Source organism: Leucoraja erinacea, chromosome 28 (assembly GCF_028641065.1).
Source record: "Leucoraja erinacea ecotype New England chromosome 28, Leri_hhj_1, whole genome shotgun sequence".
Classification (NCBI taxonomy): domain Eukaryota; kingdom Metazoa; phylum Chordata; class Chondrichthyes; order Rajiformes; family Rajidae; genus Leucoraja; species Leucoraja erinaceus.
In genome coordinates, this window is record NC_073404.1 from 25693166 (window position 1) to 25837344 (window position 144179).

At 45.9% G+C, this 144179-nt stretch overlaps 1 protein-coding gene, 1 long non-coding RNA gene and 1 pseudogene across 4 annotated transcripts; 1 reads left to right on the forward strand and 2 right to left on the reverse strand.

Annotated features, from left to right (window-relative positions):
• Positions 1-1655: 1655 nt before the first annotated feature.
• LOC129710806 (argininosuccinate lyase-like) lies at positions 1656-29822 on the reverse strand. 3 transcript variants are annotated; one of them, XM_055658057.1, is made up of 17 exons: positions 29731-29822; positions 29320-29406; positions 26398-26592; positions 24812-24895; positions 23339-23395; positions 20471-20568; positions 18221-18298; positions 15844-15921; positions 15268-15320; positions 14343-14405; positions 13584-13698; positions 10816-10900; positions 9315-9374; positions 6187-6270; positions 4331-4411; positions 2396-2502; positions 1656-2052 (listed from the first exon to the last, which is right to left on the reverse strand). In XM_055658057.1, the coding sequence occupies exons 1-17, from the start codon at positions 29791-29793 to the stop codon at positions 1905-1907; spliced, it is 1536 nt and encodes a 511-aa protein (XP_055514032.1). In that variant the 5' UTR covers positions 29794-29822; the 3' UTR covers positions 1656-1904. The 3 variants fall into 3 exon arrangements, with proteins under 3 accessions (XP_055514032.1, XP_055514033.1, XP_055514034.1); XM_055658058.1 differs by lacking the exon at positions 29731-29822 and adding an exon at positions 29508-29567; XM_055658059.1 differs by lacking the exon at positions 29731-29822 and adding an exon at positions 29508-29558 and having other exon boundaries at positions 29320-29409.
• Positions 29823-35600: 5778 nt separating this feature from the next.
• Positions 35601-60153, reverse strand: LOC129710809 (argininosuccinate lyase-like; annotated as a pseudogene).
• Positions 60154-69694: 9541 nt separating this feature from the next.
• Positions 69695-77174, forward strand: LOC129710810 (uncharacterized). The gene is made up of 2 exons (XR_008725734.1): positions 69695-71892; positions 76940-77174. It is a non-coding gene; the product is annotated as an uncharacterized LOC129710810 (long non-coding RNA).
• The last annotated feature ends 67005 nt before the right edge of the window (positions 77175-144179 follow it).

Genomic DNA, 144179 nt, shown 5'->3' on the forward strand with positions numbered 1-144179 from the left:
ACACGTGGGACAATTTACAATTATACCAAGCAAATTAACCTTACAAACCTGTATGTGGTAGGAAACCCGAGCTCCCAGGAGCAAACCCACGCAGGCCACGGGGTGAGGGTACAAACTCAATACAGACAGCACCCGTAGTCAGGATCGAACCAGAGTCTCTCGCGCTGTAAGGCAGCAACTCTACCGTTACACTACCATGCCGCCAAAGACCAAAGATAAATGGTTAGACATAGTACAGGAAATATTTGTGATGGAGAAAATGACAAATGCTCTAAGAGTGAAGGAAGGCGAGTTTAACAGAAAATGGGAAAAATGGATTAGGTGTAGAAATAAAGACATCAGCACTGTATCATTTTATTGACAATAATGTGAGTTATTGGAAAATGTTTGCCGAACACGTTGAACATTTTCGGCGACTATGATGCCTGTATGGTCGTGAGTAGTCGCCCAAAGAATCGTACCTTTTTCTGGTCGCCGCTGGATTTTCAACATGTTGAACATTTTCAGCAAACCTGCTGTGACTGACGGGTGCCGGCAAGTTGCCCGAAAAATATAATCGCTGCAGGAAGGTTCCACTGCTCTGCATTTACACGTTTACACATTCCGCATTCGTTTTCTACCATTTTAGCCGAGGATCGGTCTTCCTTCAGCACAGCCAGGACAGAATGCTCAGCATGGCAACAGAGGTAAAACTTCAAAAATAGGGGAAACACTGTTCAAGAGTCAAATCTAGAATGTTTAATTGTCAAAGGTACTGAAACATAATAATTACATTCTTACCTGCAGCAGCACAACAGGCTTGTAAACGCTGTACTCACTCCACTCAAGTAAACAGATAGATTCCTGGACCCCAAGGCTACAGCTGTGTGGGGAGTGTTGCCCAAATGACAGTGCTCACGAATTTTAAACTTGTCTGCATCTTCTTGCTTTTAATCTACTACCCCTTGGCAGTGTGATAATCACTCTTTTCGACAGGAGAGAAGTTTTGAGCAATGGGCCAGAGCAATTCAACAGGACAAGCAACATCTCTGGAGGCCATGGGCATCTATGGTTGGCACAGTCCAAGGAAGGGTCTCAACCTGAAACAGCATCTGTCCGTGTCCTTCAAAGATGCTGCCTGACCCACTGAGTTCCTCCAGGGATTTGTGTTTTTCCCGGGTGTTAGAGAGGGACTACGTGTTGTCCACGGGCGCCCTGCGGGATTTACGGGACGCGTGGTTGTTTGGATCTATCCTTGACAAGGAGTACAAGATAGTTGCATGATAGTTTATCATTTGTCGTGTTTTATAGTGGTGGGTTCTGTTTTGTTTTTTACCGTACAGGAGCTCCCTGATTTACGATGCTTCGACTTGCGATATCACGATGGGCAAACGCTCGGCCACAGCAGCGAGCCGCACGTCACTCCCGGTCACGATGTATTAAATGCGTTTTCGACTCGCGATATTTTCGGTCTACAATGGGTTTATTGGAACGTAAACCCCATCGCAGGTCGAGGAGCGGCTGTACATATTATTTCAATATTTGAATAAATATTGTTTTAATTTAAAAAAAAAAAGAAGAAGAAAAAAAAAGAATGTGTGTTCCTCATGACCCAGTTTGAGATTTCTTTCCCCATCCTTGAACTAAAATTGGACATCAAAAGACTCAACCCAACGTTTATTTCATCAAGATTTATTTCAGGTAAGCATTATCGACCAGTTGTGACTCTCACCTGGATACAGTTCAGTAAGTCGGCAACAACAAAGTGCCTGGGCTCGTTAAACGGGCTCATTAAAAACCCGTTGATATTTCGCAGAACAATACCCTTTCCCATTAGTAGCCATTAGTTCCCAAATCCACCAATCAACAACAGTGGTGCACACCCAAGGGTAAATGTTCAAAGACTCTGTAAGAGGGCCAAGGTCTTAACTGCTCTGCCTCCCGTTCAGCCAGGCTCTCAGTTGCTTGATCTGGGACATCACGCTGCAGCGAGCGGTGCCTCCGGCTGCCGTGTACTGCTCCACGCTGTTGGTGTAGTTCCACACCTTTGCTACGTCGCTCTCAAACAGTGGGCTATCGGCGAAGAGAAAACATTTCATTTGACTCAACGGACATTTCATTCCACCTCAGCCCGGGATAACCACACAGCCACCAGCCCACCCACTAACTCTGCACGTGCTTCGCTTTCCAATAGACAATAGGTGCAGGAGTAGGCCATTCGGCCCTTCATGCTGAACCTCTGCTCCTTTACCGCAGCGGGACAGGCAGCGTCTCTGGAGAGAAGGAGCGGGTGACTCCTGACCCGCTGGGTTACTCCAGCATTTTGCGTCTATCTTTGGTGCAGACCAACATCTGCGGTTCCTTCCTACGCATCCTGCATCAAGGGCAGGGAGCACAACAGATCTGCAACACGTACCTAATAGTTTTCATTTCATCCAGGGAGAGTTGACTGACTTCAACACCCTTGGACTCTGCCAAATGAACCGCTCTCCCTGAAGCACCGTGGGCTTCTCGAAATGGCATCTACAGTGAGAGAATCTGGTTTAGAATTCAGGTAGAATCACAAACTATAACATACAAGGCACAATTTAGTCTATATAATCATGAAACAGTCATAGAGTGATACAGTGTGGAAACAGGCCTCTCGGCCCAACCTGCCCACACCGCCCAACATGTCCCAGCTACACTGGTCCCACATGCCTGCGCTCGGTCCATAATCCTCCAAACCTGTCCTATCCATGTACCCGTCTAACTGTTTCTTAAACGTCGGGATAATCCCAGCCTCAACTACCTCCTCTGGCAGCTTGTTCCATACACCCACCACCCTTTGTGTGAAAAAGTTACCCCCTCAGATTCCTATTAAATCTTTTCCCCTTCACCTTGAACCCGTGTCCTCTGGTCCTCGATTCCCCTTCTTGTGGCAAGAGACTCTGTGCATCTACCCGATCTATCATGATTTTGTGACTAAATTTCCCTGCAGTAATCACAAATACGATTGCAGAGTTTTAACCAAATTCAGCAGCAGTGTTTAGAGGGTGCTTTGCAAACTGGTACACTTCAGATCAAGCAACCGAAATGAAAATTGCTAATACCACCGATAGATGGTGGGGAAAGGGTTATAATGGTACAAAAACTAGGAAGATTACAGTTCAGTCAGATGGATCTTTCATCCTTTATCGCTGCTTAAAACATAATGGGCTGTAACAATAACTGGTCTGCATCTATACTCCAAAGGATTATTTTGTATAAAGGAAGATTATTGCTGTTATCATTGTTGAAGAATCACACTGGGGAATTGAGGCATTTCAGAAAAGCAGACCTTCTCTCCGCTCATGCCTGTTACCATCAACAGTTGGGGCTTAGCAAGTCGAGAGAGGAGAGAACTCGGTTGGCCACAGGGAAAAATAAAAGTGCTGCCTGTATGGCGTTTGCACGTTCTCCCTGTGACCGCGTGGGTTTCCTCCCACGCTCCAAAGACCTGCAGGTTTGAGGGTTAATTGGCCTCTGTAAATTTGTCCCCCGTGTATACGATGCGAAACTGGGACGACATAGTGCTCGGGTGATTGTTGGTTGGTTGGTTGGCTTGGCCAAAGGGACTGTTTTCCCCGCTGTATCTCTCAACTAAACACTAAACTTAGGCTTAGGGAAGTGTTTGTGTTACCAGAGCTTCTCTCAATGCCACCATGTGAGGCCTAGATTCCAATGAAGTGGCTGACCTGAAATGGGTTTAGTCTCATGATACATTTCTAAAAATGGTGCCATCCAATATTATATATCCCACAAGTTTTATCATGCCATCCATATGAAAAGGAAAAAAAATCCACAATTTTCTCCACCCCTCCCCCACCTAGTCGTCATACTAGTTTCACAGCCATCCTGTTGAGTTTCACTGTCGGCATGACTCATTATCACCTAGCCCTCAGCCAACAATGGACCATTGTGGGCTCCACCTTTCCTTGATCTGAAATAATAGTAACTGAGCATTGCAAATAGAGTTGGATCTGCCCTTCTAACCAACGATGCGTTTGTGAAAGATAGTTCCTCGCACGTGTCTCAGGGAGGTCTCTAGTTTTTATTGTCACATGCGCAAAGTGCAAATGTACAGTGAAATTATTCTCTTACAAACAGTCCAGTAGACAATTGCCACACACCCAAGTGTATCCCTGATTAGCAAATTGTACAGAAATAGTCTACTGACCCCGCATGCAAGATGCACCATGTTTTGCTGCCATATTAAAAGTCCAGTCCATGCTCGAGTTGTTATGAGCCTGTTCCAGGCACCTGCTGGGATCTGCCAGCCACCCATTTCTTTGATTAGTGCACAGATTTTTGCAATGGCACAAACACTCACCTTCTTTCGAACCAAGTAGTAGGCTAGGTCTGTAGCCAGCATATCCGGGCTCAGAGCATTCTTCATGGCTTTTTCATTGACCTTCAGAGAAGAAAAACATCACATGTAGGTAAACTAACAGACTCTCTTTAAAAGGGGGACAAATGCTTAGACAAGAACTGATTCCCAAAAAGTTGATCTGCAAGTCGAATTGGTAGCAAAGAAAGCAAACTCAATGCTAGCATTTATTTCAAGAGGGCATGCATACAAAAACAGGGATGGAATGCTGAGGCTCTACAAGGCGCTGGTCAGGCCGCATTTGGAATATTGTGAGCAATTTTGGGCACCATGTCTGAGGAAGGATGTGCTGGCTCTGGAGAGGGTCCACAGGAGGTTTACACAAACGATCCCATGAATGAGTAGGTTAGCCTACGATGAGCGTTTGTCGGCACTGGGCCTCTGCTCGCTGGAGTTTAAAAGAATGAGGGGGGGGACCTCATTGAAACATACAGAACAGTGAAAGGCTTGGATAGTGGATGTGGAGAGGATGCTTCCACTCGTGGGAGAGTCTAGGACTAGAGGTCATAGCCTCAGAGTTAAAGGAATTCTTTGCTACAGAAGGCTGTGGAGGCCGTCAGTGGATATTTTTAAGGGAGAGATAGATAGATTATTGTTTAGTACAGGTGATAGAGGTTATGAAAAGAAGGCAGGAACGTGAGGCTTGGGGGGGGAAGAGATAGATCAGCCACGATTGAATGGCGAAGTAGACTTGATGGGCTGAATGGCCTAATTCTACTCCAATCACATGACCTTATTTCTGGGTGGAACGGTGGTGCAGTGGTAGAGTGACTGTCTTACAACGCCAGAGATCAGAGTTCGATCCTGACTACAGGTACTCTCTGTACGGAGTTTGTAATTTCTCCCTGTGACTGTGTGGGCTTTCTCCAGGTCCTCTAGTTTCCTCCCACACTGCAAAGGATAATTGACTTCTGTAAATCACCCCTAGTGTGTGAGGTGTGACACTTGGATAAACTGGGGCTGTTTCCACGCTGCATCTCAAACCTAAATTTGTTAACATTGATGAGAGTGATGAAAATTAATACATTTTGATAAGTTAAATGAGGCCAGGATATACACAGTGAACAATAGGCCATTGGGATTTTTATTGAATGGTAAGGCTTTAGAGTGTAAGCACATAGTTTATGAAAAAAAGCCCAACCAAAATTCCCTCCCCTCACCTAGTCGTCGTGCCAATTTCACGGTCATCCCGTTGAGTTTCTCTGCCTGTGCAACTCATTATCACCTAGCCCACTGCCAACAATGGACCATTGTGGGCTCTACCTGTCCTTGATTATTGCTGCTTTTTTGCATATCTTTCATTCATTTGTTCTCCATCTCTCCATATCACCGTCATTTCCCTTTCGCGTGACTCTCAGTCTGAAGAAGGGTCACGACCCGAAATGTCACCTATTCCTTTTTTCCCCCCAGAGATGCTGCCTGACCCGCTGAGTAACTCCTGCTTTTTGTTGTCTCTCTTCCATCCAAATTAACTCTTGGGTCTGTTTGCTTTACTCCGGGTCAAAGTCTTGAGTGTTCTTCCTGATCGCATCTGTGGCCTTTTGTGGTCAACTACATTCCTTCCTCCAGCGTCACAATTTGCAACTCTTCATTCCTTGTGTCTCACGCCTTCTTATCTTTTCATCTCTAGTCTTTGCCCAACTATCTGCCTATCATATAACCCTCCTCACCTATGTCCACCTGCCAGGCATTGTCCTGCCCTCATCTCTCATCCAGCTTTCTTTCTCCTCCCCCCCACCCACAATCAGTCTAAAGTTAATCAAAAATGTATTCTGATGATTGGAGACACAAACTATTACCTGTAGTGTGGAGATGACACCCATTGCTACTTGCAGTATCGCAGTGACGGTGTCGATGCTTTCAAACATTCCCTCCTTATCTTCCTGAATAAATGAAATAGATTTTAATTAAAGTGCCAGAAAACAACATATTCTTTGGTCTTTCCTTCAATTTCTCCCTTCCGTACATCCTATCCAGTTCCCATCCCCAACAGGTCGTTTTTTGTTGTTGCAGATGCATAGAAAAATGCTTTCGATGCCACAGAAGGCTGTGGAGCCCAAGTCAATTGATAATTTTAAGGCACCGACCGATAGATAGATGTATGATTTGTATGGAGTCAGGGGTCGCGGGGAGAAGGCAGCAGGATGGGGTTGAGAGAGAAAGATAGATCAGCCGTGATTGAATGTCGGAGTAGACTTGATAGGCCAGATGACTCGATTTTACTCTTCACAAATGAAAAACATTTTGGGGGGGGGGGGGGCAAGAAATTGGGATAGGTTTTGCAGTTGCAACGACAGATGAAGTGGGCTGAATGGCCTGTCTCTCTGTGATCGCACTGGCTACTCTACTCTCCCCTTCACACAATGAACCCGTGAACTGTGGAGAACGCAATCAACTCTGATTCTCCCCTGGGCTATGCGAAGGAAATCTCCATAACCCCCACCCTCGGGACTTTGGTCATGCTAATCTATCTGGTGTTCTGGAGGATTGGATGTTTCACTTATTAATGCCCAAATGCAGTTTCATTTAGTCATAGAGCCCAGCTGCATCTTCAGCCCAACTTGTCCATCACAACCAATTTAGTTCCATTTGCCTGTGCTTGGCCAATATCACTCCAAACCTTTCCCATCCATGCACCTGTCCAAGTGCAGCTTGTTCCATGTATGTGCCACCCTCCATGTAAATTGCTGGACCGAAAGACCCTTTAAAATCTTTCCCCTCTCACGTTAAACCCATAACTCCTAATTTTAGACTCCCATATCCCGAGTTCCTTATCTATGCCCATCATGATTTTCTATACCTCCATAGGACCACCCTGCAGCCCGCTATGCTCCAGCAAAAGATACAGTCGAACCAGCCTCTCCTTACAACTCCATCATAGTAACATCCTTGTAAATCTTTCTTTTTGCACCCTTTGCAGTTTAATGACAAACCTCCTACAGTAGGGTGGGCAGAACTGTACGCAGTGCTCCAAATGTTACTTACCATTGTCTTGTATAACGGCAGGTACTCGGGAAACGTGGTAAACTCGGGAAGACTCGTGAAGATTTTTCAACATGTTGGGAAAAGGCCACGAGAGCCCCGAGTACCTACGAGCGGCCATTACCGTAAATCTCCGAGTTCGAATCAGGGCAAACTCGGGAGAACTCTTTGAATGAACTCGTACAGTGGGACAGGGCTTTTAGGTGGATGCAAAAATCAACACAGAATGATAATCCTTTTCCATTCCAAAAATATTAAGAGCAATTTCAGCTCCGCTAGCAATGAGATTAGTTATCGCCATATACATCAGCAATCAATGTCAACGCACCTTGAGTAGTAAGAATTTGGTTTACATTGGCTTAGTCCCACATAGCTAAAGATCACTAAACTGGGTTGAACGCAAAGACTATTGGCCACTTGCTATGAGCGTGGGCTTGCGTTAATTATTAACGTCACCTTCAAGGGGAAATGCAAAACGGTGCAACCAAAGAAAAGATTGTTATGAATTCATGTTTGTTCTCTGGCAAGATCAGATTTCATTTCTCAGGGATGGGAGAGGCCATCTTCTTGCACGAACCACTCAACATTTTTTTAAACACAACTTGGCAAAGCTTCATTGTAGAGCAACTGAGAATCAGCTACTGATGTGATATTGGAATTACATATAGATCCTCCCCAGAACGGGTGGCACGGTGCCATAGTGGTAGAGCAGCACCAGAGACCCGGGTTCAATCCCGACTACGGGTGCTGTCTGTACGGAGTTTGTACGTTCTCCCCTTGATCTGCGTGGGTTTTTTTCCGTGATCTTCAGTTATCTCCCACACTGCAAAGACGTACAGGCATGTAGGTAAATTGGCTTGGTAAATGTAAAAATTGTCCCTGGTGTGTGCAGGATAGTATTAATATGTGGGGATCGCTAGTCGGCACAGACCCTGTGAGCCGAAGGGCCTGTTTCTGCGCTGTATTTCTAACTAACCTAAATTAAAAGGACAATTTTCCTTCCATCAAAAGAAAACCCATGATTTAATGAGCAAAGCACTAAGTATTTAGCTGCCTGTCCCAAAATCACTAGCATTGAAAGTCAAGGTTAAGATTCCCTTGCATTTTATACAGAGGGGTGTAATGCTGAGGCTCTACAAGGTGCTGGGCAGGCCATATTTGGAGTAGTGTGAGCAATTTTGGGCACAATGTCTGAGGAAGGATGTGTTGGCTCTGGAGAGGGTCCGGAGGAGGTTTACAAGAATGATCCCAGCAATGAGTGGGTTAACATATGATGAGTGTTTGTCGGCACTGGGCCTGTACTCGCTGGAGTTTAGAAGGATGAGAGGGCATCTCATTGAAACTTATCGAATAGTGAAAGGCCTGGGTATAGTGGATGTGGAGAGGATGTTTCCACTAGTGGACTAGAGGTCAAAGTCTCAGAATTAATGGATGTTCCTTTAGGAACGAGATGAGAAATGTCAGAGGGTGGTGAATCTGTGGAATTCATTGCCACAGAAGGCTGTAGAGGCCAAGTCAATGGATATTTTTAAGGTAGAGATAGATGGATTATTGATTAGTACGGGTGTCATTGGTTATGGGGAGAAGGCAGGAGAATTGGGTTAGGAGGGAGAGATAAATCAGACATGATTGAATGGTGGAGTAGACTAGATGGGCCGAATAGACTAATTCTGCTCCTATTACTTATGACCTTATGAGGACCCAATCGAATTAAACTCCATCACCTGCTTCTTCAAAGACCCCAACCCTACCCCAAAGCCCTCATTGACCAAACACACCCCTCTACTGGGCCCAGATCCCAAACCACCAAATTCTCAAACCCCTTTCCAGTTTTAAGGGAAGCTAAAAAATATATATTTGGGGAAAGAAAACAAAAGACATGAATTTCCAAAATGTTACTGTTGAAGAATAATGAGACACGCATCCTGAAATAGGCATGGTCTACCTGCAGATCCTTGTTGTACGTGCTAGGCAATCCTTTCAAAGTCATTAGAAATCCCGAGCACTGTAAAAAGGAAGAAGTAGAATTTGTTAATGAAAGACATATTAAGAATGGGTGTCTGAGGTTATCAGGGGAGAAGGCACGAAAATGGTGTTGGGGGGGCAGAGAGATAGATCAGCCAAGATTGAATGGTGGAGTAGACTTGATGGGCCAAATGGCCTTATTCTGCTCCCATCACTTATGATCTTAAGAAGCAGCTTCTACAATAGCAGATATCTCTTGGAACTTTATTACGCAGGAACACGAAGAAAGGGAAGAGTAGTCTATTCTGCCACTTCCACTTACTCTGCCATTTCAATGACCATGGTTGAACACTCACCTCAATGTCACGGTCTTCAGCCTTCAATACCATCCACACGTCCAAGGAAGAAACATAGAAACATAGAAATTAGGTGCAGGAGTAGGCCATTCGGCCCTTCGAGCCTGCACCACCATTCAATATGATCATGGCTGATCATCCAACTCAGTATCCCGTACCTGCCTTCTCTCCATACCCCCTGATCCCCTTAGCCACAAGGGCCACATCTAACTCCCTCTTAAATATAGCCAATGAACTGGCCTCAACTACCCTCTGTGGCAGAGAGTTCCAGAGATTCACCACTGTCTGGAGTTCCAGAGATTCACCACTGGTGTCTGGAGGCCCTGCTGCAGCCTGGGACTTGCCAGGATTGGACACCACTCATAGGACCAACAGCACGGGCTGGGCTTTGAAAATGACATCAAAACCTGGCGCCTCTTGCATGCGGGCTCAGTAGAATATTTCTGTACACTTTGCTAATCGGGAATGTGTCATTGAGTGATACTGTGTAGAAACAGACCATTCGGCCTAACTTGCCCACATGTCCCATCTACACAAGCCCCACCTGTCCGCGTTTGGCCCACATCCCTCCAAACCTGACCTATCCGCCATGTACCTGTCTTAACTGTTTCTTAAATGTTGGGATAGGCCCAGCCTCAACTACCTCCTCTGGCAGCTCGTTCCATACACCCAGCACCCTTTGTGAGAAAAACATTACCCCTCGGACTCATATTAAATCATTTCTCCTTCACCTTAAACCTATGTCCTCTGGTCCTCGATTCACCTATTCTGGGAAAGAGATCTCTGGAGAACAGGGATAGGTGACATTTCAGGGTGAGCCTCACAGCACGAAACATCACCTATACATGTTCTCCATGAAATGTTGCCTGATCTGCTGAGTCACTCCCAGCATTTTGTGTTGTTTTGTGAGGCCAAACGCACTGAGTCATGAATATTCTGCACTTTCAGTGTGAGCAAAATCATGAAATCTTGCATACTCCTGGCTAAGTTTCAATTTCTTGGCAATACTTCAGATTCTTTACTTTTTTTGTCTTTCAGTACGGGTGTGTGGCCCAGTTATAGAATGAGAGGACATTTATGACACCGGCCGGTTTCTTAAATTACAGCGTAACACAATATCCTTACCCTCCCAAACACACGTCCAGCCTTGCTTCGAATCAGTTCCAAACTGTCAGGGTTCTTCTTCTGAGGCATCAGGCTGCTCCCTGTGCTGGAAGAACAAGGAAATGCACGACACCATCAAGCACCCACGCGGCTGGGGTTCCCTTCCCCCACCGTGTCAGTTGAACCGCTCCCACCTCCAACACACACACACCGAGATACACAAAACCTGCATTTGGTCTTGATCCCAGCAATGAGTGGGTTAACATATGATGAGCGCTTGTCGGCACTGGGCCTGTACTCGCTGGAGTTTAGAAGAATGAGGGGGGGTGGGGGGGGGGGACCTCATTGAAACGTATGGAATAGTAAAAGGCTTGGATAGAGTGGATGTGGAGAGGATGGGCGAGTCTAGGTCTAGAGGTCACCACTTCAGAATTAAAGGGCGTTCTTTTAGGAAGGAGATGAGGAGAAATTTCTTTAGCCAGAGGGTGGTGAATCTGTGGAATTCTTTGACACAGAAGGCGGTGGAGGCCAAGACAGTGGATATATTTAAGGCAGAGATAGATAGATTTGTGATTAGTACGGGTGTCAGAGGTTATGGGGAAAAGGCAGGAGAATGGGGTTCGGAGGGAGAGATAGATCAGCCATGATTGAATGGCGGAGTGGACTTGATGGGCCAAATGACCTAATTCTACTCCTACCACTTATGACCTTATCCGTTTGGCCCATATCCCTCTAAACCTGTCTCATAGCTACTTATAACGGAAACAAGGGATATGGGGAAAAAGCAGGAATGGGGAATTGATTTTGGATGATCAGCCATGATCATATGGAATGGCGGTGCTGGCTCCAAGGGCTGGATGGCCTACTCAAGCACTATGTTTCTAAAGGTTGCGATAGTTCCTGCCTCAACTACCTCCTCCGGCAGCTCGTTCCACACACCCAACAGCCTGTGTGTATAAATGTCACCCCTCAGAGTCCAATATAATCTCATGCGCACATCTCAAGTTCAAGTTCAAGTGAGTTTATTGTCATGTGTCCCTGTATAGGACAATGAAATTCTTGCTTTGCTTAAGCACACAGGAAATAGTAGGCATTTACTACAAAACAGATAAATGTGTCCATATACCATGATATAAATATATACACACATGAATAAATAAACTGGTAAAGTGCAAATAACAGAAAGTAGTTATTAATAATCAGAGTTTTGTCCGAGCCAGGTTTAATAGCCTGATGGCTGTGGGGAAGTAGCTATTCCTGAACCTGGTTGTTGCAGTCTTCAGGCTCCTGTAACTTCTACCTGAAGGTAGCAGGGAGATGAGTGTGTGGCCAGGATGGAGTGGGTCTTTGATGATACTGCCAGCCTTTTTGAGGCAGCGGAACTGCTGCCTCAACTGCTGAACGCGGGCCAGAATCAGCTGTAGGTTCCCGCTGGAGATATTAATATGCCAAGGTCACTGTAATCCAAAGCAACTCCATGGCGTGATAGTTTTGGGTGACACAGCCTGCCAACATACAATTCCTTACACTGCGAGACACTCGGCTGAAAGCATCTGTTTCAGTAAGCTCCACGCTCAATGTTTGTTATTGGAACGGGCTTAGTGACGGGTTGAAAATTTGTAACTCTCTGTTGAGTTTCAAAAAAGCCTTAAAATGTAAAATAATTAATTAAGGATTATAATTTAGAGTACATTTTATTTTTTCTCTCTCCTCTGTAATGCTGATATCCTGGGTTATCTATGGATTGTATAGGCTAGGGAAATATAAGCTTTGTGGCTTCAGCCTATTCCTTTGTCGGTCATTGATTATGTGAACATTGTGTGAAATGGATACAACGTTGGTTCATATTCACACAGATTGTAAAGTTTTGTACTTTTTAATGTATGACCGAAATAAACTATTTATTCAATCATTCATTCATTCAATCATTCATTCATTCAATCATTCATTCATTCATTCAATCATACATTCATTCATTCATTCATCCATGCATTCATTCATTCACCCATTCATTCATTCTCATTCATTCATTTATTCAGCATGAGAGGAGGGATATAGGTGACGCTCAAATACAAATGACAATCTGAAATCTGTTCCCTCGGTGATCCTGTGACTAACTCAACAATAGACACAAAAAGCTGGAGTAACTCAGCGGGACAGGCAGCATCACTGGTGATGTTTCGGGTCAAGACCCTTCTTCAGACCGAGTTACTCCAGCTTTTTGGGTCTGTCTCCAGTTTAAACCAGCATCTGCAGTTCCTTCCTACACAATAACTCGGCAACATTGTACCCACCTCCAACAAGCATCCCACTGATGAACGCAAGATAATAGTAGAGAAAGGCCACTCGGCCCCTCAAACCTGACCTATAATTTAATATGATTGTGGCTGATCTATGGCTGGCCACAACTCTTCTTCTCCGACTAGTTTCACTGTCCCCCTGATTAAATTTTACTGAGTGTACCTCTCGTTGTCATCATCCCCTCAGCCAACAATGATCCAGTCGACATTTTCCGTGATCTACGTCCCCTTTGATCTCTCGTTTTCACACCTTAGTCATCCATGTCTCTAGGTCTCCCTCTCCCCAACTCTCAGTCAGAAGGGTCTCAACCCGATATGTCACCCATCCCTTTTCTCCAGAGACGCTGCCTGTCCCGCTGAGTTACTCCAGCATTTTGTGTCTATCTTCGGTGTAAACCTGCATCTGTAGTCCCTTCCTACACAATATATTGAGTGTGTTGGTACCAGATTATAAGGAACAAATGAGTAAATCGCTGATTATAGAATTACCTGTAGGCATCAGACAGCGTTACAAATCCAAACTCCTTGGTGCAGTAAATTATTAGATCCTCGGAGATCTTACTCAGATGAATCAGGCACAGGGAACACCAGAACAGGATCTCAGCTTTAATAAACAAGAGATATGTGTTACAAACATAAACTAGTGTGATGGTCCTTCATGCAATTAGAGATCCTGCTGGATATTTATCATTGAAGTTTAGTTGTAAAGTCTTTAGTTTGGAGATACAGCGTGGAAATAGGCCCTTCGGCCACGAGTCCGCACCGACCAGCAATCCCCGCACACCAGTGGCCTAGCGTGGGGGGGGGGCCAGTGGGGGCGGTTGCCCCGGGCGCTCAAAACCCACCCTACGCCACTGCCGCACACGAACACTGTCCTACACACACTGGTGACAATTTACAATTGTTACCAAAGCCAAATTAACCTGCAAACCTGCACGTCTTTGGAGTGCGGGAGGAAACCGGAGCACCTGGAGAAATCCCACGCAGGTCACGGGGAGAACGTACAAACTCCGTACAGACAGCACCCGTAGACTGGATTGAACCCGGGTCTCTGGCGCTGTGAGGCAGCAGCTCGACCGCTACTCCAACCACGCCGCCCCCCTTTATTTATTAATTACGCTCTTTATTTAAGAGGAAACGTAAAAATGTCGTGATTGGATCAAGAGAGGCAGAGCAAGTGACAGCGAGAGTGAGAGGGACAGCGAGCCAGAGATCAAGCACACGAGAGCCCACAGAAGATGTACTTGCCGACAAAGTCGCGCCCACTGGTTGCATCCATGCTGTTCAAACTAATGGCATCAAACTGCAGTTCTGAAAGTCAAACAAAAGTAGTTCCAACTGTCAGCAGAAGACAACTTCATACCCAATACATTAAAAATAACGTCTCCCTTTTAAGAATGTACAAAACTACACAGAAGTGATGTGAAAGATTTATTCTGGAGTAAATATATCCGACCAAGTTGCTTTCAAAAATGAATCTGTAAGATTTCTTCCAATTCATGGTTAGAGATTTTTCATTGTTTTCCAGTTTAGTGTCACTGCTCAACTCAAAACTAATATTTAGGCCACAATTTAAGAATGCCAACAACATCAAATGGTGCAACAAAAAAAAGACACAAAAATAAATTAACTAACCCAATGAATCTGCCATTAGTGCAGTCACTTCTCTGTGGATTGTCACCTTGTCATGGTGGAGAAGCTTTTGTGGACCTGAGATCCTGAGAGAGATGCCGTCTGGAGCTGTGCTCCTGGTAGGGCCACCCATGGAGGTAAGGTCGAGGGGGAGGTCTCTGACAAAGAGCAATCCAACCAAGACCTCAACGGTGGAACAGGCGGAGGAGGACGATGGCTGACCTTAGTGGAGCGTCACAGCGGCTGGGAAGGCGGATGAAGGCTGCAGCAGAAAAGGGTCTTGGGCTCCATGCCACTGGATCCTGACCCAGATCTGTCAAGGACCGTGGGGTGGCTGTCTGTGCACCAGTCTCCCCACGTTAAACAGGCGTCCTCCAACCTTGGAGACACCCATGGGGGGGGGGGGGGGGGGGGGGGGGGGGGGGGGGGGGGGGGGGGGGGGGGGGGGGGGGGGGGGGGGGGGGGGGGGGGGGCAGGGCTAAGAATATGCAGTTATAATCATAAAGCTTTTAGTATTTTTTAAACAATTTTAAAGCGTTACCTTTGCGAAGAAATTCCCTATCGATTTGAAAAGGGTTTCCAGCTATGGCTCCGCTAGGAAATTAAAAGAGTGATCCGCATTAATCAATTGTGCACTGCTCTCAATTGATCCAATAAAGTAATTGATGTGCAAATATATATATCCCAAGCTGAACAACCACTTCATCATTGAAAATAGTGTACAAGATGGCGCCCAACCCATGCGACTATTTGCTTGCGGCTTAGTGGAGCACGTGGCTATTTGCATGCTAGCCACAGAAGCAGATTTACAACCACATATTACAATCACTCCACAATCTTGAATCTCTACCCCTGCAGCAACATTTCTTTCTTTAATTATGATATTCCCTTCTCATATATCCGTACACTGCAAGTGGCTCGATAGTAATCGGGTGTTGTCTTTCCGCTGGCTGGTTAGCGCGCAGCAAAAGCCGTCCACTGTACCTCAGTACACGTGACAATAAACTAAACCGAACCAAAATGAGAAATTGGTGAATTAGCCCACTATTAGTGAATCACGATCATTTTTTTAAATTACTCTAAAGGATCACTGGAGATCAGAGAGTGGATACAGCACCTTCCCAAAGGCAGCACGTTGGTTCTTCTCCTGATTTCATCCAGTCTCTCAGCATCACGTGACAGGGCAACAGCGTGGCTACAAAACAGAGGACACGCGTGTTCAATAAAGAAAACGCAGCAGCAGAATAAACGCGAGGTTTGTCATCAATGCCACAGCTCAGTCACGGTCATTTGAATCGTTTGAGTTTTAGTGCAATGGGCAATATTTTGGCATTCAATTAACATTGCGGCGACATGGTGGCGCAGCGGTAGAGTTGCCGCCTTACAGTGCTTGCAGGGGCCAGAGACACGGGTTCGATCCCGACTAAGGACGCTGTCTGTACGGAGTTTGCTCGTTCTCCCCGTGACCGCGTGGGTTTTCTCCGAGATCTTCGGTTTCCTCCCACACTCCAAAGACGTACAGGTTTGTAGGTTAATTGGCTTGGTGTAAGTGTAAATTGTTCCATGTGTGTGTGTGTGTGTGTGTGTGTGTGTGTGTGTGTGTGTGTGTGTGGGTGTGTAAGTGTGTGTGTGTGTGTGTGTGTGTGGGATAATGTAAATGTGCGGGGATCGCTGGTTGGCGCGGACTCGGTGGCCAATGGGCCCATTTCCGCGCTGTATCTCTAAACGAAACCAAACAAGCTTGATTCAAATATCTTTCACATCTTCAGAATATCGCATTGTGTTTTCCAGCCAATGCATTTAATTCTGATCACTGCTACTCTGCATCGGCCCAGTAACAGGTGATGGTCTCTTTCAATCCATTTATAGTGGGGCTGCTACAGAAACCAGCAACTGGAAGAATTTTCATCGATTTAATGAACCATTCGCTCTATTTCTCCCTCGTTCCCTCCCTCCCCCGACTACCCACTGCGCCCAACCCCCCACACAGATCATGGGGAGAACATACAAACTCAGTACAGCCAGCACCTGTTTCCGCGCTGTATCTCTAAACTAAATTAAAACTTAAATCTTTCCCTTTCTCAAAATATTCCAGTTCAAAATAAAAAAAATCATCCACCTGTTCTCTCTCCACAAATGTTGCCTGACTTACTAAAAACTACACGTTGTAGGAGTAAGTCGGCAACCTTGCATAATTTGAAGCTAATTTTATTGAGGCGCAAGAACAGCTGCAAACAGTTGGCCAGGCCACATCGAGAATCACAACGTCTTCAATTGTATTTTTTATGGTGAGAAATTGAATCTGACCAGAACGTAATTGGATGGGAAAGAGAGGCCCATAAAAGGCCAGAACAAAGTTTACGTCATTGTGTGAAATATTCGAAGCTCTTCATTTAGACATTTTCATATTTAGCAATTCAGAATAGATTTTCAGAGTCAAATTTTCCTTTCAGCTTGTCTGTATTTTGTATCGTCCAATCTTTCACTTTAGCACTGAAAATAGCATTTCCTTCCAGAAAATAAGTTTTCAAATTGGAAATAAAACTGGCTTTCACTATCATGAAATATCATTTTCTTTTGGCATAGAGAATTGCAAAACATATTTATGTAGTGCTCTTTCTTAACATAGTAATACATCCCAATGTGCTTTGTAGAAACATCAAATGGAAAACATATTTCAAGAAACGTGATAAGGAAGGTCAAAATAGGAGAGTCTTAAATAAAATCAGTAGTTTTAAGAAAATTGCATAGTGACATATAGTCACATAGTGGGAACTTAGTTTTGGTTGAGTTTTTAAGTTTAGAGATACAGCGCGGAAACAGGACATCAGCCCACTGAGTCCGGGCTGACCAGTGATCCCAGCTTGTTAATGTTCTCTGGTTTGTTTTATGTAGGGAGTGGTGGAGGGGGTCGGGGGAAACTTTTTCCAATCTCTTACCTTGCCGGATATACGATTGTTTTCCAGATCGTATCTCCGGTGGCTCTTGCTCGAGACTGACTTTGAGCCCCACCGCGGAGCCGTGGACTTACCATCGGAGCCTGCGATCACTGCTGGGATCGACGCTTGCGGATTTCAACATCGAGGAGCTCGATAGAGACTGACGCTCCAAGCCGCGTTCGGCCCCGACCCGGGGTTAACCCCCCCCCCCCCCCGATACGGGAGCTTGATCGCCCCGACGTAGAGGGTTCGACCGACGACTGCGGGAGCCAAGATCCTCCCGTCAACGGAAGATTCGAGTGCCCCGACCATGGGAGAACAAAGGAGGGAAGGAGATTGAATTTATTTTGCCTTCCATCACAGTGAGGAATGTGGAGGAGTCACTGTGGTGGATGTTAAAAATGTATTTGTGCAAATCCCACACCCAACGAACTGTGGTTAAATATATTTACTTTTATCCCTGCAAGTAAATATACTGCATGGACCTGATAACAGTTGGAGACCGCGAGACCTCCATTTTGCAGATGGTTCACACTAATGAAAAATAAGCATCACCTCAGCATCCAGTGGCTCCATCGAATTGGCTGGGCCCTCTGCAGGTGAGTGTAACCAGGGAAAAGGATGTCAATCTCCCTGAAAAACAAGGGGCACGCGGTTATTACCATGGAAGAGAAGGTATTCCAACAAGGTTGGACAAGATCTCCAGGCCTTTGTTCCACAGCAGAGCAGGCAGCGACCAGGACATCTCTACATGTCAGGTACTGAGGACCTGCACCCAGCACTGACCTGTCGGCCTTTGCCAGCTTTCACAAACATTCACAACCATTGAAATAGATTTCAATGATTTGCTTTTCTTATAAATTACCACATTTAATTAATTTAATATAGACAAAAACTAAATCTTTAACTGCAGACAGAAGTTCAGTTTAGTTTACTGTCACGTGTACCGAGGTACAGTGAAAAGCTTTTTGTTGCGTGCTAACCAGTCAGCGAAAAGACAATATACGATTACAGTTAAGCCATTTACAGTGTATGATAAGGGGGATAACGTTTAGTGCAAAGTAAAGCCAGTAAGGTCCGATTAAAGATATTCCGAGGGTCACCAATGAGGTTGGTAGTAGTCCAGGACTGCTCTCTAGTTGTGGTAGGGTGATTCAGTTGCCTGATAAAGTGCTGGAATAACTCAGCGGATCAGCGGGCAGCATCTCTGGAGAACGTGGATAGGCGACGTTTTGGGTCAGTCTGACGTCCGGTGCCGACCTGTACACATGCAAGGCATTTGACAAGATTCCGCATGGTAGGCTGCTCTGGAAAGCTGGATCACGTGGGATCCAGGGAGAGCTAGCAGAATGGATGGAAAATTGGCTTCACAGAAGGAGGAAAATTGTTGATCGTATTGGAGGCCTGTGACTAGTGGTGTGTCTCAAGGGTTCGGTGCTGGACCCATTGCTGTTTGACATCCATAACAATTATTTGAAAGAAACATAGAAAATAGGTGCAGGAGTAGGCCATTCGGCCCTTCATGCCAGCACCACCATTCATTATGATCAAGGCTGATCATCCAAAATCAGTACCCCATTCCTGCTTTTTTCCCCCATATCCCTTGATTCCTTTAGCCCGAAGAGCTACATCTAACTCTCTCTTGATGAGAATGTACACGGCATGATTAGTAAGTTTGCAGATGACACTAAAGTGGGTGATATTGTTGATAGCGAAGATGGTTGTCAAAAATTGCAGCAGGATCTTGATCAGTTGGGCCGGGGGCTGAGGAATGGTTGATGGAATTTAATACAGAGAAATGTGAAGTGTTGCCTTTTGGGACGTCTAACCAGGGCAGGACCTTCACAGTGAATGGCAGGGCTCCAGGGAGTGTTGTAGAGCAGAGGGATCTAGGAATGCAGGTACACAATTCCTTGAAAGTGGCATCACAGGTGGATCGGGTGGTTAAGAAGACTTTTGGCACATTGACCTCGATCAGTCATTAGTATAGAAGTTGGGAGGTCATGTTACAGTGGTACAGGATATTGAGAAGGCCACATTTGGAGTATTATGTTCAGTTTTGATCACCCTGATATTGGAAAGATGTTGTTAAGCTGGAATGGGTGCAGAGAAGGTTAATGAGGATGATGCCAGCAGTTGAGGGCCTGAGCTATAGCGAGAGGTTTAGCAGGCTCGGACCTTATTCCTTGGAGCACAGAAGGATGAGGGGTGATCTCATAGAGATGTATAAGATCTGGGGAGGATTAGATAGGGTAAATGCACAGAGGCTTTTATCCAGAACAGGGGAATTCAAGAACCAGAGGACGTAGGTTCAAGGTGAGGGGAGAAAGATTTAAGACCCAATTCACGACCCTTTTTACTCGTGGACATTTTTCATCATGTTGAAAAAACTCCCCGACCTACTTGATGCCACGAGTACCTACGACTAGCATCACGACCTACCTACGACCTCGAGACAACCATGCTGTGAGTACGAGTCAAGGGCAAACTCGGCAGAGGTCGTGAATTAGGTCGTGAAAGTGGGGACAGGCCCTTTAATAGGAATATGACGGGCAGCTTTTTATTTTTACACAAAGAGCGATCGATACATGGAACGGGCTGCCAGAGGAGGTAGTTGAGGCAGGAACTATCACAACATTTAAGAAACTTTGGAGGGGTACATGGATAGGAGAGGTTTGCAGGAAAACGCAAGCAGATGGGATTAGTGTAGATGGGGCAAGTTGGTCAGTGTGGGCAAGTTGGGTCAAAGGACCCATGTAGGACTCCATGAGTCTAGTGAATAAAAAATGTAGGACAAATACTTACACAGCAGCCCTCTCCACCATTGTTTTAATCAACCGGTTCATGTGCCCCGACAGAACAGAAATCTCGTCTCGTAGCCATATTCTCATGTCAGTCGCCACCTACAAAATGGTTCATCACAGATAGTTATGTACAGTTCAGGATTAGGTTTATTATTGTCACATGTACTAAGTTACAGTGAAACGCCTTGTTTTGCACGCTGTCCAAAGCAAATCAGATAATACCACAAAAAATACATTCAATCCAAACTCAAGTACAATAGGTAAAGCGAAGGGAAAGATACAGAGTGCTGAATAGTTCTTAGCAATAGACAACAGACTATAGGTGCACGAGTGGGCCATTTGGCCCTTCAGCACCGCCATTCACTGTGATCATCCACAATCAGTACCCCGTTCCTGCCTTCCCCCCATGTCCCTTGACCCCGCTATCTTTAAGTGCTCTATCTAGCTCCATCATTAAAGCATCCAGAGAATTAGCCCCCACTGCTTTCTGATGCAGAGAATTCCACAGCTTCATAACTCTCTGGGTGAAAATGTTTTTCCTCATCTCTGTTCACAAATGGCCTCCCTCTTATTCTTAAACTGTGGCCCCTGGTTCTGGACTCTCCCAACATCGGGAACATGCAACGCATCAGTTTCAGAGGCAAAGTCCAATGTCCGCAATGAGATAGGAGCTTAATTAGGCCTTTTGGCCCTTCAAGTCTACTCCGCCATTCAATCATGCCTGATCTATCTCTCCCTCCAAACCCCATTCTCCTGCCTTCTCCCCATACCCTCTGATATCCATTCTAATCAAGAGTGTATCTATCTCTGCCATAAAATATCCATTGACTTGGCCTCCACAGCCTTCTGTGGCAAAGAATTCCTCAGGTTCACCACCCCCTGATTAAAGATAGGGGGGAAATTAGGTAGATAGGGGGGGAAGGGGGAAATTGGGACTGTACCCTAGTTTATCGCAGGGCCATTCAGAAGCTTGATAACAAAGTGGAAGAAGCTGTTCTTGAATCTGTTGCCGTGTGTTTTCAAGCTTCTGTATTTTCTGAACGATGGGAGTTGGGAGAAGAAGGAATGACCAGGGTGGGATTGTTAGCTTTCTCGAGGTATCGAAGTGCAGTTGGGGTCAATGGTGGGGAGTCTGGTCTGTGTGATGGACTGGGTTACACTGGGATTATTTTCAGAAAAATTACATGTGGTCATAGAGTGATACAGTGTGGAAACAGGGCCCTTCGACCCAACTTGCCCACACCGCCCAACATGTCCCAGCTAGACTAGTCCCACTTGCCTGCGCTTGATCCATATCCCTCCAAACCCGTCCTATCCATGTAATTGTCTAACTGTTTCTTAAACGTTGGGATAGTCCCAGCCTCAACTACCTCCTCCGGCAGCTTGTTCCATACACCCACCACCCTTTGTGTGAAATTGAATAAGTAAGGAGAAACCGTATTCACTACTAGGTTCTGTAGGGTATAAAAGTATCAGAAATGCACCAAAAGTTTAAGACTTCTGTACTGTCCGCTCAGTTCGCCTAGAACCACCTGATCTCCCGGTTGCTAAACACTTGAACTCCCCCTTCCATTCCCACACCGACCTTTCTGTCCTGGGCCTCCTCCACTGTCAGAGTGAGGCCCAGCGCAAATAAGAGGAACATAGAAATTAGGTGCAGGAGTAGGCCATTCGGCCCTTCGAGCCTGCACCGCCATTATATTCTGCTTCAGGGCCTTCTCTCCTTGATCCCCTTAGCCACAAGGGCCACATCTAACTCCCTCTTAAATATAGCCAATGAACTGGCCTCAACTACCCTCTGTGGCAGAGAGTTCCAGAGATTCACCACTCTCTGCGTGAAAAAAGTTCTCTCATCTCGGTTTTAAAGGATTTCCCCTTTATCCTTAAGCTTGCTTCAACAGCACCTCATATTTCGCTGGGCTTCTTACCCCCCCCCGTATTAACAATGACTTCCTAACTTCGTAACCCCCTCCCGTCCCCCCCCCCCCCCCCCCCCCGTCCCTCCCCCGTCCTGGTTCTCCGACTAGTTTGACCTTTGCCCCTGATTAAATTTTACTTTGTAGGCCTCGTTGTCACCTTCCCGTGGCTAACAATGACCTAGTCTACATTTTCCATGCACTTTGTCCCTTTTGATCTCTCGTTTTCACACCTTACCCTTCCATATCTCTCGTTTCCCTCTCCCCTGACTCTCAGTCTGAGGAAGGGTCTCGACCCGAAGCGTCACCCATTCCTTCTATCCAACGATGCTGCCTGCCCCGCTGAGTTACTCCAGCATTTTGTGTCTGACTTCTGATATATTGTCGTACCAGATGCTGGCATTAATTAAGAGTTAGTATCTTTATGTAAAAAAAAAAAAAATGGTTTTGGCAGCTCTACCTCTGTTTGTTACCCAAGGAAGCAACCTCACCAAAGACATTACCGGTGGTAGGGCTGAAGATGTCCTGGTTGGGTTGCTCCTGGGCCTGGCCAAGCTGGCGATCCACGAGTCAAGGCTCCAGGCTGCCTTGCCTCTTTTCCGGGGATACGTCATGCCCGGGTGGGGTTAGAAAGGGAATACGCCCTGTCCACGGGTACCCTGGGGGAGTTCCGGGACCGCTGGGCTCCGCAGGGTGTTGAATGTATCCTTAATAAGTTATTGTATCATTGTTGTACAGTAGTGTATTATGGATATATGTTTGTATTGTCTTGTGGTGGTGGGTTCTGGCTTGTTTTATTGTAGCCCAAATATAATTTTTAAATAATTGAATAAATTTTTTGATTAAAAAAAAAAAAAACTACCGGTGGATCAAATATCAAAGATAACCGGCAAAAATATAATCGCCCTGTGTGCTAGAAATTAGATTGAGTGGGACACAAGGATTTTACTTGCCTGATCATTTCTGCTGCGACCAGTATGTAGTTTTCCCGCAGTTTCTCCAATCAGTTCCTGAAATTAAAAAACTCATATTGCAAAAACATCTTTAATAGAAAAACCTCAGTAAATTACCATTTCTGTTGACTTAATAGTTAGATAATGTCTTTCATAGTTTGATAATGGATAGAGATCAGGTTATATACGGGTCGCTAACTATATTGCCACTCAGATACCACTGGTAGTAAAAAATAAATTCAAGCACACACTGATAAAAAGTATGATTATGTGATTACATTTCTAGCAAAGGTTTTGTCGAAAATCATTAAAGCTAAGTAAATGGCGTCAGATTCTCAAACATCATATTAATAATCATTCCGATAATTTCCATAACAAAATTAGAAATTAACCTTGCCTTAAATCATACACCTCACTTAGTTCTTTAGATATGTTAGCAGTACAGTTTCATTTATAAAGTATTCTCCAAGTTTGCGGATGATACAGAGCTGGGAGGCAGTGTGAGCTGCGAGGAGGATGCTATGAGGCTGCAGGGCGACCTGGATAGGTTAGATAAGTGACGGTCTTGGCATCATGTACGGCACGGACATTACGGGCTGAAGGGCCTGTTCATGTGCTGTTTAGTGTTCCATCTTTTCTCTTCTACGCTAACAACCAAAGGCTACTTTTCGAAAGAATTAATGATTGTTTTACTTGGTAACAGATTTGTTGATCTTTGGGGCAGCTCCTATCAGAATCAGCAGCTTGTTCGCGATACTGAAATGCTGACTATTTCACTTGCCCATACATTTTCCTGTGCAAATGCAAGCTTTGAAAAACAAATAACTTTAGAAAAAAATAACAGCCACTGGCAAAATGATTTCAGATACCAGTGAGACCAGATTACCCAGTTTATAAATTTTAAGCACGTTTCCAAACCTATATACTATATTATTATTATTATAAGACTATAATATTATTGCACTATATTTGTTATTTACTGAACTTTCAATTTTTCTCTCCCCCCGTTATGTCCTAAGTTTACATATTCTGTTGTGCTGCAGCAAGTAAGAATTTCATTGTCCCATCCAGGACATGACAATAAAACACTCTTGACGATAGTCCTGTGAATTTCTATTCATTGCAATTTTGATCTCCAAGCTTTGATAGATTTTCTCCCCCTGGGGTAGAAATGTCCAACACTAGCAGGCAGAGCTGCACAAAGAGAGGGAGAAGGTTTAGTGGAGAGATGTTGAGCAAGCTTTTTGTTTTAGACAGAGAGTGGTGGGGTTATAGAACGCATTGCCATGGGTGGTGGCGAAGGCAGGTACAATAGTGGCATTCAAGAGGCGTTTGGATAGGCACGTGGAAGTGCAAGAAATAGAGGGATTAGAATGACGTACAAACGGGTGAGATTGGTTTAACATGGCATCATGTTCGGCATGAAGGACCCGTCCCTGTGCTGTGCTGTTCTCCGTTCTGTGGTCATCTTACCTTCAGTCTCCGTTCATGAGATGTGTGAATGTCCTCGTCTCCGTCTTTGATCAGGAAAGTCCCTTTACTCCATTCTTCATGAATCTTAAAACAGTTTGAAATCAAAATCATCTTGCACTGAATTTCGCAACTTATGAAGTGTCATTTATACAAAAAAATATTCCCACTTGCACAGGTGGGAGATGTTGCTTTAGAGTAAGGTAGGTCAGGAATTTTTTTAAGAAAACCAAATACTGAACTTCTACTTCTGTAGCATCCAGGTTAAACAGATTCAGGCACAAAGGTCATAAGTGATAGGAGCAGAATTAGGCCATTCAGCCCATTAAGTCTACTCTGCCATTCAATCATGGCTGATCTATCTCTCCCTCTTAACCCCATTCTCCTGCCTTCTCCCCATAACCCTCTGACAATAACGAGGGTTTCTACCTGCAATCTCCCGAATACAGGATTTTGCTTCCTATTGAAATAAATGGGACCAACAAAACCTTACATTACTGAAAGAAAGAAAGCACAAATTCCACCTGAACTTCAGGATAAAATTGTTCTTTACAAGACACAACGAGCTGGTGTAACTCAGCGGATCAGGCAGGATGAATGGAGAAGATAGACAATATTTCTTCAAACTAATTGTAGTGGGGGGGGGGGGAGGAGATGTGGCAGTGGTGGGGCCAGGACAACGTACGGCAAAGGTTGGGTGGATATAGGTAAGGGAGGTCAGATTGGCAGGTGGTTGGATAAAGATCGGAGATAAAATGGCAAGAGGCTGGAAGATAAGGAAAGGTAAGACGTGAAATGTGAAGCCAGAGGAGAGGTGGGTTTGTGGGAGAAATAGGTGCACATCCTGGTGGAGCACAAGAAAAAAGATGATTAGAGTGGGGGAGTAGGGGTTTTGGGTAGTCTATCCATGTTCTCCACAGATACTGCCTGACCTGCTAAGTTACTCCAGCATTTGGTGTCTTTACAGTGGCTACATTTTAATACCATCACGTGTAGAAAGGAACTGCAGATGCCGGTTTACACCGAAGATAACCACAAACTGCCGGAGCAACTCAGCGGGACAGGCAGCATCTCTAGAGAGAAGGAATGGGTGATGTTTCAGGTCGAGACCCTTCTTCTGACTGAGAGTCGGAAGAGAGGGAGACAGAGATATGGAAGGGCAAGACGTGAAAGCGAGAGGTCAAAGGGGACAAAGTTCAATGAAAATGTAGAAAAGATCATTGTTAGCGGAGGGGAAGATGACATACCATCATTATGCCTTTAATTACACAACAGTCCAAATACAGCTGAAGTAAGCAATGTTTAGTCTGAGGGTAATTTATCTGTGGAACTCATTGCCACAGAGGGCTGTGGAGGCCCAGTCAGTGGACATTTTTAAGACAGAGGTAGACAAATTCTTGATTAGAACAGGTGTCAAGGGCTAAGGGGAGAAGGCAGGAAAATGGGATTAGGAGGCAGTGATCAGCCATGATTGAATGGCGGGGTAGCCCTGATGGGCCGAATGGCCTAATTCTACTCCTACAAACGTGCAATTGTAAACATCTTTACATTGATGGTCAATCCTGTTCATTGCAAAGTTTTTTCATTACCTTGTCCATTCCATTTAGAATTTGATCCATTTCTGACTTTGTTAGCAGCCCGGCCTTCTCCAAAGCTTTGGCATAAGCCTTGCTTCCTTGTATATCTGCAGCCCACATCCGTTGATCATACGAAATGGAAGCGTTGAACTTCTCCATTATGGGATCAATGGCTCCAACAAATCTTCCTCCCCATAGTTTATCACCCTGGAGATACAAAATCATTGGCACCTATTGCATGTTTGACTTGCAAAACATATAACATTTCCATGTGCAACTTATTACTTAATCGGTTCATGTAATTTACACAGTTTTGGTGGAAGCCACAATGCAAGTCAGTTAAGGCAACATATAGTGCATTAAACCTGGACACAAAAAGCTGGAGTAACTCATCGGGACAGGCAGCATCTCTGGAGAGACGGGATCAGTGACGTTTCGGGTCAAGACCCTTCTTGAGACTGCGAGTCAGGGGATAGGGAAATTAGAGATATGGACGGGCAAGGTGTGAAAATGGATAGATCAAAGCAGATGCTGTTCAATGAAACGTAGAATGGTTCATTGTTGGCCGAGGGGAAGTTTACAACGAGGTACACAAACAATAAAATTAATCAGGGGGACAGTGAAACTGGTCGGAGAACTAGGGTGGGGGAGGGACGGAGAGGGGGAAAGCAAGGGTTACTTGAAGTTAGAGAAGTCAATGTTCGTACTGCTGGGGTGTAAGCTGCCCAAGCAAAATATGGGGTGCTGCTCCTTCAATTTGCATTTGGCCTCACTCTGACAATGGAGGAGGCCCAGGACAGAAAGGTCAGTGTGGAAGTGAGGGTTTAAAGTGTTGAGCAACCGGGACACCAGGTAGTCCCGGACGGACTGAGCGAAGGTGTTCAGCGAAACGATCGGCGAGACTGCGCTTGGTCTCACCGATATACAGGAGTCCACACATGGAACAGAGGATAGATGAGGTTGGAGGAGGTGCAAGTGAACCTCTGCCTCACCTGAGAAGACTGTCGGGGTCCTCGGACGGGGTGGAGGGAGCAGGAAAAATTAAATTCCAACACTACTTTAAAAGATATCACTACACTTTCATATTAAAGTAATATTTTCCTTAATATGACTAAATGCCATTAAAGTGACATTTTCTTATGACTTGAAACCACCATTATTTTATGTTACAACATATTACAAGGAAGCTATAGAAGCACAAACAATTACAATGTTCAAAAGACAGATTCATACAGATACATGAATAGGAAAGGTTGAGGAATATGGGCTAGAACGCAGTCATAAGATCATAAGTGATAGCAGTAGAATTAGGCCATTCGGCCCATCAAGTCCACTCCGCCATTCAATCATGCCTGATCTATCTCTCCCTCCTAACCCCATTCTCCTGCCTTCTCCCCATAACCTCTGACACCCGTACTAATCAAGAATCTATCTATCTCTGCCTTAAGTATATCCACTGACTTTGCCTCCACAGCCTTCTCTGGCAAAGAATTCCACAGATTCACCACCCCTCGACTAAAGAAATTCCTCCTCATCTCCTTCCTAAAAGAACATCCTTAAATTCCTAAACTCTCCCACTAGTGGAAACAACCTCTCCATATTCACTCTGTCCATGCATTTCACTATTCTGTACGTTTCATTGAGGTCCCCCCTCATTCTTCTAAACTCCATCTAGTACAGGCCCAGTGCTATCAAACGCTCATCATATGTTAACCTACTTATCCCTGGGTCATTCATGTAGTCAGATGGGACTAGCTTGGTCAACATGGCCCAGTTGGATTGAAGGGCCTGTTTCCATGCTGTATGACTAGATTAATTCAAAAATAATTTGTTAGCTTTCGGGCACTTTGGAATGAACCATTTAATGAAAATGACATGAATCCGTCTTTTACAGAGACCGACCGCACCCTGGTCACACCCTCTCCTTCAGGCAGGAGATGCAGAAGTTTGAAAACGCACACCTCCAGTTTCAGGTGGAGTTTCTTCCCAGCTGTTATCAGGCAACTGAACCATTCTCTCACCAACAAGAGTGGACCTAACCACCCATCTACCTCATTGGAGACCTTTGAACTAACTTGAATCGGACTTTATTTTGCACTAAACGTTATACTTCATATCCTGCATCTGCACACTGTGGACAGCCTGATTGCAACAAAAAAAAAAGCTTTTCACTGTACCTCGGTACACCCGACCATAATAGCCTTGGTAACTCAAATTTCACTGTACTTTAATTGGTACACGTGACAATTAAATTGAATCTTGAATTGTGAAGTTTGTTAAAAAATAACATGCATTGCAACATATTGGAATACCCCGTTGCTCAATGCCATTACCGATGAACGATGGCTTAATGAAACAGTCACATCCTCGAACGCGGACGATATAGAACGAAAATGAATTATGCGTCCACTTTATATTTGTTTTACCCCAGGTCAAAAAGCAAAGAGCGTGGAGTGATTCTGGACAGTTGCTGAAGGTGAAACCTGTCATGGTCCCGGCAGGCGGTGGAGTTCTGGCATTAGCAGATGGTGCAAACATTCAGGGAAAAGGGAAATAGATGTCGAGTTAAAAAAAATACAGAATTGAAACCAGGCAATAGCATTTTCACTTGTGAAATACGGGCTTTCAACCAGTTTCAAAGCACATTGGTTCAGTTCTGAAGGTAATGTATCGTCCCCACCTGCTATAGACCAGAAGGTGATGTGTGTTCTGCCTTCCACCATTCATAGTCCCACCTGTGAAAGGCGAGAGCTTTCCGAGTGTCTGGGCAGATCTCAACAGGCGATGAGATAGGAAACACACACAAAGCAAGCAACGAGGGAGGGGGAGAAGTGGAATCACACGAGGAGGGAGTGTCTTTGCTCCACCTGTCCGGAATAAAAACTAAAACTGTGGCCCTTCTTAACATTGGAAAGTTTAGCGAAACTTTTTTACCTCGGGGTTGGCCATTTCCAGCGCTGAACTTCCAAGGTCTCTACAGATGTGGAAAGAAATCTCTCGGTGGGTGAAGGAATCCGCGACCTGCTTGAGGGACAAACAAGTGTGTCAGTACAACACACACACACACGAATGCGAGAAGGTTGTCGGCTGTGTTTAACACACAGAGCCAGCGCCAGGTCTACCTGCTGCTCCCGATCACTGCCCCAACTCGATCTATTTCAGTCTAGAAACGCCCAGTGGCAGGAACCGGAAAAAAATGACCATCAGCCGAGATTGCTGGGATTTGTAGTCCAACAATTCAATTGCTGATTTCAAAACCACAGTAATCTGGAATGTTTTTTTACTCCGACGACGCGAGTCCCTTTGCAAACCGGCTGGACCTGTTCTTTTGGACCCTGTACTTACTTGATGCTCCTCGCTGGCAGCAATAAAGAGGGCTGCAGGCAAGACTGGGCTAACAGTGTACATATGCAGGTACACAAAAATGCTGGAGAAACTCAGCGGGTGCAGCAGCATCTATGGAGCGAAGGAAATAGGTAACGTTTCGGGCCGAAACCCTTCCTCAGACTATTTCCTTCGCTCCATAGATGCTGCTGCACCCGCTGAGTTTCTCCAGCATTTTTGTGTACCTTCGATTTTCCAGCATCTGCAGTTCCTTCTTGAACACAGTGTACGTACACCCGCACATCAGGTGGGAATATGCAGCAGCACTGCCACAAACACACTTCTTCTGAGTTTTACTGGAGGCTCAAGGAACTGCAGATGCTTGGGAATGTAGAGACAAAGAACTGCAGATTGTGGTTTGTAAAAATATAGACTCAAAGTGTTGAAGTAACGCACAACATGTCAGTCGGCATACCTGAAGAACATTTATAGGATATGGATATTTTATGGACTTTATGGATAGGACAGGTTTGGAGGTAAAAGAATATGTGTAATGTAATTTATTATGTAAAAGAATATGTGTGTTATGATTGGACAGGTTTGGTTGTTTTGTTGGATTTGCACAAAAGTCCGCGAGGCCACTTTCATTTCACTGGACATCTCATGTAGATGTGACAAATAAACTTGATGACTTTATGGGCCCAGTGTGGGCTAATGTAGCTGGGATATGTTGGCAGTGTGGGCAAGGGCCTGAAGGGCCTATTTCCACGCTGTGTCACTATGTATGGCTCTATGACTGCAAGGAATTGCAGAGAATTGTGGACGTAGCCCAGAGCATCGTGCAAACCAACCTCCCTTCCATTGACTGCATCTATTTAAAAAAATTTCAAATTAGACTTTATTCAGGTAATAAATATATCCAATACATGAACCGTGCAAAAAATTCATCCGACATTTTCGGAGGCGATACAAATTATTCAATACGGTTTGGTGGTCGCAAGAACGACAACTAAGATTCGTAACTTATTTTATTCTCAAAATAGCTTCTTAGCTCACAGGCTCTTACAGCACGCTGGCCACAACGGTGGTCAGCACTCAACTGCTGCGCGAAAGCGAAAGCGCGCAAAAACTAACAGTCCCTCCCGAGTCACGTGACCGCGGCTTCCGAACGCTGGGTTCGATACCTGCGTGCGCCAGCAGGCACCGCTACGACAGTCTACATACATTGCTCAAATTGCACAAATTTGTCCCCCACCCTTGGCACTCATGTGGCCTACTGGCATGGGATCCCTTCCCTTATTTTGAGGGGCGTCTCTCCATCACACCGTCCATGTCCAGCAGTGGGAGAACCCCAGACCGTGGTCCTCCCCCACCGAGCCTTGGCGTTGGCTGCACCGAGCTTCAGTGCGTCCCTCAGCACGTACTCCTGCAGTCTGCAGCGGGCCAGTCGGCAACATTCCCTGACGGACATCTCGCCCTTGCTAGCCAAAGGCTACCAGCATAATCAAGGATCAGTCTCACCCCGGTCATTCCCTCTACTCCACTCTCCCTTTAGGCAAGAGGTACAGAAATCTAAAAACACATCCCTCCAGATTCAGGGACAATTTCTTCCCAGCTCTTATCAGGCAACTGAACCGTCCTCTCACCAGCTAGAGGGTGGCTCAGACCTCCCATCTACTTCATTGGCGCATGGAAGTGCAGGGAATAGAGGGATGTAGATGTTGGCATAATGTTTATCACAAACATTGTGGGCCGAAAAGCCCCTTTCTGAGATCTACTGTTCGAAAGTAGACTCAAAATCCTGGAGTAACTCAGCGGGACAGGCAGCATCTCTGGAGAGAAGCTGGATCTCTGCCTGTCCAGCTGAGTTACTTCAGCATTTTGTACCTACACACTATATTGTTCGATATTCTTTTTTCTATTCTAGGCCAGAAGAATTTTTCATTGAGTCACAACAGTTGGCAGATAAAACTTTCAACGGGAGCCTGATTAATCTAATTAATTTAATTGATCAGGGACAAACTCTGATAGAGTCTTACAGTGCGGAAACAGGCCCTTCGACCCAACTTGTTCACATCAGCCAACATGTCCCAGCTACACTAGTCCCGACTGCTTGTATTTGGTCCATACCGCTCCAAATCTGTCCTATCTATGTACCTGTCTAACTGTTTCTAAAATGTTGCGATAGTTCCAGCCTCAACTACATCCTCTGCCAGCTCGTTCCATACACCCACCACCCTTTGTGAGAAAAAGTTACATAGAAACATAGAAACATAGAAATTAGGTGCAGGAGTAGAGGCCATTCGGCCCTTCGAGCCTGCACCGCCATTCAATATGATCATGGCTGATCATCCAACTCAGTATCCCGTACCTGCCTTCTCTCCATACCCCCTGATCCCCTTAGCCACAAGGGCCACATCTAACCCCTCTTAAATATAGCCAATGAACTGGCCTCAACTACCCTCTGTGGCAGAGAGTTCCAGAGATTCACCACTCTCTGTGTGAAAAAAGTTCTTCTCATCTCGGTTTTAAAGGATTTCCCCTTAATCCTTAAGCTGTGACCCCTTGTCCTGGACTTCCCTAACATCGGGAGCAATCTTCCTGCATCTACCCCTCAGATTGCTATTACACCTTTTCCCCGTTACTTTAAACCTATGTCCTCTGGTCCTCTATTGACCTACTCAGGGCAAGAGACCCGATCCATTCCTCTCATGATCTGCAACATCACCCCTCATCCTCCTGCGCTCCAAGGAATTGTGTCCCAGCCTACTCAACTTCTCCCTATAGATCAGACCCTCGAGTCCTGGCAACATCCTCGTAAATTTTCTCCGCACCCTTTCCGGCTCGACGACATCTTTCGTGTAACATGGTGCTCATAACTGTACGCAATACTCTAAATGCAGCCGCACCAACATCATGTATAACTGCAACTGGGAGAGAGGATGGAGAAGTGACAGATTGTGGCGCCATCTGGTGGTTGAGTCACTTATAGATCGAACCCTCGTCAGTAGAGCTGGGACGGTCGCGTGACTGAGTTTGGGGGTGAAGAACGTCAACGGGTGTGTCGTACAGCAACAGCAGGGACTTTGCTTGAGCTGTCACTGATCGCCTACTCCTCCACCCATTGTCTATTGTCAGTTAACGCGCATGTGTTTAGAAGCTGTATTTGCTAATGAAGATCATTTTACTCACAACGAGTGGATTACTACAAGATGGAATATAGTGTAGCAAAGTGTGGAGTCATGCATTTTACTAGTGGGAACAAAGACATAGATTATTTTCTAAATGGACATCGGAGGTGGAAAGTGACTTGGGAGTGTTGGTGCAGGATTCCCAAAAAGTTAACCTGCAAGTTGAATAAGTAGTAAAGAAAGCGAAAACGATGCTAGAATTTATTTCGAGGAGGCTTGTATACAAAAACAGGGATGTAATGCTAAGGTGCTACAAGGCGCTGTTCAGGCCTCATTTGGAATATTTAAAGCAATTTTGAGCACCATATCTGAGGAAGGATGTGCTGGCTCTGGAGAGGGTCCAGAGGAGGTTTACATGAATGATCCCAGGAATGAGTGGGTTAACATATGATGAGCGGTTGACGGCACTGGGCCTGTACTCGCTGGAGTTTAGAAGAATGAGGGGGGACCTCATAGAAAATTTCAGAATAGTGAAAGGCCTGGATAGAATGGATACAGAGAGGATGTTTCCACTAGTGGGAGAGTCAATGACTTTACGAAGGAGATGAGGAAGAATTTCTTTAGTCAGAGGGTGGTGAATCTGTGGAATTCTATGCCACAGAAGGCTGTAGAGGCAAAGTCAGTGGATATATTAAAGGCAGAATTCTAATTCTTGACTAGTACGGGTGTCAGAGGTTATGGGGAGAAGGCAGGAGAACGGGGTTAGGGGGGAGAGATAGATCAGCCACGATTGAATGGCGAAGTAGACCTGATGGGCCAAATGGCCTAATTCTACTCCTATCACTTACGATCTTATGAACTGCAACTGGTTCTGAAAATTCAAGCGAGATTGAAAGAGATGTTGGCACCTTAGTCATAATATTGGGGAAAGGCTGCAGAATCATTCAAGCTAGGCATAGAAAGTTGTCAGCGTCAGGAACGTGAACTATGTGGCCTGCCCAACAGAGCCAACACATGTAATTGTGGCCTCAATGCTGGGGAAGTGGGCCTGGGTGAGGACCTAGACATTGGTTCATTGGTTCATTCACAAAAAAAGTAGCAGGAAATAAGTCTAGTATCCTATTTCCTCAAATATTATGGATTAACCCAGTATCATTAAACGCAGCATGGTGGGGCAGCAGTAGAATTGCTGCCTTACAGCGCCAGGGACCCGAGTCCGATCCTGTCTGTGTTTGAGTGTTGGGTGTTCTCCGAGATCTCCCACACTCCAACGATATACAGGTTTGTAGGTTAATTGGCTTGATATAATTGCAAATTGTCCCTAGTGTATGTAGGTTAGATAGTGTTAGTGTACAGGGATCGTTGGTCAGTGCAGACTCAGTGGGCTGAATGACCTGTTTCCATGCTGTATCTCTAATCTAAACTAAAACTAAAAAGTAACACTTATTGCTCAGCCAGGACAGAATGCTCAGTTGAAGTTGGATGGCAACAGAGGTAAGTCTGTTCAAGTGTCAAGTCAACAGTGTTTCATTGTCATATGAACCGAAAAAGAACAATTCAATTCTTAAGGGCCTGTCCCACTTGGAGATTTTTTTCGGCAACTGCCGGCATCATATCAGCGTCGCCAAGAGATTTTGAACATTTCAAATTCCAGCGGCGACAAAAGAAAATGTTACGACACGTGGAAAAACACTGCACGTCATACGTCGTCATGCCGCGTCACCGCCACATCACGGCGCGTCACGCTGCATCGTGCCGCAAAGTTTTCGGTGACCTGATACATCAGTCAATTATGCCGACAGTTGCCGAAAAAATTGCCAAGTGGGACAGGCCCTTTACTTGCAGCAGCACAACAGGTTTGTAGACACGGTGGTCAATAGGCAAGTGCTTTCTGAAAATCCGGCACCCAAGTAAACAGATAGATTCCTGGAACCGGCAACGACTGTGTGGGACAGAGTGGGACAAATGAAAGTGCTCAGGAATGTTCAACTTGTCTGCATCCTTCCAAAGCTACTGCCTTGCCTGTGTGGTGATCACTCTTCAACAACAGCCAATGTGTCAGAAGGTTTGAGCAATGGACCAGAATGCATCTATCTCAGTCTGAACACAAAGGCCGGCACGGTGGTGCAGCGGTGGAGCTACCACTGCCTTACAGCGCCAGAGACGCCGGTTCGATCCTGCCTACGGGTCTGTAGGGGTTTGTACGTTCATCCCGTGACATGCGTGGGTTTTCTCCGAGATCTTCGGTTTCCTCCCACACTCCAAAGACGTACAGGTTTGAAGGTTAATTGGCTTGATATAAATGTAAAATAGTCCCTAATGCATGTCGGGTAGTGTTAATGTGCGGGGATCGCTGGTCGGTGCGGACTCGGTGGGCGCTGATGTATCTCCAAACCAAACAAAATAAAATAAAATAACTCATCGGGTCAGGCAGCAGCTTTGGTGGGCATGGACAGGTGATGTTTCCGGTCGGGACTGTCCAAACCACAAGTGCCAATTCCTCCAGAGTCTGAAGAAGGGTTTCGGCCCGAAACGTTGCCTATCTCCTTCGCTCCATAGATGCTGCTGCACCCGCTGAGTTTCTCCAGCTTTTTTGTGTAACCTTCGATTCTCCAGCATCTGCAGTTCCCTCTTAAACATGATGCTCAACCTGTTGAGTTGCTCCAGCACTTTGTGTTCTCTGCAAGATTCCAACATCTACAGATCCTTACGTCCCAGTTTGCGATTTCTGACCCTTGAAGGGATTAAATTAAAATTGGACATCCAAAGACTCAATCCAACATGTACTCCATTTATTTATTGTTAAGGTTCATTTCAGGTAAGCGTTACACCTGGATACAGTTCAGTGGGTCAGTCTTTCAAAGCAGCAATCAATTCCAATGTAAATATTTGTTCAAGCATAATTACCATGTAAATTATCATTGCTTAACACAGTCACAGATTTCAAGGCTCATTAAAAACTCATGAATATTTAGCAGATCAATACTATTTCCCAAATGGTAACACAATTCAATGATCAACTACACAGTTGTGTACACCTACGGGTAAATCACATGGATGTCCAAAGAATTTGTTAATAGTGTTGAAGGTGGGATGCATCACAGGTTGGACAGCTTGGTGATTGGGAACAGCTCCAAGGCTGCATGAAATCGCAGCGAATTGTAGACGCAGCCCAGACCATCACACAAACCACTCTCCCTTCCATTGACTCCATTTATACCTCACGCTGCCTCGGCAAGGACAGCAGCATAATCGCATGCTGGCCACTCCCTCTTCTCCCCTCTCCCCTCGGGCAAGAGGCATAGAATTGTGAAAACGCACAGCTCCAGATTCAGGGGCAGTTTCATCCCAGCTGTTATCAGGCAACAGAATCACCCTACCACAACTGGAGAGCAGTCTTGATCTGGTATATACCTCATTGGTGACCCTTGGGCTATAGTTGATCGGACTTTGCTGGCATTTCCTTGCACTAAACATTATTCCCTGATCATGTATCTGTACACTGTAAATGGCTCGATTATAATCATGTATTGCCTTTCCCCTGTTTTTAAGAGGGAACACCCCCTACCCCACCCCCGATCAGTCTGAAGAAGGGTTTCGGCCCGAAACGTTGCCTATTTCCTTCGCTCCATAGATGCTGCTGCACCCGCTGAGTTTCTCCAGCTTTTCTGTGTAACCTTGCCTTTCCCCTGATTGGTTAGCATGCAACAAAAGCTTTTGACTGTACCTCGGTACACGTGACAATAAACTAAACTGACACTGAACTGAAGAGGGTGAAGGTCTCAAGTGCTCTGTCTTCCATTCAGCCAGGCTCTCAGTTGCTCGATCTGGGACATCACGCTGCAGCGAGCGGTGCCTCCGGCCGCCGTGTACTGCTCCACGCTGTTGGTGTAGTTCCATACCTTTGCTACGTCGCTCTCAAACAGCGGGCTTTTGGCGAAGAGAGAAAAAATTAACTCGACTCAATTTTCGTTTAAATCCCAGAAGCTTCATTGCAGAAGTGACTGTTTACCTGCAAAATACAAGCACTTGCACACAAAGACTTTATACTTGCCCATTGTATATAAATAACCAATGGCATTCAGGGACAGTTTCTTCCCAGCTGTTATCTGGCAACTGAATCATCCTACCACAACCAGAGAGCTGCGCTGAACTACCATCTATTTCTTTGTTGACCCTCTGATCTTTCTTAATCAGACTTTGCTGGCTTTTCCTTGCACTAAACGATATATATTCCCTTGTACTGTTCTGTAAATGTACTGTAATACACTGTACACGGCATGGCTCGATTGTAATCATGTATTGTCTTTCTGCTGACTGGATAGCACGCAACAAAAGCTTTCCACTGAACCTTGGTACAAGTGACAATAAACTATACTGACCATTCTTTTAAACTAACTCCTCAGTACATTCCCCCCCCCCGTGATTTTAAATTAAAAGCTACGCCTGGCATGGCCATAAGCTAAAATTATTCAAACCATATTAAAAACCGCTTCATGGGTACAACTGTTTTTTTTGTTTCATTTTAAGCTGAATATCAGCCATGACTGCACTTGTCATTTGCAGCCTTGAGATCCATAATTCTCACGATCTGTCCCCAGTAATCTACCCATGAGCAGGTTTCCCAGGGTTACGTCCGTGCCTGTGTGGTGTTAGAGAGGGACTCCGTGCTGTCCACGGTCACCCTGGGGGATTTCCGGGACTGCTGGTCACCGTGGGGGGTTGAATGTATCATTGACAAGGATTGTAACATCGTTGTATAGTCGTTTATTTAGTATATTTGTTTGTCTTGTTTTATGGTGGTGGGTTCGGTTTTGTTTTATTGTATTGCAAATATCATTTTTAATAATTTAATACATTTTTTGATATATTCCCCAACATCGGGAACAATCTTCCTGCATCTAGCCTGTCCGACCCCTTAAGAATTTTGTAAGTTTCTATAAGATCCCCGTTCAATCTTCTAAATTCTAGCATGTACAAGCCGAGACTATCCAGTCTTTCTTCATATTAAAGTCCTGACATCCCTGGAATCAGTCTGGTGAACCTTCTCGGCACTCCCTCTATGGCAATAATGTCCTTCCTCAGATTTGGAGACCAAAACTGTACGCAATACTCCAGGTGTGGTCTCACCAAGACCCTGTACAACTGCAGTAGAACCTCCCTGCTCTTATACTCAAATCCTTTTGCTATGAACGCTAACATACCATTTGCTTTCTTCACTGCCTGCTGCACACTTTCAATGACTGGTGTACCATGACAACTAGGTCTCGTTGCATCTCTCCTTTTCCTAATCGGCCCATCAAGTGTACTCCACCATTCAATCATGGCTGATCTATCTCTCCCTCCTAACCCCATTCTCCTGCCTTCTCCCCAAAACCTCTGACACCCATACTGACCAAGAATATATCCATCTCTGTCTTAAATATATCCACTATAAGATCGTAAGTGATAGGAGCAGAATTAGGCCATTCGGCCCACAATGCCCAGAGAGCTGGCCGTTCTCCATGGTACCATTGGATAAAGATCGCCACAGGAGAATGGGGTTGAGAGGTCAAAATAGATCAGCCGCGATAGAATGGCGGAGTAGACTCCATGGTCTAATTCAGCTCCTCCTGTGACTTATGGACCCATCAGTCCAGTCCACCATGACAGCAATGCATTTATACTTCTTTTCAGTTTAAAATAGTTTTCTTCTCTTAGTGAAAGGGGGAGCGAGGTCCAATACAAGTTCTCCATCCCAATAAATAATTTACAGATTTTAACCTAGTCTGTTGAAACGTAACTAGCACAACCCAAGAATTGTTGATGGACGTTGACCAATGCCGTGGTGGCCGGCACTCATTGCCCCCTTTGGTGGTGTTGAAAGCTGAAGGATTTGGTACTTTGCCGCAAGGAGATAAAAAAAATAAGAACGAGAGCGAAAATAATCACTTTGACCTCCTGAGAAGCTACACGGTGCCCCACAATCCGCTGGACACAAGGAACTGCAGATGCTGGTCACAAAAAAAAGACACAAACTGCTGGAGTAGCTCAACAATTCAGGCAGCATCTCTGGAGAACATGGATAGGTGACGTTTCGGGTCGAGACCCTTCTTCCGACTTCAGATACTTATGAGATGCATTCCTCCGACAGCCCACTCTTCAAATAACTTCTAGATCTCAAGCACCCGTCCCAAACCCTTCCCATCCTATCCTAACTCCAAACCTGGACAAAGTTCACTATCTCCGCCCAATTGGAGACTATTATCGTACTGCAGGATGTTTAACTTTATGCAGAAGGTATTCACAAGAGGGGCGGCACGGTGGCGCAGCAGTAGAGTTGCTGCCTTCCAGCGCCAGAGATCCAGGTTCGATCCTAACTACGGGTGCTGTCTGTACGGAGTTTGTATATGTTTTCCCTGTGACCGCGTTCTGTTTTCTCCGGGAGCTCCGGTTTCCTCCCACACTCCAAAGGCATGCAGGTTTGTAGGTTAATTGACTTCAGTGCAAATTGTAAATTGTCCCTAGTGTGTGTAGGATAGGGTTAGCGTGCGGGGACTCGGTGGGCCGAAGGGCCTGTTTCTGCGCTGTATCTCTAAATTAAACTAAATTTAAATTAGAAAGGCTAAATACCTAACTCTCAGGCCACCTTCCTCCGACCATCCTGCATCAAGAGCGGGGAGCACAACAGATCTGCAACACGTACCTAATAGTTTTCAATTCATCCAGGGAGAGTTGACTGACTTCAACCCCCTTGGACTCTGCCAAATGAACCGCTCTTCCTGAAGCACCGTGGGCTTCTCTAAATGGCATCTACAGTGAGAGAATCTGGTTTAGAATTCAGATAGAATCACAAACTATAACAGAACTAAAACATACAAGGCACTATGAATTCATAAAGTGATAGGAGCAGAATTAGGCCAATTGGTCCATCATGTCTACACCGACATACAATCATGGCTGATCTATCTCTCCCTCCTAACCCCATTCTCCTGCCTTCTCTCCATAACCCCTGACACCCGCATTAATCGAGAATCTCTCTATCTCCGCCTTAAAAAGACCCATTGACTTGGTCTCCACAGCCATCTGTGGCGTGCAATTTGTGACCATTCATTTCTATGAGGTAATCACAATATGGTTGTAGACTTTAACCAAATTCAATAAGACAATAGACAAAAGGTGCAGGAGTAGGCCATTCGGCCCTTCGAGCCAGCATCGCCATTCAATGTGATCACGGCTGATCATCCACAATCAGTACCCCGTTCCTGCCTTCTCCCCATATCCCGACTCCGAATTCAGCAGCGGTATTTAGTGGGTACTTTGCAAACTGGTGTACCAGATTAAACAATTGAGTTGGAGAAGCTGAATAGCTAATACCAATGACAGATGGTGGAAAAAGGGGTATAACAACAGGAAGATTACAGTTCAGTCAGATGGACTTTTCATCCTTTATCACTGCTTAAAAGATAATGGGCTACAACAATAACTCATGTACATCCATATTCCCGAGGATTATTTTGTATAAAAGAAGATTATCGTTGTTAGCATTGCTGAAGGATTATGCCGTGGAATTGAAGCATTCGTAAAGGCAGACCTTTTCTTTGCTCATGCCTGTTCCCGTCAAAACAAGATTTTAGATATAAAGTGTGGAATCAGGCCCTTCAACCCACCGAGCCCGTGCCGACCAGCGATCACCCCGTACACCGACACTATCCTGCACACTGGGTACAATTTACAATCTTACCGAAAACAATGCACCTACAAGCCTGTACATCGTTGGAGTGTGGGAGGAAACCGGGGAGCAGCCGGAGAAAACCCACGCGGTCACGGGGAGAACGCACACATTCTGTACAGACAGCGTCCGTAATCAGGATTGAACCCGGGTCTCTGGTGCTGTACCACTGCGCCACTGTGCCCCCTTTAAGAGTTAGGGCTTTAAACCCCCTTTTCACGGGGCGACTTGACGCAAGAGGTAACCAGAGTTTAACATCGTGGGAACCTCGTGCGATAACAGTACGGCATTCGTGGACCACCGTGGCGCTAACGGCAGGTAATCGTGTAACTTGGGTACTCGGGAGAAAATTCAAACATGTTTGAATTTGTCCAAGAGTGACTTGTGCACTTGTGGTTGAACATTGCAACATTTTATGAACGTAGTGGCCAGTGCGATATCCGTAGTAACTCTTGCGGTCACCGTGGGAACTCCTGCGAACGGTGAACCCGGAAATTGGATAGAGTGAATCCAGCCAATTTGCTATTTACATACAAATCTAATAAAACTAGCTAACAAGCATTTCATTAATGTCAGTGTGTCTCTTTTTGTCTGAAAGCAGTTTCTAACTGGAGGAACTCCGCGGGCCAGGCAGCATCTACGGAGGGAAATTGACAGGCGAGCCTTTCCTCAGGCTGCCTTATCTCTCTACCCCCCAACTCCCACCCACACACACAAATGCTGGAGAAACTCAGCGGGTGCAGCAGCATCTATGGAACGAAGGAAATAGGCAACGTTTCGGCCCGAAAAGTTGCTTATTTCTTGTGTATGTGTCGGAAGGAACAGCAGATGCCGGTTTAAAGAGAATGAGTTCGACGGCAGGCAGCATCTTTGGAGAGAAGGAATGGGTGACATTTCGGGTCGAGACCCTTCTGATATGCTGCTTGTCCCGCTGAGCTACATGTTGTGTCTATCTTCGTTTTAATCCAGCATCTGCAGTTCCTTCCTGGCCGAACCCGATTGAAAGATGAGAGGCTGGGCGATAGAAATCATTAATTGAATTAAATAACTAGATACCTGTCTAATCGTATCTACGGGATTGGACAAGCTAGATGGAGGAAGAATGGTCCCGATGTTGGGGGAGTCCAGAACCAGGGTCCCAGTTTTACAGTCTACCGTGGGAACTCTTTAATTACAGCGGGAAACCTTCAGTTTCCCAGGGGGTCGGGACGGGACTGGAGTTGGGAGGGAAAGGTGGGGGAGTCGAGGGAGAGGAGGGGGAGACAGATGGGGGTGTCTTCATTTACTGGCGGTGGGTGTCTGTCACTGAAACAGGCAAGTGAGATTTCGCATTCACCTTGTGTGTGCCTCACTCTCGCTCTCTCTCTCTCTCCCTCCCTCCCTCTGACACAGGCATGAATGGAGGAACTCCGCGGGCCAGGCAGCATTACCAAGTGGAGATGGGAGAGAGCTCAGCTGACCTTGTGGGGTAAAAAAAAAGCCGAGGGACTTGTTGGGCAAGTGTTTGTGTTACCAGAACGTCTCTCAATAGACCGCTCTAGAATCCAATGAAGTAGCTGATCTGAAGTAATAGTAACTGAGCATTGCAAATGGATGGATCTGGCCTTGTAACTAACGGAGTGTTTGTGAAAATAGTTCCTTGCAAACCTACCAGGGAGCTTTACAGTTGCTGTGATATGTCAGGCATAAGCCATTCGGCCCATCGAATCTTCTCCGCCATTCAATCTCGGCTGATCAATTATTACCTGCAACCCCATTCTCCTGCCTTCTCCTCTAAACCTTTGATGCCCTTACTAACCAAGAACAGCCGCTTTAAAAATACACAATGCCTTAGCCTCCACAGCCGTCAGTGGCATTGACTTGCACAGATTCACCACCTAAAGAAATTCCTCCTCATCTCCATTCTAAAGATATGTCCTTTAATTCTGAGGCTGTAGCCTCTCGTTCTAGACTCTCCCATTACTGGAAACATCATCTCCACATCCACTTTATACAGGCCTTTCATTATTCTGTAGGTCTCAATGAGCTCCCCCAGCCATTTCCCCCATTTTCCATCACACCCACCCACTCTTTGATTAGTGCACTGGGTCATTAGATTTTTGCAATGGCACAAACACTCACCTTCTTTCGAACCAAGTAGTAGGCTAGGTCTGTAGCCAGCATATCCGGGCTCAGAGCATTCTTCATGGCTTTTTCATTCACCTTCAGAGAAGAAAAACATCACATGTAGGTAAACTAACAGACTCTCTTTAAAAGGGGGGGGCAAAATGCTTAGACAAGTTTGCTCTTTGTGATTTTGCACCACACTGCTAACATCATCTCCTTCCATTTATAATATTAGCGATACATTTCAAACAGGTAATTAGGAGAAATATCAGCAGAGCACATCAACTTTTGAGTTATAAGGTCATAAGGGATAGGAGTGGTCAGGCCAGTTGGCCCATCAAGTCTACTCCTCCATTAGGGTTAGACTAGGGTTCGATTAGGGTCCATGGCTGATCTATCTCTCCCTCCTAACCCCATTCTCCTGTCTTCTCCCCATAACCCCTGACACCTGTACTAATTGAGAATCTATCTATCTCCGCCTTAAAAATGTCCACTGACTTGGCCTCCACATTCTTCTGTGGCAAAGAATTCCGCAGATTCGCCACCCTCTGACGAAAGACTAAAGTTAGGAGCAAGAGTAGGTCTTCAGTTCTTTACCCATCTCCGCCGTTCCATAGGATTGGGGCTGACCTGATGGGAAAACTCAACTCCACATTCCGATCTGCCCTTGGAAATCTTTCACCCTCTTGCTTATTCACCCGCTCACTGCCAAGTTTAATTTTTCACTAGTGGCCATGACCCGTGTATACACGGGGGTGGCACTGAACGGGTTAAAAATCTATCCATCACTGGTTTAAAACTATTCAAAAGACTCTTGACTTGAGTTCAGTTGTGTTAATCAATAATGCCTGACCTCTTGGCTTTGGTTGGTATCACCTTAGATTTGCTGAGTTGCTTTAGGAAGGATGTTACTCATTGACCCAGTTTCTAGTTGAAATGTTCCCTTTGCACTAACCTTTGGCAATAGATACATGGATAAAGATCGAGTGACTCAACTTCCACAGAATTTAGTTTAGTTTAGTTTAGTTTAGAGATACAGCTCGGAAACAGGCCCTTCGGTCCACCGAGTCCCCACCGACCAGCATTTCCCCGCACGCTAACACTTTCAATGTGTTTAAGAAGGAACTGCAGATGCTGGAAAATTGAAGGTATACAAAAGTGCTGGAGAAACTCAGCGGGTGCAGCAGCATCTATGGAGCGAAGGAAATAGGCAACGTTTCTGCCTGAAACGTTGCCTATTTCCTTCGCTCCATAGATGCTGCTGCACCCGCTGAGTTTCTCCAGCGCTTTTGTCTACCAACACTTTCAATGTCTTCTTTACCATGCCTTTTCGCTGGAAATGATTTTCCAATCCACATTTCATGCACTCTTTTCCACACACAGCACCTATCACTTATGAACTTATGAAGTTATGAAGATTTCTTTCTCCAGAATTTCATTTGAAGACTTAATGGGATGTAACAATTCTCTCCTCTTGTAAACAATCAGATACAATTTATTTATTCATTCATTTCATTCTTTATTTCGAACCGAATAAAAGAATAAAAAGCAAGTGTGAAACAGCGTACAAAAAACAAAACAAGAATATTTATAAAGTGTCATAAACAATATCTATAAATAAATGAAATCGTATGTGTCCGAAAAGGAGAAGAAGCCAAAGCTTATTAATTCCCATCCCTTATGCAACTACTTATAATTATCTTATACAAATTTAGCATCTATATGTACACCATATGTACACCAAATTATTTACATTTATACACTAATCAAATATTTACAAAGCCATACAAAAAAAAGAGAAAAAAAGAAAAAGAAAAGAAAAAACCCTCATATACTATACAGTATCTTAGTCATATATACAACCCATCACCCTAGAATCACCCTTCCTAATACAATCAGTATAACAAATATATCACTCACAATCACAATACATTTCTACTTTTCCCTGCTCTGGTTTAGTTGCCGCAGCAACAAATTACACAGCGTAAACCTGTTCTCCCACTGTCCCTACACCCAATTTCCTGTTCATCTTTTACATAAGAGTAGCTTTACATAAGAGTAGTTTAGCTAAAGAGCAACTTTAACTTAGTAGCTTTTATCTGACAATGGCATCATTATTGTGGTATTTTACTATTTACTATTTTTCTGCTACGATTAAATAGTTCCCCAGGAATACAACTTTTTTTCCCCTCCAATTTTGTCATCAAATGTTGGTATTATGTGTGCCCAGGACACATAGGGGTTATAATTCAAATTAAGATCTGTAGTCTTTTGTGGTCACCTCCATACCTTCCTCCAGCTTCACAATTCACAATTCTTCAATCCTTTTGTCTCACACCTTCTGTCTTTTCATGTCTGGCCTTTGTCCAACCATCAGCCTGACCTATAACCTTCCTTACCTGTGTTGGTCTATTACAGGGGTGGGGAACCTTTTCATGTTGGAAGGCCGCATTAAGTTAGCTGTAATCTAATAAGGCCGCATCCAAGAAACTTCAATTAGATATACTTCAAAATGTACATTATTTTGTTAAAATAGCCCTCATGACTTACTAATGCCTTCTCTTTCAATTGTGGCTGTAAATATAGCCAATGAACTGGCCTCAACTACCCTCTGTGGCAGAGAGTTCCAGAGATTCACCACTCTCTGTGGGAAAAAAGTTCTTTTCATCTCGGTTTTAAAGGATTTCCCCCTTATCCTTTTACTCTGGAATCCTTGGTATTTTGAATCTTCTTTTACTTTGGTATTTTAAATACGTTTATTTTAAGATTAAAATAAAAATAATAAAAGACAAACAAAAACATATTAATAATAATAAAAAGATTTGTTCCACAAAATTTGGATTCATTCAAAAAGGCTGCACTTAATGGCTTAGGCCACATGTGGCCTTAAGGCCGCAGGTTCCCCACCCCTGGTCTATTACCTGCCAGGCGTTGTCCTGCCCCTCCTCTCTTCCAGCTTTCGTTACCCACCCCTCCCCCTCACTACCATCAGCCTGGAGGTAGGTCCCGAACTGAAATGGCACTTATCCCGATTCTCCCAAGATGCGGAAGATAGACACAAAATACTGGAGTAACTCAGCGGGACAGGCAGCGTTTCTGGAGAGAAGGAATGGGTGACGTTTCGGGTCGAGACCCTTCTTCAGACCTGGTCTCGACCCTCGGCACGAAACATCACCCATTCCTGCTCTCCAGAGATGCTGCCTGGCCCGTTGTGTTACTCCAGCATTTTGTGTCTATCAGCACTTCCTTCCTACACGTTCTCCCACGATGCTGCCTGACCCGCTGAGCTACTCCGGCACATTGTGTCTTCTTCTGTCGTCTTCCCACTAATTAAACCCATGCAACCTACTGCCAGAATAGATCTTGCCTGAGTCTGGTGCTGACCTGGCTGGCCGCTGTCCTCACTAGCATCAAGCAAGATGCAACATCCAATTCCTCCACATTGTACCAGATGCCAAACATGCCCGATAATGTTCAGTATTACCTGTAGTGTAGAGATTACGCCCGTTGCCACCGGCAGTACCCCAATGATGGTGTTGATGCTTTCAAACACTGCCTCCTTACCCTCCTGAGTAATGAAACAGATTTTATATTAAAGTGCCAGAAAACAATGTATTCTTCAGTGGAACTGCTGGTGCTGGTTTACATCAAATTCATTCATCATTGTTGAAAACATTAGCGGCGCAGTGGCGCTGGTTTCCGATGGGAACGGTGACGGACGCACCGCACATCTCCGTCCTCCAGTTCCTGCGGACTTCCGCTGCTGGAAGTACAGGATGTTGGTGTGTGTGTGTGCCTTGTCATCATTCATTACAATGCTATGTACGACATTGATCGCAACTTCTACTGAAGTGTGGGTGGCCGTTGGCTCGCTAGAAGCTCAACTGCCCTTTGACAGGGTCTTGTTTTTGGTCCTGCTGGGGGTCCACAGCCCCCTCCTCACCTGGCAAACCAGGTGGGGCAGATGTTTTAATCGCCGACTAGCCGACCATGGAGCAGGTAGCACGGGATTACATGGTGCCCGACCTGACCTGACCTACGGCAAAGATAACTCAGCGAGATTTTTTAGGAAGGAGATGAGGAGGAATTTCTTTAGTCAAAGGGTGGTGAATCTGTGGAATTCTTTGCCACAGGAGGCTGTGGAGGCCAAGTCAGTGGATATTTTTAAGGCAGAGATAGATAGATTCCTGGGGTGGGAGATTGCAACCTTCACGCGGTCCACCCTGTTTCGACAAATGCAATCAACCCGGCGTGCACAATCAAATAAGATCAAATAGAACAAGTTGTCCTACAACTTTAGGCTGTGCACGCCATGCGCAAGCAGTAGATAGATTCTTGATTAGTACGGGTGTCAGAGGTTATGGGGAGAAGGCAGGAGAATGGGGTTAGGATGGAGAGACAGATCAGCCATGATTGAATGGTGGAGTCAGGGGATATGGGGAGAAGGCAGGAACGGGGCACTGATTGGGGATGATCAGCCATGATCGTATTGAATGGCGGTGCTGGCTCTATAGACAAAAACTTTTTTGTCTATAACTTTGGCCCAGTCTGACAGAACCCAGAGAACAGCAACACTGGTTACACACAAAAAAGCTGGAGAAACTCAGCGGGTGCAGCAGCATCTATGGAGCGAAGGAAATAGGCAACGTTTCGGGCCGAAACCCTTCAGGGTTTCGGCCCGAAACGTTGCCTATTTCCTTCGCTCCATAGATGCTGCTGCACCCGCTGAGTTTCTCCAGCTTTTTTGTGTAACCTTCGATTCTCCAGCATCTGCAGTTCCCTCTTAAACAAAGAACAGCAACACTGGTTGGTTTCTTAAATTACAGCGTAACACAATATCCTTACCCTCCCAAACACACGTCCAGCCTTGCTTCAAATCAGTTCCAAACTGTCAGGGTTCTTCTTCTGAGGCATCAGGCTGCTCCCTGTGCTGGAAGAACAAGGAAATGCACGACACCATCAAGCATCCACGCGGCTGGCGTTCCCTTCCCCCACCGTGTCAGTCCAACACACACAGAGATACACAAAACCTGCACAACATACGTACACATGCACACGTACATACCCACTCCACCCCACATGTAGACGGAGCGAATGCACCGATTCTTTCACGCAGAGTAGTGGAATCACAAACCAGACAATATGGGTTTAAGGTGAGATGTGGACGATTTAATGCGAGCATGATAGGCAACATTTTCCACTCAGAGAGTGGTGGATACGTGGAACGAACTGCCAGACCTAGTGTTTGAGAGAGGTACCGTAACAGTACAGATTCTCCTCGACCTGCGATGGGGTTACGTTCCGATAAACCCCTCGTAAACCGAAAATATCGCGTCGAAAACGCGTCGCGATATATTGCGAATACATTATATTGCGATTGCATTTGTATTGCGACCACGTGACGGGAGGTGACGTGCGGCTTGCCGCCGTTGCCAAGCGTTTTCCGATCATAAAGTCGAAATATCGCAAGTCGAAGCCATGTAAATCAGGGAGCACCTGTAGAAAGTTTCATTCATTCATTCATTCATGCATTCATCATTCATTCAATCATGCATTCATTCATTTATTCATGCATTCATTCATTCATGCATTCATTCACATTCATTCATGCATTCAATCAATCATTCATTCATTTATTCATCCATTCATTCATTCTTTCCAGCTCTGATGGATGGACTACTCTGTTGGTGCGCCTGGAATTAGGATCCTGAAACAGGCGTTCCACTCCAAAATCCCGCACGGAATCAGTTGGCCAGGATGACTGGGAAAAATGACGCAAAGATGTGACGCAAAAGTCTTTAAAAACATTGCAACATTATCAGCGACCTGTAAAAATCACTGGCAAGTGACCGATCAAAGAGAAGAAAGGACGTCCGGGATGCCCACTCTTGGGTGATTGATCCAAATAGCTTTGTTCGGTCATTAGTTTAGTTTAGAGATACAGCGCAGAAACAGGCTCTTCGGCCCACCGAGTCCGCACCGACCAGTGATCCCCGCACATTAACACTACCCTACACACACTAGGGAAAATTGACACCTACACCAAGCCAATTGACCTACAAACCCGTACGTCTTTGGAGTGTGGGAGGCAACCGAAGATCTCGGAGAAAACCCACGGGTAGAACGTACAAACTCGGGACAGACAAGCACCCGTGGTCTGGATTGAACCAGGGTCTCTGGCGCTGCAAGCACTGTAAGGCAGAAACTCTGCCACCGTGCCACCCACAAAGTTTACCAGGAGGACTTGTGCTGCTATTTCTGGAGGTATTTCCAGTTGCAACATTCCTTCATCGATTAAACCACACTGCCAGCTGTAACCTCCCTCCAAATTCCCATAATATACACCAATAAGTTAAGATAAAGCAAACCCTTCACCCAAACAAATAATATATTGATTTCTCTAACTTCAAGTAAGCCTTGCATCCCCTCGCTCTCCATCCCTCTCCCACCCTGGCAATTGTACTGGTTGAGGTTCACTGTCTGTATAAGTCGTCATCACTGACCCCACAATGGACCATTGTGGGCTCCGCATTTATTTGATTATCGTTACTTTTTGCATATCTTTCATTCAATCTTTCTATATCTCACTATATCACCTCACACTATATCTCTCGTTTCCCCTTTCCCTGACTTTCAGTCTGAAGAAGGGTCTTGACCCTAAACATCTCCTATTTCTTTTCTCCAGAGACACTGCCTGACGCACCGCATTACTCCAGAATTTTGTGACTATCTCCAGTTTAAACCAGCATCTGTAGTTCCTTCCTACACAATATATTGTGTGTGTGTTGGTACCAGATTATAATGAACGAATGAGTAAATCGCTGATTATGGAATTACCTGTAGGCATCAGACAGCGTTACAAATCCAAACTCCTTGGTGCAGTAAATAATTAGATCCTCGGAGATCTTACTCAGATGAATCAGGCACAGGGAACACCAGAACAGGATCTCAGCTTTAATAAACAAGAGATATGTGTTACAAACACAAACTAGTGTGATGGTCCTTCATGCAATTAGAGATCCTGCTGGATATTTATCACAGAACTGTAGAGATTAAAGAGGAAACATGGACCCAATGAGAGAATGACGCACGCACGAGAGAGAGAGAGAGTGTGTGAGAGAGAGAGAGAGAGAGAGAGAGAGAGAGAGAGAGAGAGAGAGAGAGAGAGAGAGTGAGAGAGAGAGAAAGACAGAGAGAGAGAGGGAGAGAGAGAGAGAGAGTGAGCATGAGAGCGAGGGAGCGAGAGAGGGGGAGCGTGAGAGCGAGGTAGAGGGGGCAGGGGTAGAGAGGGAGAGGGAACACTTTGTGCATGAGAGAGATTGGAAGAGTGAGGGAGAAAGAGAGAACGAGAGGGAGAAAGAGAAAGAGAGAACGAGAGAGTGTGTGAGAGAGGGAGAGAGGGAGTGCGAGCACAGAAGATGTTTGTTCTGAGTAACTGTTCACAGTGACATTGGATCCACTGCGGCTGCCTATTGAAGTCAATTCTGAGCATATTTATGTTAACTATTTAGATTACAAATGAAAATCACTTAAAAAAAAATTGGTGAACAATATCAAACTATGGATGTGTGGGAATTTCTGCCATCCACTGGCACCAACTCTACTCAGGGAACCAGTTCCACTGGAAACCTTTCTCAACAGGAATCATCACACACGTGTGCATTCTCACTGGTGAACCCCGACACCCGTCCACATTTATTTGTGGAATAAATGCCGGAGTTCAGAATGACCGAAATACGGGTTATTTTGTCAGAAGAAATGTACTTGCCAATAAAATCTCGCTCAGTAGTTGCGTCCACACTGTTCAAACTAATGGCATCAAACTGCAGTTCTGAAAGACAAACAAAAGTAGTTCAGCTGTCAGCAGAAGACCATTTTATTCTCCCTACAAGAAGCTTTAAACTACAAGGAAGTTATGCAAACCGGTTTATCCTGAGGTAAATATGTCAGATGAAGTTGCTTTCAGAAAAGATTCAGTAAGATTTCTTTCATTTTCTGGTCAAGTCTTCTGATCCTTATAGACGTGTACAAAATCATGAGAGGAGTAGACATAGAAGGCCTCTTGCCCAGAGTAGGGGAAGTGAGAATCCAAGGATGTAGGTTTAAGGTGTTGGGGGGTGGGGGGGAGGGGGGAGAACTGAACAGGAACCTGAGGGATAACCTTTTCACACAAAGGGTAGTGGGTGTGTGGAATGAGCTGCCGGAGGTGGTCGTTGAGGCAGGTACTATTGTGACAGTTAAGAAACACTTGGACAGGTACACGGATAGGACAGGTATAGAGGGATGTGGGCCAAGTGTAGACAGGTGGGACTAGTGTGGATGGGACATGTTGGTCAGTGTGAGCAGGTTGAGCCGAAGGGCTTGTTTCCACACTGTATGACTAATGACTCGCAAGTCATGGCTAGCAATTTCTAATTCTTCTCCAGCTTGGAATCACTGCTCAAGCTTTACTGCCAATGCACAACTCTTGGCAATATATAGGCCACAATTGAATTGAATTGAATTGAATTTTTTATTTGTCATTCAGACCTTTCGGTCGGAACTAAATTTCGTTGCCTTGCAGTCATACATATAATAAAAATGACAAAAACACACAATCAACACAAATTTAACATCCAGGCTAACAACATCAACTGATGCACCTAAAAGACAAGACAATAGATTTGGTAACTCAATTAATCTGCAATTTATGAAGTCTTAATCATAAAGTTTTCAGCATTTTAAAAAAAATTTTAAAGCCTTACCTTTACGAAGGAATTCTCTGTCGACCTTAAAAGGGTTCCCAGCGATGGCGCCACTAGGATATTAAAAGGTTAATTTGCACGAATCAATTGTACGCCGTTGGATTAAATGGTTTCAGCTTCAGTGATAATATAGATAGGCTTGGATTGTTTTTAGTTTAGTTTAGTTTAGAGTTAAAGAGAACACAGGGAAGATAGTTTTCACTGGAACATTGAAGGCTGAGGGAAGACTTGATAGAAATATATAAAATTACGGGTGGCACAGTGGCGCAGCGGTAGAGTTGTTGCCTTACAGCGAATGCAGCTCCAGAGACCCAGGTTCGATCCCGACTACGGGTGCTGTCTGTATGGAGTTTGGACGTTCTCCCCGTGACCTGTATGGGGTTTTCTCTGAGATCTTCGGTTTCCTCCCCCACTCCAAAGACGTACAAGTATGTAGTTAAATTGGCTTGGTAAATGTAAAAATTGACCCCAGTGGGGATCGCTGGTCGGCGCGGACCCAGAGCCTGAGGGCCTGCTTCCACGCTGTATCTCTAAACTAAACTAATCTCTAAACTAAATGAGAGACATAGATAGAGTGGTGGGAGGAAATGGCCGACACTGGAAGGCACAGCTGTAAGGTGAGAGGGGGAAAGTTTAATGGAGATGTGTGGGGCAAGCAGAGAGTGGATGGGGCCTGGTACGCATTGCCAGGGGTGGTGGTGGAGGCAAATATGATAGTGCCATTGAAGATAGCCGCATTGCAGGAAATAGAAGGATATGCATCAAGTACAGGCAGATCAGATCAATTTAACTAGGCATCGTGTTTGGCCCAAACATTGAGCTCCGCAGGGCCGTTTCCTGTGCTGTACTGTTCCACGGGTCGGAAGGAACTGGAGATGCTGGTTTACACCGAAGATAGACGCAAAATGCTGGCGTAAATCAGCAGGGACAGGCAGCGTCTCTGGAGCGAAGGAGTGGGTGATGTTTCAAGTCAGAGTCTGAAGAGTCTGAGGAAGGGTATCGACCCGAAACGCCACTCATTGCTTCTCTCCAGAGATGCTGCCTGTCCCGCGGAGTTACTCCAGCAGTTTGTGTCTGTTCTGTTCTACGATCTATGTCCATTTCTCATTGATCCAAAAAAGTAATCGAGGCGTAAATTTATTCTGGAGAAATTGGCGAATTGGCCTACTCTCGGTGAATGACGATGGTTTATTCACTCTAAAAGTCACTGGAGATCAGAGAGTGGATACAGCACCTTCCCAAAGGCAGCACGTTGGTTCTTCTCCTGATTTCATCCAGTCTCTCAGCATCACGTGACAGGGCAACAGCGTGGCTACAAAACAGAGGACACGCGTGTTCAATGAACAAAACGCAGCAGCAGAATAAACGTGAGGTTTGTCATCAATGCCACAGCTCAGTCACGGTCATTGGAATCATTTGAGTTTTAGTGCAATGGGCAATATTTCAGGGTTCTATTTACAAGGATTCAAATACTTTTCAGAATATCTTCAGAATATCTCTCACTGCGTTTCCCAGCCAATGCATTTCCTTTTATTTCTGATCTCTTTTATTCTGCGGCGGGCCCAGTAACAGGCGATGGTCTCTTTCAATCTACGTTTAGTAGCGTTGTTACGGAAACTAGCATGCAGTAAGAACTTACATCCAACTAAAGACTCTCTCTCCCTCAACTCCCCCTTTCTTGTGATCTCTTCCTCTTCCTCGCCTCCCCCCTCGTTCCCACCCCGTCCCTCTCCCTCTTCCCCTCCCCCTCCCCACTTCTTATCCCTCCCCCCCTCCCCTTCTTCCCCAACTCTCTCTCTCTTCCTCTCTCCTCTCCCTACTCCTCTCTCTCCCCTCCCTCCTCCTCCCTTCTCTCTATTCCTCTGCCCCCTCCCCCCTCTCTCTCCCCTCTCTCTCTTCCCCCTCTCTTTCTCCTCCCTCCTCTTCTCCCCCCTCCCCCTCTCCCCCTCTCCCCCTCTCCCCCCTCTCTTCTCCTTCTCCCCCCTGCCCCTCTCTTCCTCTCTCCCTCCTCTCACCCCCCTCTCCTCCATCTACCCCCTTTCTCTCCCCCCTCTTCCCCTCCCCCTCTCACCTACATCCCCTTCTTCCCCTCCTCTTTGCCTTCCTCTCTTCCCCTTTGCATAAAAACTGGCTTTCGTTAAAAATTATCATTTCCTTTTGACATAGGGAACACCTCAGTGCAAATGGTATGGTGCGTTTAACATAGCGATATAGCCCAATGTGCTTCACAGAAACATCACCTAAGGGTAAAAACATATTTCGAGAAACGGGATCAGGAAGGTCAAAGCAGGAGTTTCAAAAAGTGTCTTACATAAAGATAGGAAGGTTTAAGAAAATTACACAGTGGCTTAAGGAGCTACTTCCAGAGGTGGATACAACAAGCTGGATGGACTCAGCGGGACAGGCGGCATCTCTGGAGGGAAGGAATGGGTGACGTTTCGGGTCGAGACCCTTCTCCAGAGGTTTCAGCCTGGGTCACTGACGCATCTCAACCTACAGTGGAGTTAGGAAAATGGATTAATGTTCAACAGAATTGGAACTGGTATTGGAAGAGGGCAAATCCAACAGCTTTCCATTAAGGTTCAAGAGAGAAGTGCAAATCCATGGAGGAATTTATAAACAAGGGGTGATAATTTTAAAATCTAAATGATTCGCACATTGTGATTCAAAAATCACTATTATTTGCAGATTAAAATCTTTCGGCACAGGTTTAGCTTATTACTTTGCAAATCTTTTAAGATCAATGCAGGATATCTCGGTTGGCATGTGCACACTATATTTAGCAGTGCAAGTTCCATATCCGAAGAAATGCGGAAAAATATATTTATTTTTATCCTGCAAGTAAATATAACCATGGACCTGATAACAGTTGGAGACCACGAGACCTCCATTTTGCAAGCGGTTCACACTAATGAAAAATAAGGATCACCTCAGCATCCAGTGGCTCCATCGAATTGGCTGGGCCCTCTGCAGGTGAGTGTAACCAGGGAAAAGGATGTCAATCTCCCTGGAGGAGCAAAGGGCACGCGGTTATTAGCACGGAACAGAAAGGTCTTTAACAATGTAGGACAAGAAACCGAATGAGAAACAAAACCGAATACAAAAACAGGGATGTAATTCTGAGGCCATATAACGCACTGGTCAAGAGTCAGGAGTGTTTTATTGCCACGTGCCCCAGATAGAAAAATGAAATTCTTACTTGCAACAGCACAGCAGAATATGTAAACATAGTACACTGTAAACAATATGATCAACGGGAGAGAGAAATAAAGGTTCAGTGTGTGTATATGTACACACATACCACATATATATATGTGTGTGTGTGTGTGTGTGTGTGGGTGTGTGGGTGTGTGGGTGTGTGTGTGTGTGTGTGTGTGTGTGGGATAGTGTTAGTGTGCGGGCATCGCTGGTCGGCACGGACTCGGTGGGCTGAAGGGCCTGTTTCCACACTGTATCTCCAAACTAAATTAAACCATTAAATGATTATCATAGTAGCTTTATTTCATGCTGTTGATAAAACCGTGTGACAAGTTAGACAGGATCTCAGTAAACTTCAATGTGGAAAATGGCAGTGATCCAAGTAAAATCTATTTTCCTGCCAACATATTAATACCTCAATATCCACACATATTAATACCTCAATATGTACACACATACCACATATATATATGTGTGTGTGTGTGTGTGTGTGTGTGTGTACACACACACACACGCACACACACACGCACACACACACGCACACACACACGCACACACACATAACAAACATTTCCCGCATTTCTAGTCTTGTGAACAGCTGTGGGCTCCATATCTGAGGAAAGATATGCTGGCATAGGAGAGGATCCAGAAGAGGTTTACGAGAAGGATCCCAGGAATGATTGGGTTAACATATGATGAGCGTTTGAAGGCCTGTACTTGCTGGTGTTTAGAAGCATGAGGGGAAACCCATTGAAACGTACAGAATAGTGAAAGGCCTGGATAGAGTGGATGGGGAGAGGATGTCTCCACTAGTGGGAGAGTCGAAGACCAGAGGCCTCAGCCTCAGAATTAAATGAGGTACATTTAGAAAGGAAATGAATCTGTGGAATTCATTGCCACTGATGGCTGTGGAGACCAAGTCAATGGACATTTTTAAGGCGGAGATTGACAGATTCTTGATTAGTATGAGAATCAGGGGTGAGGGTTTTCCCAATTACGTCCAGTGACCAAGTAGCCTAGATACCGGTCTACCTCCCGTATAAGCAGAGATAGTGATCATGAAGGAGAAGAATCAGAGGTTTGTCCACATATAAGCAGGCAGATTCCAACAGGTGCACAAGCGAGGGAGGGGAGAGCAGAGTCAAAGATCTGTACATGGGATTGGGAGTCACCTTTTGAATATTGAGGTATTAATATGCTGGCAGGAAAATAGATTTTACTTGGATCACTGCCATTTTCCACGTTGAAGTTTACTGAGATCCTGTCTAACTTGTCACACGGTTTTATCAACAGCATGAAATAAAGCTACTATGATAATCATTTAATGGTTTAATTTAGTTTGGAGATACAGTGTGGAAACAGGCCCTTCAGCCCACCGAGTCCGTGCCGACCAGCGATGTCCGCACACTAACACTATCCTCCACACACACACGGGACAATTTATAATTTTACCGTTGCCAATTAGCCTACAATCCTGTACGTCTTTGGAGTGTGGGAGGAAACCGGAGCTCCCGGAGAGAATCCACGCACGTCGCGGGGAGAACGTACAAAATCAGTAGAGACAAGCAGCCGTTGGCAGGATCGATCCCGGGTCCCTGGCGTTGTGAGGCAGCAACTCTACCGCTGCGCCACCGTGCCGCTCTAAATGGTCTAAAAGCCCTAAACGCACTAAATTGTCTAAAAGTGTAAATGGTCTTTATTAGTGCATAAACACAGTGTAGGATGCAAACTTACGTAGCCGCCCTCTCCACCATTGTCTTAATCAACTGGTTCAGGTGGCCCGACACATCAGAAATGTGATCTCGTTGCCATATTCTCACATCAGTCGGCATCTAGAAAATGGTTCCTTGCATTTAGTTATTTACAGCTTAGGTTTAAGTTTATTATTGTCAGGTGGACCAAAGTACAGTGAAAGGCATTGTTCTGCACGCTGCCCTATACATAAATACAATCAAACCAACCTCAAGTTCAATATGGGGAAAGTGAAGGGAAAGATACAGGGTGCTGAATATAGTTCTCATCTTTGTAGCGCATCATGTGGCCCTTGTGGCTAAAGGGATCAGGGGGTATGGAGAGAAGGCAGGTACGGGATACTGAGTTGGATGATCAGCCATGATCATATCGAATGGCGGTGCAGGCTGGAAGGGCCAAATGGCCTACGCCTGCACCTATTTTCTATGTTTCTATCAGTTTCTGAGGCAAAGTCTAATGTTCGCGATGAGGTAGAGGGGAATTGGGATTGTACTTTAGTTTCTTGAAAGGCCATCCAGAGGCCTGATAACAAAGGGGAATTTCCCTGCAGGTCACAGGGAGAACGTACGTATAATCTTCGTACAAACAGCACCCGTAGTCAGGATCGAACCCGGGTCTCTGGCGCTGCGAGGCATTATGAAGTCCTCGACAGTGAACCCCTTGGGCAATCACTACTAAAGTGTCTGCCCACACAGTCAGTACACCTCTCGTATACTTGCCCTGTAGTAAGTCACGCCAACTGCTATTCTCTGTCGTGGCAGAGAATTCCAGAGATTCACCACTCTCTGTGTGAAAAATGTTTTCCTCATCTCGGTCCTAAAAGATTTCCCCCTAGTCCTTAAACTGTGACCCCTAGTTCTGGACTTCCCCAACATCGGGAACAATCTTCCGGCATCTAGCCTGTCCAACCCCTTAAGAATTTTGTACGTTTCTATAAGATCATCCCCCCTAAATCTTCTAAATTCTAGCGAGTACAAGCCGTGTCTATCCAGTCTTTCTTCATAAGAAAGTCCTGATCAAGGGATATGGGGAGGAGGCAGGCACGGGTTATTGATAGGGGACGATCAGCCATGATCACAGTGAATGGAGGTGCTGGCACGAAGGGCCGAATGGCTTCCTCCTGCACCTATTTTTATGCTTCCATGTTTCTAAAACTACCCTCCACACTAGGGACGATTTACTTTTTTTTAACCAAAGCCAATTGACCTACAAACCTGTACGACCTTGGAGTGTGGGACTAAACCGAAGATCTCGCAGAAAAACCCACGCGATCACGAGGAGAACATACAAACAGCATCCGTGCTCATGATCAAATCTGGGTCTGTGGCGCTCTAGGGCACCAACTCTGCTGTTGCACCACCTTGCATTAAAACATGTTTTTTAGCAGCTCTACCTCTGTTTTTTTGCCTGAGGAAGCAGCCAGACCAAAGAGCCTACCTTAACCTTCGGTGGATCAAATGACACATAATAACAATAGGTGGCACAGATACAATAACCCTGTGTGCTAGAAATGAGATTCAATGGAACATGATTTTACTTGCCTGATCATTTCTGCTGCGACCAGCATGTAATTTCCCCCCAGTTTGTCCAATCAGTTCCTGAAATAAAAAACGCATATTGCAATAACATCTTTCATAGAAAATCCTCAGAAGTAGATAACTATTTCTGCTGACTTTGCAGTTAAATAGTGACTTTTATAGTTTGGTAAGGAACATGGAAGCGCAAGAAATAGAAGAATATGAATCATCTACTGGCAAACGAGATCAGATTAACTTGGCATCATGTTCGGCAAGAACATTCAAGTCAAGTCAAGAGAGAATTTATTGTCATGTGTCCCAGATAGGATAATGAAATTCTTGCTTTGCTTCAGCACAACAGAATATAGTGGGCATGAATACAGAACAGATCAGTGTGTCCATATACCATTATATATCAATATATACACACATCAATAAATAAGCAGATGAAGTGCAATAAACAGATAATGGTCTATTAATGTTCAGAGTTATGTTTCAGTTGAGTTTAATAGCCTGATGGCTGTGGGGGAAGCAGTTATTTCTGAACCTGGACGTTGGGGACAGTGTGTCCCCATCCTACCCCTTCCAAAGTCCACAATCAGTTCCTTGGTTTTGTTGGTGTTGAGGGCCAGGTTATTGTGCTGGCACCATTTGGTCAGTCACTCGATCTCGTCCTCGTCCCCATCAGTGATACGTCCCACAACAGTGGTGTCGTCAGCAAACTTGATGATGGTGTTCGCACTATGACCGGCTACACAGTCATGAGTATAGAGTGAGTATAGAGTGAGTATTTGTGGGCCGAAGGGCCCGTTCCTGTGCTGTTCTATGTTCTGTGGTCATCTTACCTTCAGTCTCCGTTCATGAGATGTGTGAATGTCCTCGTCTCCGTCTTTGATCAGGAAAGTCCCTTTGCTCCATTCTTCATGAATCTTAAAGCAGATTGAAAACAAAAACATCCAGCGCTGAATCTCACAAATTATGAAGAGCAATATATACAAAAATCATTCCCACTTCCCCTCCCGAAAGTAGGAGATGAAGCCTTCAGTAATATTGGTCGGGAGTTTCTTCAAAAGGGTCTCGAAACAAAACGCCACCCAATCCTTCTCTCCAATCCTTGCTGTCTCCTCCCCTTCCTTAACCCTCGAGCTGTCTCCTCCCATCCCCCCACCCTCGGGCTCCTCCTCCTCCCTTTTTCCTGCCTTCTCCCCCCCACCCCCCATCAGTCTGAAGAAGGGTTTCAGCCCGAAACGTCGCCTATTTCCTTCGCTCCATAGATGCTGCTGCACCCGCTGAGTTTCTCCAGCATTTTTGTGTACCTTCGATTTTCCAGCATCTGCAGTTCCTTCTTGAACACCTTCTCTCCAGAGATGCTGCCTGCCCCGCTTAGTTACTCCAGCTTTTTGTGTCTATCTGAACGTCTAATTCTGTGGCAGCCAGGTTTAACTGATTCAGACACATCAGATGAGTTTGTTCTCCTCAGAGCACCGAGAGAGGCTAATTATTTTACTCTTGCAAAGTGGCTTGGTGGGGTGGTTCTGTGATCATGTCACAAAGTGTTGGGGTAACTCATCAGCATCTCAGGAGAAACATGTAGGCAGTGTTTCTTTCAGACTGGTTGCAGTGGGGGGGGGGGGGGGGGGGGGAGGGGGGGGGGAGGAGGGAGTGGAAGAAAGGTGGGGCTGTATAAAGCCTGGTGACTAATGGGTGGCCAGTGATGAAAAGACAAAAGGCTGTGAGATAAGGTGATAAGAGGCATAAGGGGAGTGGGATTGTGGGGAGAAATGAGTAACACACAGGGTGGCACAGCATCAAAAAGAGGGGGGGGGGGGAGGAATGGGGAGTAAGAGTGTTGGTCGCTATATCCCTGTTCTCCAGAGATGCTGAGTTACTCCAGCACTTGCTGTCTTTCTTGGTCAACCAATGTCTGCAGTTCCTTATGTCTACAGTATATTCCATCATTATGCCTTTTATTACACAATTATCCAAACAGCGGTGGTTTATTGGATATAACTGGAGTAAACAATGTAAACATCTTTACTTTGATGGTCAATCCTGTTCATTGCCCCGTTTTTCATTACCTTGTCCATTCCATTTAGGATTTGATCCATTTCCGACTTTGTTAGCAGCCCGGCCTTCTCCAAAGCCTTGGCATAGGCCTTGCTTCCTTGTATATCTGCAGCCCACAGGCGTTGATCGTAAGAAACAGACTCATTAAACTTCTCCATCATTGGATCCATGGCTCCGACAAACCTTCCTCCCCACAGTTTATCACCCTGGAGATACATAGTAATTGGCACTTAGTGCAGGTTTGACTTGCAAAGGTGAGCAACTGCAGCACGGTGACACAGTGGGAGAGTTGCTGCCTCACAGCGCCTGAGACCCGGGTTCGATCCCGACTACTGGTGCTTGTCGGTACGGAGTTTGTACGTTCTCCACGTGACCTGCGTGGGTTTTCTCCGCGATCTTCAGTTTCCTCCCACACCCCAAAGACATACAGGCTTGTGGGTTAGTTGGCTCGGTATAAATGTAAATTGCCCCAAGTGTGTGTGTGTGTGTGTGTGTGTGTGTGTGTGTGTGTGTGTGTGTGTGTGTGTGTGCGTGTGTGTGTGTGTGTGTGTGTGTGTGTGTGTGTGTGTGTGTGTGTGTGTGTGTGTGTGTGTAGGATAGTGTTAATGTGCGGGCATCGCTGGTCGGTGTGGACTCGGTAGGCCGAATGGCCTGTTTCCGCGCTGTACCTCTGAACTAAAACTAAATCTACTAAAACCACCATGTAATTAGCACAGTCCTAGTTGGAAATTTAAATGCAAGTCAGTTTTGGCAACATATGACGCTTTAAATTGAATTTAAAAGATGGAAGCATCTACAGTGTTAATTCAAGCACCATTTTCCTATGACTTGGACTCGACATTTTTTGACGTTATGACAATAATGCAAGGAAGCTATAGAGGCGGGAGCAATTACAATGTTTAAACAACATTCATACAGGTACATGGATAGAAATGGTTGAGGGATATGGGCCAAACGCCGGCAGATGGGACTAGCTTGGATCTGGCTCAACATGGGCAAGGTAGACTGAAGAGCCTGCTTCCATGCTGTATGACTCGATGACTTCAAAAACACTACTAGCTTTCGGCCACTTTGAAATGGTCCAAGATAATGAAAGATGGCAGGGTTAGGTGAATCTGTCTGACAAGGAATCAGACACAGAGCAGAAATTGTGTGATAACAGTCCAACTTATACAACAGGGCAAACACACACAGTAAACAGGGATTAGAATGGTCTAAAACTAGGAGTTCGTTGAAATTACATTGAGTATAAAGCACAGGCAAAGAGACATACTTTCTGCTACTTTCTTGCATAATATTAACTTTTGCATTACTTATTGCATAACCTACATATGAATCAGGCAGGTTAGTGTGGGCAAGTTGGGCCAAAGGGCCTGTATCGCTCTATGACTATCAGAGGGTTTACTGTACAGGTTTTTAGCTCCGTTCTGAAGCTAATAGTAGGAATGTTCGTCCACACTTGCTGTGATTCCCGGGAGTTAACAGTGAGCAGGAAGACAGGACAATACTTCAAGGTGATGTTTGTTCTGCTTGCCACCATTCAGAGTCCCACCTGCGAAAGGCGAGAGCTATCTGAGTGTCTGTACCTTCCTGGGGCAGATCTCAACAGGTGAGGGGATAGTTAGGGAAAAAAAAAACACACACCAAAAAAAGAAAGCAACGAGGGGAACAAAAATCACAAGAGGAGTCGGTCTGAAGAAGGGTCTCGACCCGAAACGTCGCCTATTCCTTCGCTCCATAGATGCTGTCTCACCCGCTGAGTTTCTCCAGCATTTTTGTCTGCGTATGATTTTTCCAGCATCTGCAATTCTTTCGTAAACAAGAGGAGGGAGTGTCTTTACCCCACCTGTCGAAAAACAAAATTGAAGCTTTGGCTCGTAAAATTGGAAAGTTTCGCGAAACATTTTTACCTCGGGGTTGGCCATTTCCAGCGCTGAACTTCCGAGGTCTCTACAGATGTGGAAAGAAATCTCTCGGTGGGTGAAGGAATCCCCGACCTGCTTGAGGGATGAGCAAGTGCCAGTACAAACACCAATGCGAGAAGGTTGTCGGCTGTCTTTGACACACGCCTGCTGCTCCCGATCACTGCCCCAACTCGATCTATTTCAGTCTAGAAACGCCCAGTGCCAGGAACCAGAAAAATGGCCATCAATTCAATTGCTGACTTCAAACTAATCTGGAGATCAAAGATCCTATAGCTCTGCTATAGGATCTTTGCTGGAGACAGGCACAAAAAGCTGGAGTAACTCAGCGGGACAGGCAACATCACTGGAGAGAAGGAATGGGTGACGTTTCGGGTCGAGACCCTTCTTCAGACTGGTTAGGGATTAAGGGAGACGAGTAATAGACGGTGATGTGGAGAGATAAAGAACCTGGTCAAACTTGTCTGGAATGTTTTACTCCAACCATGTGAGTCCCTTCCCCAATCAGCTGGAATTTGCTCTCTCGACCCCTGCAGCTATTGAGCTCTGCATTGGATGTGGCTGGGTGGGAGGTTTCCTCAGGTAGATGACATTGCAGAATTAAGGTTACGGTCACTTCAGCCTTGCTGTAGATAATTGACTGAACAGGCTCAAGGGTTTGTGTCCATCTTTCAAAGAGTCTCTCAAAAGGTCAAAATGTAATGGCAAGGATTAGCAGATGCTGGTTTATAAACTAAAGAAAGAAAGACATAAAACGCTTGAGTAACTCAGCAAGCCAGGCAGCATCTCCGGAGAGAATGGATAGGTGACGTGCCATTCAGGACCCCTCTTTCTTTCTCTCGGATAGACATTTGGAAAGGTGCATGGGTAGGAAAGGTTTAGAGCAGGGGTGGGGAACCTTAGGCCTCAAGGCCCGCATGCGGCCTTCTAGGCCATTAAATGCGGCCATTTGAATGAATCCAAATTTTGTAAAACAAATCCTTTTATTTTTATTAATATGTTTTTTTTCGTCTTTTATTATTTTTAATTTTAATCTTAAAATGAACGCATTTAAAATACCAAAGAGTAAAAGAAGATTCAACAAAATGATCATATATCTAATTGAAGTTTCTTGTATGCGGCCTTATTAGACCACAGCTAACTTAATGCGGCCTTCCAACATGAAAAGGTTCCCCACCCCTGGTTTAGAGGGATAAGGGTCAAAAGTGGGCAGGTGGGATTAGCGTAGATGGGGCATCTTGGGCAAGTTGGCCAAAGGGCCTGTTTCCATGCTGTTTGGACTTTCAGACTCCACCATATGAGGGCAGCATTGTTCTTCTTGTTCTGGGAATGACAACAGCTGATGCTGGAGAGTGACCCGGCATTTCACCGAAGCACATGGAACGGAACGGAATCCTTTATTGTCACATGTGGCAAGGCAGAGTGAAATTCTTTGCTTGCATACTCAATGTGTACAAATAGCAGTCACCTACTTGTGTGCCCAGGAGCGGGAAAGGCTGCAAAAAGTTGTAAACACTGCCCAGTCCATCATCGGCTCTGACCTCTCTACCATCAAGGGGATCTATCGCTGCCTCAAAAAGGCTGGCAACATCATCAAGGACCCACACCATCCTGGCCACACACTGTTTTTAAGAGGGAACTGCAGATGCTGGAGAATCGAAGGTTACACAAAAAAGCTGGAGAAAACTCAGCGGGTGCAGCAGCATCTAGGGAGCGAAGGAAATAGGCAACGTTTCGGGCCGAAACCCTTCTTCAGACTGATCGGGGGCCCCCGATCAGTCTGAAGAAAGGTTTCGGCCCGAAACGTTGCCTATTTCCTTCGCTCCATAGATGCTGCTGCACCCGCTGAGTTTCTCCAGCTTTTTTGTGTAACCTGGCCACACACTCATCTCTCCGCTGCCTTCAGGTAGAAGGTACAGGAGCCTGAAATCTGCAACGTCCAGGTTCAGGAACAGCTACTTCCCCACAGCCATCAGACTATTAAACTCAACTCAAACAAAAATCTGAACTATAACAGCCTATTGCACTTTATCTGTTTATTTATGTATGTATATATATATATATATATATATATATATATATATATATATATATTCTATGGTATATGGACACACTGATCCGTTCTGTATTTATGCCTAAAATATTCTGTTGTGCTGCAGCAAGCAAAAATTTCAATGTCCTATCTGGAACACATGACAATAAACTCTCTTAGAAACTAGAAACATAGAAATTAGGTGCAGGAGTAGGCCATTCGGCCCTTCGAGCCTGCACCGCCATTCAATATGATCATGGCTGATCATCCACTCGGTATCCCGTACCTGCCTTCTCTCCATACCCCCTTCCCCTTAGCCACAAAGGCCACATCTAACTCCCTCTTAAATATAGCCAATGAACTGGCCTCAACTACCTTCTGTGGCCCAGAGATTCACCACTCTCTGTGTGAAAAAAGTTCTTCTCATCTCGGTTTTAAAGGATTTCCCCTTTATCCTTAAGCTGTGACCCCTTGTCCTGGACTTCCCTAACATCGGGAACAATCTTCCTGCATCTAGCCTGTCCAACCCCTTAAGAATTTTGTAAGTTTCTATAAGATCCCCTCTCAATCTTCTAAATTCTAGAGAGTATAAACCAAGTCTATCCAGTCTTTCTTCATAAGACAGTCCTGACATCCCAGGAATCAGTCTGGTGAACCGTCTCTGCACTCCCTCTATGGCAATAATGTCCTTCCTCAGATTTGGAGACCAAAACTGTACGCAATACTCCAGGTGTAGTCTCACCAAGACCCTGTACAACTGCAGTAGAACCTCTCTGCTCCTATACTCAAATCCTTTTGCAATGAAAGCTAACATACCATTCGCTTTCTTTACTGCCTGCTGCACCTGCATGCCTACCTTCAATGACTGGTGTACCATGACACCCAGGTCTCGCTGCATCTCCCCCTTTCCCAATCGGCCACCATTTAGATAATAGTCTGCTTTCCGGTTTTTGCCACCAAAATGGATAACCTCACATTTATCCACATTATACTGCATCTGCCAAACATTTGCCCACTCACCCAGCCTATCCAAGTCACCCTGCAGTCTCCTAGCATCCTCCTCACAGCTAACACTGCCCCCCAGCTTAGTGTCATCCGCAAACTTGGAGATATTACCTTCAATTCCCTCATCCAGATCATTAATATATATTGTAAATAGCTGGGGTCCCAGTACTGAGCCTTGGGGTACCCCACTAGTCATTGCCTGCCATTGTGAAAAGGACCCGTTTACTCCTACTCTTTGCTTCCTGTTTGCCAGCCAGTTCTCTATCCACATCAATACTGAACCCCCAATGCCTTGTGCTTTAAGTTTGTATACTAATCTCTTATGTGGGACCTTGTCGAAAGCCTTCTGGAAGTCCAGATGCACCACATCCACTGGTTCTCCCCTATCCACGCTACTAGTTACATCCTCGAAAAATTCTATAAGATTCGTCAGACATGATTTACCTTTCGTAAATCCATGCTGACTTTGTCCAATGATTTCACCACTTTCAAAATGTGCTGCTATCCCATCTTTAATAACTGACTCTAGCAGTTTCCCCACTACCGATGTTAGACTAACTGGTCTGTAATTCCCCATTTTCTCTCTCCCTCCCTTCTTAAAAAGTGGGGTTACGTTTGCTACCCGCCAATCTTCAGGAACTACTCCAGAATCTAAAGAGTTTTGAAAGATTATTACTAATGCATCCACTATTTCTGGAGCTACTTCCTTAAGTACTCTGGGATGCAGCCTATCTGGCCCTGGGGATTTATCGGCCTTTAATCCATTCTATTTACCCAACACCACTTCCCGGCTAACCTGGATTTCACTCAATTCCTCCAACTCCTTTGACCCGCGGTCCCCTGCTATTTCCGGCAAATTATTTATGTCTTCCTTAGTGAAGACGGAACCAAAGTAGTTATTCAATTGGTCCGCCATATCCTTGTTCCCCATGATCAACTCACCTGTTTCTGACTGCAAGGGACCTACATTTGTTTTAACTAATCTCTTTTCACATATCTATAAAAACATTTGCAGTCAGTTTTTATGTTCCCTGCCAGTTTTCTTTCATGATCTATTTTTCCTTTCCTAATTAAGCCCTTTGTCCTCCTCTGCTGGTCTTTGAATTTCTCCCAGTCCTCCGGTATGCTGCTTTTTCTGGCTAATTTGTACGCATCATCCTTCGCTTTTATACTATCCCTGATTTCCCTTGTTATCCATGGATGTACTACCTTCCCTGATTTATTCTTTTGCCAAACTGGGATGAACAATTTTTGTAGTTCATCCATGCAGTCTTTAAATGTCTTCCATTGCATATCCACCGTCAACCCTTTTAGAATTAATTGGCAGTCAATCTTGGCCAATTCACGTCTCATACCCTCAAAGTTACCTTTCTTTAAGTTCAGAACCATTGTTTCTGAATTAACAATGTCACTCTCCATCCTAATGAAGAACTCAACCATATTATGGTCACTCTTGCCCAATGGGGCACTTACAACAAGATTGCTAACTAACCCTTCCTCATTACTCAATACCCAGTCTAAAATAGCCTGCTCTCTCGTTGGTTCCTCTACATGTTGATTTAGATAACTATCCCGCATACATTCCAAGAAATCCTCTTCCTCAGCACCCCTGCCAATTTGATTCACCCAATCTATATGTAGATTGAAGTCACCCATTATAACCGTTTTGCCTTTGTCGCACGCATTCCTAATTTCCTGTTTCCTCTTGACTTGACTGACTTGACAAAGTTACAAAGCGCTCCAGTTCCTCCTCTTGTTTCCCCCCCCCCCCCCCCCCCCCCCCCCCCCCCCCCCCCCCCCCCCCCCCAACCCTAGTTCTCCTAGTTCTCCCAAAAGTCAGGCCTCAGCTGTTGCCTCAACGGAGGCCCGATGTTCCTGGCCGTTCTAGCTGGGTGGTCTTGCCCCAGCGTCGGGAGAGTCCTCACAGCGGCTGGGCCACCTGGAACGGCCGCTTCCTAGCAGGGGATTGTCGGTTTACAAAGCCAACAAGGATGCACCGAGTTGGAGCTCCCAGTCTCCCGATGTTACTGTAAAGACGGCGCCACCCGCTTCGCTCCGCAGACCCGCATCCCGGAGGTGTTGCTCTCGGCGGTCCAGCTCACCGCAGCCCCAGCGCGTCGATCCAGCGCGGCGACCCAGGCAAGGCATCGCCCGCTCCGCTCCGCGATGGCGCTCCGGCGCTGTGCCGCCACCGAAGCCGAGGTGCTGGGCGGTCCCCACCAGGAAACGGCGCTCCAAGCCCGCTGGTAGGCCACGAGGACGGGTCGACGGGGCAGCCCGGAGAAAAAGCTGCCTCACCGACCAGGTAGGGGCCTAGAAGTAAGGTTACCTCCTTCACCCCCACAATAAGAAGTCCATTTCTCCGAAAAAACGACGAACAAAACTAACTAAAAACTGAAAAAAAAAAGAATTAAACGGACGGCTGGTTAGCAGCCGTTCCCCAAGATGGCTCCTCCTCCTCGGGTCTAAATCTAATTATTAAGGGATGTGCTTTGTGAAGATCGGTGCTCCTGCATTAGGTGTTTACAAAGCACATCGAGAACAAGCCCAGAGAGGTTGCCGCCGAGCACGGCCTCTGCTCACATGGGAGAGGAGGAAGATGGACTGAGGACTGGTGGTGGGAAGCAGAGTTGGGCCCCGACGGTGGGGGAGGAACACTGAAGGCCTTGCACAGCCTGGGGACCAGCGATCCCCGCACCCTAACACTACCCAACACACACTAGGGACAATTTTACATTTGTACCAAACCAATTCACCTACAAACCTGTACGTCTTTGGAGCGTGGGAGGAAAACGACGATCTCGGGGGGAAACCCACGCAGGTCACGGGGAGAGAGAACGTACAAACTCCGTACAGACAGCACCCGTGGTCTGAATCGAACCCGGGTCTCCGGTGCTGTAAGGCAGCAATTCTACCCGTGCTGCCCTTGTTCATTAACAATATGTTCCCAAACATAGAAAACATAGAAAATAGGTGCAGGAGTAGGCCATTCGGCCCTTCAAGCTGGCACCGCCATTCAATATGATCATGGCTGATCATCCAACTCAGTATCCTGTTCCTGCCTTCTCGCCATACCCCCTGATCCCTTTAGCCACAAGGGCCACATCTAACTCCCTCTTAAATATAGCCAATGAACTGGCCTCACCTACCTTCTGTGGCAGAAAGTTCCAGAGATTTACCACTCTCTGTGTCAAAGGCAATAAAGAATAAAACGGTGGATCAGAATGGCTTTCATAACGTTTTTGCCATTGCTGGTGTTGAATGATGGGAACTGCAACTAAAATGGAAGGAGATTTTAATATCTAGCATGGCTTGGCTGTTGAATAACCTGTTTCAGATAATTGGAGTAGATAATAATTAAATCATATTGTGGTATCCATGTCATTCATTTTCCTACTTTATATAAACATTAGCACAAAAGCCCCTTGTTTGAGTTGGTACAAGGCTACCACTGTGGTCCTAGTGTGTAATCTGACAACTCAGTGCAGTGTATAACTGTGGTTCAACTATGAGTCACCCTTGGCTAGAACTTTCACAAGTAGCTGGACGCGGTAAACTCAGCAATGATGTCTAGAAGTTGAATCTCACCTTCCATTAGTGCATTAAAAAAGTGGTCCATGATACACCCAACTCTTGCCCTTGACATTTATAAAACACTTTGGGATATTCCTTAATTTTGCTTGACCGGCCTATTTTGTTACCCCTCTTCGCTGTGCTAAGTACTCTAATATGTTCTCCCATTTAGTTTAGATTAGAGATGCAGAATGGAAACAAGGCGTTCGGCCCACCAAGTCCTCACCGACCATTGATTACCCGTTCACACTAGTTATCCATGTGGCCAAACGCAGGCAGGTGGGACTAGTGTAGATGGGACCTGTTGGTCGGTGTGGGCAGGATGGGCTGAAGGGCCTGTTTCCATGCTGGATGACTCTATCCCCACTCTATGCTGCACTTAACTTTCAAACCCACACATCTTTGAGATGTGGGAGGAAACCGGAGCACCCGGAGGAAACCTATGCAGTCACTGGGAGAACTCCACATAGACAGCACCCAAGGTCAGGATCGAACCTGGGAGACTGACAGTGTGATGCAGCAGCTCTACCACTGCGCTACTGTGCTGCCCAGTCTCCTATAGGGTCTTTCTTGTTTTATTTCTATGAGTGTTGAACAGAGATCACAGGTTGGGCCAGAAAGCTCCACTTCGGGAGAAAGGTGCAGTATATGTGGTGACGTTAGGTGCAAGCATGGAGCTGAGAGATTGTCAATTGTGTGTGGGAAGTTCCCAGGCAAGTTTGATACTTCTTCTTTCGTATCCATCTTCCATGTTTCAAATGTTGACATCGCTGTCATCGTCCGTCCTGAAAAGGACGCAAGCTTCCGGCGCCAATCAGCGGGAGCCGTCACTTGTTGCAATAGATGATGGTGGTAGCAGAATTAGCTCAGGATACTTCCAGTTTCCAGCCCCGCGATGTGGACACTCCTGCTATGGGGCCAGTTTGAAAGTGACCATCAGACAAAGGAGCAGAATTAGACCATTCAGCCCATCAAGTCTGTTCTGCCGTTCGATCAAGGCTGATCTACTATTCCCTCTCAATCCCATTCTCCTGCCTTCTCCCCGTAACCTTTGACACCCGCACTAATCAAGAGGTCCGTGCAATTTCATCCAGAATTGATCATGGGGGAAAAAATATATATTTGCAGTTTCACATGAAAACAAACCCCAATGGATGCAGTTTCTCTGCTTGGTCCGAAGAATGGTCTTGACCCGAAACGTCACCCTCCCTTCTCTCCAGAGATGTTGCCTGTCCTGCTGAGTTACTCCAGCTTTTTGTGTCTATCTTTGGTCTAGTTTGCTGATGGATCATTGCTCATGGTCTCCCCCTGCTGGCTGAGTTCAATTTATCGTCACAAGTGTGAAGTATTGCCACACCTAAGCTCATCTCCAATTAGGAAATTGTACAGAAATAGTCTAGTTTATTTTAGTTTAGTTTAAAGATACAGCGCGGCAACAGGCCCTTCGGCCCACCCAGTCTGCGCCGACCAGCGACCCCCGTACATGAGCACTATCTTGCACGTCAGGGACAATTTACAATCTTTACCAAAGCCGATTAACTTACAAATCTTCTTTTTTTTAATGGAACTTTTTTGAATAAGTTCATAGGTTATAGGATTCCTGGGATGTCAGGACTTTCATATGAAGAAAGGCTGGATAGACTCGCTAGAATTTAGAAGATTGAGGGGGATCTTATTGAAATTTACAACATTCTTAAGGGGTTGGACAGGCTAGATGCAGGAAGATTGTTCCCGATGTTGGGGAAGTCCAGGGCAAGGGGTCACAGTTTAAGGATAAGGGGGAAATCTTTTAGGACCGAAATGAGAAAAACATTTTGCACACAGAGAGTGGTGAATCTCTCGAATTCTCTGCCGCAGAAGGTAGTTGAGGCCAGTTCATTGGCTATATTTAAGAGGGAGTTAGATGTGGCCCTTGTGGCTAAAGGTATCAGGGGGTATAGAGAGAAGGAAGGTACAGGATACTGAGTTGGATGATCAGCCATGATCGTATTGAATGGCGGTGCAGGCTCGAAGGGCCGAATGGCCTACTCCTGCACCTATTTTCTATGTTTCTATGAATTGAATTAGGCCATTCGCCCCATCAAGTCTACTCCACCATTCAATCATGGCTGACATATCTTTCCCTCTCACTCCCATTCTCCTGCCTTCTCCCCATAACCCCTGACACCCATGCTAATCAAGAATCTGTCAATCTCCACCTTAAAAATATCTATGGACTTGGCCTTCACAACCTTCTGTGGGAATGAATTCCACAGATTCACCACCCTCTAACTGAAGAAATCCCTCTTCATCTCCTTTCTAAAGGTACATCCTTTTATTCTGAGGCCATGGCCTCTGGTCCTAGACTCTCCCACTAGTGGAAACATCCTCTCCACATCCAGACCTTTCACTATACGATAAGTTTCAATGAGGTTCCCCCTCATTCTTCTAAACTCCAGCGAGTACAGGCCCAGTGCCGACAAATGCTCATCATATGTTAACCTACTAATTCCTGGGATAATTTACGTAAACCTCCTCTGGACCCTCTCCAATGCCAGCACATCCTTCTACAGACATGGATGACAGGAACTGCAGCTGAAATTGAAGCGATTGAAACTGCTCACAATACTTCAAATGCTGTCTGACCAGTGACTTATAAAGCCTCAGCATTGCACCCCTGTTTTTATATTAGAGTCATAGAGTCTTAGAGTCATGGAGTGATACAGTGTCGAAACAGGCCCCTCAGCCCAACACACCTGCCAACATGTCCCAGCTACACTGGTCCCACCTGCCCGCGCTTGGTCCATATCCCTCCAAACCTGTCCTATCCATGTACCTGTCTAACTGTTTCTTGAATGTTGGGAGAGTCTCAGCCTCAACTACCTCCTCCGGCAGCTTGCTCCTTACACCCACCACCCTTTGTGTGCAAAAGTTACCCTTCAGATTTCTATTAAATCTTTTCCCCTTCACCTTGAACCCATGTCCTCTGGTCCTCAATTCCCCTACTCTGGGCAAGAGACTCTGTGCATCTCACTATTATTTTCATTCATGTGAAAACAACCAGCTTCGATCTTTTTTCATCATAGCCTGTAAATAACAAACAATTCATGTGTTTGTCTTGGCAGCTGAAACGTTTCTCTGCCTTTGTGTTTGTGGGAGTTTGGGCCTCTGTTGCTGGAGGCAGCAGCTGGTGGAGGGGTTCTTTGAAGAGGAAACCTCCAGGGCTCTCCGAGTTTCTGGAATGACTTCCCAGCACAGTTTGTGAAAGCGGGAAGATGCAAAGATCGTAAGGTTTTGGGAAAGATGGATCTAAGAGGAGATCAATTTAAATACGACAAATGATGCTACCGGTGTGTATAAACGTTCTAGTCTGTGTTAAAACAAGTGCTGGGATGCTGGTGCTGCAATGGAATATTTGCAGTCTACGGACATGGTGCAGAAGGAAGGTCAGTCACAGGCTACGTTTAAGTCAGTTCCAGGAGGCGTCGGTGGAGGTGTGTGTGTGTGTAGGGGTGTGTGTGTGTGTGTGTGTGTGTGTGTGTGTGTGTGTGTGTGTGTGTGTGTGTGTGTGTGTGTGTGTGTGTGTGTGTGTGTGTGTGTGTGTGGGTTGGTGTGTGTGTGTGTGTGTGTGTGTATGTGTGAGTGTGTGTGTGTGTAGGTGTGTATGTGTGTGTGTGTGTGTGTGTGTGTGTGTGTGTGTGTGTATATGTGTGAATGTGTGTGTGTAGGTGTGTATGTGTGTGTGTGTGTGTGTGTGTGTGTGTGTGTGTGTGTGTGTGTGTGTGTGTGTGTGTGTGTGTGTGTGTGTAGGTGTGTGTGTGTGTGTGTGTATAGGTGTGTGTGTGTGTGTAGGTGTGTGTGTGTGTGTGTGTGTGTGTGTGTGTGTGTGTGTGTGTGTGTGTGTGTGTGTGTGTGTGTGTGTGTGTGTGTGTGTGTGTGTGTGTGTGTGTGTGTGTGTGTGGGTGTGTGTGTGTGTGAATGTGTGTGTGTGTGTGTGTGTGCGTGCGTGTGTGTATATGTGTCTATGTGTGTGTGTGTGTGTGTGTGTGTGTGTGTGTGTGTGTGTGTGTGTGTGTGTGTGTGTGTGTGTGTGTGTGTGTGTGTCTATGTGTGTGTGTGTGTGTGTGTGTGTGTGTGTGGGTGTGTGTGTGTGTGTGTATGTGTGTGTGTGTGTGTGTGTGTGTGTGTGTGTGTGTGTGTGTGTGTGTGTGTGTATGTCTCTGTGTGTGTGTGTGTGTTTGTGTGTGTGTGTGTCTGTGTGTGTGTGTCTCTATGTGTGTGTGTGTGTGTGTCTCTGTGTGTGTGTGTCTGTATGTGTGTGTGTGTGTGTGTGTGTGTATCTGTGTGTGTGTCTCTATGTGTGTGTGTGTGTGTGTGTGTGTGTGTGTGTGTGTGTGTGTGTGTGTGTGTGTGTGTGTGTGTGTGTGTGTGTGTGTGTGTGTGTGTGTGTGTGTGTGTGTGTGTGTGTGTGTGTGTGTGTGTGTGTGTGTGTGTGTGTGTGATTTTGTCTTTCCATGAGATGATGGGCCGAATTGCCTAATTCTGCTCCTAGAATTTATAAGACGGGGCTGAATTCAGGTTTGCTCGCCAAATCCAACCTGCTTCAGCCCCTTGTGCTTTAGTCTATTTTAATTTAAAGTTCTTATTTTTTTAAACATTTTGAACTTAAGTTCAATAAAAGCAACAATGGCTTTCATGTCTGGGAAAACTCACGGCTCCCGCTTTGCCCAACGTCATGGACTGCCTGAAAGTGGGACTTGCACCATTTCAGCATAGAGTCACAGTCACAGAGTCACAGTCACAGAGACACAGACACAGAGTCACAGAGTCACAGAGAAACACAGTCACAGAGTCACAGTCACAGAGACACAGTCACAGAGTCACAGTCACAGAGTCACACAGACACAGAGTCACAGTCACAGAGACACAGAGACACAGAGTCACAGTCACAGAGTCACAGAGACACAGAGACACAGTCACAGAGACACAGAGACACAGTCACAGAGACACAGAGACACAGAGACACAGTCACAGAGACACAGTCACAGAGACACACAGTCACAGACACAGAGTCTTACAGCCTGGAAACAGGCCCTTTGGCCCAACTTGCCCACATCAACTAACTTGTCCCAGCTACACTAGTCCCACGTATCTGCCTTTGGCCCGTATCCCTCTAAACCTCTCTTATTCATATACCTGTCTAAATGTTTCTTAAACATTGGGATGGTACCTGCCTCAACTACCTCCTCTGGCAGCTCATTCCGTACACCCACCAACCTTTGCATGAAAAAGTTACCTCTCAGTTTCTTATTAAAACTTTCCTCCCCTCCTCAGCTTACACCCATGTCCTCTGGTTCTCGATTCCCCGACTCTGTGCAACAGACTCTGTACGTCTACCTGATCTATTCCTCTTATGATTTTGTACACTTCTATTAAAATCACCCCGAATCCTCCTGCTCTCAAAGGAATAGAGTCCTAGTCTGAACAACCTCTGCCCATTGCTTAGGCCCTCGAGTCCTGGCAACATCCTCGTAAATCTTCTCTGCACCCTTTCCAGCTTGACAACATCTTTCCTATAGCATGTGTTGTCTCTTTATGTCTTCACCTGCTCACTGTCCTGTCTAGCTGTGGGCTGATGGATTCTGATCCACGGGAGCCATGTCTGCGAGATGTCTCCCGGTTGCTCGACTCTTCAACTCCCCCTCCCATTCCCACACTGACCTTTCTGTCCTGGGCCTCCTCCACTGTCAGAGTGAGGCCTAATGCAACTTGGAGGAACAGCACCTCATATTTCGCTTGGGCAGCTTACGCCCCAGCGGTATGAACATGGACTTCTCTAACTTCAAGTAACCCTCGCTTTCCCTCTCTCTCTCCATCCCCTCCCCCTTATATGTTTCAATAAGATTCCCTCTCATCCTTCTAAACTCCAGAGTGTACAAGCCCAGCCGCTCCATTCTCTCAGCAAATGACAGTCACGCCATCCCGGGAATTAACCTTGTAAACCTACGCTGCACTCCCTCAATAGCAAGAATGTCCTCCCTCAAATTAGGGGACCAAAACTGCACACGAAACTCCAGGTGTGGTCTCACTAGGGCCCTGTACTACTGCAGAAGTTCTAGGAGTACAGCAGAACCTTATCAGGAGACGAGATGGATCTGGAAAAGGAGTTAATAATATGAACAGGCAGTCCATGAGGAAATGTTACACCCACTGTTATTAGTCAGACTATGTACAGTACTGTGCAGTTACAGGTAGTGATGGAGATAGATGAAGATGGATATCAGAAAGTTGTTGAGCACAAACACTGGCCTAACATTGGTCAGCACGGTGGCGCAGCGGTAAAGCTACTGCCTTTCAGCGCCAGAGACCCGGGTTCGATCCCGGCTACGGGTGCTTGCCTGTACGGAGTTTGTACCTTCTCCCCGTGACCTGCGCGGGTTTTCTCCGAGATCTTCGGTTTCCTCCCACACTCCAAAGTTGTACAGGTTTGTAGGTTAACTGGCTTGGTGTGCAAATGTGAAATTGTCCCCAGTGTGTGCAGGGTAGTGTTCATGTGCGGGGGTCGCTGGTCGGCGTGGAGTCGATGGGCCGAAGGGCCTGTTTCTACGCCGTATCCCTGTCAGTGAGACATGTCTGTGTCACAGGTGCTTTGTAACGTTACCTTGCATTAATACAGTAAATGGCCACGATTAGACACAAATCTGCATGTCACATGGACATGGGCAGTGTTCCTTGATCTCCATTCCCTTTCTCCTGTTTTCACACCTTACACATTCTTATCTACACACTGTGTCGTAGGTGCTCTGTAAAGTTACCTTGCATTGCTGTGTTGAACTTGAAGCAAAGTTCACAATTGAGTCGAGACTGTGAGATCCCGCTGACATTAGATATCATTAACATCTGGTGCGCGTTAAGGATCTCTTGTGTGTAAGAACAGTTCCTTCCCGTTCTTGGCCTCCCGATGACACTGTATCAGTTTCCACGGGTGACATCGCCAACATACATTGTTTGATTTGTCTTAAATAATGACATAGGAAAAATAACAAAGTTGTGTAGATGTGTCACCATTTGATCTCACAAGGTGCACCCACCGGCCAGCTTCCTCTTTGACAAAGCGTAAACAGAGCATTTCTGCTTTATTTAACGTGATATGGCAGGAGGCGAAACTATTGACAGCAGCTGCCGATTATTGTTAATCCAACGCTCAGTTACATTGGAGTTTTTCGTGGAAAAAATATACACAACTTCCACTGAACCTTTCACCTTAACACGGTGGCGCAGCGGTAGTGTTGCTGCCTTGTCCTACTTGCCGATTCTTTCGGTGACTGCCGGCATCATTGACTGACATATCAGGTCAGCGAAAAATTCGCGGGGTGACCCGGTGTGATGATGTTTAATGCAACATTATTTTTGTCGCCGCTGGGTTTTGAAATGTTCAAAATCTTTTGGCGACCCTGATATGTCGCCAGAAAAAAATGGGCCAAGTGGGTCAGGCCCTTTACAGCGCTTTGCAGCGCCAGAGACCCGGGTACGATCCTGACTACGGGCCTCGTCCACATGGAGTTTGTACGTTCTCCCCGTGACCGCATGGGTTTTCTCCGAGATCTTCGGCTTCCTCCAGCACTCCAAAGACTCACAGGTTTGCAGGTTAGGCTTGGCTTAAATCTAAATTGTCCCCAAGTGCCTGTAGGACAGTGTTAATGTGTGGAGATCGCTGGTCGGCGCGGACCCGGTGGGCCGAAGGGCTTGTTTCCGCGCTGTATCTCAAAACTAAACTAAATTATCACTACGTAGTGAAGAAGGGTCTCGGCCCAAAACGTCACCGTTCCTTCTCTCCAGAGGTGCTGCCCCTCCTTGCTGAGTTACTCCAGCAGTTTTTGTCTGTCAACCAGCACCTGCAGTTCCTTCTTCAACATTTTTAAATGTAGATAAGAGATGAGAAAATTACGATGCTGTAGCGGTACCTAGTGGTGGGGCTGGGAAGTCAGAACCCTCGTCATTGGTCAGCACTGTCAATTGACCGCGGGGGTTGGTTGGCGGGCGTTAGTGATTAGCGCTCCACCCCATCGACAAGAGCTGTGTCCGTTAGCTAGACTAGGAACGTGGTTTTACAAGTTTCTGTTTGTGTTTTGTCAATAAAAACCATTTTGCTCAACCTGCCTGGCCTCACTACAACGCACTTAATCATCACACAGAGGACCATTCTTTACAACCTGCCTTAGACAGGGGGGTCCCAGCACCTTACGGTGGAATCAGTGTAGAATGCACTGCCCCTAAGAATTCCCCATGGGGTTTCCGCATTGCATGGCGATCCAATGTTTCTTGGAGATTTTCAAACGCAGTTGCTGAGTGTGCAGAATGTAAGGATACTCACGTTTAACTAATTCAAACCAAAGAATGAATCTGTGAACTTCCTTTTCTGAATGCTTCTATTTATTTGGTAAATGGCTCATTGTGAACACATATAATGAATGTTTTGTATGTTTTGTGCAGGGCATGTACAAGACGCCAATAGTACGTGAAGCACAGCACACCGGCTTCCAATGAGAATCTTTTTTTTCCAAATCACTGCAACATTGGAAGCCTCCACTTGGTCCCTGACCCTGTCCCGTATTTCACAGATCTACCTCCGATGCCTGACGATTGTTCTTCAATCTCGCGTTATCTGTCCGTAAGACTGTAAAATGTAGGTGCAGAACCATTGAGAATAAAACATAAAACATTACAACATTACGAATAAACATCATGTCTTTTAGACCTGCAGCTCCGTTGAGGCGAGCCAGGCCAACGTGTCATCCTCCAGACCTCGTTCACCATTCGGTGGCTGGTGTTTGGGGCAACTGGTGACTATGTTCTCCATTGTCTGTGTTGGGTCCCCACACTCGCAGGAGGCGCTCACTGTCCACGAGGCCCCACCTCTTCATCGCTACTCCATAGCGTCCGATGCCTGTCCTCAAGCGGTTGAGGGTTGTCCACTGCTTTCAGGGCAGGTTCTGGCCAGGGACGTCCATGGGGTCATTGATGTACTGGTGTAGCCTAGATGGTTCTCCTGACTTCCACTGGTCCCTGTGGGCCCTGTGTGAGTGAGACTGACTGCTTCTCCACCCACTCTATTCCAGTTGCAATAGTAGAATCAACATCAGTACGTTTCGGGTCGAGACCCTTTTTCAGACCTGATGTGTCGCCTGTTCCTTCTCTCCAGAGATGCTGCCGGGCCCGCTGGATTGCTCCAGTCTCTTGTGTTTGTCTTTGGTTTAAACCAGCATCTGCAGTTCCCCTCAACACAATGGACCATTTGTAATTCTACAATGTGCACCTAATTTCTATGTTTCTATGTTTCTAATTCCCTTGATCACCATCTGCTTTGATCTGTCATGCCTTACATGCTCTTTGTACCCTTCCATATCTCTAGTTTCCCTCTCTGCTGACTGTCAGTCTGAAGAAGGGTCTCGACCCCGACCCCAGTTGCGGTAGCGTGGTTAAGCTGCCTGATAGAAACATAGAAACATAGAAATTAGGTGCAGGAGTAGGCCATTCGGCCCTTCGAGCCTACACCGCCATTCAATATGATCATGGCTGATCATCCAACTCAGTATCCCGTACCTGCCTTCTCTCCATACCCTCTGATCGCCTTAGCCACAAGGGCCACATCTAACTCCCTCTTAAATATAGCCAATGAACTGTGGCCTCGACTACCCTCTGCGGCAGAGAGTTCCAGAGATTCACCACTCTCTGTGTGAAAAAAGTTCTTCTCATCTCAGTTTTAAAGGATTTCCCCCTTATCCTTAAGCTGTGACCCCTTGTCCTGGACTTCCCCAACATCGGGAACAATCTTCCTGCATCTAGCCTGTTCAACCCCTTAAGAATTTTGTAAGTTTCTATATCAATCTCCTAAATTCTAGAGAGATAATAGCTGGGAAGGTTTGACGTCCTTACACTCCTTCCTCCCAATTTAATTGGAACATGTTTTGAAGTCTGCGTGGGTTTTGCTCCTAATGAAAATACCAGGAAGTCAGTAAGCTTTGATATTGATGACTTGTGTTTCAACATCATGTACTCTAAAACACTAAATGTCAGACTACTCCCTATATTTTTTCTCGATGTAATCAGAAAAAAAAATGAGGCAACAATTCTTTATCACTAGCGAGAGGATGACTGTGAGAGAAATCACTTGGACACAAAGTGGCTTTGACAACCACTTCCTCACTAATTTCACCAGCTGCTACATGGTACTTCAGTTCCAGAATATAAATCGATGAAGGTAAAAGATTAGCTCGTAAATTGTGCCACTATATATTGTGATAAACATTTCATGTTTCTTTCAACTTTAGAAGAATGAAGGGTGACTCTACTCCAAGGGTTCAATAGACAATAGGTGCAGGAGTAGGCCATTCGGCCCTTCGAGCCAGCACCACCATTCAATGTGATCATGGCTGATCATCTCCAATCAGTACCCCGTTCCTGCCTTCTCCTCATATCCCCTGACTCCGCTATCTTTAAGAGCCCTATCTAGCTCTCTCTTGAAAGCATCCAGAGAACCTGCCTCCACCGCCCTCTGAGGCAGATAATTCCACAGACTCACTACTCTCTGTGAGAAATGTTATTCCTTTATCATCAATCTATACACTGTGAATTAGAAACATAGAAACATAGAAAATAGGTGCAGGAGGTCGCCATTCGGCCCTTCAAGCCGGCACCGCCATTCATTGTGATCATGGCTGATCGTCCCCTATCAATAACCCGTGCCTGCCGTCTCCCCATATCCCTTGACTCCACTAGCCCTTAGAGCTCTATCTAACTCTCTCTTAGATCCGTCCAGTGACTTGGCCTCCACTGCCCTCTGTGGCAGGAAATTCCATAAATTCGCAACTCTCTGGGTGAAAACGTTTTTTCTCACCTCAGTCTTAAATGACCTCCCCTTTATTCTAAGACTGTGGCCCCCAATTCTAGACTCGCCCAACATTGGGAACATTTTTCCTGCATCTAGCTTGTCCAGTCCTTTTATAATTTTTTATGTTTCTATAAGATTCCCCCTCTTTTGGCTCGGTTGTAATCATGTATTGTCTTTCCGCTGACTGGCTAGTACGCAGCAAAAGCTCTTCACTGCACCTCGGTACGCGTGACAATAAACTAAACTGAATTGGGCCAAAAGGTGTGGTTCCCAGCTGTTATCGGGCAACTGAATCATCCTACCACAACTAGAGAGCGGTCCTGAACTTGGCTACTTGAAGTTATTCCTGCAGAAAACCAGCACAGAATGAAAGTCCAGAGGTAAATAATGGGAACATCGATGAAAGTAGCTGAAGATAAGAAAATCAATCACTGATTTGTGGAACAGGTGCGTTTTACAAATATAGAACCATTGTTTTAATTTCAGTGAATTGAATACCAGCCCGAAGTTATAAGAAAGCAGATTGTATCTCAGTACAAATTGGTACTGACTGTTTAGCCATATTTCCCTTTATCGGTTATTAGTCACAATTACGGGATATTTGAGAGAGAATAGGTTCCAGGGAAATAAGTGGTAAACAGGATAGCAATTGCTGTGAGGGCTAGCATAGACTTGATGGGCCAAATAGCCTCCTTGATTATCATAAGCAAACATGCACTAAACGTTATTCCCTTATCATGTATCTGTACATGGATCTGTAAATGGATCGATTGTAATCGTGTATTGTCTTTCCGCTGACTGGTTAGCACGCAACAAAAGCTTTTCACTGTACCTCGGTACATGTGACAATAAACTAAACTGAACTGAATGCGAACAATAATGAGAGGCAGTGAATTCTCATCAATTTGTCAATTTTAATATTTCCAATATTTCTCAAGAATGGAAACAGCGGGGCCCATGTGAGCCAAGTAAATACTGACCAATAGACAACTTGAATGTGTCATACTGTTGTATCACTGGCTTAATTCTTCAGAGACAACCAAAGGACAAATTACCCCAGCCTTTCTTGTGTTTCAGTTTCAGTTTTTGTTTTAGAGATACAGCGTTGAAACAGGCCCTTCGGCCCACCGAGCCCGCACCGACCAGCGTTTCCCGCACACTAACACTGTCCTACACACACTAGGGACAATTTACACTTGTACCAAGCCAATTAACCTACACACCTGCACGTCTTTGGAGCGTGGGAGAAAACCCCGAAGGTCTCGGACAGAACGGACAAACCCAAACAGACGCAACACAGACACGGTTTAAGAAGGAACTGCAGACTGGAGGACAAACTCAAAAAAGCAACTCAGCGGGTGCAGCAGCACACATGGAGCAGGAAATAGGTGGGCCGAAACCCTTCTTCAGTCAGCATCCATAGATGCTGCTGCACCCGCTGAGTTTCTCCAGCTTTTTTGTGTAACCAGCAACACAGACACAATGGGCCAAATGGCCTCCCACCGTGTCATTGATTTTCTATGAGTGTGGCAACGCAATAACTCACTCCGTAAGGACTAGCTTTCAAACACCAAAATAAAACGCAAGAAAAATTAATCACAGTAATTACTTCTGAGCTGGAGAATCCAACAAAGCAGGACAGTTTTAGACCGAAGCTGACGAACACAAACATAAACCCACCTGCAACTACCCACCATGGCAGCTGTGGAAGTTAAAGTCACTTAGTAAATTAGAACTTTCTTTAAAGTTAATTTTACGAATGAGAACTTGAAACGACTGGATTGTTATAAAGACCAATTTGGTTCCGTGAAAGCTTCAAGAGAAGACATCTGCTGTTTTAGTTTAAAAAACAGGCCCTTCGGCCCACCCAGTCCATGCTAACTATCAATTACCCATACACTAGTTCTGTTATCTATAGTCCTATACATCAGGGGCGATTTACAGAGGCCAATTATATTCATGGTCATAAGTTCTAGGGGCAGAATTAGGCCATTTGGCCCATCGTGTCTACTCCACCGTTCAATCATGCCTAATCTATCTTTCCCTCTCAGCCCCATTTCCTGCCTTCTCCCCATAACCGCTGACAACCTTAATTAACTCACAAACCCACGTGTCTTTGGGATGCTGGACGAAACCGGAGCACCCGGAGGAACCCCCCCCGTGATCACAGAGAGAACGTGCAAACTCCACACAGACAGCATTCGAAGTCAGGATCGGACCCGGTACTTCCGGTGGCGCTGGTGCCAGCAGCCTCCACCTTCAGCCGGGTATCTTTTTGTTTTTTTGTTTTTTTAGTTATGTTGATGTGTGTTTTTTATGATTTTTTTAATGTCTTTATGTGGGGGAAGAGGGCACGGTGCGGGGGATACCGTCCTTCAGCCGCTTCCTGGTGAGGACGCGACTATTATTCGAGTCGCGTCCTCACCCCCCCCAGCGGCCTACCTGGATTGGCGCGGCCTTTCCTGCCGGGATCGACCGGAGCTCCAGCAGCGGCGGGACAGCGCTGAAACATCGCGGGGCTGGCGATGCCTTACCGGGGATCGCCGTCTGGAGCCTGGAGTGCTGGACCTGCTGCACCGACATCATGGAGCTGCGGTTTGCGGAGCTCCCAACGCGGGCGGCGCTGATCAACAACGCGGGGACCTGCGACTGCCCGGGACAATAAATTTAAATACAATACAATAGAATACAATTCTCTGGCGCTGCGAGGCCGCAGCTTTGCCGCTGTGCTACTGTGCCACCCTGTACCAGCCTATAAATGACACCAGACCTTGCCTGGAGTTGACCCTGACATTGTTTAGTAAGTGACTCCCTTCAGGAGTGTTTAAGGATGGCCAATAAACGCTGGCAGCCTCAGTGGCACATCACATCACCAAGATTAAACAGAGAAAAAGTATGTATATTGATTTCTCTAACTTGAAGTAACCCCCTGCATTCTCTCTCTCTCTCTCTCCATCACTCCCCACCCAAGTCGCACCAACTTCTCGTTCTCACCTAGCAAACAGCTGTTTCCCCTACCATCGTTACTTTTTTGCATATCTTTCATTCATTTGTCCCAGCATATCTCTCTACATCACCGTCTCCATCTCTCATTCCCCCTTTCCCTTGACTCTCAGTCTCTGAAGAAGGGTCTCGACCCGAAACGTCGCCCATTCCTTTTTCTCCAAAGATGCTGCCTGTCCCGCCGAGCTACTCTAGCATTTTGGGTCTAACTTAGAGCAAAACAACGAGCACTGGTCCAGTCCCCAGGATCGCAGGGGTTAATGCTTTCAGTGAAAAAAGATCTGCTGGCTCAGAAATTGGGACTCGACCCTTTTGTGGGTTCAAAGGCTGAGCGACCAGAGAAAGGTCCTTCATGCAATCTGTGGTCTATGGTGTAACCAACACTGGCTCATCCAGGAACGCCCGTCATCTCACCGTGTGGAATCAACCCGGTATCTCTCCAATGTTAAACTGGCCCCTCCGTCTGAAAATGGCTTTCGGAACAACCTCCATTGTGCCCCTTGTGTTGGCTGCCAGCACAATGGTCCTATTGAAAGCCAAATGTGCCAAGCTATCTATCCACCAGTGAAAACCCATGTGGCGCTGATCAGAAGGTATTGCATGAAATGAAACTGCTCAGACACATAGACAGACAACGCCCTTTTTTTTATAATGCCACAGCATGAAAACTGAGAACTGAATGAGGATGTGACTGCCAACATTAAGGATTGCCGCAACGAAACAGTGACATGTTGGTTTACGGAGAGAGAAATGCTGCAACAGTTTGGGAATCCGCACATTGTCACGGAGGCTTGGCGGATTCATTAGCATCAGCCTTGCATGCCAAATGACCTTAATTAAAATCCAAAGAATGCCTCGTTGTTCCCCCAGCTCACAGCCTTCCAAGATATGATTTTTCTCTTACATCAGGTTTCATGAGCGCAAAGCACATTAGGTCAAACTTTCAGCTTTTTGCAGGGGCTGGTATGACATCAGATTGTACCCCTAATTACCGTGGGAGAGATCTTGATCATAGCCCTGGCATTATGCTGAAATATTACAAAAAGATAATACTTTTCTGATCATATTTGTGAGCAGCACGGTGGCGTAGCGGTTGAGTTGCTGTCTTACAGCGCCAGAGAACCGGGTTCGATCCTGACTATGGGGGTGCATGTCTGTACGGAGTTTGTACGTTCTAACCCATGACTTGCGTGGGTTTTCAACGAGATCTTCGGTCTCCTCCCACGCTCCAAAGACGTACAGGTTTGTAGGTCAATTGGCTTGGTATAAATGTAAATTGGCCCCGGTGCGTGTAGGGTAGTGTTAGTGTGCAGGGCTCGCTGGTCGGTGCGGGCTCGGTGGGCCGAAGGGCCTGTTTCCGCGCTGTATCTCTAAACTAAACTAAATTTTACCATGAATAAGGCCATTCAGCCCATTATGCCAGTTCATGCTCCTTCTTAGACATTCCCAAACTGATTAGTCAGAGAGTCAGTCTGAAGAAGGGTCCCTACCCGAAATGTCACCTCTCCATGTCCTCCAGAGATGCTGCCTGACCCGCTGAATTACTCCAGCACTTTGTGTTTTACACCAGATTCCAGCACTTGCAATTCCACATTTCCCCAAGCTGGTCATGTTTGTGATCCACCCCATGGGAAATTGTGTAAGCATTCTCTGCACAGTCACGATGTGGAGGAAGGAACTGCAGATGCTGGTTTAAACCGAAGATAGACACATAAAGCTGGAGTAACTCAGCAGGACAGGCAGCATCTCTGGAGAGAAGGAATGGGTGACGTTTCGGGTCGAGACCCGTCCTCAGACTGGTTAGGGATAAGGGAGACGAGAGATATAGATGATGATTGTGAGAAATAAAGAACAATGAATAAAAGATGTGCAAAAAAGTTACGATGGTAAAGGAAACAGGTCATTGTTAGTCTGAAGAGGGTCTCGACCTGAAACGTCACCCATTCCTTCTCTCCAGAGATGCTGCCTGTCCCGCTGAGTTACTCCTGCTTTTTGTGCCTGTCTTCGGTTTAAACCAGCATCTGCAGTTCCATCCTACGCATCATTGTTAACAGCACCTCATATTCCGCCTGGGGACTTTGCGTCCGGATGGCATTAACATTGAATTCTCCCAATTTTGCTAGCCCTTGCTGTCTCCTCCCTTTCCTTAACCCTCTAGCTGTCTCCTCCCACCCTCCCATCCGCCCGCCCTCGGGCTCCTCCTCCTCCCCTTTTCCTTCCTTCTCCCCCCCACCCCCCATCAGTCTGAAGAAGGGTTTCGGCCCGAAACGTCGCCTATTCCCTTCGCTCCATAGATGCTGCTGCACCCGCTGAGTTTCTCCAGCATTTTTGTGTACCTTCGATCTTCCAGCATCTGCAGTTCCTTCTTGAACACATTGTTAGCTGTTTGTTGGGTGAAAGTGAGAAGCTAGTGCGACTTGGATGGGGGAGGGAGAGAGAGAGAAGGAATGCCGGGGCTACCTGAAGTGAGAGAAATCGATATTCATACCACTGGGCTGTAAGCTGCCGAAGCGATATATGAGATGCTGTTCCACCTTCTAGAGCACAAGACTGGTGAAATTGGTGCGGAAAAGAATCTGTCAGTTCATTCAAGCCCATAGATTAACCAGGTCTACCATGGCTTGATGTTTTCATAAATATTCTGAATGTAAGCATAGGTACAACAAAAAACATGCATTTAATTAATTTTAGAAAAGAATCATCAACTCACTTAAAATGACAAAATAATTTTTAAATGTAGTTATAATGCAATAATCTTTATATAGCATTACTGAATTATTATCCTGTTTACAGAGTACTATGTTGATATATTCTGTTGGGCTGCTGCAAGTAAGGATGGCTCGAAGGGCCGAATGGCCTACTCCTGCTCCTATTTTCTATGATTTCATTGTTCTACCTTGGACATATGACAATAAAACATTCTTGACTCATATACGTAGCAACTGCAGTTCTTTTGTTTCCACCGAGTTGTGATTCAGTTGGCCTTGCAACTCAATTCATAAATATATTGATCAGAGTTCAAGACCCTCCGTGAATCCGCAAAACATCTCCTGGACCCGCCGAAGCTGCAGAGGAGGAAATTTAGAGAGAGTTACAAAGGAATGGTATGTGTCTACGAGTTTCTTTGACAAATTTCCCAACTCATTAGAGCTGGATGCAGCGGAGAGGAAAGCCATTAGACTGAAGATAGACACATAACACTGGATTTACTCAGCATGTCACAGCATCTATGGAGAAAAGGAATAGGTGACGTTTCGGGTCGAGACCCTTCTTCAGACTGAGAGTCGGGGGAAAGGGAAATGGGAGGTATAGAGGGTGATGTGGAGAGATATAGAACAAATTAATGAAAGATATGCAAGAAAAACAATGATAAAGGAAACAGGCCATTGTTAGCTGTGTGCTAGGTGAAAATGAGTTACAGATAATGAGACTCAACAAGACGACTTTGAAGCTAGTCCGAACGACCTGGGTGGAGAGAGAGGGTGTGCAAGGGTTACTTGGAGCCATTAGACCAATGGGATGGGCAGTGGGTGGGGAAGGGAATGATGAAAGTGCCTGGAATGCGTCCATTCAAAGATTAACAACGATAATCTATAGAGTGCTCATCTAGTTATTGGCCAAGCGTGGAGATCAAGAAGAGATTGGGTGGTCTGCCTCTCTCGAGATTTTGAGGAAAGGTTCAATGAAATGTCAGCAGCTTTGTACCTTATTAAGTATACAACAAAAATAACAAAAATAAGTGACCATCCGAGAGATAGGAATCACTGGGAATGTCCAGCAGATGGTTGGCATTGGAAACAAGGACCAATGTGTTGAGTCCGATCCCTTATCAGGCTGCATCTCTCCAGTATTTCCCATTATATTTTAGTTTAGGTTATTTTAGTTCAGAGATACAGCGCGGAAACAGTTCTTTCATCCCACCAAGTCCGCGCCGACCAGCGATCCCCAGACATTAACACTATCCTACACACACACTAGGGAAAATTTACACTTACACCAAGCCAGTTAACCTACAAACCTGTACGCCTTTGGAGTGTGGGAGGAAATCGAAGACCTCGGAGAAAACCCACGCAGGTCACGGGGAGAACGTACAAACTCCATACAGACAAGCACCCACAGTCGGGATCAAACCCGGGTCTCCGGCGCTGCAAGCGCTGTAAGGCAGCGACTCTACCGCTGCGCCACCGTGCCGCCCGTGAGAAATGGACTGGGTTTCTATGTACACATTCACTGAATGAGACGGACCATTTTGCTTGCCTGAAATAAGCCATTCAGCTCAAGTCTATAATGTCAACACATACAACAGCTTTAGGCTTTACACTCCAGAGGTGCAGCGTGGAAACAGGACCTTCGGCCCACCGAGTCCACGTAGATCAGCGATCAACATACACAAGTGCTATCCTACACACTAGGAAAAATTTACATTTTAAAATTTTACAGACGTCAATTAACCTACAAATCCTACACACTAGGAAAAATTTACATTTTAAAATTTTACAGACGTCAATTAACCTACAAAGCTGTCCATCTTTGGAGCGTGGGAGGAAATCGGTGCAGCCGGTAAAACTGAATGTAGTATTGAATCCTGGAGGCTACAACATGCCCTTATGGAAGATGGGGTATTGTTCTACACCCGAATTTAGAAGAGTTTAGGAGAGTTTGAAAAAATGTCATGTTGAAGACCTCCTTCGACCTCCTTCAACTATGTTGAAGATTAGCTTCGATTAGCTTCGGGCAAATTGGACACCGAATAGTGGAGAGTGAAGACGACCTCCTTCGATCTCCTTTGACCTCCCTTCGACCTCCCTTCAACTATGATAAAGACTATCTACGACTACCTTCGACTACCTTTGATAACCTACGAATAACATGCCGACCTACTACGACCTACTTCGACTAAACCTACGAGTAAAAAAAAGTATCGATTTTTTCCATGGCGACTTTTTTTTACTGGCGGGGACTACTCTCGAGCATGAAGGAGAGTTACAAGCTCAGGGAGAAGGAAGACATTGCTGTGCAGAAAGCCTAGGAGTTGGAGCAAAGGTTAAGGGAGAATGGAGTGTAGTTATCACAAGAGGCTGGGTGGTCGGAAGTGTCGTCAAGAAACTCATGGGAATCTGTGAGCTTGTAATGGATTTTTGTGACTGGCCCAACCAGCAAATAGGGATGGAAATGGATGCGTCAAAGATGAAGCAGGTGAAGGAAGGAGAAGGGGGAAAATTGGCAAAAAAAGTGATGAAACTTTCAAGTTTTGGTAAGTTCATAAGTGATAGGAATAGAATTAGAACATTCAACCCATCAAGTCTACTCCGCCTTTCAATCATGGCTGATCTATCTCTCCCTCCAAACCCAATTCTCCTGCCTTCTCCCCATAACCTCTGACACCCGTACTAGTCAAGAATCTATCTACCTCTGTCTTAAAAATATCCACTGACTTGGCCACCACAGCCTTCTGTGGCAATGAATTCCATAGATTCACCACCCTCTGACTGAAGAAATTCATCCTCATCTCCTTCCTAAACGAACGGCCTTTAATTCTGAGGCCATGACCTCTGGTCCTAGATTCTACCACTAGGGGAAACATCCTCTCGACATCCACTCTATCCAGGTAGAACTAATTCTGAACTGTCTTTGACCTGAAATATTGATCCCGTTTCACTTCCTGCCTGATGCAGCCGGAACTGCTGAGTGTATCCAACAATTTCTGTTTTGTTTGATATTTTGGCATTCTGCACAATTTTTTTAATTTCTTCCAGAATGTAAATTTGGTTTCACTTCACCTCATGTTCATTGGACATGGACAACTCAGCATGGACATTGTGTGGGCTGAAGGGCCTGTTCCTGTGCTGTACTGTTCTATGTTAACAAGAGATTTACAGGTAGCAGATACTTTAGGCAGCATCTTTTAATCCTGGGGAAACAAGGAACTGCAGGTGACGGCTTACAAAAAAAGACACAAAGTGCAGGAAGATTGTTCCCGATGTTAGGGAAGCCCAGGACAAGGGGTCACAGCTTAAGGATAAGGGGGAAATCCTTTAAAACCGAGATGAGAAGAACTTTTTTCACACAGAGAGTGGTGAATCTCTGGAACTCTCTGCCACAGAGGGTAGTTGAGGCCAGTTCATTGGCTATATTTAAGAGGGAGTTAGATGTGGCCCTTGTGGCCAAGGGGATCAGGGGGTATGGAGAGAAGGCAGGTACGGCATACTGAGTTGGATGATCAGCCATGATCATATTGAATGGCGGTGCAGGCTCGAAGGGCCGAATGGCCTACTCCTGCACCTAATTTCTATGCTTCTATGCTGGAGTACCTCAGCGAATCGGGCAACACCTCTGAAGAACACGGATGGGGGACATTTTGAGTTGGGACACTTAAAAGAGTCCAGACCCCCAAAAAGTCACGTATCCATATTCTCCGGTGATGCTGCTGGACCCGCTGAGTTACTCCAGCACTTTGTATCATCTTTTAATCTTCCTTAATCCTTCAGTACGGGCAACTGATCACATAGTTCACTTCTGTACTTCCTCTAGCACTTGAACTTCACCCAAGTGTTTCATCAGGCCAAACTGGCCACGCGGCATTATTAAAGAACAAAAAAACAGTCTTTGTGCCAGAAACAATATTGCAGAGACAAATCATCACATGAATTGCAGACTCAAGATTTCCTGCTTCCAGTAATGTATCAATGATAATACTGAACATTGCATCGGTAGTGTAAATAGTCACAGTGTGGAAACAGGCCCGACCTGCCCACACCACCCAACATGTCCAACCTACACTGGTCCTGCCTGCCTGCGTTTGGCCCATTTCCCTCTAAACCTGCCCTATCCATGTAACTGTCTAAATGTTTCTTAAACATTCCAAAAGTCCCAGCCTCAACTACCTCCTCCAGCAGCTCGTTCCATACACCCACCACCCTAAGTGTGAAAAAGTTACCCCTCAGGTTCCTATTAAATCTTTCCCTCCTCACTTTAAACCTATGTCCTCTGGTCCTTGATTCCCCTACTCTGGGCGAGAGACTCTGTGCATCTACCCGATCTATTCCTCTAATGGTTTTGTACACCTCTACAAGATCACCCCTCATACTCCTGTGCTCCAAGGAATAAAGTCTTAGCCTGCTCAACCTCTCCAAGTAACTCAGGCTCTTGAGTCCTGGCAACAATCTCTGCACCCTTTCCAACGACAATATCGTTGCTATATCACGGTGACCAAAACTGAACACAATACGCTTAATGTGGCCAATATCTTATATAGCTGTAAGGTGACCATCCATCCTCCACACTCAATACTGATGAATACAACAAATTCGCATTGTGATAAAAAAATATTCGATTTAGTTTAAGTTTAGATACAGCGCGGAAACAATAGACAATAGACAATAGGTGCAGGAGTAGGCCATTCTACCCTTCAAGCCAGCACCGCCATTCACGGCTGATCATCCACAATCAGTACTGCATTCCTGCCTTTTCCCCATGTCCCTTGACTTATCTTTCTAACTCTCGCTTGAAAGCATCCAGAGAATCGGCCTCCACTGCCTTCTGAGGCAGAGAATTCCACAGATTCACAACTCTCTAGGTGAAAAGATTTTCCCTCATCTCCGTTCGAAATGGCCCCTGGTTCTGGACTCCCCCAACATCGGGAACATGTTTCCTGCCTCTAGCGTTTCTAATCCCTTAATAATCTTATGTGAATCAATTAGATCCTCACTCATCCTTCTAAATTCCGGTGTATACAATCCCAGTCGCTCCATTCTTTCAACATATGACTGTCCAGCCTTCTCGGTAATTAACCTCGTGAACCTACGCTGCACTCCCTCAATAGCAAGAATATCCTTCCTCAAATTTGGAGACCAAAACTGCACACAATACTCCAGGCGTGGTCTCACCAGGGCCCTGTAAAAGTACAGAAGGACCTCTTTGTGCCTATACTCAACTCCTCTTGTTATGAAGGTCAATATGCCATTAGCTTCCTTCACTGCCTGCTGTACCTGCATGCTTACTTTCAGTGACTGATGTACAAAGACACCCTCATTTTACTTCTCCTTTTCCTAATTTGACACCATTCAGATAATAATCTGCCTTCCTGTTCTTGTGACCAAAGTGGATAACCTCACATTTACCCACATTAAACTGCACCTGCCATGCATCTGCCCATTCACCAAACCTGTCCAGGTCACTTTGCATCTCCATAGCATCCTCCTCACAGTTCACACTGTCACCCAGCTTTGTGTCATCTGCAAATTTGCTAATCTTACTTTGAATCCCTTCATCTAAATCATTAACATACTGAATATTGTAAATAGCTGCAGTCCCAGCACCGAGCCTTGCGATACCCCACTAGTCACTGCCTGCCATTCTGAAAGAGACCCATTAATCCCCACTCTTTGTTTCCTGTCTGCCAACCAATTTTCTATCCATGTCAGTACCCTACCCCCAATACCGTGTGCTTTAATTTTGCCCACTAATCTCCTATGTGGGACCTTATCAACAGGCCCCTTCGGCCCACCGAGTCTTTGCCGACCAGCGATCCCCACACATTAACACTATCCTACACACACTCTGGACAATTTACACTTACACCAAGCCAATTAACCTACAAACCCGCACGCCTTTGGAGTGTGGGAAGAAACCGAAGATCTCGGAGAAAACCCACGCGGTCACAGGGAGAACGTACAAACTCCGTACAGACAGCGCCCGTAGTCGGGATCGAACCCGGGTCTCCGACGCTGCAAGCGCTGTAAGGCAGCAACTCTACTGCCGCGCCACCATGTCGCCTTCATTACTTGAAGTAATTGTGACAATTACACAGATCTATTCATTGGAAGCTCCATTTTACAAGTCGTAAAGCCCCACCTTTAAGAGTTAAACTAGCATGAAATGTTATCGGTTTGTAGGAGGGTGCTGAGCTATCCTCACCTATCTAAATTTTTCAGGGATGCCGCCTGACTTTACTCATGTTACTGAGGTACTCCAGCACTGTCTTTTTTTTTTTTGTAAACCAGCATCTGCAGTTCCTTGTTTCTGCATGAAATTCAACATGCCCTTTTTAAAACAAAAATCACCCTATTTCAAAATGTTATCATCAGCAACACATCATGTTCTGATTCAGAAAGTAAGAGAATGGGTGGGATGTGGTGACTCAACCTACAGTATGTCCTCAGGATTTCACAACACTTTGGCTGATCTCTTGATTTCCGTTCTATGGTAAGGCCCTATTTTCGACAACATGCTTCCATTTATAACTGGTACATTAACATAGCAAGTAATGTTCCAAAGAGCATCACAAGAACATTACCAGCAAAATAAAACTGACACCAAGTCTCTGTAGTTTAGTTTAGTTTAGAGATACAGCGCGGAAACAGGCCCTTCGGCCCACTGAATCCATGCCAACCAGCGATCCCCGCATACTAACACTACCCTACACACACTAGAGACAATTTTACATTTACACCAAGCCAATCAGCCTACAAACCAGTACGTCCTTGGAGTGTGGGAGGAAACCGAAGATCTCGGAGAAAACCCACGCAGGTCACGGGGAGTGTGTACAAACTCTGTACAGACAGCACCTGCAGTCAGGATCGAACCCGGGTCTCTGGCGCTGCAAGTGCTGTAAGGCAGCAACTGTACCACTGTGCCACTGTGCTGCCCCATGAGGGAACATTAAGGTAGATGACCAAAGGATGTGCCTGTAAAGCTGCAGGAAGTAGATATTTCATGGGTCCTATTCATATCTGCTGGATTTCCCAAATCAACACTCTTGAAGTTGTGTCGGAAAGGAACACCGTAACACCTTAAAGGAAGAAGGAAAGACAGTCGTCAATTCTTGGGATTGGATCGTGTGGGAAAGAACTGCAGATGTTGGTTTACACACCAACAGATTGCTGGAGTATCTTAGCAGGACTGGCAGCCACTCTGGATAAAAGGAATGGGTGACGTTTTTGGTCGAAACCCTTCTTCAGACCCTTGAAGGGTCTCAACCCAAAATATCACCCATTCCTTCTATCCAGAGATGCTACCTGTTCCGCTGAGTTACTCCATCATTTTTTGTCTACCTTCAGATTGAACGCTGATACTAATTGGAAATCCAGATGTTGGGGTCAAGAGGTAAGGGGGAGGATAAGGAAGGACGATCAGGCAGCAACGACTGAAAGATTTGCTTCTTTGTTTATCATTGTCACATGCATCAAGATACTGTGAGAAACGCAGGATGGACCTGCAGATGCTGGCATACACCAAAGATAGACACAAAATGCTGGAGTAACTCAGCGGGACAGGCAGCATCTCTGGAGAGAAGGAATGGGTGATGTTTTGGGTCGCGTCTGATGAAGGGTCTCGACCCACAACATCACCCACTCCTTCTCCCAATAGCGAAAAATGTTTGTTTGCGTGCTATCCATGCAAAAGAAAGGCGAGACATGAATATAATCAAGCTGTCCACAGTGAAAAAGATAAAGGGTAAAGTGTACAGCATTTAGTGCAACATTGAAGTCCAATATAGTCGGATTCAAGAAAGTTCAAAAGTCTCCAATGAGGTAGATGGGAGGTCAGGAATGTACCCTAGCTGATGAGAGGACCATTCAGTTGCCTGATAACAGCTGGGAAGAAATTGTTCCTGAAACTGGAGGCGTGCATTTTCAAACTTGGGACATGAAGGTCAGATGAGTGAGAATGTCAGGACCTAGGTATGGAGGTGGCAGGTCAGGGGCGAGGTCACCTCTATCCTCATGGGAAAGATCATGATTCATGAAGGCACAAGTTGGAACTCCACTCTGGCATCTAGGAAATTTAAATTCATGTAATTCTATCAATGTGGAAGAAAAAGTCACCGTCAATATTGCTGACCATAAACGGCAGACTTGTAAAAAAACGCAAGCACTAAAAGCTGGAGTAACATTGGGCGGCGCAGCGGTAGAGTTGCTGCCTTACAGCGCCAGAGACCCGGATTCGATCCTGACTACGGGTGCTGTCTGCACGGAGTTTGCACGTTCTCCCAGCGACCACGTGGGTTTTCTCCGCGAACTTCGGTCTCCTCCCACTCTCAAAAGACGTACAGGTTTGTAGGTTAATTGGCTTGGTATAAATGTAAAATTGTTCCCTCGTGTAGGATAGTGTTAAGGTGGGGGGGATCGCTGGTCGGCATGGACTTGGTGGGCCGAAGGGCCTGTTTCCGCTCTGCAAACTAAACCAAACGCAGTGGTCAAGCAGATCCTGTGGGTGGAATGGACAGGCGACCTTTCGGTCTCGACCACTGCTCCAGTGCTCTGTGCCATTGCAGGCCTAGGGCCAAACATGGGTAATTGGGATCAGGGTCGATAGATGACCATATTAGATTTCCATGCTGTACGACTCTATGGCCCCAGGACTCTCTGACATCAGGACCACAGCAGTACGTTTGAGTAGTAACTGTCCTCTCAAATGGCTCTCAGTTCAGGACCAGTTAAGCATGGACAATGAATGTTAATCTGTTCAGGAACTCCCGCACCCTGTGCCTGAACATATAGGAAAGGACCAACACATGGCATTAACAATGGAGACAGAAAAAGCAATGAGCAACCATCACCATATATAAATAGCCTTCCAAAGTACACACACATCACACAGTCATAATGTGATTCTGATGAACACAAACTCTGACGGTTTCCTGCATTCAATCAGGAACAGGAAGTGAGATGCCAAGTTCTCTGTCCCTGCGTGACATCGGTTTCCTGGGCTATAAAAGATGAGGAAAATCATCAAATTGATTGTTTTAAACAATTCCTCTTTCTATCGTATGATGGAATAGGGAAATTTGGAGATTCAAACATGCCATGTAATAGTGAGTTATCAAATTCGTAACTCAGTAGCAAAGCAACATGACCCATGGGTCATAGAGTGATACAGAGTGGAAACAGGCCCTCCAGCCCAACTTGCCCACACCGACCAACATGTCCCAGCTACACTAGTCCCAACCTGCCCGCATTTGGCCCCATATCCCTCCAAACCTGTCCTATCCACGTACCTGTCTAACTGTTTCCTAAATGTTGGGATGGTCCCTGCTTCAACCACCTCCTCCGGCAGCTCGTTCCTTACACCCACCACCCTAAGTGTGAAAAAGTTACCCCTCAGATTCCTTTTTAAATCTTTTCCCCTTCGCCTTGAACCTATGTGCTCTGGTCACTTGGAGAACCCTGGCCAGACCCTGACCAAAGGTACAAGTGGATGAGGCTGGCAATGCCCCCAAAAGTGAAGATAAAATATCAACAATAAGCACTGGGCACCCAAGTCCCAAGATTATTCAAGTACATTCCCCAGATTGAGATCAAGTCATACATCCCATCCCCACTGAGACTATTTAGTAAATGTTATATTATATAATATAATAAATAGTATTACTATAGCTCTGTCTTCAACACCATAATCCCAACCAACCTCATCTCCTAACTCCTGGTCCTAAGAACCAACATCTCTGAAGATAGAGCTCTTAGGGCTAACGGAATCAAGGGATATGGGGAGATAGCAGGAACGGGGTACTGATTTTGGATGATCAGCCATGATCGTATTGAATGGCGGTGCTGGCTCAAAGATCCGACTGGCCTACTCCTGCACCTATTTTCTATGTTTCGATGAGCCAGCACCGCCATTCAATATGATCACGGCTGATCATCCAAAACCAGTACCCCGTTCCTGCTTTTTCCCCAAATCCCTTGATTCCGTTAGCCAGAGGGTGATTAATTAATCTGTGGAATTCATTTCATTGCCACAGACGGCAGTAGAGGCCAAGTCGATGGATATTGTTAAGGCGGAGCTTGATAGATTCTTGATTAGTACGGGTGGCAGGTGGTTATGGGGAGAAGGCAGGAGAATGGGGTTGAGAGGGAAAGAGACATCAGCCATGGTTGAATGGAGGTGTAGACACGATGGGCCGAATGGCCTAATTCTGCTCCCGGAACTTATGAACTTTTGAATCTATGAAGGAGATAGAGAACTAAGTTATATTGTGCCAAGAAGTCAATCTGTCCCTCAGCGTCAGCAAGATGAAGGAGTTAGTTATAGTGTAGAATATATTGAGTATAGAAGTTGGGATGTAATGTTAAAATTGTACAAGGCCAATTTTGGTGAGGCCAATTTTGGAGTATGGTGTACAATTTTGGTCGCCTAATTATAGGAAGGATATCAACAAAATAGAGAGAGTACAGAGGAGATTTACTAGAATGTTGCCTGGGTTTCAGCAACTAAGTTTCAGAGAAAGGTTGAACAAGTTAGGGCTTTATTCTTTGGAGCCCAGAAGGTTAAGGGGGGACTTGATAGAGGTCTTTAAAATGATGAGAGGGATAGACAGAGTTGACATGGATAAGCTTTTCCCAATGAGAGTAGGGAAGATTCAAACAAGGGGACATGACTTGAGAATTAAGGGACAGACGTTTAGGGGTAACATGAGGGGGAACTTCTTTACTCAGAGAGTGGTGGCTGTGTGGAATGAGCTTCCAGTGAAGGTGGTGGAGGCAGGTTCGTTTTTATCATTTAAAAATAAATTTGATAGTTATATGGACGGGAAAGGAATGGAGGGTTATGGTCTGAACGCAGGTGTATGGGACTAGGGGAGAATACGTGTTCGGCACGGACTAGAAGGGTCGAGATGGCCTGTTTCCGTGCTGTAACTGTTATATGGTTATATGGTTATGACCTTCAAGAAACAAGGTGTTATACATGCCCCATGTGATGGAGAATGTTCATGGATTCAGGTGGTGAGGCAATAAATATCAAAACACAACTTTGTCCTGGACCAACCACACTGAATCTACAGATGACAAAGCCCACCTATGCCTCGGAGATAGACACAAAATGCTGGAGTAACTGAGCGGGTTCAGGCAGCATCTCTGGAGAGAAGGAATGGGTGACGTTTCAGGTTGAGATCCATCTTCAAACTGAGGGTCGGGGGAGAGGGAGTCTAGAGATATGGAAGAGTAAGGTGTGAACATGACAGAGCAAAGCCGCTGATGAGAAGGAAATGTAGAACGGTTCATTGTAAGCTGAGGGGAAGGTGACAAAGAGGGATACGGTCAGTCATATTTAATCAGGAGCTGCACAGTGGAACTAGTCGGATAACTAGGATAGGACAGGGACGGAGAGAGAGGGAAAGCAAGAGTTACTCGACCTCTGGCTCTCTGAAGACTGAGAAAGTGCGGAAAGTCTTCAACGACCTTATCAACCTTGACAGATGTGGCGTAGGAAACATTCTATTGAGAATTATTTGGCAACAGCTCTGCCCAAGTCCACAGGGAATTGCAGAGAGATTCTAGTCCATCACCATTCCAAAACCAGTCATATGATGCCAGGTCTGTGTGTGTGTGTTCAGTTTAAGAAGGAACTGCAGATGCTGGAAAAAGCCAAAAATGCTGGGAGAAACCTCTACTGCACCACACACCCTGTGTGTGTTACCATTTAGTGTGTGATTTAGTCTCTCAACTCCTCCTTCTTCTCTGCAGTGTGTGTGTGTGTGTGTGTTTACAATATGGTCAATGTATTATATCAAGTGATTTTTTTTGATGTGTGACCGCTTACCATTCCAAAATGATTTGCGTGTGTGCTGCCCGCTGCGTGTAAATTCTTCTAATTTTGCATGGAATATGTAAGGGTTGCGCACAAAGGTCTGTGTGTGTGTGTGTGTGTGTGTGTGTGTGTGTGTGTGTGTGTGTGTGTGTGTGTGTGTGTGTGTGTGTGTGTGTGTGTGTGTGTGTGTGTGTGTGTGTGTGTGTGTGTGTGTGTGTGTGTGTGTGTGTGTGTGTGTGTGTGTGTTTATCTACCCACAATGGTGACGGCCCTATGACCCTCTCATCAACCCCGGTGACCTGGGTCACTGGACACACTGATGTGTGAGCCGGCGGAAGCAAGTTTGTTTAACTTTATATGTTCTTGCGCATTTCTCTTTTTTTGATATGAAAGGAACGTCATGTGTTAAAGATATGATGGGATCTCATTATTTGTCACAACAAATTATCAGACGAAAGATGTTAGGCTGAATCTTCCGGGAAAACAATGCAGGGAAGCGCTGAAAATCGTGCCAGGGACTTATGTTTGTTCTGGATCTTTATCAGATAATTTTGAAGCATTTCTAATTTGAACACAATGATTATGTCACATATTCCATGTCTTTTGAAAAATGAATATCTTGCTGATTTCAACTATGTTTTATAAGTGAAGCAGAGCAAATAACTCTAATTACTCCAGATAACAATATCTTACTCACAATCTGTTATTGACCCTCTTATACACAAACCACTCCCCATACATAAACATCTCCACTCCCATACAAGTGTTAAAAGGAAGCCAAGGTCTTCATGGAAGATAGACACAAAAAGTGTTGGAGTTTTACTCAGCAGGTCAGGCAGCATCTCGGGAGAAAAGGGACAGGTGACGTTTCGGGTCGAGACCCTTCTTCAGACTGACCTCTGGCTACTCCCTTGGTCTCCCGAAGGTGGCGCAGCAGTAGAGTTACAGCTGCCTTACAGCTCCAGAGACCCGGGTTCGATCCTGAATACGGGTGCTGTCTGTAGGGAGTTTGCACGTTCTCCCTGTTTGACCTTGTGGGTTTTCTCTGGACGCTCCGCTTTCCTCCCACATTCCAAAGACATGCAGGCTTGTAGGTTAATTGGCTTTTGTAAAACAATTGTCCCTAATGTGTAGTGTATGGGGTGATAGCAGGTCAGCGCGGACTCGGTGGGCCGAAGGGCCTGTTTTTACGGAATGCGTACTCAATTCATATCTTTGTTAGACACAAAGAACTGCAGATGCTGGTTGACAAGAGAAAAAAACACTGAGTGCTGGTGTAACACTTTGGGTCAGACAGCATCTCTGGAGAACTTGGATTGGCGGATCAGGGCCCCTCTTCGCTCATGGCAGTAGGGTAGAGAATGTTGGAAGTAGCGGCACGGTGGAGCAGCGGTAGAGTTGCTGACTAACAGCGCAGGAGACCTGTGATCGATCCTGACTAAGGGTGGTGGCTGTACGGTGTTTGAACGTTCTCCCTGTGACCTCGTGGGTTTTCTCCAGATGCTCTGGTTTCCTCCCACACTCCAAAGGCGTGCAGGTTTGTAGGTGAATTGACTTCTGTAAATTGTAAACTGTCCCTGGTGCGTAGGATAGTGCTAGTGTACGGGGTGATCACTGGCCGTAAGGGACAACTGTATCTCTAAACTCCAAGGTCTAAATGGTGGGGTTGGGGCAAAACCCGGCTAGTGATAGGTGGATACAGATGACGGGGGTGGAGGGGGGGCCACCGTTTAAGAATAAGGAGTAAAGGGCCTGTCCCACGAGCATGCGCCTGCATGCGGCAAGCGTGACCAAACAGGAAGCGGGGGGCGCGCGGTGGTCGAGTGATCCCCGTACGAGTTGACGTGAAGTTCGAGCGAAGTCCGCGGGAAGTTCGCGCATGACATAAGGCGTGAAGACACTGCGAACGGCGTCGAGACACTGTGCACGCCCGTCGAGGCGGTGCGTACGGCCTCAATGCGGCTGCGGGCCGGAAAGCCGTTGCCGCGCGGAATTTTTGGACAGTGTCTGTTGTAAGGAACGCCGCGCGATGTCGGGACCAGCTCCGTACAACTCGATATGGCTCCGGCGATCAAAGTGGGACCGGCCCCGCGAGGCCGTACGGCTCAAGCGACCACGTTAGGCCGTGCTTGCCGCATGCAGTCGCATGCTCGTGGGACAGGCCCTTAAGCCATTTAGAACGGAGACGAGGAAACACTTTTTCTCACAGAGAATGGTGAGTCTGCGGGATTCTCTGCCTCAGAGGACAGTGGAGGCAGGTTCTCTGGATGCTTTCAAGAGAGAGCTAGATAGGGCTCTTAAAAATAGCAGAGTCAGGGGATATGGGGAGAAGGCAGGAACGGGGATGATTCAGCCATGATCACATTGAATGGCGGTGCTGGCTCGAAGGGCCGAATGGCCTACTCCTGCACCTATTGTCTATTGCCACCTGTATATACTGCACTTTCCACCTTGATCTTGTTATTTGAACTGTGAAACCAGCCTATCAATGGGTTAATTCGCCTGTCAAGACAGCACAGAGTAAAATGTCCTTTGCATGCACTGAACATTATAACGATAACATCGCAGCCTGTAATATCTCTGCCATGCTTTCGACTACTATTATTTTTTATCTAGAAATAACTTAAATCTAAGGGTGTGACTGGGAGGGAAGTTTATCACGGAATTCAAAGAATATCAAAATTGCAATAAAATTTGTCTCAGCCAAATTTAAATTTCTTACTGATTGCATCTATGTCTGAACAAGTACATGAATCCAATCTAGCTTCAATTAAATTTAAGCAAACAAAACATCCTGCATGAACTTGTGGGCAGTCACGGTGGCGCAGAGTGTAGCGGCAGAGTCGCTGCCTTAAGGGCCCGTTCCACGAGCATGCGACTCCATGCGGCAAGCGCGACCTAACGTGGTCGCTTGAGCCGTACGGCCTCGCGGGGCCGGTCCCACTTCGATCGCCGGAGCCGTATGGAGTTGTGCGGAGCTGGACCCGACATCGAACGGGGCTCCGAAAAATTGACCGTGTTCAAAAATTCCGTGCAACAACAGCCTGCCGACGCGCAGCCGCCTCGACGCCGTACGCATTGGCTCGATGCCGGACGCAGCGTCTTGACGCCGTAAGTCACGCGCGAACTTCCCGCGGACTTCGCTCGAACTTCACATCACTCACTCGACCTCCGCGCGGCCCCCGCTTCCGGTTTGGTTGCGCTTGCCGCATGCAGGCACATGCTCGTGGGACCAGCCCTGTACGGGGATCACTCGACCTCTGCGCGGCCCCCGCTTCCGGTTTGGTCGCGCTTGCCGCATGCAGGTCGCATGCTTGTGGGACAGGCCCTTTACAGTGCTTGCAGCGCCGGAGACCCGGGTTCAATCCCGACTACAGGTGCTGTCTGTACAGAGTTTGGATGCTCTCCCTGTGGCCACTTGGGCTTTCTACAAGATCTTTGGCTTCCTCCCACACTCCAAAGACGTACAGGTTTGCAGGTTAATTGGCTTGGTTTAAGTGTAAATTGTTCCTAGTGTGTGTAGAAAACAGTGAATGTTGTCTCTGTACTGTACACTGACAATGACAATTAAAATTGAATCTGAAACTGAATCTGAATCGCTGGTCGGCAATACGTGGCTTTCTGTTCACTTTTGTTAATGTATTTTAAATTATGCCAACAAATGTAAACAGAAAGCCACATGCATCTCATATTTTGCTTGGGCAGCTTACAGGTGGTATGAATATTGATTTCTCTAACTTCAAATAACCCCTGCATTCCCTCAGTCACCATCCCTCCACCACCCAAGTCACTCCAGCTTCTTGTTTGCACCCAACAAACCGCTAACAATGGCCTGTTTCCTTTGTCATCGTTGCTTATTTGCAAAATCTTCCATTCATTGTTCTTTATCTCTCTACATCACCATCTATATATCTCGTTTTCCTTATCCCCTGACTCTTAGTCTGAAGAAGGGTCTCCGGCCGAAACGTCACTGATTCCTTCCCTCTAGAAATGCTGCCTGTCCCGCAGAGTTACTCCAGCTTTTTGTGTCTATCTTCGGTGTAAACCAGCGTCTGCAGTTCCTTCCTACATATTTAAAATTCCTGTTGGATTGTTATCTCTTCTTGACTTTCAGGAACACAAGTGTGTTCCGTTCACCGCTTCCCCAGCCGAGTAAAGTGCTGGAGCTGAATTACAATCCTCCACCCATCCCTCAAAGACATCTGCCGCCTTTGTCTTTGACGTCAAGGCCTAATGACATAAACAAACTTAATGAGATTTTCATTCACCAGAGGAAAACAATGCTATATTGTTTTTGAACTGGAAACAGGCACTTGAAGTGTTTTTCAACTGGTTCCTTAATAACCTTCAAATTTGGCTGGGACAGATCACGGACTCCAAAATACATATGATGAGTGATCGGAGCGCAATTAGGCCATTCGACCCATGAAGTCAGCTCCGCCATTCAAACATGGCTGATCTATCTTTCCTTCTCAACCCCATTCTTGTTTTTGATGGCAATCTGTTGATGACGTTGAGCTTGGCGGTGATAAGGCCTTCAACGTTGAGCTGCAGTAGCACTAAACCTCGACAGTTGGCGGCATTTAATGGTGCCGCCTGGCCTGGGGAGGGATGGCTTTTAGCGGTCTGCAGACGTGGTAAAGACATTGGTTTCGCTTTGCGAGCTTGCGAGCCTGAAAGCTACTCGTGGAGTAGGCCGCGTGGAGGCTGTCTTTGTCTCCTCCTGTGGTGGAGACCCAACACAGACAGTGGAGCACATAGTCACCAGTTGCCCCAAACATCGGCCACCGAATGGTGAACAAGGTCTGATTGACCTGGACGATGACGCGTTGGCCCGGCTCGCCTCAACGGAGCTACAGGTCTAGAAGACATACGACGGAAGAAGAAGAAGAACCCCATTCTCCTGCTTTCTCCCCGTAACCCCTGACACCCGTACTAATCAAGAAAATATCTATGGTTGTTGTTTTGGGTCTGAAGAAGGGTCTCGACCTGAAACATCACCCATTCCTTCCCTCCAGAGATGCTGCCTGTCCCGCTGAGTTACTCCAGCTTTTTGTGTCCATCTTCAGTTTGAATCAGCCTCTGTAGTTCCTTCCTACACAACAAGATACTGTATCTACATATCTATATCTGCCTTAAAAATATCCATTGACTTTGACCTCCGGTTTCACAACTTGGTGTAAAACCACCTTGGGCTGGACATTCCACTTGCCTGCAGATAGTTTTGAATGAACCAAGTCATCCAGGAGAGAGTGGTCCCTGCACAAAGCAGGAAAGGTGGGCAGGTGGAGCTGTAACCAGCAGCAGTGAAGCTAGCCGTTGCTAGGTTGTGTTGTAGGAAATAAACTAGAGTCAACAGTCAAGGGTGTTTTATTGTCATATGTCCCAGATACAACAATGAAATTCTTAAGGGCCTGTCCCACTCACGTGACTTTTCAGCGGACTGTCTGCAACCTTCAAACTCGGGGGCACCCGCCCGAAAAAACACGAGCTGGACCGACCGTCAGCGCGGAACACACACACACACGCACACACACACACACACGCACACACACACACACACACACACACACACACACACACACACGCACACACACACACACACACACACACACACACGCACATACGCACACGCACACACACACACACACACACACTCACACGCACGCACACACGCACGCACACACACACACACACACACACACACACACACACACACACACACACACATCGCAAAGGCGGGTGCCAGGGAAAGCGGGGGAGCACAGTCTGAAATTCACACGGTGTAAAGCCAAGGTGATACCCGCGATGAACAGGAAGGTTAAACACGGCTAGCACAGTGTACGGTAAGTCCTTTAACTAGAACAGGAGGGAGGGGAGAAGGGGGGAGGAGGGGGGAGAAGGAGTGGAGACATTTTTAAGAAACCAGACAACTTTTAATAAGCCAGAGATACACAACTGTGAAGTTTAGCGGGCATTTAACATTACCGGTCGGTTTTCCTTGGTTCTGAAAACTCGTGCTTACTTTTTTTTTCCCCCAATGAGCCATCTAAAATGCCCGGTCAGCAAAGGAGATTACCTGCTGCTGCCTCGACTACCTACAACGACATGCCGACCCCACTACCACTGCACTACGACTTCAAAAGTATCGATTTTCTCCATGCCGACCAATTTTTGATCGTAGTAAATTTTTCAACATGTTGAAAATTTTTCCGCGACCAAACTGAGGTCGCGAGCAGTAACCGCTGTGCAGGAACTCCTCTTGACCATGAAGGAGACTTACCAGAGACCACCTACGACCACATGTCGACCATGCCGCGAGCTTGTGGCGAGCGCAGTATCCTAAACTCGCCAATAAGGTCGCCATAGTGGGATCGGCCCAGATAGACACATAAAGCTGAACGCAGCAGGACAGGCAACATCTCTGGAGAGAAGGAATGGAATTCTTCCAAGGAAGGGTCTCGACCCGAAACCTCACCCATTCCTTCTCTCCAGAGTTGCTGCCCGTTCCACTGAGTCACTCCAACTTTCCGTGTCTATCTTCGGTCTAACCCAGCCTCTGCAGTTCCTTCCCACATATTTTAAATTCCCGTTGATTTGTTATTTCTTCTCCCCGCTGCCCCGCTAAGTCCGTGCCTTGCAGGGTCCGCTCTCGTTTCTCAGCCCCCGTAAGGGGAGACGGCAGGGTGTAGCGGACCTGGAGGAGAAACCAATAGCAAGAACTGTCCGAAGACTGAAGAAGGATCTCGATCTGAAACGTCCACCCATTCCTTCTCTCCAGAGACGCTGCCTGTCCCGCTGAGTTACTCCAGCATTTTGTGTCTGAACTATTTTACTGTTTTCTATTAAATTGATTATCTCTGGACATTCTCAACCCAGGGGGTCCGTGGAGACTCGACCATTGAACACATTCTAGAAAGAAACAATGGCGTTTTCAATATGAAGAGCCATCGACCTGATGGAGGAAATCATCATAAGCCATAGTCATGATGAACGGAAATGTTGGCATGTGGAGATTAGACTGGTGCACTCCAGTTTCTGCCTTGTATTGTTCCTATAATCAGCTGTAGGTCAGCCAATGCCAGCTGATTGTTCTGGAAAGCTCCCGTTCCCAGAAAGTTCGGAAAAGGTCTCGGTACTTCAGAGTCCAGCATTTGGGGAAATGGCAAGAGCTGACACTAATGAAACTGGTATTTCTTGGCACAATAGTGCTTGTACAATAACCATAACCTCAATTCTGAGTAGATTTCCTCCAATTGTTTTCGAGTTAGTTGTTTTCATGCCCTTGTGGGCTTCTGCTAATCAAGGACATGATGACGGATAACTCTAACCCTTGATGCTGTCACTCATACTCTGAAGAAAAGATGCATAGCTCGTCAACAATGCAGACTTCAACAACAGAAAATTACCAAAGTCAAGCATAATAAATACAGCTGGAACATACGCCATTAAGATCCCAACATCTGAAACCATAGCATTTCGAGAGGGAGCAGGAAAGACAACTGGTGATAGACACAAAATGCTGGAGTAACTCGGCGTTGACAGGTGACATCTGGGTAAAAGGAATGGGTGACGTTTTGGGGAATTATGCAAGGCTACTTCATTCATGGGAACTGTACAAGCATTTGGACTGGATATAGACACAAAAAGCTCAGTGGATCATGCGGCATCACTGGAGTTTGTGTGCTATTATTGCAGTGTATTTTCCCATACGAAAACAGAACCATTTTAGTTTAGTTTACTTTAGAGATACAGCGTGGAAACAGGCCCTTCGGCCCACCGGGTCGGCGCCGACCAGCAATCCCCGCACATTAACACTATCCTACACACACACTAGGGACAATTTTTACATTTACCAAACCAATTAACCTACAAACCTGTACGTCTTTGGAGTGTTGGAGGAAACCGAAGATCTTGGAGAAAATCCACGCAGGTCGCGGGGAGAACGTACAAACTCCGTACAGACAGCACCCGTTGTCGGGGTCGAAGCCGGGTCTCCGGCGCTGCAAGCGCTGTAAGGCAGCAACACTACCGCTGCGCCACCGTGCCACCTTGAAGCACCAAGTCAAATGATGGAACCTCGTTGTATCATTTGTGTGATTTGCTCTAGACTTGGAATGATTCAAGGTGGCAGAGTGAAGTTGGCGAGCTGGGGGAGGTTTATAGGGAAGGCCAGAGAATTCTGTCCAGATTCATGGACAGTTTCTTCCCAGCTGTTACCAGGCACCTGAACCATCGTACCACAACCAGAGAGCAGTCCTGAACTACTATCTACCTCATTGGTGACCCTCAGGCTACCTTTGATCGGACTTTACTGGCTTTACCTTGCAATAAACGTTATTCCCCTATCATGTGTCGGAAGGAACTGCAGATGTTGGTTTAAACTTTAAACTGAAGGCAGACACAAAATGCTGGAGTAACTCAGTGGGACAGGCAGCGTCTCTGGAGAGAAGGAATAGGTGACATTTCAGGTTGAGGCCCTTCTTCCTTTATCATGTATCTGTACACTGTAAATGGGTCGATTAGAATCATGCATTGTCTTTCCGCTGACTGGATAGCACGCAGCAAATGCTTTTCACTGTGCACGTGACAATAAACTAAAGTGAACTGAGGGTGCCGTGAATCAGGTTTCCAGGCACAGTATTCCAAGCGTGGAGCGACGAGGGATGACACTGGAGTGAAGGGAAACGGTACCGCATCAACATTGCAAACTTTCAGCATTTGCTGCTGATAAACTGACGTAAACAGAGCAAGATCTAGCACCTTACATGCAAGGGGCCCTTGCCCAGAAGCTGAAGTAGCAGAGTACAAAGAACCCCATCTGGGGAAAGGTCCCAACCCAAACCCTCGCCTATCCCCATGTCCCCCAGAGATGCTGCCCACTGATTACTCCAGTTTAAGTTAATTTGCTCTTTAGCTCTGGAGGAGCAGAATTAAGCCATTTGGCCCATCATGTCTACTCTGCCGCCCAATTGCGGGCTGATCTCTCTTTCCCTCTCAACCCTATTCACCTGCTTTCGCCCCATAACCCCTGACACCCGCACTGATCAAGAATCTGTCAAACCCCGCCTTTAGAGCCATCTGTGGCAATGAATTCCACAGATTCACTACCCTCTGACTCAAGAAGTTCCTCTTCATTTCCTTTCAAAAGGCAAATTGTTTTATTCTGAGGCTGTGACCTCTGGTCCTAGGCTCTCCCACCAGTGGAGACATCCTCTCCACACCCACTCTATCCAGGCCTGTTTTCACCCCAAGAAGAAGGTTTGAATTCTCTTCATGTGTAATTTCTCATTTGTCATTTGTCAGCTTTTCATCCCTGCTCATCGATTTAACACCACTTTAATTAGTCGGTTAGTTCGATACAACCCAGTAATTAGAGTGTTGTTAAATCAAAGAGCAGGGATGAAAAGCTGACAAATGGTGATGGTGTAGAATAAATGACACATGAAGAGAATTCAGATCTGCTTCAGGGAATTGCAACATTTCTCTTTGCACCAACAGCTTTGAGAAGAGGCAGTGGGAGCAATATCGAAGATCGTACTTCGGTTGGAGGGATGCATCAGTTTTCATTATTTTAGAGATACAGCGTGGAAACAGCGGCCATCGGGGGTACCATTGGCATTCACATTCTTGATGGACCATGTGGGTTTTCTCCAGGTGCTCCAGTTTCCTCCCACATTGCAAAGATGTGCATTCTCATTCATGATGGACATTCTAAAGCAGGGGTTCCCAACCTGGGGTAAATGTACCCGTCAGGGTGTAAATTTCGCCTACCCAGGGGGTAAATTTGTTGATTCTGGGTTTATACATATTTTCTCTCATTGACTGACTGTGTTTGGTTCTGGTATACCGGTATCTGTTCATCATTAGTTGTTCATAAATAGGTGAAATGACAATGTTCAAGAAGGAACTGCAGATGCTGGAAAATCGAAGGTACACAAAAATGCTGCCGCACCCGGTGAAATAACAATGTTATGTGCTATTAAAGTTGCCAGGGGTAAACGGGACGAAAAAGGTTGGGAACCACATTTCTAAAGCAAGCACAACAAAATTATGGCAACTACAATCTCAATGCTTATTGACTCTTTTTTTAAAAAAGAGTTTGACATATATCTCACCTCGTTTTTGTTTGGTTTATGTTTGAGATCATGGAGATTAAATATTAATTACACAATCCTGATGGAATTAGGGATGATAATGTCATTCCAGGTTTCTGGTGAATTAGTGGGTTTGCTGGGAGGATGTGGACATTATCCAAATGTTAACTCAATTGCAGCTGCACCATAGTTGACCTCGGTTTCCTCTGGGATTTCTCCAAGTGAAAGGGCCCAGTCCTGGACGTCGGTCAATGAGGGCTTCACATTCATCCAAATTCAGTGGGTTCTTGTAGCAATCTCTCATTCCGATTCTCCCACCATCGGGAAGAAGGTGCAGGAGCAAGTGAACCGTGACCACCAGGTTCAAGAAGGGTTTCTACGCATCAGCCATCAGGCTCTTGAACACCACACAACACTATCAGGGCATCAGGGCGGCTCAGCGGTAGAGTCGCTGCTTTACGACGCCTGCTGCCAAAACCAGCAGGGGTTATCATCAAGAAGGATAACCCTTGTGTAGGAAGGAACTGCGGATGCTGGTTTACACCGAAGATAGATACAATAGACGGTAGGCGGCGCGGCTCTGGCCAGCAGCGGCCTCTGCAGCCTGTCCGCGTTTTTATTATTTTTTGTCTGTGTTTTTATGTAGTTTTTGTTATTTTATGTTGGGGTGTTTATGTGGGGGGTGTGTGTGTGGGGGGGCGGGGGTGGGAAACTTTTTGAATCTCTCCCTGCACTGGAGACCCGACATTTTGTCGTCGGGTCTCAGGTGTCGTTGAGGCAGCAACGAGGAGCGGCCTCCAACAGGAAGAGACCGGGGACTCAGGTGTCGACTCACCGTTGCCGTCGCGGAGCTGGCCGAGTCCGGGCGGGTGGAGTGGTGGAGGAGCGCTGCTGCTGCTGCTGCTGCTGCGGCCCGACCGGAGAGTCGGAGGCTCCAACGACGGGTCTGTGGACGACGGCACCGGGAGCCCACGGCTCCCTGGAGGGAGACCGCTTTTCGGGGCTCTCGCAACGGCGACTTCTCCCGCCCGTGTTGCGGGGTTGAAGAGCTCCTGGAGCGGGGCCTGACATCACCGCCCCGCGCGGCTGGAATGGCCGCGGACTCTGCGAGCGCACGCCGGGGGCTCCAACACCAAGACCCGGTGTGCGACCTCGCACCACCCGGCGTGGCTTTAATGGCCGCGGGACAATCGCCATCGCCAGCCGGGGGCTATGACTTTGACTCTGACATCGGGGGGGGGGAGAGTGCAGTGGAGAGATACGTTTATTTGGCCTTCCATCACAGCTATGTGATGGATGTTTATGTAAAATGTAATTATGTTGTGTCTGGGGTCTATTTGTGTGTAATGTATGGCTGCAGAAACGGCATTTCGTTTGGACCTCCAGGGGTCCAAATGACAATTAAATTGACTCTTGACTCTTGACTTGACAAACTGAGTCTGAAGAAAGTTCTTGACCCGAAACGTCACCCATTCCTTCTACCCAGATTTGCTGCCTGTCCCGCTGAGTTACTCCAGCATTTCGTGTCCATCTTCGGTGTAAACCAGAATCTGCAATTCCTTCGCACACACGCACGCCTCTGATCTGTCCAAATTCCAGCACATTGATGCAATCACAATGATGGCTCACCAATGCTTCTACTGCATTAGAAATGTGAAGAGATTTGGTTTATCACCATTGAATTTCTTCAGGCATTTGGTGGAGAGCTTAATGGCTAGTTGCATGACAGCCTGATTTGGTAATCCAATTGCTTAAATGCAGCAGAAAAATGGTAGGCATTGTCTGATCTATCACAGGCATTGACTTCTCAAACAATGAGGTTGTGTGTTTAACAATGATGAAAATATGTGGTGATTTTATTTGTTTTTCTCCCTCCTTTCACTGAGATAAATGGACAGTTCACATCAATGCAGCATTCAAGTCAAGAGCCAGAGAGTGTTTAGTTTTCAGAATAATGACATTCTTATTTGCAGCAGCTTAACAGACCTGTGGAGCCAATATACACAGACAAATATAATAATCCAAAAAGTTAATGTAGCCATAATACTGGTGTTTAAAAAAAGTCGGTAGTGCAACCAAAGACACAGTCCATAGACTCTTCACAGCACTCACTACTTACAGCAGAATATCGTTACTCATATCCGAGATTCGACTTTTGACCGCGTCATTCGAAAGGGAAATCTGCCTGAACTTGTTTGACTGCTGTTCCCCCAGCACTAACTTCGCTGCTTCAAGAAGGCATGGCTTGATAAGCTCTGCACCATGGCAGACAGGGAGAGGCTTCAGAGGGTAACCAGGACAGCGCAGAGGATCATTGGCTGCCCTCTCCCCTCCCTGATGGACATCTACACCTCCCGCTGCATTAGCAGGGCAAAGAAGATCATCAAAGACAGCTCCCATCCTGCGTTTGGACTGTTCGACCTGCTGCCCTCTGGAAGGCGCTATAGGTGCATCAAATCCAGGACAAACAGACTCAGGAATAGTTGCTTTCCGAGAATTATATCTACTATAAATTCAAATTCACACATGCACTGACTACACCGCCCAACACGGACTTCCATCTGTATATATGTATATATGAATGTAGCGCCGCAGAATTTGTGCACCTATTCCCCCCCCCCATCTCCCTTCTGTTTTTTGTTTTTTCTGTTTCTTGTTTTTTGTGCTAAATTGTATGTATGCACTGAGTACGAGCAGCTTTCAGTTTCACTGTACATGTATAGTGACAATAAATGGCATATCTATATCTAATATCTGATGAGCTGAGCGATTCGATAAGCAATCCGGTATGAAGCCTCCAACGCTGCTTCATTTTGACGAGCGCAGTGACCCGTCGAACCGATGCGGGAACCTTTGAGTGCGGCTTCTTTTCGTTTGAAATAGTCCACTCCCTTCCCCGCCAGGTCGCTGTGACAAGACTCCAAATGGAACTTCAGTTTTCTGGGCTTGATGCTCTCGTGGCTCAAAACCTTGGCACAGTTAAAACATTGGTGCTCGACCACGGATTTTTCAACAATGCTTGTGAAGCCGAACTTGAGAAATGCTTCACTAAAGGTGTGCGCTTCTTGGCAGACATGTTAGCTTCCTAAAAATGGGCTCAACAAATTGAAGAAGGGTTTCGACCCGAAACGTTGCCTTTTTTCCTTCGCTCCATAGATGCTGCTGCACCCAGCTGAGTTTCTCCAGCTTTTTTGTGTACCTTCGATTTTCCAGCATCTGCAGTTCCTTCTTAAACTCAACAAATTGATATGTTATTTATGACCCCTTCATGACCCCCGGAAAAACCCCAAATGACCCCCAGGTTAAGAACCGCTGCCGTAGAGGTTCAGAGTTGCTGAGGTTAGTGTTTAGATTTTAAACTTAAGAGGTGCAGCGTGCAAACAGGCCCTTCAGCCCACTGAGTCCACGCCAACCAGCGATCACCCCATAGGCTACTAGGGACAATTTACAATTTTACTGAAGCCAATTAACCCATAACGCAGCACGTCTTTGTAGTGTGGGAGGAAACCGGAGCACCCGGAGAAAACCCACGCGGTCACAGAGAGAACATACAGACAGCACCCGTAGTCGGGATTGAACCCGGGTCTCTAGCGCTGCAAGGCAGCAACTCTACCGCTGTGCCGCAGATGGAGCAGCTGGGTCTCGCCCTGAAGATTCCTCGTGGTTTCCTTGCATGAAGAACATACCTACATGGGGGTGTTGTTCTTCACCAGCCTGCCCAGTTCCCACTGAACCCTTGTGATCACAACCCCATCCCCTCCCCATCACTACTTTAGGGCCATTATTGTCATGTACAGCGAGAAGCTTTTGTTTGCCTGCTATCCAAGAGTTAAGATTCAAGAGAGTTTCATTGTCATGTGCTGCTAACAATGGAACAATGAAACACTTACTTGCAGCAGCATAACAGGCACATGAACACAATACATAGATAACATTCACAAAAAGAAAATCAATAAATCAAAAACCAAACAAATCAGATAATACTATAGATAGACACAAAATGCTGGAGTAGCTCAGCGGGACAGGCAGCATCTTTGGAGAGAAGGAATGGGGTTCTTTGCTTGTCCCACTGTGATTGGCCTTGAGTGGCCCAGCCAGAGCCCAGACTTGAACCCAATCGAACATCTCTGGAGGGTCCTGAAAATAGCTGTGCATCTTGGGTTCAAACCAGCATCTGCAGTTCCTTCCTACAACAGCTCATCCTATACATGAATGCAAGCAAGCCAAACACAAGTACAAAAGGTAGAATTAAGAGAAAAATGTCAGAGTGCGGAATATGCAGCGTTGCGGAATAACAGCTCCAAAGAAAAAGTCCTGTGTACCCAATGAGGTAGATTGGTAAATTGGTACCCTAGTTTATGGAAGGGCCGTTGATAAGTCTGATGACTTATCTAATATAAATCTAATATAAGTCCAATATAAACTTACAAAATTCTTAAGGGGTTGGACAGGCTAGATGCAGGAAGATTGTTCCCGATGTTAGAGAAGTCCAGGACAAGGGGTCACAGCTTAAGGATAAGGGGGAAATCCTTTAAAACCGAGATGAGAAGAACTTTTTTCACACAGTGAGTGGTGAATCTCTGGAACTCTCTGCCACAGAGGGTAGTTGAGGTCAGTTCATTGGCTATATTTAAGAGGGAGTTAGATGTGACCCTTGTGGCTAAGGGGATCAGGGGGTATGGAGAGAAGGCAGGTACGGCATACTGAGTTGGATGATCAGCCATGATCATATTGAATGGCGGTGCAGGCTCGAAGGGCCGAATGGCCTACTCCTGCACCTAATTTCTATGTTTCTATGTTTCTATGTTTCTATGACAGAGGGGAAGAAGTTGTTCCTGAGTCTGGTGGTGCACAATATTCAGCTTCTGTATCTTCTCCCCATGAAAGTGGGGAGAAGGAATGACCAGGGTGGGGAAGATGCTTAGTTACATTGGCTGCTCTCCAGCGGCAGCATGGTGTAGATAGAGTCAACGGTGGGGAGTCTGCAGCATCCATTCATTCAGCAACAACACTCTCCAGAAGAGTGTTGCATGCGCGTTCCTTTTAGTGACATCTGCAAAGATCGCAGTAGTGAATGCCAGGAGCTGCAAGTTATCAATGGGGAAGTGACAATGTGTTCTTCAGCATAGGAAGGAAATCCATCAGTGCTGTTCGCGAACCACAGAACTGAACTTTGTGCTTAATATAGACACAACATGCTCAGCAGGACAGGCGCCATCTCTGGATAGAAGAAATGGGTGACATTTCGGGTCGAGACCCATTCTTCAGACGGAAGAAGGTCTAAAGAAGGGTCTTGACCCAAAACATCACCCATTCCTTCTATCAAGAGATGCTGCCTGTCCCGCTGGGTTACTCCAGCATTTTGTGTCTATCTTTGGTGTTATCCAGCATCTGCAGTTCCTTCCTAAAGTGAGCCTTGTGTTTGTCATGGGAGACTCCATTATTAATTTTCCATCCATCGTCATCCAGACATCTTCCACTCCCATTTCAGGTGGCGCATTCCAGCAAACATCCTGCACAATGAAGAAAGCATTTTATCGGGATGCATCAGAGCACAGTTTGGGAACAGCTCCATCCAAGACCACAGGAAATTGCAGGGAATTGTGGCTACATCGCACAAACCGATCTCCCTTCCATTGACTCCGTTTATACCTCACGCTGCCTGGGCAAGGCCAGCAGCATCATCAAGGACGTTGCACCGTGGACACTCCCTCTTCTCCCCTCTCCGGTCGTGGGGAAGTGTGAAAACGCACACACCTCCTGATTCAGGAGCAGTTTCTTCCCAGCCGTTATCAGGCAACTGAACCAACCTACCACAACCAGAGAGCAGTGCTGAACTACTATCCACCTCCTTGGTGACCCTCGGACTATCTTTGATCAGACTTTACTGCGTTTATCTTGCACTAAACGTTTTCCACGTTATTCCCTTTATCATGTATCATGAATGGTTTGATTGTAATCATGTATTGTATTGTCATTCTGCTGACCGGTTAGAAGGCAACAAAAGCTTTTCACTGCACCTCGGTACACGAGACAATAAACTAAACTGCAACTTCACAAATAGTAAATCACCATTTTATTTTTACGCTATAACAATAAATAACATGAAAACTCAGCAAATGAATTCCTAGCCTCATTGTCATCAACAAATCTTCATTCATCTGCAGTCATTTTACTCTGGAATTTCTTGGTAGCATTAATTATCCTGAGATAATCTCCAAGTGGACTAATGCCCACACACTCAAATTAACATGAAGAAGCAGCCAGAGCTACGCACAAAGACCTCTCTGTGAACCGTCATCTGTAATGACTTAAGTTTCATCAACAGTTTTCAGAAGACTGCATCGGGTGCTGTAAGAAATCAGCCTTTTCAACTCCACGTCCAGGAAAGTTGGCACCTTGCAGAGAATAAGTGCATGCAGAAATCAGAGGGCCTCTTGTGTCTAATGAACATCTGTTGACAGATTAAATGGCTATCTTAAAGCATAATGCAGCCAGTGGGTGATTCATAGCTCGCTCCCGTTGTACTGTGTGACAACTTGTTTTTTGAGTCCCATTCCTCTCTTCCTGTTTTGCCCTTCGTCCCAACTGCAATGCTGGACACCCTCCAGTAGCACATACAAATGGCCTTTGTAATCAACTCGTGACAGTTCGTTTAACTGTAGGGGAACCTGCCCTGATCATGACCTCAGGTACACAAAATTGCTGGAGAAACTCAGCGGGTGCAGCAGCATCTATAGAGCGAAGGAAATAGGCAACGTTTCGGGCCGAAACCCTTCTTCAGACTGTTCAGCTGACATCAAAAAGCATCTGTGTGGGAAGGAACGGCAGATGCCGGTTTACACCGAAGATAGACACAAAAAGCTGGAGTAACTCAGCAGGACAGGCAGCATCTCTGAAGAGAAGGAATAGGTGACGTTTAGGGTCGAGAAAGGGTGGTGTATGTATAGACGGAGCTACCGGAGGAGGTAGTTGAGGCGGGTACTATCGCAACGTTTAAGAAAGGGCGGCACGGTGGCGAACGGTAGAGTTGCTGCCTTACAGCGAATGCAGCGCCGGAGACCCGAGTTCGATCCCGACCACGGGTGCTGTCTGTATGGAGTTCGTACGTTCTCCCCGTGACCTGCGTGGGATTTCTCCGAGATCTTCGGTTTCCTCCCACACTCCAAAGACGTACAGGTATGTAGGTTAATTGGCTTGGTAAATGTAAAAATTGGTCCTAGTTGGTAATAGGATAGTGTTAGTGTGCGGGGATCGCTGGTCGGCGCGGACCCGCTGGGCCGGTTTCCACGCTGTATCTCTAAACTAAACTAAACTAAACTAAACATTTAGACAGGTACATGAATATAGGACACATTTGGAGGGGCATGGGCCAAATGCAGGCAGGTGGGACTAGTTTAGATGGGACATGTTTGTTGGTGTGGGCAGGTTGGGTCAAAGGGCCTGTTTTCATGCTTCGTGACTCCCTTCATGACTCCATGTGCGTAGGAGTTTGTTGGGAAAGTGGAATAACATGGGACTTGTGTGAACGGGTGGCGAATTCCATGCCGTATCTTGCCATCCAATAGAAACTGTGAGGTTAATTAAACAGCGTTTTTAAATAAAATATAAAATTGGTCTCTCACCCACCAATATTCAGACTTTGCTGAAATAAGTCCGCTGCTTAAATCTGCGTACCAAAATAAAAGTTATTCATTTGATTGCCATTATTAAAGTGATGGAGGCAGCAAGTACGATGCTTCTGTTCTAAGGCATTATCTGTGGTGCCAATAATGTGATGAGAATCTGGTACACACTGGAACCTGCAACTGTAACAGGCAGGTTGCCAAGTCCCAATAAAGTTCCTGTGGTATGGTGTGTAAATTTAGTGGGTGACTTGCCAATGTCCAATCTCAGTACAGAGTAATTAATTCAATGCCTGAAGGTGGCACGGTGGTGCAGCGGTAGAGTTCCTGCCTTACGGCGCCAAGGAGGTTCGATCCTGACCACTAGTGCTGTCTGTGCAGAGTTTCTACGTTCTCCCCATGACCTGCGTGGGTTTTCTCCAGGTGCTCCAGTATCCTACCACACTCCAAAGACATACAGGTTTGTAGGTTAATTGGCTTTGGTAAAACTGTAAATTGTCCCTAGTGTGTAGCATAGCGTTAGTGCATTATTCGATGGTTGGCGCGGGCTTGATGGGCCGAAGGGCCTGTTTTCGCACTGTATCTATAAAGAATCTTCTCAACGTTGCTTAAATGAATTTGTCAGACCAGATGTCAAATCTACTTGTAGGCACGCTGAGTATGTGCATGTTACTCAGGGACGTGATGGCATTTATAATTGGGATTGCAGACGCTGGGTTTGAGAACGTAAAGCTCGTCTAGTGCTAATCTGCCTTGTTACTATCCAGCAACCTGGGTCTGGAACGGATACTTTTCGATGATAGACACAAAGTGCTGGAGTAACTCAGCGGGACAGGCAGCATCTCTGGAGAGAAGGAATGGGTGACGTTTCGGAATGAGACCCTTTCAGTTTCGAGGTCAATATCAGTGTCTGCAAAACTCATTTAAAATACCATTGAAGGTTTAGGTCTAATTGGATAAAATGTCAGCTTGGTTCGATCATTTAGTTTTTAGTGTTTAGTTTAGCGATACAGTGCGGAAAACAGGCCCTTCGGTCCATCGAGATCACGCCGCCCAACGATCCCCACACACTAATACTATCCTACACACACTAGGGACACCAAGCCAATTAACCGACAAACTAGCACGTCTTTGGAGTGCGGGAGGAAACTGGTGTAACAGGGGAAATCCCGCACAGGTCACGGGGAGAACGGACAAACTCCGTACAGACAGCACCCGTGGTCAGGATCGAACCGGGGCTCCTGCCGCTGTGAGGCAGCAACTCTACCGCTGTGCCACCGTGCCACCTCTGGTACAAATAGAAAGTTGTTGGTGTGATCCAATGCCCAATGTTGAGATATGGCACCAAGGTTGTGTTACATATTCCAGGATACATCTCCTTTAATAGAGCCAGATTAAATGAAATACAAAACAGCTCGTATGGCCCTGGGTTTAAAGCAAGTGATAAAAGCAGAAGCAATAAAGATTACCAAATCAGAAATTCAGAAAGTAGGAGGATGGCACGGTGGCGCAGCGGTAGAGTTGCTACATTACAGCGCCAGAGACCCAGGTTCGATCCTGACTACGGGTGCTGTCTGTGTGGAGTTTGTACGTTCCCCCTGTGGTATGCGGATTTTTACCAAGTGCCCCGGTTTCCTCTCACGTTCCAAAGTACGTGGGAGGAAACGCAGCGTTTTACACAGAGAGTTGTGAGTCTGTGGAATTCTCTGCCTCAGATGGCAGTGGAGGCCGGTTCTCTGGATACATTCAAGGGACAGCTAGATAGGGCTCTTAAAGATAGCGGAGTCAGGGGATATGGGAAGAAGGCAGGAACGGGGCACTGATTGGGGATGATCAGCCATGATCACATTGAATGGCGGAGCTGGTTTGAAGGGCCGAATGGCCTCTACTCCTGCACCTATTGTTTATTGTCTAAAGACGTGCGGGATTGTAGGTTAATGGTTTTTGTAAAAGTTCTAAATTATCCCTAGTGTGTAGGATAGTGCTAGAGTAGGGTACAGGCTCGGACTGAAGGGCCTGTTTACGCACTGTATCACTAAAGTCAAGGGTCTAAAGAATTGGTCTACAGCTGAGAAACAACTGAGGGTGGAAAACCTTCCACAAGAGTCTTTAGTCAGAGGGTGGTGAATCTGTGGAATTCATTGCCACAGAAGGCTGTGGAGGTCAAGTCAGTGGATATTTTTATGGCGGAGATTGTCAGATTTTTGATTAGCACGGGCATCAGGGGTAATGGGGAGAAGGCAGGAGAACAGGGTTGAGAGGGGGAGGTAGATCAGGCATGATTGAATGGCAGAGTAGACACGATGGGCCGAATGGCCATATTTTGCTCCTCGAATTACTGAACATGTGCCCCATTGTTTCAATTAAGGTTAATTTTGGAAATAACCAACTAACACTGGGCCCTCCTGGCTGAAAATAACAGTGGCTCCATGACCCCTTGGAGCGCAGGAGGATGAGAGGGGTGATCTTATTGAAGTGTATAAAATCATGAGAGGAATAGATCGGGTAGATGCACAGAATCTCTTGCGCAGAGTAGGGGAATCGAGGACCAGAGGACATAGGGTCAAGGTGAAGGGGAAAAGATTTAATAGGAACCTGAGGGGTAACTTTTTCACACAAAGGCTGGTGGAACAAGCTGCCAGAGGAGTTGGGGCTGGGACTATCCCAACGTTTAAGAAACAGTTAGACAGGTACATGGATAGGACAGGTTTGGAGGGATATGGACCAAGCAAAGGTAGGTGGGACTAGTGTAGCTGGGACATGTTGGCCGGTGTGAGCAGGTTGGGCCGAAGGGCCTGTTTCCACACTGTATCACTCTATGATTCTATGACTCTATGTGTCCAGCCAGGATATTTCACTTACTAACAATTGTGCCGTTGGTGGTACACCATTAGATCACAATCTAACTAACTTAACATCTCCAGAGAGGAAATATAGATGGCAACGAGTCTCGTTCTTCTTCTTCTTGCGTTTGAGGCAGCAGAAGTCAGCAGCAGGGTGATGCCATCTGGGCTGGACATCCGTAGGTGCCCGCCCTAAAAAGGGCGCATGCTCCGGGTTGGCGCCAAGCCGTGGCGCTGCTGCCGTCTCTGTTTGTTGTCGTTCGCCTGGCTGAGGTCACTGGACAGGGCTCACCACGGGGAGGTCGACAACATGAGGCCCCGCAACAAGTCTTCAGGGTACTCTACACAATTAATTTATCCCTAAGGTCAGTTACCAGATGTAAATGTCAGTGGATATGGCACCAAAGATTTATTCATTTTCCTCTTTGTCTGTGATTAATCGAATGCGTCAGCGATGTTATTCTCTGGGAAATAACAGAGACATTCTGCTCGACTCCTCCACACCTCGTTTCACTCAACGCCAAGATAAATAAATGAAATTCGATGTAATGGCGAAATAAAATTTTGAATAAAACTTGCATAATCCCAAGTGGTTTACTTAGGCCAGGAGACAGTTTAGTCAGAGGTACAGTATTTCACAGCAAATAATTAGTTGTCCACAATGGCCAGTTGCCATTGCTTTTTTCTCTCCAAGTTCTCTAGTTGACCTACGGGTTATGAATTCCGTATCCCGTTCAGACACGGGAGCAGGAGCATTGCAAACAATCAACACATTAAGTCCCTGCATTCCTACGTTTCCCATCGAGAACCTTTTTTGGGGAATATCAAGGGAAAACAGCAACTTTCCTGTTGATGGGTGTTCTGTTTATGGCAAGGAAGTGACTTCATGCGGAACGCACTGTAAGCTGTTGATGGAAAATGACAGGCCATCTGCCACAAGCCAGTCCGTCCAAGATATTCTGAACCATCGCATATGCGTGAGTTAGGGGCATAGAGTGATACAACTTGCCCACTCCGACCAACTTGTCCCATCTACACTACTCCCACCTGCCCATGTTTGACCCACATCCCTCCACACCTGTCCTATCCATGTACCTGTCTAATTGTTCCTTAAACATTGCAAGTCCCTGCTTCACCTACCTCCTCTGGCAGCTCGTTCCATACACCCACCACCCTTTGTGTGAAAAAGTTACCCCTCAGATTCCTATTAAATCTTTTCCCCTTCACCTTAAATCTATGTCCTCTGGTTCTCGATTCCCCTACTCTGGGCAAGAGACTCTGTGCCTCTATCCAATGTATGATTTTATACACCTCTATACAGCCACCCCTCATCCAACTATGCTCCAAGGAATCCCAGAGTCCCAGCCTACTCAACCTCGTGTCCTGGCAACATCCTCGTAGATCTGCACATACCCGTTCCAACTTGACAACATCTTTCCTATAATATGGTGCCCAGAACTGAACACAATACTCTAAATGCGGCCTCACCAACGTCTTATACAACTGAAACATGACTTCCCAACTTCTTAGTTTTTTTAGTTTTAAAGATACAGCGCGGAAACAGGCCCTTCGGCCCACTGGGTCCACGTTGACCAGCGATTAATACTATCCTACACCCACTAGGGACAATTTAAAAAAAATATTTACCAAGCCAATTGACCTACAAACCTGTACGTCTTTGGAGAGTGGGAGGAAACCGAAGATCTCAGAGAAAACCCACGCCAGTCACGGGGAGAACGTACAAACTACGTACGGCACCCGTAGTCGGGATCGATCCTGGGTCTCCGGCGCTGCATTTGCTGTAAGGCAGGAACTCTACCGCTACACCACCGTGACCGTTCTATGCTCCATACCCTGACAGAAGAAGGCCAATGGGCCAAAAGCCTTTTTGACCACCCAATCTACCTGTGGTGTCAACTTCAAGGATCAGGTTGATCAGAAAAATAGGTGCAAAGGAAGGGGGGAGTAAAGATGGCAAGCCTTATTTTTCCTGTATTTGCTCCCGTCTTGGAATATCTTTCTGAATTTTCTTGGCACTCCACAAGTAGTTATACGGCAACCAAGGCAGCAATGGTTTGTAACATTGGTGCGGTGATGCAAAGATCAGCACAGTGGGCACAGCGTGTAGAACTTGAAGAGGTGGCACAGTGGCTCAGTGGTAGAGTTGCTGCCTTACAGCGCCAGAGACCCCGGTTCAATCGCGACTGTGGGGCACAGAGTTTGTACATTCTTCCCGTCAAGTCCATGGCTTTTCTCCGAGATCTCCTGTTTCCTCCCACACTCCAAAGACAAACAAGTTTGTGTGTTAAATATCCTGGTATAATTGTAAATTATCCCTAGAGTGTGTAGGATAGTGTTAATGTGCGGGGAACGCTGGTGAGCACAAACCCTCTGCCCCCCCCCCCCCACTACCCTCTGCCCCCCCCCCCCCCCCCCCCCCTCAGCCCCCCCCCTCCCCTCAGCTTTTTTAAAGCCCTGCCTATACCATCAGGTGTAAGAAATGTCAAGGCGTAAGCAAACCATTAACCGCGGAGATTAAAGCTGCGATTCCATCCTCATTGCCAACTGTTATATAATGTGGCAGGAGTTCGACCAGCAGGGAGTAGAGAGTTGAAAGCTGGCAGACGGCTGCAAGGCACAGAAGCTGCTGCCCCAGGGAGTGGAGGTCTCCTGAGGTATTATCATTTGGGCCGCCAGTGGACCATGAGGTTGTGCTTCCCTCCAGCCGACAAGGGCAGTGAACGCATTGTCCTGAATCACTGACTTGTAGAGTCATAGTCTTACTGCCCTTACGCCCAACTTGCCCACACCGGCCAACATGTCCCATCTACACTAGTCCCGCCTGCCTGTATTTGGCCCATATCCCTCTATGTACCTATCTAAACGTTTCTTAAACGTTGCAATAGTCCCTGCCTCAACTCCGGCAGCTCGTTCCATACACCCACCGCCCTCTGTGTGAGAAATGTACGCTCCAACTCTGTGACAAATTCACAGGGTCTCAACGTCAACTTGAAGAGAAGATAGCAACAAAAAGCTAAATGAGAGCTATAGACGATGATGATGTAGAGAGATAAAGAACAATGAATGAAAGATATGCAAAACAAGTAACATTGATCAAGGAAACGACCCGAACCTACCCAGAGAGATGACACAAACTCCACACAAAGCAGAGGTCAGGATTGAAAACCAAACGACTTGAATCGTTAGGCAGCCACACTACCAGCTGGGTCACCATTGATTATGTTATGGTACTCTATTCATTATAAATATGTATTGCAATAATATCCAAGGCCATTTTATCAGTGTTCACACAAAATGCATAATCGATAATTGCCTTGAAAGTCCCCCAGGGCACGTACACTAAACAGAATGATATCTTCCAGCCTAATGGGCCTAACCCACTTAGTATTATATTGTATTCAAATTTATTGTCATTGTCTCAATTTGAGACAACAAAATGAATTTCCCTTACAGGCAGTATCATAAAAAAAAAATCACCCAAAAATAAATAAATAATAAATAAATAATAAAACACATTAAAATAAAATTGAAAATAAAATTGAAATTGAATTTTAAAAAAAGTACAAACACAGAAAGTCCACGACACAACATAACATAAATGGCACCAAGGTGAGGATGGCACCATAGTCCAGCCAGCCTCCCCTCCGTGTTCATCCGTGGGGATGGCAATTCTTTAGGCGACTGCTAGCAAATACGACATTGAAATTCTCCGACGTCAGCCTACGTCACCTGGCGACGCCCTACGACCTTTGTGGCGACTGCCTACATTAACCTGGCGACTCCCTACGACAGCACCTACGTAAAGCAAAGCTCGTTTAGCGTCAAACCCAAGGTCGCCACTGTTGCCGAAAATGTTTCGAAAAATCTTCGCCGACCAGAAAGACGTTACGATTCTTTGAGTGACTGAGGAGACGACTCACGACCATACGGGCGACACCCCGGCGACCATCGGCGACCGCATAGTCTCCTGTAGTCGCCTAAAAAGTTGCCTAAGTGGGACAGGCCCATTAGGCTGTTCGTCTGGAGAGAAAACCTTTCGATATTTTGGGACCATGCCCGCTGCTCCCGGGCTGGCTACCGTGCCCTGGTGTGTTTATCTCTGTGGGAAATGATTTTCCTTCCTCCCGACTAGATTACGTTTCAGGAATTCAGCAAAACAACTATGCAAACATTACCAGCCTCTCATTAAGTAAAAGCCCGCTGCAGTTCACTTCCATCCAGCTTATGCTGCCCCTTCATCAGCACAGCAAACTCTACCGCTGTCCACTCAAACGTCATGTTTGAGTTTAGTTCATTGTCACGTGTACCGAGGTACAGTGAAAAGCATTTGTCTCGTGCTATCCAGTCAGTGGAAAGACAATACATGATTACATTCGATCCATTCACATCATGAATGCAATAACGTGAATGATGTTTAGTGCAAGATAAAGTCCAGTAAAATACGATCAAAGATAGTCCAAGGGTCTCCAATGAGGTAGATAGTAGATCAGGACTACTCTCTGGTTGTTGGTAGGATGGTTCAGTTGCCTGATAACAGCTGGGGAAAAAATGCCCCTGAGTCTGGAGGTGTGCGTTTTCACACTTCAATACCTTTGGCCCAGTGGTAGAGGGGAGGCCAGGGTGTGACTCATCCTTGATTATGCTGCTGGCCTTGCCGAGGCAACGTGAGATGTAAATGGAGACAATGGATGGAAGGTTGGTTTGGGGTTTGTGTACCCAAGTCCATGCACTGACCAGCTAGCAAAGTGCTCCAGCCCTTAGTACACTCGTGCACGAGACATGAAGAGGGGCCCCAGCACGGTACGTCACCTATCCATTTCCTCTAGCGGTGCTGCCTGACCCGCTGAGTTACTCCAGTTATTTGTGTCCATCTTACACCAGACACGTCTGTCAGACGACTGGCACAAAGAGCTCTTCCATCAACGATTAACAAACAGGTTTTAGCCAGCAGAAAAAATAATTTTATTTAATTTGCAATTGTGATTATACCTCACGCTGCCTCAGCAAAACCAGCAGAATAATCAAGGACCAGTCGCACACAGGCCACTCCCACTTCTCCCCTCTCCCATCGGGCTAAAGGTACAGAAGTGTGAAAACGCACACCTCCAGATTCAGGGACAGTTTCTTCCCAGCTGTTATCAGGCAACTGAATCATCCCACCACAACCAGAGAGCGATCCTGAACTACTATCTACCTCATTGGTGACTCTCGGACTATCCTTGATCGGACTTTACTGGCTTTACCTGGCACCAAAACATTATTCCCTTATCATGTACAGACACAATGTAAATGGCCCGATTGTAATCATGTATTGTCTTTCCGCTGGCTGGTTATCTCCGCTAACTGACTTTTATCTCCTGAAGAAGGGTTTCGGCCCGAAACGTTGCCTATCTCCTTCGCTCCATAGATGCTGCTGCACCCGCTGAGTTTCGCCAACATTTTTGTGTACCTTCGATTTTCCAGCATCTGCAGTTCCTTCTTAAAGACTTTGATCTTATTATGATTTACATATTCTGTTGCGCTGCAGCAAGCAAGAATTTCATTGTCCTATGTGGGAACACATGACAATAAAACTCTCTTGAATTGACTTGACTTGGTTAGCATGCAAAAAATGCAACAAAAGATTTTCCCTGTACCTCGGTACATGTGACACTAACCTAAACTGAACTAAGTTGAAGAATTTTAAATGTTACTCTGGTTTATGTATCTCTCCGATCTGTGTTAGAAGGCTGTTTCAGACAGCGACAAAAGTAGATTTAAAAATAGCATCCTTTTACTATTATATAACGGTACAAAAAGTTCCGCCTTGTCTTGAACAAATAAGCAGCAATTAATAGATTTTATGTTGACATTACTCTCAGGCAACAGATGTACTTTGCATTCCCCACATTTTCGTGAAGATTAGGAAGTAACGCCAATTAGACAAGTATAATAGTGGGCTTAATTGCACATTGTTCAACCAAACCGAAAATAGTTCTTCTGGATACCAGCGGATGGGCAGCAGAGACAGGATCAATTTCCTGGACGTCTTGAACTCAAATGCCAGAATGGATTTTGAGGAAGATATGAATCATGATACGGCAATTTTTTTAAGTTATTTTTCCTGAGAAAATCACCCATTCCAACATAGTCTGATTACGGTGGCGCAGCGGTAGAGTTGCTGCCATACAGCGCTTGCAGCTCCAGAGACCCGGGTTCGATCCCGTCTACGGGCGCTTGGCCGTGCGGAGTTTGTACGTTCTCCCCGTGACCTGCGTGGGTTCTCTCTGAGATCATCTGTTTCCTCCCACATTCCAAAGACGTACAGGTTTGTAGGTGAATTGGTACAAGTGCAAATTGTGAATTGTCCCTAGTGTTTGTGTAGGATAGCGTTAATGTGCGGGGATCGGTGGTCAGCGTGGACTTGATGGGCCGAAGGGCTTGTTTCCGCGCTGTATCTCTAAACTAAACCAAACTAAACCAAACTAAACTAAACTAAACTAAAATAAATCACAAACAGTCTTCCCAGGTGAGGCAGAGATTCACCTGCACCTCCTCCAACCTCATCTACTACATCCGCTGTCGTAGGTGTCACCTTCTCTACATCCGTGAGACCGAGCATAAGCTCAGCGACCGCTTCGCCCAACACCTCCGCTCAGTCCGTACTAACCCACCTGATCTCCCGGTGGCCCAGCACTTCAACTCCCCCTCCCATTCTGAATCTGACCTTTCTGTCCTGGGCCTCCTCCATTGCCAGAGTGAGGCCCAGCATAAATTGGAGGAACAACACCTCATTTTTCGCTTGGGGAGTTTACACCCCAGCGGTATGAACATTGACTTCTCTAATTTCAGGTAGTCCGTGCTGTCTCCCTCCTTCCCCTCTCCTTCCCAGCTCTCCCACATACCCTCTGTCGCCACCTCTTCCTTTCTTTTTCCCGCCCCCCCCCTCACATCAGTCTGAAGAAGGGTCTCGACCCGGAACGTCGCCTATTCCTTTTCTCCATAGATGCTGCCTCACCCGCTGAGTTTCTCCAGCATTTTTTGTCTACTTAAAGAAATCACAAAATATTTCCAAGTATAAGCCTGCTAAAACTATCTGTGCAGAAATCAGAGAAATGTAAGAAAAAGTCACCATGCAGTAGTTTCAACATATTTATAGCAGCAAAATCTGATAAAGGGTATTTTGAAGGTGGAGGTTGACAGATTCTTCTTGATTAGTACGTGCGTCCTGGGAGTTATGGGGAGAAGGCGGGACGATGGGGTTGAGAGGGAGAGATAGATCAGCCATGATTGAATAGCGGAGTAGACTCGATGGGCCGAATGGCCTAATTCTTCTCCTAGAACATATGAACCAAGGGATAAGTGGAGGAGGGCTGATTCTATTTGATTGAAAGCTGAATTAAAATTGGTAATCAAATTTTGTAAATGGACAATCCGAAATGTTCAAGGAGGTGAGGATTTGAGGATATTGTAAATGCATGGTAAAGAAAATGACAACACAAAATATCCCAAACCGTAGATCCCAGGATGATTAAACATTTAGTTAAAATGAGAAGGAAAAGAAAACTGATGACAGCAGAAGGGTTCCTATGGGGGCTGTCTGTATGGAGTTTGCATGTTCTCCCTGTGACCGCGTGGGCTTTCTCCAGGTGCTCTGGTTTCCTTCCACATCCCAAAGACGTGCGGGTTTGTAGGTTAGTCGACCTGCAAATTGTCCCTAGAGTGTAGGATAGAACTAGTGTATGGGGTATGTAAGGGCCTGATTCCACACTATCTCAAAACTAAACTAAACTATACTAGCAAGAGAAAAATAAACTAGAAAAACGCTCACTGGAATCTAGAAGGATGAGAGGATATCTTATAGAAACATGTAACATTCTTAAGGGATTGGACAGGCTAGAAGGTGCAGCAAAAATGTTCCCCATGTTGGGGGAGTCCGGAACCAGGGGTTGCAGTTTAAGCATAAGGGTAAGCCATTTAGGACTGAGATGAGGACAAATATTTTCACCCTGAGAGGTGCGAATCTGTGGAATTCTCTGTCACAGAAGGCAGTGGATACCAATTCACTGGATGTTTTCAAGAGAGAGTTAGATTTAGCTCTTCGGGCTAATGGAATCAAGGGAAATGGGGAAAAAGCAGGAACTGATTATCGATGATCAGCCATAATCATATTGAATGGAGGTGCTGGACTAGAAGAGCCGAATGGCCTACTCCCGCACCTATTTTCTATGTTTCGATCTTTCTCTCCTGACATTTGCTGCCTGACCAGCTGCAAATTTCCAGCATTTTCTGATGCATTACTAAAACTTGGCAATTTTAATTTCCTCTCTTCGTGCATGTTTGATAAACAGATCTAATAAACAAAGTAGGGAGAAGAGCATTAATGGAAATATATTATTGGGTGCACTATTAAAGAAACATTTAACGGGCTGAAATTCCCGTGAGAAACATTACATTTCTGTGTCCTGTTTACACGAGGTAAACTTCTGACAATTTGACGTCTGCATTTAATTTTAATTTTAATCTGTTTATGTCAACTTGAGGATCTGCTTACCGTATAACAAAGGAAAACAAGGCAATAAGCAAAAAAGAGTAGCAGGAAATCTGTCTAGTATCCTATTTCCTCAAATATTATGGATTCATCCAGTGTCATAAAGCGCGGCACGGTGGCGCAGCGGTAGAGTTGCTGCCTTACAGCGCCAGGGATCCGGGTTCCATCCTGACAACGGGCGCTGTCTGCACGGAGCTTGTATGTTCTCCCCGTGATCGCGTGGGTTTTCTCGGGGTGCTCCGGTTTCCTCCCACACTCCAAAGAAGTGCAGGTTCGTAGATTAATTGGCTTGGTATAATTGCAAATTCTCCCCAGTGTGTGTAGGATAGTGTTAGTGTGCGGGGATCACTGGTCGGCGCGGACACGGTGGGCCGCAGGGCCCTGTTTTTCCACGCTGTGTCTCTAAACTAAAAACTAAAAACTAAAAACTAAGCTAACAGATCTGTCGGCTGAATGAAGAAATCCATGAGACAGAGTCTGGTAGAAACTTCCAACGCTAGATTGCACCTTCGCCTCATTAACTCATAGAGTCCTGATCATACAACATAGAAGCAGGCCCTTCGGCCCAACGTGCCCATGGCGACCAAGATGCCCCATCTATACTAATCCCATTTGCTTGTTTCAAGATTCAAGATTCATGAGAATTTATTGTCATGTGTCCCAGATAGGACAATGAAATTCTTGCTTTGCTTCAGCACAACAGAATATTGTAGGCATAAATAAATATAGAACAGATCAGTGTGTCCATATACCATTGAATATATATATATATATATATATATATACACACATAAATAAACAGATAAAGGGCAATAGGCTATTAAAGTTCAAATTTTTGTTTGAGTTGAGTTCAATAGTCTGATGGCTGTAGGGGAAGAGGCTGTTCCTGAACCTGGACGTTGCAGTCTTCAGGCTCCTGTACCTTCTACCTGAAGGGAGCGGAGAGATGAGTGTGTGGCCAGGATGGGTGGGTCCTTGATGATGCTGCCAACTTTTTTGAGGCAGCGACTGCGATAGATCCCCTCGATGGCAGGGAGGTCAGAGCCGATGATGGACTGGGCAGTGTTTACAACTTTTTGCAGTCTTTTCCGCTCCTGGGCACACAAGTTGCCGAACCAAGCCACGATGCAACCGGTCAGCATGCTCTCTACTGTGCACCTGTAGAAGTTAGAGAGAGTCCTCCTTGACAAACCGACTCTCCGTAATCTTCTCAGGAAGTAGAGGCGTTGATGTGCTTTCTTTATAATTGCATCAGTGTTCTGGGACCGGGAGAGATCTTCAGAGATGTGCACGCCCAGGAATTTGAAGCCCTTCACCCATCCATGTACTTGTCCAGATGTCTTTTAAATGTTTTTCAAGTACCTGCCTAAGCTACCCCTCCAACCACTCACTCCACATACACACCACCCACATGTGTGGAACCCGTGCTCCTATGTCCCCAGCTCTTGATTCCCCTGCTCTGAGTAAAAGCACCTATCCTATCTATTCCCCTCATGGTCTTATACATCGCTTTACGATCACCCCTCAGCCTTCTGCGCTCCAAGGAATGAAGTCCTAGACTGCCCAACCTCTCCCCATAGCTCAGGCCAGTAGCTCAAGTCCTGGCAACATCCTACAAATCTTCTTTGCACTCTCTCCAGCTTAACAACACCTTTCCTGTGGCAGGGCGACCAAAACTGAAGAGAATGCCCCAACTGTGGCCTCACCAGCACGTTGTACAGCTGTATCATAACATCCCAACCTCTATACTCAATTGTATTCATTATCATTCTCTACTCACTATTATTCATTGCCCTTTGTCTCTCCACATCATCCTCTATATCTCTCGTTTCCCCTACCCCAAACCAGTCTGAAGAAGGATCTCGACCTGAAACGTCACCCATTCCTTCTCTCTAGAGATGTTGCCTGAGTTACTCCAGGTTTATTGTGTCTATCATCAATTCTCCATGAGAGCATTCTGAGTTTAACCAGCCTTCCCCTAGTGTCAATGAAATAAGAATGTCTTGCACATCTCCCCTTTGCATCACCTCAGGCTTCCTCCTTTCCCAGCAGATAGACACAAAAAGCTGGAGTAACAGGCAGCACCTCTGGAGAGAAGGAATGGGTGACGTTTCGGGTCGACAACCTTCTTCAGATCCTCCTTTCCCAGTGTCTGTCACGAAAAAAATAATTTAAATTTGGAAGGTCTTACTTCAACAATACTCTTGACGAATTTCCACAGAGAGCTTGGAAGGCCACAAATGCCCAGTCGCTGGGGCGTGGAGGGTTAGTTTCAACATTAAGCATCTACAAATTAAGCAGCCTAATCAAGGACGTACCCTGGCCACTCCTCCTTCTCCCCACTCCCATTGGGTAAAAGGTACAGAAATGTGAAAACGCACACCTCCAGATTCAGGGACAGTTTCTTCCCAGCTGTGATCAGACAACTGAACCATCCCACCACAACCAGAGGGCAGTCCTAAAACAGTATCTACCTCATCTTTGACGGGAATTTACTGGCTTTACCTTGCACTAAACGTTATCCCCTTATCATGTATCTGTCCAGTGTGAATGGCTCGATTGTCTTTCCGCTGGCTGGTTAGCACACAACAGAAGCTTTTCACTGTACCTCGGTACACGGGACAATAAAATAAACTGGACTGAACAGAAACATTACTCTTGCGTTCACCTCTCCCGCTGAGTTACTCCAGCACGCTACAAAGCGGCATCTGCTGTTCCTTGTTTCTGCTGCACCACTTTAAGTTCCCTGCTCCTCCAAAGGGAAATGTGAAGTGTGGCTGGAGTAGGTTCAGGTTCAGTTCATTATTGGCACGTACCGAGGTGCAGTGAAAAGCTTTTTTATTGCGAGCTAGCGAAACATAGAAACATAGGTACAGGAGTAGGCCATTCGGCCCTTCGAGCCTGCACCGCCATTCAATATGATCATGGCTGATCATCCAACTCAGTATCCTGTCCCTGCCTTCTCTCCATACCCCCTGATCCCTTTAGCCACAAGGGCCACATCTAACTCCCTGTTAAATATAGCCAATGAACTGTGTGGCCTCAACTACCTTCTGTGGCAGAGAATTCCAGAGATTCACCACTCTCTGTGGGAAAAATGATTTTCTCATCTCGTGCCTAAAAGACTTCCCTCTTATCCTTAAACTGTGACCCCTAGTTCTGCACTTCCCCAACATCGGGAATAATCAGCCTGTCCAACCCCTTAAGAATTTTGTAAGTTTCTATAAGATCCCCCCTCAATCTTCTAAATTCTAGCGAGTACAAGCCTAGTCTATCCAGTCTTTCTTCATATGAAAGTCCTGCCATCCCAGGAATCAGTCTGGTGAAAAGTCTATTCATGGTCATAATCAAACCATTCACCGTGTACAGATACAGAATAAAGGGTGCAATGCTGATTGCAGGTACTGTATCCATCCATACAATCCACTCTCTCCTTAACCGCTAGAACTGTGTGCTTCTTTTTCCCTATTTTTTCCAACCTTTCAAGAACCTCTTCCATATTTCTATTCCAACCAGTGTCACAACTGTCCCCTCTTTTACTATTTCAATTTGCATAATGAAGACAGTAAACGTGGAACAAAATTGTACTGTGTGACTCTGGATATTTGAGTGGCTGGGCGCACGGTGGCGCAGTGGTGGAGTTGTTGCCTTACAGCGCCAGAGACCCCGGTTCCATTCAGACTACGGGCGCTTGTTTGTACGGAGTTTGCACGTTCTCCCCGTGACCTACGTGGGTTTTCTCAGGAATCTCCAATTTCCTCCCACAGCTTTGCCATTTAATTGGCTTGGTGTCATTGCAAACTGTCCCTAGTGTGGGTAGGACAGTGTTAGCGTGCGGGGATCGGTGGTCGGCATGGACTCGGTGGGCCGAAGGGCCAGTTTCCGTGCTGTATCTCTAAACTAAACTAAAGTTCCAGGCAAGATTCACCATGGTACACCCAGCACAATCCCTTTCACCAACCCCAGGTCTCTGACGCTGTGAGTCAGCAACTCTACCGCTGCACCACCGTGCCACCCTTCCCCACCCACTATATACTGAAGATGGACACAAAAAGCTGGAGTAACTCAGCGGGACAGGCAGCATCTCTGGAGAGAAGGAATGGGTGATGTTTCGGGTCGAGACCCTTCTTCTGATTCGTCACCCATTCCTTCTCTCCAGAGGTGTTGCCGGTCCCGCTGAGTTACTCCAGCTTTTTGCGTTTACCTTCGGTTTAAACCAGCATCTGCAGTTCCTTCCTCCACAATATACTGCCTGGCCTGCTGAGCATTTTCAGCAGGGTTTTTTTCATTTTAATATCAGTTTTTCCGGTATCCAAAGTATTTTCTTTTGATGTTTTCCTTCTGGCAGTATTTGTGCAAACCTCTGATTAAAATGTTTACAGCACATTCCTGATGTTTATTCTCCAATTTAATTGGATTGATTCCCATTTAGATATCCTTTAAATGGCTGAGATATTCAAGTAATCATGTGCCAGATTAAAATATGTTATCAGTAGGTTGGGAACATGATTAGACCGTCGACAATAACCACCCTACAATAGAGTTTTAACTTTATAGTGCAATTTGAGATAATATTTCATGTAGATTTTATTTGATGCATTCACGTCGACATAGAGGAGTAAAGGTGCATTTCATTTTTGCCAAGGAACAGAAAAATAAAATAACTGCATCCAAAATAACTCTATAAGATTATCCGAATTATCCAGATTATCCCAAATCTTGCTGTTGTGAAAGGCAGATGAATTTCCCTTGTTATGGTTTGTAAGGGAGGCAATTTGGTGCCGTGTCAATCAAATATGCAGTTGTTCAAATACAACATTTTGCCGAGAAGTCAAGAAGTCTGAGAGAGGACACTGCCAACAACATGTCATTTAAAAAAAATAGCGGTGTGATATATAGGCTAGTTGACTGATATGACTTATTTAAGATGATGAGGTTCTCCTTAAGAAATCCTTTGTGTTTGGCAATCCTTTGTATACGGCAAGGTGGGGCAGCGGTGGAGTTGCTGCCTTACAGCGCCAGAGACCCGGGTTCGATCCCGACTACGGGTGCTGTCTGTACAGAGTTTGTACGTTCTCCCCGTGACACCGTGGGTTTTCTCCGAGATCTTTGGTTTCCTCCCACGCTCCGAAGACGTACAGGTTGGTAGGTTAGTTGGCTTGGTATAATTGCAAATTGTGCCTAGTGTGGGTAGGATCGTGGTAGTTTGCGGGGATCGCTCGGTCGGCAGTGACTCGGTGAGCCGAAGGGCCTGTTTCCGCGCTGTATTTCTAAACTAAAAACGGAACTAAACTTCTATGGAACCACACTTGCTGTTAGATATACCAGAGGGGCAGTGTTGGCAGTGTTGGCAGAGTTGTCTCTGTGAACATAAGGCTGGAAAACAATTCATTTGGATGGTGAGAGTCAGTGCTAATCAACATGAATAAAGGGATGCATGAAGCCAAGAGATACTGTGGAGCAAATGTGCCAAGGGCAATTTAGAGGTGAAGTGATATCAATTGCTTTTAGTTTAGTTTATAGATAAAGCACAGAAACAGGCCCATCAGCCCACCAAGTCCACAACAACCAACGCTAACACATACACTAACACTATCCTACACACGAGGGACAATTTACAATTTTTACTGAAGCCAATTAACCTACAAACCTGCACATCTTTGGATTGTGGGAAGAAACCGGAGCACCCGGAGAAAACCCACGTGGTCACAGGGAGAACGTACCAATTCCATACAGACAGCACCAATCGGCAGGATGGAACCCAAGCCTCTGGCGCTGTAAGGCAGTAACTCTACCGCTGTGCCACCGTGGCGCCATTTGTCAATGCAAGGTCAGGATCAACGTATTCAGGAACATGTAGACCAGAAGCAGGCTTGTTCTCAAAAAGACAGATACTATCTAATTGCCAACTTAGTCAACCTCACTAACAAAAGCTGAACAGATAACCTGGCATCTGAAGACTAGATTCTTCACTCATCAGCTCTGGACGGCCTGCAGGCCAAGGTGTTCATGAGAATGATTCTTCCAGTTGGGTTCAGCCTTGGAAGCTTATTGATACTCCACACGGAAAGGTTGCACCCTGGTGTGGCTGTACATCAGTATTATTGGAGTTTGAACAGAGACTTGATAGAAGTATATAAAATGATGAGAGGCCTAGATAGAGTAGACAGTCAGAACCTTTATTCCAGCATGGAAATGTCCAACACTAGAGGGCGTAGCTATAAGGTGAGATGGGGAAGGTTTAAAGGAGATACGCTGGCGTATGTTACACAGTGAGGGGAGGGGGCAGGGGTGGAGGTGGTAGGAGGGAGGCACACGGTAGTGCAAAGAATAGAGGACTGTGGCACAGAACGCCACAGGAAGATATAAGACTTTGCCTTCCATCACAGTGAGGAGGTGTTGGAGATTCACTGTGATGGATGTTTATGTAAACTGTGTTAAGTGTGTGTCTTGGTTTTTTTTAAATGTAAAAACTGCAGAAAATGAAATTTCGTTCAAACCTAGTTGTTTGAATGACAATAGAAGGCATTCTATTCTATTCTATTCTATTCTATTCTAGGAGATCCTTTCTCCCTGTGGCTATCAAACTGTACAACTCCTCCACCTTCAGTTGTGGGGTAAACTGACTCCCCCAGTCTGAAGAAGGGTCCTACACACATTTGTATTGGAGTTTGCCTCTGCCAGCATATGCCGTAACTTTCAGAGCATGAGGTTGAATGAACCGTGGTCCTTTAACTGTAGAGTGGAGAATTCCACAGGCAATTTTGTGGTTTGGTATGGAGTGTCTTAAACCTGAATATGGACTTCTGCAGGGAGAAAAAAAATGAAAACTGCAATATTTCCACTTATTTAAAGTAACCAATTCCACAGTTACCTCAATAAAATAACAGCTTTCATCAGGATCCTCGCAGTAATGACATTTTTATTTTAAAATCACTATTTTTGGTAGATTGAAGGAATTCTAATTTTACATCAGCTCTAAAATAATAATATTATTATCGTAGATACAAGGCACAAAATTGCTGGAGTAACTCAACGGGTCAGGCAGCATCTTTGGAGAGAAGGGATAGGTGACGTTTCGGGTCGAGACCCTTCTTCAGGCTAAGAGTCAGGAGAGAGGGAAACGAGGGAGGACATCCTTGTGTTTGAGGCAGTGCAGTGCAGGCTCACGAGATTGATCCCTGGGATGGCGAGATTGTCATATGAGGAAAGATTGAAAAGACTAAGCTTGTATTCACTGGAGTTGGGAAGGATGAGGGGACATCTTATAGAAACATATAAAATTATAAAAGGACTGGACAAGCTCGATGCAGGAAAAATGTTCCCAATGTTGGGCGAGTCCGGAACCAGGGGCCACAGTCTTAGAATAAAGGGGAGGTCACTTAAGACTGAGGTGAGAAAAAAACATTTTCACCCAGAGAGTTGTGAATTTGTGGAATTCCCTGCCACAGAGGGCAGTGGAGGCCAAGTCATTGGATGGATTTATGAGAGAGTTAGATAGTGTTCTAGGGGCTAGTGGAGTCAGGGGATACGGGGAGAAGGCAGGCACGGGTTATTTGATAGGGGATGATCAGCCATGATCACAATGAATGGCGGTGCTGGCTCGAAGGGCCGAATGGCCTCCTCCTGCACCTATTTTCTATGTTTCTATGTTTCTATGAGAGATATAGACAATGATGTAGAGGGATTCAGAACAAAGGAATGAAAGATATGCAGAAGGGTAACAATGATAAAGGAAACAGGTCATTGGTAGCTGTGTGCTCGGTGAAAACAAGTTACAGACAATGAGACTCAAACAGACGGCTGAAGAAGAGTCTCGACCCGAAACGTCACCCCTTCCTTCTCTCCAGAGATGCTGCCTGTCCCGCTGAGTTCCTGCAGCATTTTGTGTCTGCCTTTGGTTTAAACCCACACGTATCACTCCACATCCAGCCCTCTCTCAACTACGACCCTTGCCATTATCGGGAAAGAATAAGAATCACGAAGACACAAGGAACTGCAGATGTTGGAATCTTGAGCAAAACACAAGATGCTGGAGGAACTCTGGAGAGAAGGACTGGGTGACGTTTCGGGTCGAGACCCTTCCTCACTTCAGAATGATGTCAGGGTAGAGGGAGATACATATGTATCTATTGTTTGAGAAGGAACTGCAGATGCTGGAAAAAGTAGACAGCGCTACTTGCTGTCTCCTTGCTCTAATGGCATGTGTAGGAAGGAACTGGATGGATGCTGGTTTAAACTGAAGATAGACACAAAATGCTGGAGTAACTCAGCGGGACAGGCAGCATCTCTGGAGAGAAGGAATAGGCAACGTTTGAAGAACGTCTGAAGAAGGGTCTCAACCCGAAACGTCGCCTATTCCTTCTCTCCCAAGATGCTGCCTCACCCGCTGAGTTTTTCCAGCATTTTTTGTCGACTTACATATGTATCTATGTGTCTCCCACTACCCTGACATCAGTCTGGAATGAAGAAGGGTCTCGACCCGAAACGTCACCCATTCCTTCTCTGCAGAGATGTTGCCTGTCCCGCTGAGTTACTCCAGCATTTTGTGTTTATCTTTGGTTTAAACCAGCTCCTGCAGTTCCTTCCCACACGTGCCATTATCGTATATTTGCTAACTTAAGGTCGGAATGACTTAAGCACAGCAATTTCATGCAACTGCTCCATGGGTTTGTTATGATCACAAAATAAACCAATAATATAATTTCCTTGTAAACTTTACTATGTGGAGAAGACAATGCAACTTGCAAAGATATGGATGAGTCACAGGTCGGTTGTTACAACACGAGGTTAGATTGCTGATTAGTATATCTGTCAGGGAATTGAAGATGAAAAAAATTTAAGATTAAGTGGATTTTTAGTCTGTAGAATAGATTCGAAAATAGACGTTTTTAGCTGCTGTCGAGAGACATAAAATGCTGGAGTAACTCAACGGGACAGACAGCATCTCTGGATAGAAGGAATGAGTGACAGAGAGAAACATAGAAAAATAGGTGCAGGTGTCGGCCATTCGGCCCTTCGAGCCACCACTGCCATTCAATATGATCATAGCTCATCATCTAAATGAGGAATGAGGAGGGGGAGGGGGGGGACCTCTTCATTCCTCATTTAGATGATGAGCTATGATCATATTGAATGGCAGGTGGTGGCTCGAAGGGCCGAATGGCCGACTCCTGCACCTATTTTTCTATGTTTTCTATGCACACACACGGGGAGACACACACAAGGAAACATACACAGGGAGGCACACACAGGGAGACAGACACACAAACACACACACACACACCCACCTTTCCTTCACCATCCCTCCCTCCCTCCTCCCCTTCCTCCCTCCTGCCCCCATCCCCCCTCTTTCTCCCCCTCCCTCTTTCTTACCTTTCTCCTTCCCTTCCTTCATCCCCTTTCTACATTCCCTCCCCTTGTCTCTCTTTGCCTCCATCCCTCCCTTTTTTCCTTTCCCTCTCTCTCTCTCTCGCTTTCCCCCCCTCCCTCTCTCTACCCGGGGGGGGGGCGTTTGGCGGGCAGGGTGTAGCGTGGATTGGCGCGTTGGCGCTGCCGTGTGAGTTGAAGGGCAGGAGGGAGGGAGGGAGCGAGGCTGCAGCGGCGGCCGGCAGCGCAGCGCTCACAGCCGGCGCACAGATGCGCTGACACCCGGCGGCTGCACATCCAACCAAGAGAGAAGATACGCAACGTCACTCACAACCCTCAACCAACGCGGTTCCCCAGACCGTGCAGATCGCTGTCGTGGAGCAAAGAGACAAACTGTGCAGCAAAGATCGTATAACTCCGCCGTAGGATCTTTGCTGTGCAAGGACTGAAGACAGCGTGGGAATTCTGTCTTCAGCGTGAGAATTTGTTGAAATGAGTGAGTCTCACGCTCAAAGCGTGAGAGTTGGCAGCCCTGCCCAAAGTTAATTCTGAACACTCCATCTAAAATTACCAGCAACTTCCTTCCATCTCCTCCACCCAGAAACATTTGACAACTCTATATTATCCGACAAATGTAGTTCTGACCTTTATACCCTTTAGTTAAATATTGTTTAACTCAGTCTGGTTCTAAGGTTAGATTGTTGCTATTAGAGGAGGGTACCATTTTCAAAACAATCTAACTGCGAGACTGACTCCAAATAAATGAAAACACACTGTCATAAAACGTTAACTTGAAGCTATAAAACCCTGGCATGTTAGGTTAACTTATCCACAAATGTTCTCACTTTTGATCCTGCAACTTCCTTGTTCCACTTCACTATAAATCGTTCCCTTTTAGCAAATGCCAAAGAGGAGAGAATAATGTGTCTCTTAAGAAGCTGAAACATTTTGCAAATTTTTAGCACTTGAATAAAAAATAATAGTTCAAGAGTCAAGAGAGTTTATCGTCATGTGTCCCTGATAGGACAATGAAATTCTTGCTTTGCTTTAGCACACCAGAACATAGTAGGCATGAATACAGAACAGATCAGTGTGTCCATATACCATTGTATAAATATATACACACATGAGTAAATAAACTGATAAAGTGCAAATAAACAAATAATCGGTTATTAATGTTCAGAGTTTTGTCCGAGCTGTGTTTAATAGCCTGATGGCTGTGGGGAAGTAGCTATTCCCGAACCTGGTTGTTGCAGTGTTCAGGCTCCTGTAACTTCTACCTGAAGGTAGCAGGGAGATGAGTGTGTGGCCAGGATGGTGTGGGTCCTTGATGATACTGCCAGCCTTTTTGAGGCAGCGACTGCGATAAATCCCCTCGATGGACGGGAGGTCAGAGCCGATGATGGACTGGGCAGTGTTTACTACTTTTTGTCGCCTTTTCCTCTCCAGGGCGCTCAAGTTGCCGAACCAAGCCACGATGCAACTGGTCAGCATGCTCTCTACTGTGCACCTGTAGAAGTTAGAGAGAGTCCTCCTTGACAAACCGACTCTCCGTAATCTTCTCAGGAAGTAGAGGAGCTGATGAGCTTTCTTTATGATTGCATCTGTGTTCTGGGACCAGGAGGGATCTTCAGAGATGTGCACTCCCAGGAATTTGAAGCTCTTGACCCTTTCCACCATCGACCTGTTGATATAAACGGGACTGTGGGTTCCCATCCTCCCCCTTCCAAAGTCCACAATCAGTTCCTTGGTTTTGCTGGTGTTGAGGGTAAGGTTATTGTGCTGGCACCATTTGATCAGTCGGTCGATCTCACTTCTGTACTCTGTCTCGTCCCCATCAGTGCTACGCCCCACAACAGTGGTGTCATCAGCGAACTTGATGATGGAGTTCGCACTATGACCGGCTTCGCAGTCATGAGTATAGAGTGAGTATGGCAGGGGGCTGAGCACGCAGCCTTGAGGTGCTCCCGTGCTGATTGTTATCGAGGCTGACACATTTCCACCAATACGAACAGACTGCGGTCTGTGAATGAGCAAGTCGAGGATCCAATTGCAGAGGGATGCGCAGAGACCCAGTTCTGCGAGTTTGGTAACCAGCTTGGAGGGGATGATTGTATTAAATGCCGAGCTGTAATCAATGAATAATAGCCTGACATATGAGTTTTTGTTGTCCAAGTGGTCCAGAGCGGAGTGGAGAGCCAGCGAGATCGCATCCACCGTTGATCTGTTGTGGCGGTAAGCGAACTGCAGAGGGTCCAGGTATTTGTCCAGGCAGCGTTCTGGTAAACCTCTTCTGCACCCTCTCCAAAAGCCTCCACAACCTTCCTGTAATAGGGCGACCAGAACTGCAGGCAATACTCTTAAGGGCCTGTCCCACTTGCATGCGATTGCGTGCGTTTGGCGGGACAGGCCCTTTAATGTGGCCTCACTAAAGTCACTGCGGGAGAGGCTGGGTCATTTCTTGTTGGTGTAGAGGATGTTAAAAGGGAACACGGTTGAATAATATAAAACGATGAATGGGGTACAGAGAGTGTAGCCTACATGAAACCTGACCCGTATCTCAGACAGATAAAACAAACAGGGACACAGTGAAAAGCTTTTGTTGTGAGCTATCCAGTCAGCAGAAAGACGATACATGATTACAATTGAATGAATTAATACTTTATTGTCACGTGACAAGTCAGAGAGATATTCTTTGCTTGCCAACCCAAGGTATGCAAATAGTTGCCACATGAAGGGCACTGACAAAGCTGCAAAGTATCAGCACCAGGTCCCCCTTTGTTTCACCCCTCTTCCCTCTATATATATATATGTGTGTGTGTGTGTGTGTGGGAAGGAACTGCAGATGCTGGTATAAACCAAAGATAGACACAAAAAGCTGGAGTAACTCAACGGGGCAGACAGAATCTCTAGAGAGAAGGAATGGGTGATGTTTCAGGTCGAGACCCTTCTTCAGACTAGTTAGGGATACGGGAAACGGGAGATATAGACAATGATGTGGAGAAGTAAAGAATAATGAACGAAAAATATGCAAAAAAGTAACGATGATAAATGAAACAGGCCATTGATAGTGAGCCGGGGTTAAAACGGGGTTGTATACATAGATATATATATATATATGTACAGTGTATATTCGGGGTCTGATGAAGGATCCTGACCCGAAACGTCACCTATTCCTTTTCTCCAGCGATGCTGCCTGACCTAGAGTGGTGCAGAGTTACTCCAGCTTTTTGCGCTCATCTTTAATTTCGCTCTTGAACTTATGTAAAGTGGATTCTCGAGGTTCCGCCTCAGTGCCCAGACGCTGGTGGAGTGTGGACCAACAGCAGTGCTGAGCTCTCACACTGAGGTGAGGAGATGAGCCACGAATAGCGGTGGAAGCAGATGTGAAAATGGCCTTTAAACATCTGTGAAAGGCAAAGCCGCACAGGTCTCTTGCTGATAACCCAGCGTGGGCTCAGCAGGGTAAATAGGAAGACTTTGACAGAGCCTAATCCTCACTATGATTTGGACATACAGCATAATCTAAACCCTTCTGCTCCTGCCTCAATTCCTCTGCCCATCAACCCCCCCCCCCCCCCCCCCCCCCCCCCCTCCCCCACCTTCTCCAATTTCCTCTCCTACATATAAACAATTCCTCCCCCACCCACCCTGGGACTGGGACACACGGACACTCCAGCCTAACAAAGGGAATCAGTTCAGCCCTTCCCTTTGTAGACACAAAGTGCTGGAGTAACTCAACGGGTCAGGCAGCATCCCTGGACAAAAAGGCATGGGTGATGTTTCAAGAGTCAAGAGTCAAGAGTGTTTTATTGTCACATGTCCCAGATAACTGGAACCGTGGAAACAGGCCCTTCGGCCCACTGAGTCTACGCCAACCAATGATCACCCATTCACTTGTTGTATCCTTCACGCTAGGGACAATTTACAGCAGCCAATGAACCTATAAGCCTGTATGTCTATGGAATATGGAGCACCAGGAGAAAACCCATGCAGTTAGAGAACGTACAAACTCCATACAGACAGCGCCCGTAGTCAGGATAGGACCCGGGTCTCAGGCGTTGAAAGGCAGCAACTCTACCCACTGCATCCCTGTGCTGCCCCAAAGAGCAGAGACAGAAATGCTTCCTGGTTGTTGTGACATATAACCTTATTTGCATCACTGCGATTTTCATTGCTTGGGAAAATTAATTTCCTCTTTCCCTTTTAATTAACAGGAAAAGAAAATCAAGCTGAGCAATCTTTGATAACGTATCAGACACTTTATTGCAATGTTTTTTTCACAATTGGAATTTCTTATCTCTTTTCCGTTGATATGTGCGGTAACTCGTACCAACCTTCAACCCATAACTATTTAGTAGTGAATATTGTTGCTCAATACAAGACTAATTTGTTTGGTGGCAGTCCAGAAAATGATCAGCTTTCCACACATCAGTGCCAATGCTCTCAATATGCGGGAAATTGTGCTGTAGGTGTATGAGATACAAGAGGGGGGGCACGGTGGTGCAGCGGTAGAGTCGCTGCCTCACAGCGCCAGAGACCCGGGTTCAATCCTGACTACGGGCGCTGTCTGTACTGAGTTTGTCTGTTCTCCCCGTGACCTGCGTGGGTTTTCTCCGGGTGCTCCGGTTTCCTCCCGCACTCCAAAGACGTCCAGGTTAATTGTAGGTTAATGGACTTGGGTGAAAATCGTAAGTTGTTCCTAATGTGTGGGTTTGCGTTAAGAGCCTGTCCCGCTTGGCAATGTTGCCGGCATCGTATCAGTGTCGCCAAAAGATTTTGAACATTTCAAAATCCAGCGGCGACAAAAAAAATGTTGCGACACTTGAAAAAACATCACGCGCGTCAACACGTCATCACGCCGCGTATTTTTCGATGACCTGATACGTCAGTCAATGATGCCGGCAGTCGCCGAAAAAATCGCCAAGTGGGACAGGCCCTTTAGTGCGCGGAGATCGCTGGTCGGTGTGGACTCGGTGGGCCGAAGGGCCTGTTTCCGTGCTGTATCTCCAAACTAAACTAAACTAAATAACATTCAGCGTAGGAAGGGACTGCAGATGCTGGTTTAAACTCTTGCTGGTTTTGCATTCTTTCATCTTCAAAGGGGAATGAATACAGGATCAGTGATGGGGCACTGCCAGAAGTTTAAAAGCCTTGAAATTATGAATAAACATGTAACAGAATCATAAATTCTCATCTCATCCCATGGACATCAATAATATCTTGGCCGAAATTACTGGGTTCATTTACCTCCTGCAGAGAAGTAAAAAAGGAATAATATATTTTTAAATTTTACATTGAACGTGGCTGTGTGATCATTCCAAATAGAGGGAGGTTTTCTTGTCACATGAATGAAACATTTTCATTCTCGCCTGACGAGTGGGTTATGTCATGTAGTCATAGAACGATGCAGCATGGAAACAGGCCCTTCGGCCCAACTTGCCCATGCTGATCAAGCTGCCCCATCTGACACTAGTCCCACCTGCCCGCATTTGGCCTGCATCACTCTGATCCTTTCCTGTCCATGTAAATGTCTTTTAAATGTCTTTTGAATGTCAGTTGAACTCTCAAGTGAGTGGAAAACTCTGCAAATCTCTAACTTTGTAAATTATTGAAAAATCTTCGTCTTTTAGTTAATATAAGGACTTGAGTTATTCTAACTCTCTGAATTTAAAAGCAAACCATTATACTCCTGACGGAAATGTGTGGGGCTTGTTTTCGACAAGGAGAGTGGAGGGAGCCTGGGGTGGTGGTGGAGGCAGATATGATAGTGGCGTTTAAGGGTCTTTCAGATACGCATGTGGATATGCAGGGAATGGAGGGGCATGCAAGGAAGATTAGATTAGTTGATCTTGATATCTTGTTCGGCACAGACTTTGTGGGCATTTGAACGTGAAATATTTCTCAGTTTTGTCAACCTTCCCATGTCCCACATTTTCCAGTCTCTGTATCATCCCCAGCTCTACCCTCCCTCCAGAGATCTCCTCGACCTTCCGGCTTCCTCAACAATGTTAGATTATATTGCCTTCAGATTAGACTCGTACTCAACGTTGTTGAGGTACGGCAAAACGGTACAAATGAAATTCATGTTTAATCCCAGCCAGATATAATTTCAAGCAAATAAACGTTTGCAATTTACAATTAAGCACGTAATTAGATTTAATACAGAACTTTAAAGTGTCCAGAATTCCGACTGCCAAGACACTTGGCAATGACGATTATTTAGTTGAGGATATCTATAAACTGTAGGTTTTAGTTTTAGTTGTAGAGATACAGCGTGGAAACTGGCCCTACAGCCCATCAGGTCCATGCCGACCATCGATTATCTATTCACACAAGTTCTATATTATCCCACTTTCTCATCCATTTTATACACACCATGGGAAAGTTAAAGAGGCCAATTAACCTATAAACCCGCACATCTATTAAGGTCAGAAAGACATAAGGAATAGCAGTAGAATAAGGCCATTCGACCCATCAAGTCTACTCCGCCATTCAATCATGGCTGACCTATCTCTCCCTCCTAACCCCATTCTCCTGCCTTCTCCACATAACCCCTGACACCCGTACTAACAAAGAATCTACCAATCTCTGCCTTAAAGATGTCCATTGACTTGGCCTCCACAGCCGTCCGTGGCAGATGGGTTATTAAATGAAAATAATTCCTCCCAGGAATTTTTCAAAATTATCAATTTCTTTGTCGATTAAGATTCTCAAAAATGTGTATTAGTTAGTCAAAATTTCAGATAGCAGTGGATAAAATCAAGTCTCTTTTGTCTTTGCGGTTATTTATTTAAGTTTCTTTGTCTCGTTTAAGATTTTAAAGGCTTTCTGATGTTCAGAAGCATTGTGTGACATTCGATAGTTCCAACTCAGGCTGGGGCATATGAAATGGGCGGCCATCCATTCGTTCTTTCATTTTGTGTGGAGACTGCCTTTGCATGACCATTCGATGGCATCCTTTATTTACCGTTAAGCCCTCAATACATGAAAAGCTTTGCTTTGTAGAATCCAACCGCTATATTCTCAAGATCCCACTGGATGGATAAGATCACATTTTCTTTGTTACCAAGGTCAGTAAAATCTGGCTCACTGTTGGCCAAAAAAACCAGGCCCACCTTTGTTCCTGCAAGTGAGTTATCCAACTTGCAACTAGGTCTGTGATTATATTCCTCGTTCTGGTATTAATTAGCAAGCAAAACTCTCGGGGAGAACAAGTTTCATTCAATCTCTGATTTTGCAACGTTCTTGACAGTTGGAATTGCTCAGACAGGGATGCCATTGGAAAGAAAAATACCCTTTTCCCAAAACACATTCTGGCAACAGGATCTGAGACATTAGAAAGGTCTCGACCCGAAACGTCACCCATTCCTTCTCTCCAGAGATGCTGCCTGGCCCGCTGAGTTACTCCAGAATTTTGTGTCTATTTAAGGTTAACCTTGAGTTGGATTAAGACTGCCAAAGCTATATTCACAAGTTCACAAGTTATAGGAGTAGAAATAGGCCATTCGGCCCATCGATTCTACTCCATCATTCAATCATGGTTGATCTCTGCTTCCTAATCCCATTTTCCTGCCGTCTCCCCATAACCCTGGACACCCGTTCTAATCAAAAATGTGTCTATCTCTGCCTTAAAAATATGCACTGACTTGGCCTCCACAGCCCTCTGTGGCAATGAGTTCCACAGATTAACAGTCCTCTGACTAAAGAAATTCCTCCTCTCCTCCTTTCTAAAAGAATACCCTTTCATTCTGAAGCTGTGACCTCTGGTCCTAGACTCTCCCGCCAATGGAAACATCCTTTTCACATCCACTCTATCTATGCCTTTCATTATTCTGTAAGTGAGTTCCCCCCTCAACCTTCTAAACTCCAGCGAGTAGAGGCCCAGTGCTGTCAAACGCTCATCATATGTTAACCTTGACAATTAAATAGACTATTGACTATTGACTATTGAACCCACTCATTGCTGGGATCATTCTCGTGAACCTACTGTGGACCCTTTCCAGAGCCAGCACCTCCTTCCTCAGACATGGGGCCCACATTTGCTGACAGTACTCCAAACAAGTGATGAATAAATGACTCCAGTGTTATATTGAAACAACCCTGATGCCTGAGTGAAGCCTCCCTCGCAGCTTATGAAATGTGTTCGCAATTATAACAGAGAATCTTTGTTTGCAGATGAGTGTGAAAGTGAAAATAAACGCGGTGATTTCTGCTAAATTACAATTAATTCCGGTTAACTAACTATTAAAATAATACTACTGAATAACAAGGGGATAAATAACCACAACATACACCAAATATCTCTTTTAATTCTGGTGCAGTGATGCAGCGGGTAGAGCTGCTGCCTCATAGTGCCAAAGACCCGAGTTCGACCCTGACCTCAGATGTTGTCTGTGTGGAGTTTGCACGTTCTCCCTGTAACCATGTGGGTTACCCCCGGTTTCCTCCAACATCCCAACGATGCCCAGGCTTGTCGTGTTAATTGGCCTCTGTAAATTGTCCCTAGTGTGCAGGGACTGGATGAGAAAGTGGAATAACATGGACTAGGGTGATCGATAGTTGGTGTGGAGTCGATGGGCCAAAGGGCCTGTTTCAGTGCTGTATCTCTAAACTAACTACTGTGACAATTAGTTCTTGATAATTCTTGATTGGTGCAGGTGTCAGAGGTTATGGGGAGAAGGCAGGAGAATGGGGTGAGGATTGAGAGATAGATCAGCCGTGATTGAATGAAGGAGTAGACTTGATGGGCCGACTGGCCTAATTCTGCTCCAATCACTTATGATATTGTGATCTTATGATAATGGGCCTGGCTTTCTGATGGA

Coding starts and splice junctions, on each gene's coding strand:
- LOC129710806 (XM_055658057.1), bottom strand. CDS start 29,793: ATGTACACTGTTAGCCCAGTCTTGCCTGCAGCCCTCTTTATTGCTGCC. Junction 23,396..24,811: donor CTCATGAACGGAGACTGAAG/GTAAGATGACCA, acceptor TTTTAATTTCAG/GAACTGATTGGAGAAACTGC. Junction 13,699..14,342: donor CAGTGGGCGCGACTTTGTCG/GCAAGTACATCT, acceptor TGTTTATTAAAG/CTGAGATCCTGTTCTGGTGT.